Source organism: Podarcis filfolensis, assembly GCF_964270895.1.
Source record: "Podarcis filfolensis genome assembly, chromosome: 11".
NCBI lineage: Eukaryota > Metazoa > Chordata > Lepidosauria > Squamata > Lacertidae > Podarcis > Podarcis filfolensis.
In genome coordinates, this window is record NC_139613.1 from 30,889,678 (window position 1) to 31,017,670 (window position 127,993).

A 127,993-nucleotide genomic window follows, 5' to 3' on the forward strand; every position below is an offset into this window, starting at 1 on the left:
ATTATTTTTTAATAGAAGGGGTAGCAAATGGAATGTCACAGCCACACCAATCATTTAAAGCACTCTTATACCACTTTAATAGTCATGTCTCCCCCCCCCCACCAATTCTAGGAACACCCATTAAAAACTGCAGTTGAGAGTTGTCAAGTGACCTACAATTCCAAGCATCTGTAACAAACCAGTTCCCATTACTTTTTGGAGGAAGTCACAACTGTTAAAATGGTATAAGGGGTCTTTAAACAGTCTTTAAAATGGTATAAGTGGTCTTTAAACTGAATTAAAATAATTTCCCCTTTGAATGGACCAGAGCTTCTTTCCGATCTATCCTATGTAATGCCTGCACTATGTGCAAGATTGGTTCCCCTCTGAAGTACAAACAACTCCCCATTTACATGGGGGTTACATTCTGAGGCACCACACATTTAAGTGAAGTTGTTTCTATTGGGAACACCATTGAAAAAGCCTGCAAACACCCTCCCTTTGGAAACCCTTGGGGGGGAACCCCCAAGTTCCACCACAGGTGCTCTCTCCAAGCTTCCTTGCTCCAACTCCAACTCTCCCCAGGCCTCAAAGGTCAGTGCAAAGGCTTGTGGGATTGCTATGTGCTATTTTTGCACAATTTGTGCAGTATTTTTGTGCTCTTTTAGGGCTCTACTTCACTCTGCCTCATGGCCCCCAGAAAGTTACCTCGCTTCAAGGTTATTGGAACGAGGAAGGCTGCCTTCTGCCAAGTTCTCACCAAGACTAAAAGATTTCAGCAAAACATTTTACAATTCTGGATGAGATGAGTCAGAGCAACAAACTGCAGGGACTGGCAACGTTCCCGCCAACTCTCAGAACTTTATCTCGCCTCATCGCTTTGGTGAAGTTAGCCAGCGCTCATTTTTTGCAGGCTGCTAGGAGAGGAGCAGCAGGTTGTGTACTGTGAACCCTTATTTGCTCCAATAGAAGGTAGGAATTTTGGGGAGGAAAAGTGTTGCCGCTTTGCAAACGCGGAATTTTTTTTTTTAAAGGGAAAAAGGTGGACTTGGGAGGACTTTCACGTTAAACGCTGCCAACCCTGAAACAACGCGCAACACCCTTTCCCAACACAACACTTTCCCTCTGCCCTCTTAACCGCCCCCCCTCGCATACAGACGCGCATGCGTCGGACTAGCACATGCGCTTTCGAGGTGCGGGTCCCGAGGCTCTTCCCGGAGCCCGAGAGCAGAGAGAGATAGGGGAAAGGAAACCGCTCGGGTGCTTCTGCGCTTGCGCCCTGGCGCGCGCTCTCTCCCCTCCCCCGAGCTCCTCCCACAAGAAAGGAAGAGACCGAGCCTTGTGCGCATCCGTCAGAAATTGGCGGGAGGCGGAGAAGGTGAGCGAAGGGGGGAGCCGAGGCGATGAGGGAGGATGGAAAGGAAGAGGCGGTCGCAGGGCGCTCGGGTGCCGCCGGCAGCCCCAGCCTGTCAGGAGGCGCCGAGGCCGGTCTCTCGAGCCTGTTTCCCCCCGAGGGGCTTCCCGTCGCTCTTTGCTAGCCAACTTCGCCTCAGAGGCGCGGTTTGGAAACTCCCGCCCTGGTCACCGGCCTTCGTTTGAAACTGCCATTACCCGTTCCTTGGGCCGCCCTCTTGCCTTCCCACAGCCCCCTCAGTTTACGCTCAGTTTCTCTCCCCCCCCCAACCGTAAACAGGAATGCCATAGGGGTGTGTGTGTAATAATAAAATAAACCTTTATTGTCACTGCACCACCTGTGTGCAGTGAAATTAAACGAGGGGGGGAATTTGTGTGTGTGTGTGTGTGGGAATTGTTGTGGTGCCTTACTGCATGTTTTTCAGGGGAATTCCCACCCCACAGTACACAGATCTCTTCTTGGTTCATACAGACATGCCGAAAGCAGGGGTGGTTTTACAGGCAAGGAGGAAGGACACGGGTGGCGATGTGGGTTAAACCACAGAGCCTAGGACTTGCCGATCAGAAAGTCGGCGGTTCAAATCCCCGTGACGGGGTGAGCTCCTGTTGTTTGGTCCCTGCTCCTGCCAACCTAGCAGTTCGAAAGCACGTCAAAAAGTGCAAGTAGATAAATAGGTACCGCTCCGGTGGGAAGGTAAACGGCGTTCCCGTGTGCTGCTGTGGTTCGCCAGAAGCGGCTTAGTCATGCTGGCCACATGACCCGGAAGCTGTACGCCGGCTCCCTCGGCCAATAAAATGAGATGAGCGCCGCAACCCTAGAGTCGGTCACGACTGGACCAAATGTTCAGGGGTCCCTTTACCTTTACCTAGGAAGGAGAAACAGGCTTGCAATTCGAATGGCAAACTGTGCCTTGGCACAGCCTGGTCCCCTGGGACAACAAGTTTCAGGCCCTTTGAAAACAACAACAACAAGAAGGCACGTTTTCATTCAGGTGCCCTACAGCCTCCCCGTTGCTCCTGGCTCTGCCAGATGAGGGAAATGTGAGCTGTGGAAAGGTCACCACAGCAGCCCCATTGGGTGGTTGGAAATAAGCAGCGACTGAAACGTAGGGAGCGGAGAGGTTTGTAAACGCAGCAAAGGACACCTGTGCTTTCCAAAACTTAGAGCCAGCTGGAGATGTACTAAATATCCCCGGCCAGTGTTCTCTGGTGTGTGCATAAGGAGGAACCCTGCTGGCTCAGATCAATGGTTCATCTAGTCCAGCATCCTGTTTCTTACAGTAACCAATCAGGAGCCTATGTAGCCCTGAAGGGGGATGCGGCTTGTTATTCTGCAGCAATTGGTGTTCAGAGGCACAGGCGGGATCTACAATGAAAGGTTCCAGTGCTTAATGCTCCTGCTCACTGTTCCATTCAGTCAACCATGCCCTCTTCCATGATACTGTAACTTAGGTGCCAGGTGAAAATGTTATATGAGATGACCCTCAGGGTCCTTTCCAACCCTAAAATTCTTTGATTCTAACAAGGCCTTCGGCTGATTGAACAACTTATGGCCTTTTAAATGTGTTCGTGAAAAGGGCATTATCAGTTTGTTTTTTGGTGTGTATCTTGTGTTCTCATTTTGTATTTTTATGCTGTAAATTTCCTAATAATAATAATAATAATAATAATAATTTTAAAAAAAATTATACCCCACCTATCTGGCTGGTTTTCCCCAGCCACTCTGGACGGCTCCCAACAGAATTAATGATGATGATGATGATAATAATACAGTGGTACCTCTGGATGTGAATGGGATCCGTTCCGGAGCCCCGATCGCATCCTGAGCAGAACGCAACCCGCGTCTGCACGGGTTGCGATTCGCCGCTTCTGCGCATGCGTGTGACATCACTTTGAGCGTCTGCATATGCGCGAGCGGCGAAACCCGGAAGTAAATCATTCCGTTACTTCTGGGTCACCACGGAATGCAACCTGAAAATGCTCAGTCTGAAGCATATTTAACCCAAGGTATGACTGTAAAGCGATAAAACATCAGACATTAAAAACTTCCCTAAACTCTGTGATCATATCTATCTATTCCATTCCCCTTCCTAGCTGATCTTCTGTTTCCACCTCATCTTTCAGCACTGCAGCTTCTGAGTATTCCTAGTCCTCACTGCTTTTGGAGTTTCTTTCGGCTTTTTTTTAAAAAAGGTTTTTTTTTGTACTGTATTTAGGAAATTTGAGGATACCTCTGTCCCTCTTGTATGTGGGTGCTGGTGTTTTTGCTACAAAAGCAATGACACTGACATCTGAACAATGAAGATAAAGGAAACAATGTTATGTGTTTCTGGGGGAAGCCTTTGAAAGGCTTAGTATCACTTAGGCAGGATACATTGAGACTTTTGTGATGTTTTGTGGTCATTTCCAGGTTTGATGTGATGTGTTTATGTGCAGTCACACACATATTGAACATGTGTAAATGGGGGTTGTCTGTACTTTAAATGCGTCAGTTAAAGCTTGCATATTACACCAAGATGAATCTGAAAACAATAATGTACGGTATTTTGGATTTTCAGGCACTCTATCTCTCCCCTCCCCACTCCCTCAATTTTTAAGTCTAAAAGGTATTAGACTAGAAAGGTATTCGACTAGAAAGATCTACCAAGTGTTTGGTAAAATACCACACGTGTCTGATGGGCTTCATTCAACATGAGAGACAAGTTGTGCAGCACTGCTATAGGATCCTTAATTCTGAAAACCAAACATAAAGGAAGATTGGTAATGTTACAAGGTATAAGAGCAGACTAAATTCTCATGGGTGCTTCAGAATTTAGTAAGCTTATATGTGCATTTAATAAAAAAAAACTGGCCAATTATTTCCTCTTATAATGATTTTATTGTACAAGTATGGGGAAAGAAGCAATACTGCATTATAATTTTCAGTTTCTCTGTTATGCCTACATCTGCTCATTTGCTAAAAACAGGTGGTTCTATTTAAAGTGTGTGTGAAGACTACAGTATTTTTACCTGCACTGTGTTGATTACAATTTCACATCTGATAACTGCATCGGGAGATATAGTAATTACTGACATTTTCCCCAAACTTGGAAACTTCCCAGTTCCTTGTAATCCGGAGTGGTGGTGATATTTGATCCTACTCATACTGTCAATAATGAGAGATACAAATGGCAGAATGTTCACCTATATCAGCATTTCAATCCCTGAAAGTGGTCTGCTTGTCCAAGCTCTGCTCATTTTATTGAAGCATATTGTCTGACAGAATGCATTACAGGTTGAAGTGTAAAAAACAGTACCCATTCTGGAGAGGCTTCTGCCTTTGGAAAAGTATACTAGAATTGTAGAATTGTAGAGTTAGAAGGGACCCTGAAGGTCATCTAGGTCAACCCCCTGGAATTCAGGAATCGTTAGCTCAGGGATGGGAAGTCTTTAGCTTTCCAGATGTTATGAGATTATAGCTACCAACCACTGATTATGTTGGTTTAGGCTGATGGCAGTTGGAGTACAGCAACATCTGAAGGGTTGTAGGTTTGAAATTCCTGCATTAGCTTAATGGCCCATCAAACTGTCCAGGGAATACCGGTAAGTTACTATAGAAATATTATACCATCAAGTAATGACATGAAATCATTGTCCATAAGTAGAAAGTTCATCTGAAAGCAAGGGATTGGGCAGTAGCCCAATTCCTATTGTTTGCTGATCTCTTGTATTGCTTCCTGTTCCTTTGGGAGAGCTATATATTCTATTCAGAGTTAGCTATATATGCCAATACTAACACTTCGGTTTTTTTAAATAGATGTCACTTAACTTGTGTGGTGAAGATTTCTTTCTGGAAGAGAATAAATTCAAGCAATATTGTGCAGAATTTATCAAACACTCTCAACAAGTAGGAGACAATTGGCAGTGGAGAATTGTAAAGGTATGTGCCAGATTTTAATCTCTAGCCGAAACACTGTGTTGCTAGTTTTGTCTCAAATTTTATAGGCCAGGGATATTTTTTAATGTCCAGGAAGGCTTGCCTGGTGCCTTCATTGCATATCTTTAAATGCCAGGCAAAAACATTCATTTTCTTCCAGGCCTTTCTTTTGGCCAATTAAACAATCTGTGACCTTTTAAACTGGGTGGTGGATGGTGGTTACTGTTTTGGTTTGTTGCTATGTTACGTATTTTTGTGTTTTTATATTGCAAACTACCGGTACCTTGTGATCTTTGGATGAAGGGCAGAATAGAAATTTAATAATAATTAATGAATCTGTACTTCTGTTTTACTTTGTTACCTTTTCTACACTATGGTTCCTTCAAATCGAAAAGTAGTTTGGGGATTCAGTGTGTGTTTAAATATTTTTTCAGGTGTTTTTAAAACATGGAATTATCATAAATATTGTATAGTTTTGGAAATATTTACAAAAGTTACCAATACACATACACATGCACACACACACTTTTGTGTTCACAACTGGCATTTAAAAGTATCTTAGAAAAATATATGTCACATAAGTAATATTTTGTGGTAAAAATAGTCAAGTTTGGGAGTTAAATGCCAAGGCTAAGTGATTGTTGTATGTGAGGGTTTTGTTTCATAGCGAATCGGATCTTGATTGCAAAATTTCAGTGCTATAGTCGATTGTTCTACTAATTTATTTTACTCCTTTCCTTCCTCAGATGTGGTCAGGGTATTGTATATGGTTGTGTCTCCCTCTCCCCATCCAATTTTGTCTTTACAACAACTTGGTAACGTATCAGGTTGAGCGGGTTGAGATTACCTATGAGATCACCTTATCCCATATGTGCCCACTCAACCATTTTGATTGGTGGAATTGGCACTACTACAGGTGCCACATAATATCCGTTGCACATCTGTAAGAACTCAATTGTTTAGTGTGACAGCAACAGCACTTTGGAATTCCCTGCCTATTGAGATCAAGCAGGTGACTTCACTGTACTCTTTCTGGCACCTACTAAAAACACTTTTGGTTAGGCAAGCCTACCTAGATGCTTGGAAAGTTGAGGTAATTTTAATTTGTGTTAGCCTTTTAACTTTTGTATGTTTTTAAGTATGGTTGTGAATTTTTCTTGTTTTAACATTTTGTAAACTGCTTTAAGGTTGTTGTTTTTTTAAACAACAACAACAACCAAGTGGGACAGGGATTTGACCTTAGGTTTCCTTGGTCCTGGGCAGACCCTAGGCCTCTGTGCAGTATTATGCTACTATAGGAAACGGGAACCTGTCTATACAGATTATGTTGAGCGTAGCTCATGGCTTTAGTTTCAGTTCACGTGCCTTGCCTGCAAAGAATGCCAGGTTAAATCCCTGGCATCTCCAGCAGGGCTTGGGAACTACCGGTAACTCATTTTAAAATCCTGAACAACCACTGCCAGCCGTAGGCAATACTGAGCTAGATGGACCAGTGATTTGACTTGGTATTGGGCTGCTTCCTATGGTTTTGTGGTCATACTTTAGTTCCATTAAAATTACAGAGGCATACAGATGAAGGGTAGTATGCAAATTTATTTAATAATAATAACAATAAGTGCATGTTGCATGAGAGTAGCAGTGGATACAATGCTATGCAGTAAGCCCTGCTATGATCAGTGGGATTTACCCACATGAAAATGTGACAAGAATTGCACCCAAATCCATTAATTTCAATTTGATTTGCAAATACCCGACTTCTGAATTGTAGCTAGCATTTAAGTTCAGAATTCCATAGCTACTGAATATGCTACTGAGATCTTTCTCTTCCTGGTAGATCCTAAACCGCCCCCCCCCCCCCATTTGCTTAGATTTGAGTTCAGTTATTGTTCCTCGTTGAACATTACAGCTGCATACACAAAAAGAATTGGATTGTTCTAGCACAGGTACCTTCTGAATTTGGCTCATTGTGTCTTAGTGGGAATATAAATAAAGCATCGCCGCAAAAGCAACTCTAAGAACAAGGTAATTTTCACTAAACTGATCTGTTCTGTGTTCAAATGTTTACTGACAGAAGCACACACTGATTTGTTTTAGGAGCAAACTTGATAAAAAGAAAGCACTACAATAGCCCATGGCACTAGCCATACATAACACAACACACAGAGATATATGTATATATGTAATGCTACTTAAAAGACAGAACTAATGTGCTGGAGTTAGACACACATTGATTTAAAGATCAGACCAAATGAAATAAACTCTGTCAGAAATGATAGATTAGTCAAAGAGTTAAATTTATAGTTAAATTTGCAGCCTTGTTGAGTAATTTAATGCTACATTAATGGGTTCTGTACAGAGACTTGTTTTGAATAGAATCCTTTTATATCAGATGTTGCACATATGCTTTCTGTGTGTGTTTGTCTAAAATAAAACTTAATGAAACAGCTAATAAAACCCCAATTTGTTTGTGCTTCCTTTGAGAAATAAGCTCTTAATATGCAGCTACCATTCATTATCAACTATGCAGTTTGGTTCCCTTTCAGCAGATATTCTTCCCAGCTATTCTTGCCACGTGATTCAATCAGTACTTAAACTTTTTCGGCAAGATTTATTTGTTGAGGACAGCATGCTTAATTTGCTTATTGGAGCTAGTATGTAGGAGGTTTATAATAAAGTTGGGGGTGACTGGGCACCTGCTTCATGTGCAGTCTTTGCAGGGATGCAAAATGGACCCCAAAGGTTTTTTAATATATTTACAGTTAATAAATAAGGTTAAATTATGCAACATTTTCTGTTTGGGATAATTGGATATGTTTTCAAAGAGGTAGATGAAAAGCCAGATAATGGGTTTTCAGGAGGCTTTGTGAAGGTAGCAGCTATGGAGGGAGGCACACTTGCATATTCTTGCTGGCTCTGTGCCTGCAACCTAACACTTACAGCTACTGTATTGGATATTGCTGGGAGGAGAAAGTGTTTCAGAGAAAGGAGATTCTGCTCAGTTAACTGTTGATTGGAAAGCAGCAACTGGCAGGTTTTGTACCAAACCTTCTGAGCTGTCTTGATCTAGAGCCACAAACAGCAGGAATCTGTGTACTGAAAACCGAGCAGCACCCTTAAAGGTATGCAGCTGTTCTAGACACGCTTTAGATTTTATTAACCATTCACCTCAGGCACCAGGCCAAAAATAATTCCTGTTTTATTCGTTTGTACATACGTGCAAATATACATCGCCCATAGAAAAGGATGCTTCTTTAAATTTATGTGGTGCCAAGTATGAGGAAGGAGTTTGTCTGAGGTGCAAGGAGTCCCTTGAGAGAAAAATAGCATATTCAGGCAAAGTAATTTAGCATAGTTTAATTAAACTTGATGTTACAAGAGATTGGTTTAAAACAAAAATGTTGTATCACATCCCTATTTGACATGAAAATTACTTAAAGTTGAAGAAATGAAACATCTGGTTTTCTTCTGTGAAATTTCAATGAAGCTATATTCCCAAAGAGGTAAACGGTTTTGCTGAAAAATATTGATGTTCCTTTCAGTCTCCCCCAGGAACAAATGTTTTCTCTAAAAGTTGTCCATGTTGCCATCTAGTTAACAAAAAGTTGTTGGTGTGAACAGCTTACATTTAGTTAATAAAATGTTGTTGGAGTGATCTGAACAAGAAAGAGACATTTATAGACTAATTCAGTTCATTCCAGGTGAACATAATAATTGGAAAATAATACTTCATATATAATATTGCATATGTCTGCACATTTGCAGATATGGTTAACCTGGTAGCTTCTTGCTAGTGGGAGGAGGGCAGTGTAAGCTTTCAGAGACGGAGAATGACACACTGGGGTGGGGGGTGCATCTCCTTGGGGTTTCATTGTAAGGTAGCAGGTTTGCTGATTGTTGGGAGTTCATAAGCTGCTTGCCTCAAAGGAAAACCAAACCCTGAGTAGCACTGTCCTTAGAACCTCTCACTTCTTGAAATACTGTATATTGGTGAGGGCACTATAATACATTTCCTTCTGTCAAACTTCCCTGGCTAGCTTTGATTAGCTAAGATGGGCAAGAGTTGAGAGTGCATGTGGATGGGTGCATACTAGCAAGCAGTTTGTCTGTGTCCTTGGGCTACATCAACTAAAAATGATCTCAGAAAACTCAGTTAGATGCAACATTGATGCCCTCATCTGGACTTGCTGTAATAACAGTATCAAGGTCATTGTGGAGACAAGCAATTTTACCCTCAACATGCTTTGCAAACAAGTTACAGTGGGCAACCAAGGAATCAGTCACATAGAATCATGTTGGAAGGGACCACGAGGATCATCTAGTCAAACCCCCTGCAATACAGGAATGTGCAGCTGTCCTGTATGGGGATTGAACCTGCAACCTTGGTGTTATCAGGACCATTCTCTAACCAACCGAGCTAAAGCTTGATTAACTGCATGAAGGTTTCAGAGGCAGCTTTGCCTCTCAATACCAGTGATTGCTTGGAACAAGAGAAGATGGCTCTTGTTTTTATGTTCTGCCTTGGGCTTCGCAGAGGCATCTGACTGGTTGTTGTGAGTGACAGGATGCTGGCGAGTCCCTTTGGTCTGATCCATTAAGGCTCTTCTTAATCTGCAAGAAAGAAGATGTAAAGCAGCCATCCCCAGTCTGGGTCCTCATTCAGACTATAGACTATAACTACTGTCAGTCCCAGCCAACATTGCCAATGGTTGGGTGATGGGAGTTGCAGAGGATGCATGAGCTGAGGAAAGGAAAATAGGGAGGATCAGCTTAGTGGAGTACCAGAGTATAGAAAACAGGACAAGGGAATGGGGTGAGCAAGATATTCCTAGGAAGGATAAAATAATGTACAGTATATTATAAGAAGGTGCCAGGAAAGACGAAGAATTAGAGACCAGAGAAAGGAAGTTGGAGAAAAGCCACCTGGGAACAAGAAAGCAAAGTTGCAGCTTACATTTGCCCACCTACCAGGTATCATCTACCTTTGCATCATTGATTCTGTACACATTTCACCATTTGCTGTGGATCTGGATTTTAAAAATCAAAAGCTTCTGCAGAAAGATTTAAAATATTTACTAATGAACTGCAGCTAATATTTGGCTGGTGAATATATTTATATATATATATATATTCCCACACACTGTCAGCAGACCTATCTCTTACGTGTTTTATTTGTGTTGGCATTAATTTCCCTTTTTACCTTTATTTGCCCTGATAGCATCAGGTGGACTCTCTCACAGTGAACAAGTAGTCCTCACTACCATTCATCCCCCAAAATGTGTGAAAAGACCCACAGTGCTGCATGATTATACATCCGTCTTTGTTTATACAACCTCTCATCACTTGTTTATTTTTGTGCCCATCTTGATATTTTTCCTCGTCCAGCTTCCTAATGCATATATTATTTATGGTATGGCTTCATTGTCATAAGCATAGTAGATCATAAGATACATATTTGTAGTATCAATATCGTAATGGCCGTATAACTCCTATAAATGTAAACATATATTTGGGATCACATTTGCAAGAAATTTCGTATTTATTTTCATAATTGATGTCATTTTAATATGTATCCATTACTTTTGTTCACTTGTTCTCTCTCATGAAGTGCTCTTTTTCTGATTTGCATGCTTTCCTAGGTCTTAGGAATAATGTAGAGTATTTTAGTTTTATGTGAAATATGCAGGATTTTCTAACTTTCACAGACCTTAAATTTTGAAATTTAAGTTAGTGATTTCTAATGCTTTTGTTCTTACAGGGCTCTTTAGTGTGAGTTTTCTGGGTCTGCATACTTTTAATGTTTAATTTTAGAAAGTGCTACTTCACATTTCCCTGATTTACAGATGGTAAATTTTCAATCACATTTTCAATGGCATATGGGAAGGATACATCCTCAATGCATCTATTGAAATATCTATTGAACGTTTGTGCCTTTTTTGTCAGTATTTACAGGTTTACCATATGTACCTAACTGAAAGTAGGTCAGCTGTTATGGCTTAAGGAATACCACCTTGTTTTATTTGGATTATCTGATGTTTTTGAGATCTCCTTTCTGAATAGAGGGTTATCTGTTGATCTATATTCATGGCCATTCCTCTGCCTCATATCTATTTTTATTTTCTCTCATTAACGCATATAGCTAATATAATATAAACATATATAATATTAAAAAGTATTTTAAAGGTGATTTCCCCCCTTTTATTATGTGAAAATCATTCTTTCAATTCCTTTTGCAAATAATGCATTCCCTGCACCCTTACACTTTTGTGTATCCAATGATGTGTTCTTAGGATAAATCTACATTCCCCTTCAACATTATTTATTTCAAAATTTTGTTTTCAGTTAGTTATGTTGATGACTATTTTAAGTATTTTAAAGTTTCATCCTTTTGTTTTTGAAAGAAATTGGCTGCCAGATCATGAACATGTCCTAATTAACTTATTTTCTATTTATTTCTCCTGGCCTCCGTCTTATATCTTATACATTACTCATTGCTATTGTAACTATTAATAAACTGTATTCCTGTTGTGCTAGATCCTGTAGTACTTGTCTTAAATTCAAAATATGAAAGTGAATTAGTATGCAATCCTAGGGCTCCTAGGAGGACATCCTAGGAGCTATAGTTCAGAATGAATCTCTCCATGCAAAGGAGAGGTAAAGCTTCCCCTCTCCCCCCCCCCAAAAAAAAAGAAAGAAGGGGGAAAGGAGATACACACCCTCCTACTCTCAATTTCTTGGTTTGAGTCTGGCAGGGCTTTGTACTTGGTAGTTCTCTCTCCCTCCCCTGTAAGGTTGTCCTTGACTTGATAATGGCAGCTACTGTATTGGTAGCCCATTTTTTGGGGGAGTTGGGGAATAGAAATTCTGCTGGCGAGCCAATAGAATAAAAATGTTGATCTGAAAGGCTTAAATATAACTCCTGCAATGCAGTCTAGGGAAGGAAAGAGGTTGCATGTTGAGAATATAAAAATGATGGATAATTCTTTTAATATTGAGAAAGGAACGATGTACAAGATCAATAATTATATTTTTTAAAATAATTGTTTTTATTTTCATTTTCTAATGGACAAAAAGAAATAATAATAGGTGAAAGAGAGGAGATAAAAGCAAGACAGGAAAATAAAAGAAAGTATATGAGGAATATAGCAATATGATTCCAGACAATTGACCTTCATAGGCATTTTACCCAAGAATGTTTTTCAAAAGGCGCCCATGAGAACAGGGCAGCTGCCAATCATATTCCTTAACTCTAATGTATTCAGTAATCAGTCATTAGATTTAATAATTAACTGAGAAGCTACAGGATAGGCATGACATGAAGTATGCCTATGACATAATGAGTATGACTTGACATAAGTATGACATGACATAATGAGAAGTGCACTAGATTGAGGAACTAATGAAGGAAAAGCAAAGGGTTAAATAATATACTTGTATTAGTATTTTAAATTTACTTTTGTTTGAGTAACCACAATAATCTTCAGGTATAATTTTCTAGGTGAATTTATTTAAGATGAGTTGTGCCTTTTCAGTTCATTTTCTATGTTGATCATAAAACAAAACAAAAAGTACTCCTGCTACTTGTTTCCATCAATCAGGAATAGTCTTTTTTCCATAAAGTTTGATCTCGGAAAAGGTTTGGGCATTTATATATATAGTCATATAAACAAAATACCTGGTGGAAAGAGGAGGAGGAAAAAGAGGACAAACAGTAAAGTCTTAGGGATTTTTAAAAAATTTAACAGTTTAAAAGGCAGAAGAGAGAAAGTAATACTAAACGGATCTTAAATTATTTTCATGGAATGTAAATGGACTTCATAATAAAATGAAGAGAAATATCACACATTGGCTAAGCAGAAATTAAATATTATTTGTTTGCAGGAGACACACATAAAAAGACAATATAGAAAACTACTAATAAATAAAGGACTAGGACAAGAGTTTATATCTTCAGTTAAAACCAAAAAGAGAGGGGTAATAATGTGAGTCAATTCTAAGTTGGATCCAAAATTAATCTTTAAAGATGAAGAGGACAGAATTATTGCCATCGAAGTGGAGGAGGGTTTCCACCACTGACTGAGCCACGAGGTAGTTTCGCGAGTTTGTGTTCCACGTGATGGAAAACTTCAGCACAGCCTCTTTCCGGTCTTTCTGAAGCTTCAGGAGGTTCTTTTCCAAGTCTTTTCCATTAGCCTCCTTAAGAATAGCAGGTCCAACTGCTTCCTCTGATCCCGTATCCAACTCCTGAAGCCCGTGCAGGCCCGACAGGGCGGCTTCTTCTTATTCGGTTTGGCGGCTGGCAGAGGCTGCCCCTCCGCGGGTTTTTCAGCCCCGGCCATTGAGGCGGAGAAGGGGAAAGGGAAAGCGGGCACTGGTTGGGACGTGCTGGGGCTGGGCGTCACCATGGTGCGTGCAAAGCATGCTGGGCCAGAAGGGGCTCGCCCATTCGAGGGGGAAGAAAAAGGAGGCTGAGAGTGGTTGTCAATGGCAATTCCAGTAGGCTGCTTCCCCTTTTCCTGTTTCGCTGGAGTCTTCTTTTGCTTGCCACTCCTGCGGGCTCTCTTCCGGCCAACGCTGCCAATGACAGATCTTAAAAACTTGGGGTCGGTGAGATTCGGCAATTGCAGCAACTTGCGCTTGCTGGACCTCCTGAGTGGAGCGGGTTGTGTCTTGCTCCTCGTGAAGTAGGGTGAAATGTGAGGAGTGTTGCAAGCCGGTGCAGAGGCAGAAGGTTTGGCTGAGATGGTAGAGCATGGCTTCTCTGTGAGGGGCTTCTTCCTAACCCAGTAGAACACCATTATCATATGCCTCTTAGATGGGTTGGACATGCTGAAGAAGGTGCTGGAGGCCCAAAGACCAGGGTGACTTCAAAGCGGAGGACACAGCAGGCAGTTCCCTATCAATGGTGCCAAATCCAAGCAAATGTTAGCTCCAGTCCTGTTAAATCGATCCAGCAATTATGAACATTAAATAAGGAATTAATTCCTCAGGCAGTATGAAAAAACTTTATGTGGCTTTTTAATAGCTGGGAGCCCCCAACTACTGCCACTGTAGACGGCCTGTTGCCCCTTCACTCTGCTTGAATGGGTTATGTCACAATGGTTCCTTAAGCCTTCATCAGGAGTTTGTGAGCATGAAAATGCTGTTGGGAGTTTCAGCAATGAAGGCTCAGGCATAACATACTGTTTGAAAGTCTGAACATTTCCTCTTTTTTATTTAATAAAATTTATATACCACTTTTATAATTTATATATAAATTATTAGGAGAGTAAGTTAAAAATATACTGTAGTTTATTCACTTATAGGCTAGTTTACATACTTTATTCCTTCTTATACTTCTATCCCACCTTTCCTCCATAGTGCATATACACTTCTGCCTCCGCCTTCTCCATTTCATCCTGACAGCAATATTGTGAACTAGGGCCATAGCTCAGTGGTAGAACAACTGCTTAGCATGCAGAAGGCATCAGGTTCAGTTCCCAGCATCTCCTGGTGGGACTGGGAGAGATTCTGCCTGAAATCTTTTATTATTTATTATTTTATTAAAGATTTTCTTGTTTTACAGAAATATGTGTAATGTCTCTCGTATTTTTTCCATGTAACATTTTTACAAATCAGTTTTCATTTGTTCAGACATTGGGGGGGGGGAGGTGTGGAGGGGGGGAAGATGGGTGGGGATGGGGTTGGGTGGCGATGTTTCTATTTTGCTTAATGTATGTAGGGTTTTGTGTCAGTGTTGCTCGTGCAGGTTCTCTGCTGTTCATTTGTGTTTCTTTGGTGGTGAGAGAGGTTGGGGTTGGCCTAGGGTGTGGTTGTTTGTTTGTGATTGGCTGTGGTGATCTTTGTTTTCGGGTGTGAGTGGAGTGGGTGGGTGTTTTGGATCAGGGTAGCCATATTGATTTATATGCTGTTGGTGGATTATTGTCATTGTCTTGTTGGGCTGTATATGTGATAAAGGGGAGCCATACCGGGGTGAATGTGTCTTCTTCTATTTGTCCCTGTGTCAGTTTCAGTTTATTGGTTAAATTTTCTAGTAGGGCTGTTTCCCATACTATTTGGCACCATTGGTCCATGCTTACTCCTGACAGGTCTCTCCAGTGTCTGGTTATGGTGTTTCTGGCTGCTGAAAGTAGGTGGGTTATGTGTTCTTTGTGGTATAAATGGGCATTGTTGTCTTGGAAGATGTTTGGTAGGGCCAATTCTGGGGTGGTGTCTAATACTTGCTTAGTTATTTTACATATTTCTCGTATGGTTGTTGTCCAGAATAGTTGGATTTTGGGACACTCCCACCACATGTGGAGGTATGTGCCTGTGGAGGTGCACCCTCTCCAGCATTTTGGTGAGGTTCCTGGGCGTATTAGCGCTAGTTGTCTTGGTGTTAGGTACCACCTGTAGGTGAGTTTCAGAGTGAGTTCTTTTCTTTTCGTTGATACGGATTTAAAGGGGGGGGGGTTAGACCACATTTTGGTCAATTGAGTGGGGTTAATCTCATAGCCTATGTCATTCTCCCATATTTTTTTATTGCGTCTAGGGGGTTTGTGGGATTTTGGAGTAGTATTTTGTATATTGCGGATACCATCCCTTTACCATTTCCCTTTGTTGTTAGGAGGAGGTTTTCGAAGGTTGTCAGGGGCCTAGTTGCTGCTGATTTTACTGTTGGGTTGTTTAAGAGGGCATGTAGTTGGTATTGTGTTAACCAGGGCATTTGGGTGTCTTCTAGATTGTCTTGTATTTCTTGTGTTGACAAAGGTTTGTTATTTTTATAAAAGTCTATTAGGCGATATAAGCCTTTGGTTTGCCAGGTTTTTATCTGGAGGTTTTGTGCTGCATGGTGGAATAATGGGTGGTACGCCAGCGGTAAAGTTGGGGCTCCTTTTTCTTTTTCTTTCTTTCTTTTTCTTCCTCTTTCCCCCTTTTTTTCTTCCTCTTCGCATTAGCTCCACTGTCGTCCTGGTTTTGGAGCTCCTCTGGGCTGTTGGGTGGGTGGCCAGGTGCCTTCCCGGCTCAATCAAGGTCGTGGGGGGGGGGTGTTTTGGCTCCTCTTTTAGATGCACCAGGCACTCCTGATTCCTCTCCGATGGCGGTGCTGGCAGCAGCAGTCCTGGGAGCCCGGGAGTCAGCCAGCCAGAGCCGTTTACTCTGGCTGGCTTCAGGAGCTGTTTTGTGCCGTTGCAGCCACCATGATTCCTCCATAAAAATTGTTTTTTTTTAAACAACAACAGCACCACAATACCTGGTGGAAAGTATTGTGCAGGACACCATTTGCAAGTAAAAAAGACATAAAATAGAGTAGTGAAGAATAATTGCGAATTCTGCTGAACATTTTTAACCATATCTGTTAAGAAATATATATCGGTTACTGATATATATTTTCATTTATTGAATTGCTGAGGTTTCTGGTGAAAAGATAGCAATGCCATTTATTTTCTTTAAACACAGGACTCTGTTGATGATGGCTATATGACTAAAACACACTTTCAAGTGAAGGGTGGAAGTGTCACAGCAGACATAGAGGATATGGCTAGTGAGCGTGATGAAATAACCTTTGCACATATTGGGGTAAGTACAACCTAGACAATAAGTACCTGTGTTATTGAAAATTTTTTGATATTTTGCTGTTGAGCTCTGTGACAGTTCAGCAACTGCATTATCAGCAAGTTGCATAATCTTCGTTGAAGTATATTTGCACTTTGAAGAGAGTCTAGAACTAGTTACACAAAAAGAGATATACACACATTGGAAGGGTTGCTGTTTATATCTGATACCAAAGTCAGGTCCACAACTAGTTCTGAAAAGTGAGTTGCTTCTGTTCTGCTTCTTGGTAGTCCTATGTGCTTACAGTTAAGTGTAACCTGCAGCTTTGTGCTAGCCTGCACAATTCAAGTAGATGTTGATTCTCAAGAAGGTGGTGGGAAGTACAGTAGCAGCCTTTGGGGTGGGGAGGAGCTTAGAGCTGCCCTCTTGAGGAGGAGGAGGAGTTTGGATTTGATATCCCGCCTTTCACTCCCTTTAAGGAGTCTCAAAGCGGCTAACATTCTCCTTTCCCTTCCTCCCCCACAACAAACACTCTGTGAGGTGAGTGGGGCTGAGAGACTTCAAAGAAGTGTGACTGGCCCAAGGTCACCCAGCAGCTGCATGTGGAGGAGCGGAGCCGCGAACCCGGTTCCCCAGATTACGAGACTACCGCTCTTAACCACTACACCACACTGGCTCTTGACTGGTGTTGTCACTCCCCTCCACCCCAGCCCTATTAAAGTATGCTGCAGTGACACTCAGGGTGGATTTGATTTAAATCAAATTGATTTAAATCACTACTCAATAAGACTTGATTTAAATCATTTTTTTTACAGAAAGACTCATTCTTGCTGGTATAATCTTAATATTTACAACCAGATGAAGGTTTCATTTTTGGAATAATAAATTTTCAGAGTAGTTATATCAAAAATTACTGATTTGGTTGTACTATTAGAAATACATAGACAGATAATTATGAAATTATTATGAAGTTTAATATGTTAACTGTTTATATTTGGACAACTTTTCTGCTGTACTTTATTGGAAGTAGAAAAATAATCATTAGTAACAATTTATTTAACTAAAACAATAACATCATAGCATATGTATCCATGTTTGTTAACTGATGTGGTTAAACAATTATTTTTTTATTATAAACAGACTGAGTTTTACCACACATGAAAAACTTAAAACAAATCCTTATTTCCTCATGAGTAGCCTTTGGACTATAATGTAACTTAAACAGAAAACTATCTTTAGGAAGATTTTTCCTCCAAAAGCATTTTTAAAAAAATAAATCTGATTTAAATTTTTAAAATCCGATTAAAAAATATATATAAATCATTGCTTTTTATCCACCCTGGTGACACTGGTGTTAGGAGGGTGGCTCTGCAGCTTCACAATGCTGAACAGGCTGCTACAAGTCCTTTCAGATACAGGAGGAAAGTGAGTAGCATAGCAGTATGACTGAGGCTAGCCACTGTTTTGCCTATAGCTCAGCTGATGCCTTTGCACTAAAATGAAAAACTTGCACTCAGCATGAAGAAGTCTAGATCTCAAAATCATCTAGATTTCACTTCCTGCACATCAATGAATTTTTAAAATCCAAAGCACAGTGTGCTACACACAAATCAGGAGCAAACAAGGTACTGCAAGTTGACTCATGTGATTTTAGCCAAACTGTGCTACAGTGAAGCTGAGCAAGGCTTGGGCTACTCAAAGAAAGCTACCCTGCAACTAAAGAGAATTAGTTTATAATTCTAAAACAAAATTGTTCTTTTTTTTTTGACATTATAGGGAATAAGTTGGAAAACAAACTGGGCAGCTAAGTAACGGTGATTGCTAAAACTTACAGGGCTGATCACACTGAGAAGGATCGTTGTACTACGAAACCCAAATAACTTCAAAAATTAGGATATTAATTAGGAGCAGCCTGGAGGGAAAAGTTAGGAAATTAAAGTCCATACAATCGGCACGAAGGCTGCTGAGGAATACCTTATTAGAGAAACTGAATTTATGCATAGCCCTGGAACAAAGAAGGAAAAAGGCAAGGAAGAAACCTGCTATGGCTGCTTGACAGGGTAGAAGACTATATTCACACTACAAAGGGATTCTCTATATAACGGGAATTCAATCTAATAGTTTCTAATAGAACAAAACACAAATTTTTGGCAGACAAGATGAAATATTAAGGAAGCATTTGAAAAGCAAATGTAATTCACTAAGACAGAAGAAAATAGGAAGTTCTCAGGTACATCACTGGTGCATTACTGTAGTCACTGAAATTAAAATAAATATTGCATCAGAAGTGAAATAACATTAATTGGATTAGTTTTTATGCCAATGAAGGGGCTCCATGAAATGGTGGGCTGTGTGAAGGATATGACTTGTCAACAACTAGCATTCTGATCCTGAATGTCTGTCTGCACTATTGGAATAATACCATATTTTATGAAGTTGTTGCAGATTGCTTTCTTTCAGGAAAATTAAGAGCATATAATCATATGCAACCATTTCAGCCATTCAAATGAATTAGCTTACTATTAAGTATAAGCCAGCAGTAACAATTTAATGTCTGTATTAGGACCAATCAAAAGTCCCAAAACATAAAGCTAACTTTCATGTTTTGCAAAACTCTTCCCTAGACTGGATATTAAACGAAAACTGGGAAGAATGGGAGAGGAGATTTTAAAATGTTGCTGGTAAAAAGGCAGAAGCACTGTCTGTGATAAGATGGTGAATTGGGAAACTTTTTCAAACTAAGTAAAGTCGCATTATGTAAAGTGCAAAGTGTTTTGCTATGCAAAGTTTTTCACAATTCATTGTCTTAGGGCCAAACTATATGTCACACAGGAGATTTGTAAATGGATCTCTTGACTACTTCTTTTTTTAAAGCAGCAATGTTGTACTGGGGCTGTAGTGTGTATGGGGGGGCAGGTTTTAACTTTTCCTTTGCATGCCATTTCTCCAATTCAAATGTTCCCTATTGTTAGCCACAGAGCTGGAAAAAGCAAATACTTTGATTTGAGGTTTTTTTTTAAAAGCTGAGTCCAGTTTTTAGCTCTCCGTTTTTATTTATTTATTATTCTACTTAATGTTTTGGATTTTATTGCTGTAATTTAAAGATTGTAGCCTACTATCTCCGGAAATACTTAGATAGATAGGTGTATTGTGCTAGTCTTTCCATCCCTCTCTTCACAGTAGCAGTTTGGGGAGCAGTATGCAGGAAATAGATTTCTCATACCTTTTATCCCTATATTGTGCCTGTGCTCTATCCCCGCCACCTGTGTCCTGCCTGATGTCACAGTTGCCAACAGGTGCTTGTGCGAAGCTCACACAAGAAGGACCTGAGTGGAGCAGCACTCTCTGTAATTGTGATTCCCAGCAACTGATATTCAGAGGCAAACTGACTTTATTAGTTATTATTGTTTTTGACAGTGGAGGTGGAACATAGCTGTCTTGGCTAGGACCCATTGATAACCTCATCCTCCATGAATTTATCTGATCCTCTTTTAAAGCCATCAGAGTTGGTGGCTATTACAACAACTTGTGGGAGCAACTTCCATAGTTTAACTATGCACAGTTTAAAGAAGTACATTCTTTTGTCTGTCATAAATTTTTCAATATTCAGTTTCATTGAATGACCCTTGGTTCCAGTACTAAGGATGCAGGAGATTTTCCCTCCTTCCGCTTTTTCCACATTATGCACAATCTTATTATACGCTTCCATCCTGTCCCCTCTTACTCTACTCTTTTTCTAAACTAAAAAGTGCCACATATTGTACTCCAGCCCTTGGTCATTTTGGTTGCTCTTTTCTGAACTCTTTTCAGCTCTGCAATAACATTTTGGACATAAATGACATAGCCATTGTAATCTGTGCTTTGGTAACTTCCAGATTGGAGTTATTTTTAGTACTTACTGTATTCTATTTGTATGTGTGCTTGTAAGTTATTTCAAACGGTTTTTAATGTATTTAATGTATTTTAAATTGTTGTAACCTACCCTGAGACTTTAGGGAGAAGAGTGAGTAATAAATAAATTCATTCTTACTATTTTTAATAATAATAATAATAATAATAATAATAATAATAATAATAATAATAATAGTACCCTGCCCATCTGACTGAATTGCCCTGAGTGCTAGCCATGAGTGCTGGTTTGCATGTGATGCTAAGCAGCTACTCAGTGATTTGTTTTCTGCCTCTGGAAGAGGAGCAGTGAAGTGAGTAAGATTGAGTAGCAGGCACTAGCATGGTAAGCCATGGTTTATTTTAGACAAGGCTTGGTAGCCCAACTAGTGCATGCTAATAAAGTAAATGTGTTAAATATGAGCATGACCTCTCTCTGTCTAACTATTTCAGACAGATCAGAGATCCCTTAACATAGATGTTAATAATGAAAACATTGTTTTTGTTTGCTTGATTAACATTATTCGGAAAATGTGATTACTGCTAAATAGGGAGACATAAGCAAATCATCCTAAATTGTTGGCTATATAATTACTAAAATGAAGCAATGTTTACTTTAACTCGAACCATTCCTTGTTGAACATCAAATTTTATAATATTTTTAGTTGAAAACAACAACAAAAAACAAAAACAAAAAACAACTCATATTGTTTGCTCTGGGAGATAATCCCACCCATCTATATCTCATATACATAGATAGGATAGGAAAATTGCTTCTCTATCCTGTGCCATGGATAACTTTCTTGATATTTGTGAAAATTTTACAGATTTCTCCCCCTGTAGCTAATTACTAGGATTTCTTTTTAAAAGCTTTGGTTTATTAATTGCATTTACTAATCAGTTAGAAAGAGGTTGAATCCTATGGCTGTGGTCACATATCATGCTAAATTATAGTTAAATATCAACTGTGGTTTAATGAGAACAAGCAGCATATTGTTGCATGCTCCTCAAAAATCATAGAATAGAATCATAGAAGTTGGAAGGGATCCTGCTTTGCTTCTCCCCCACCTGGCCATGTTGTGCCAAGAGCAACAACTCACAAGTCTTGCCTTGTTGTGTTGTCTGAACCTGGGCTCATGATTTGTTCTCCCCCCCCCCCCCAAATAAAACACAAGCCCAGAATTGGACGGACAACGCTTGTCGTTGGTTGCTTTTGTCATGGCCAGGTACTACATACTGCTTTGCATTAGACCATATTTCACTACTAACCATGTTTTAATGCGACATGTGGCCCATGCCTATGTGTTAGCATTTTACAAAGCCCAACATGAGTGCAGTCCTTCTCCAAATAATTTATCACCTGTAGGATGAAGGCAGTGATGATTTCCTGTAAAACTCTTGAGGATTTATTTAGTTTTAATGTAACTTGATCTATCTATATGTGTTCTGCATGCTTTGCTGCTTGTGGCTACTGCAGATGGCATGACTCAATGTGGAATACGTTCTGAGGATACAAAGATATCTGCTGGATGAATCAGCTGGCAAGTTGTGGGTGCTGAACATGATCTCTTCATTTGAAAGTGAAACACCAGCCTGCTTAAATTTGTGTACTTCCAGTAAAGGACATCATCTTACACATCTATGTAGGCACAAATTGCTGCATCTTAAATATCTATGTAGGCACAGATTTCTGTATAGTCACAAGTACTGTCCATGTGAAAAATCTGGGACTTAGGCCATTTTGCCCATCAAATTAATTGTGACAGCAATATTGTTTTGCATATATCATTGCAGATGAAAATATTCCAATTCTTAGGGTTTATTAAATCTTTCCCCCTTAACAAATCAGTGGATTGGGAATTAAAAACCAAACCATTCTCATTTTTGTGTTGAAATAAATAGCATGAACAAAAATGTAAATATTTGCAAAACCAAAGTATTTGCTAGAGGGCAAAAAACCTGAAGTAAAAACTTAACAAACATTACTTAAGAAAAAAAAATGTAAACAAATTTAATGAAACCCAGCATTCAGTAGGAATGTCAAACTGGTTCCAAGGAAAAATAATTGTATTCTAGAACTAAACCAGGAATTAACTGTTGGTTTTGTCAGAAACCCAAGGCAAGGATCAAGCCAAAAATCTAGACAGACCAGCTTTCTCATCTCAAAAAAAGCATCTAGTAGCCTATAGGAAGTATACCAGCAGGACACAAGCACAACAGCATTATCCCTGCGTGTGCTCCCTAGCAACTGGTATAAATTATGGTATAATCAAAATAGTAGTTGGAGAAATAAATTGCACTATGGATTGCAGGTCATATTTTTGAACATTAATTAGAATTTGTAGCTTGTACCAGCCTTGATGCCATTTCCTTTAGGTGATCATTCCATATGTATCCCTCATTCAGAGATGTTCTGTAGGCCATGGCTAGGTCTCCTATCTCCTGTTTTAAATATTTCCTGGCCCTTTTACCAGGATTGGGTGAGGAAGGGGAATATATTCAGGTTGCCTAGAAATCAGCATGTGGTGCTTCTTTGGGTCTGTTAAAATAGATAAGGGCAGAACAGTGTGTGGATGAAAGAGAAGGAAGAGTAAAGATGGGGGCGGGAGAAGAAAAGGCTAAAGGCTCAACTTGCATTACTGGAACATTGGTGGGTAAGATGTGTAGAGTCCCAGTTATCTGTCCTCCCACAGTCCCCCACCCCTTGCGTTCTTGTTGGCATCCGTCTGTCTCAAGAGACTATGGAGTGTGCCTCCAAAAGTGAAATAAAATTGGTGCATTAGCAGCAGTGAAGTAACCTCTCCAGGATGCAAGTCTGGGCGGTGTATACAAAGATCCTGGGCTGCCCAGATGACAAGACACCCCTCTTGGCCTCTCTGATGTGATCCAAAGGAAAGCAGAGCAATACATTTGCCACCAGCTTGGCTGCAAGAGTTGCTAGAAGGAGGCGTACAAGGCACCATACAACTGCCTTAGGGACTCCACTCTAGATTTGTGTAGTGTCCAGTCCTTAGCCTTTTCTTCTCCTGAAGATATCTTGCAAGGCAGCGGAGATTTAGGATCAGAATTTTCATTCTAGTTAGGATATCTTCCCAGAGTGACAAGCTGCATTTGCCTCTCACTTTCCTCTGCAATACATGCAGAAATGGCCTTCTTGACTGTTGGATCAAAGTATATCTGCTCAATCCGCTGGAGTCTGCTTTGCATGCAACAGGGATTTGAGACCTATTGGCTACCCTCACTTGGTTTATTCAGCCAGTCAAAGCCGGTTTCTTAGTTCATCATTAATTACCTTGTGCAGAACGCTCTACCACAGCCAATCCCTCACTTGCATTAAAAACAGAAAAAAATATCATTCATGATTTCAGGAGGTGGACACTAACTATTTTCACTATAGGTTTTCAGCAGAAATATTCAAGTGCAGTTTGTCCTAGTTTCTTAGATCTCCCCAGCCCTTTTTTTGTCCTAAAATGGAACCTTTTAACTGTTGGGGCAGCATCTATGTCAAGATGGATACAAGCGGCTTTATCCACAGATTGTCCCCACTGAGACATTGAGCTGTCCTCTTTTCCAGTATGATATCTAAAAGCCCTCTGATGACTCAGAACAGCTCAACCAACGGACCATGACCAGATGCAATTGTGGTAGAAAAGAAAGATTAATTTGTTATCACCACAGAATAACCTCTAAAACAGGGGTCCTCAAACTTTTTAAACAGGGGGCCAGTTCACTGTCCTTCAGACACTGTTGGGGGGCAGACTGTTGCTTGAAAAAAATATGAACAAATTCCTATGCACACTGCACATATTTTTTTCTTTAATTTTTTTGCCCCCCCCCCAAGAGAGTGGGGCCCTAAGCTATAGCTTGTTTAGCTTATACGTAAATCCAGCACTGGTGGGGTGTGTTGTGCCTTGCTGTGGTGCACCTGTGGGGTGAAACTAAGAAAAAGCGATTTGGGTGGGAAGAGAGGCCGGAAGCACCTGTGGCCATGCTGAGAATGGCAAGAAGGGGATTAACGGAGACCCTGGCAAAAGAAGGAAACGCTCAGATAGCAACAGAAGTGCAGCGAGGCACCTCTGCCCGAGTTCATGAAATGCAAAGGCAGCCCTTGGCATGTATATCATGCATGTAAATCTCTCCCTGCTCCAGGCAGCGGGATGTTTGGGGAGAGGGGAGGGGGGAGATGGAGGGAGGCGGGCTGTGAGAGGAGGGCCATAGGCCCGTTAGACAGCAGTGGGTTCAGCAATTGCCGGATGGGCTGGGTTCAGGACCCTGGTAGGCGATCTGGCCTGCAGACTGTAGTTTGAGGACCCCTGCTCTAAAATGTTCAAGTCTTCCACCATTGTTGATCTAGTTGTCCACCTTGCCATTTCATTACTATCAACTCCTTGGGTTACAAGGCAGGGAGAAGGAACTGTATCAGAAGAGTCCTTTCCCCATTCAGGAGGCCAAACAGAATATCAACAGGATTGAGTGTCATGGAAATTCCCAAGAGAGCCATTAGAAAACCACTTGGATCCATCAGTCTTCTGGGGCAGGAACTGAAATAGGTTTACATCCCCACCTCATCCAACCAGTTCTCTGTGATAACACTCTGGATCAGTACTAGACCACTCAGCACTTGCACTTGCTAAGACTTGAAATATTATTTTGCCTTCTGGTTCAGCACTGTCCAGATGAATAATACATCCTATTAATCTACAGAAATATCCCAGAAATAAACAAAGATAAATAAACTAATTGCAGAGTATATAAACAACTGTAGGAACAAACCAAATGATCTCTAACCATGATCATCCTCCTGTTAAGATGCTTATGTAGAGTGGTTCTGTTTTTTAAAAATCTGCCATTATGGCATGTAGAGCTGTCAATTATTTACAAAAGAATGTTCACACTGAGCAAATTAAAAACAGCTCTAATTCAATTTTTTTGTGTCAGCTCAGTTTGAGTCACAGGGATAGAAGACAAGGTGTAATCCCAACAGCAAACCTCCCTTGATCACCTTGGTAAATATGTTTCATTCTTTGTATAGAACAAGTATCGCTCAGTCAGAGTGTAAATGAAGGAAATTTTCACAGTACTTGTACATTGAAAGCCCAATAATTTCCTGCTAACAGTAAGGTATTTCAAATCTCTTGGGTTTGATGCAGTGTTTCTGCATAGAGCGAGTTAATGCAGAAATATAGCAGCTGTAATTTAGTGAGTGTTCAGTGTTATTTCTCATGGCATCTAAAATGCTTACAGTGTGAAAAATGAACAGTGAACTCAATGGGTGCTTTGTCATTGGCTTTTGTCAGTGACCTTCATAAAACCCAGTCTCAGTAAAGATCACCATTCTGATCTCCTGTTATTTAATGACAGGCCTGTCCTACTCTGCTGTGTTCAGTAAAAATCCTCAAACTCTATGTGTAATCCTAATTAGCTCTTGCTTAAGGAAAGAAGAAATTCTCCACTGTGTATGTGTTGTGTAGCATAAAATTTTGTTGCATATTTTTGAAACCGGGAAATTGGATGTATTATTATTATTGTTTATTTCATTTATCGAATGTCTCAAATTGACTTTAAATCCATAAAATACAACAAAGCTTACTAACATGTAAAAATAAATACACCCCAAAATGCAATAACCTTCAGATTTTATGAGAGTGAAATGAAAAATAAGGCTGTAGCTAGTAACAGGCAGTAGCCAGGCATAGTGTGTGATCATTTTAAATAAATTTATTTATTTCACAAAATTTATATACTGCTTGATTGTAAAACAAAAACCCTTAAAGGGGTTTATAAAAAGAATTTTAAGAGTGTAATGAATTTTAATTTTTAATGTTTTGTACCAGTACCAGTCTTTAAGCTCCAGTACAATTCTAATCAAATAAATAACTTAAGTAATGCAATTCTTTTATTTTTTAGCAGGCTCTGTGTCAGGGAGCTACTTGGGAGTAGTTTGAAATAACCACATTGGATAATTTATTCGTTATACCAGGTTAGCGTGTTATGCTCTCAGTACAGGATTGCACAGAATTTGAAGTTAAGATATATTTTTGTAGAAGAACTTCAAGATAAGAGGCCCTAAGCATGTGGTTTAGGAGCTCAGGAAAGCATGTAAAAAATATTTATAACTTAAAATTTTAATAGCCTACTTCATTTCCAGATAATATGCCATTTATATGAGGTTAAGTGTTTCATCATTCTCTTAAACTGTATGTTATTTCTTCCATGTTATAATTTTCTTCCATTTCATTGAGGTTATTGTAGTGTTCTAATTACTTCAAACCTGGATAATATACTTTAGAATTCAGCAGTACATGTAAAAAAAAAGTTGATAAAAATCTCTTAACTTTTTAATAATGCTTTTATTGAGATTCAGAAGATATAACGAGAGTGCTTTCCAAATACATAAAATAAAATTGGCACAGTGATGTCAGATGTCATAAGCATAGGATTAATGTTCAAATACAAACAACAGTAACACTGTACTCCACGTTCTTCTCTTTACTAACACCAGGAATTTTCTATATTTAACTGAGCAACGGGAAAATTTGGAACGATTATATATATGACATACTTGTGATGTGTTCTGTATATCATTTAGAAAAAGGAGCCTCTGTTATTTCTCAGATACTTAGGTTCCCTTTTCAAGAAGAAAGCTGTCTGTAGCACCCCTGGTTAGTGATCCTACAGGCACAATAAGTCCACTTTCTGCTGTATGCCCTGGGTTATCTTTGATATTTTAATAATCTATAGGATAACCAAAGACTCTTCACCTTTCATGATAAAAGCCTGCTCCTGCTCAGTAATCTGAACATCCATGCTTGCTTTTGCTGCAGCCATGCCTGCTTTTGGCTGCTGAGTTCTGAATTGACTTTGGGCCAATCTGCACCATCTCAAAAACTGCCTTGCTTTGGACTTACTTGCTCATTATTTTCAGACAAACTATTTGATGTTATTGTGGATCAGAGCAAATTTTGATTTTTGCGTGGCGAAAATCCAACTTCCTACTAGCTGGCAGTAAAGAGGTAGAGTTTCAGAATCGATTGTGTATCACACAATTTCCCAGGCTGTGGGTGTTTGCCATTTCATGGTTTTTGGGTTATCCCATTTTCTTATGCCTCTTAACTCCTCTGTGCTGCTGCACAAGCCCTCCAGCCAATCTCAACCCTCCTCGCTTCATTTCTTTTTAGTTGTTGCTGTGGTTGATTTCTGTCCTTTCTGTGCAGAAACACAGTGGATTTCCCTCTATTCATTTGTAAGATTCCTAATAGTTCTAAGGGCATTTAGTTTGGTGTTTCCTTGGGATGCTGATCAGTGAAATGCATTGTTAGTGGAAGTGGAAATGAAGTTTAGTTGAAGGATTGTTGCAATCTAATGATGTCCTGAAATACATGAAAAAAGAGAAGCAAGCAAAGCAATCCGTTTTCCTGATTTCCACTGGAAGCAGTAGTAGAGTTAGTGGGTTTTATGGGTTGCATACAAAGGGTCCAAGGGCGGTTATTTAAAATGGGCAGAGCTTGTGGTTCTTGTACAATGATTTGTGGATACAATGAAAAAACTGAAGAGATTGGAACTTCAGAGTGCTTCATCAGAGAAAATGGATTTATAAAATGTGCATTTTCAGCTGTGATGTGGACAAGCCCTTTGCTTATTTCCTACCTTCATGATACCATCTCCCTTCATCCCAATGGTTCTGATCATGACACAGTTTAGGAACTGATTACAATGCATTACACTAGACCAATTCGAAGGAAATTTTACTCACACTAGTGAAAAAGTGGCACTTTAAGAATGAAAATATTTCTGCCTAGATATGATAGTTATGTGATAGAATTCATCCATAAATGTCTATCGCAGATGGTTTTCTAACATGTATTGTCCGCTAGTGTAAGAAGTTTAAGCATTCCACTTGATGACTACCCCTAAGCTGATTCTGCAAACTGATTTCTAGCTTTTGGTGAAAGATTTGAGTTGGTGTCTGCTGCCCCTTCTGCTACCTCAGTCCCTTCCACCACTTTTGTGTCACTGACTATTCCCACCAGTGGGAAAACGTGTGTGCAAAGGATAATGAGAGAAAGGAGTTTGGAAGTCAAATGGTATAACAAATAGGTTGTTGAACTTAATTCAAGGAGTCAGATTCAGTTTGGCCAGTTGGTTCTCAACTACATTTCTTCATCTGTAAAATTATAATTACAAAGACCTGGCATACTAAAATTAGTTCAGCAACTATATAAAGGCAATGTGGGGCTTGTGTCTCTTTATGGAGAAATTCTGGTGTGTGCATAGGGACAGAGCAGGCACATAGCTTTTTTTAACAGCTCTCTCAGTTAGCCTTTCTGGATTGGGATGGGTAGCCTCAGGGAGCCAATCTTTAGAGCAAGGCTGAAGACCTGTGGCCTTGCAAATGTTGTTGGACTCTCCATGTTTATGCAATATACAAATAATTCAATGTCAAACACAGAATGAGTAGTAGAAATAATGCTAATGCTTCTCACTCTCAAAGGGTGAGAATAGTAATAGTAACATCTGGGAGACTTTGTGGGGAGGGGAGTATGTGGCCCAGTTTTGGCCATAAGTATTTTGTGACTGTCATGCCTAAGGGGTAGAATAATTGGCCCTCTAGATGTTGTTGAACTCCAGCTCCCATCAGCCCAACAAGTATGGTTTAGAGCTATAGTTGCTGCCTGAGAGAGAGCTTTCTCTTCCACTCACTATTTGACAAATAGTCATTAATCCATCTGTGTTCAATGTTTTGGGTACAGCTAGGAGTTGGAAAGGCAGCAGATCCAGGAACAAGACCAGGTAATTTGGGACTTTGAAACCAGGGGCAAAATTCAGACGAGAATTTCATAACACCCCCCTGCTCCCAATGAAAGCCCCATATGGCAGCAAAAAAGGTGAAAGGAATAATAAACTTTCTATTTTGTTGGTTTCTGTTTTCGTTGAAATAACGCAAAGCCATGTGCTTGTATTATGTCTGAGAAAATAAGATAAAAATACCAAGATCTTTATTGTGATGGGAAGACTAACCTATAGCTACCAAAAGGCTGACAGGATGCAAAATGGGGAGAGCAACAGCTTTAGTGTCAAAGGAAAAAACACATTTATGCCAAAATGTCTTGCCACTTAGAAAGTAATATTTTCATACACAAGCTTTATAACTATGTAGTGATATTTTGTAATGTGTAGTTAACTTTCCATTCTGTTATAATTTGCCAGTGAAAATTTGTTTGCCAGACAACTGATCTATCAGATAAACTGACAGGGGAATGCAAACTTCAAAAGAAGACACATTAAATCGCTTAGAAATAGTCAGAAAGCTTTAACAGCTCTCTTGGCTGTTGCACAATGGGATGCAGAAATCGCAATAATGTTCTCCTTCCATCTGGTGCCTTCAAACGTGTTGCATTCATTATTCCAAGCTTGTGTGTTCATATGTGGCTGGCCAGTATTTTCTTAGGAAATCCTTTGATAGGAATAGCCTTTTTAAAAAAGGATTGTGGTTATTTCATGAAATTCCTGTTGGAAAGAGGATGATGGGCTAGCTAGATTAATCTTTAGTCTGTTCCAGCAGGGCTCTTATATTAATATTCACAGGTATAAGACAGTGATAAACTAATAATCAGAATCTGTAAGAGCTTTGGAATTCAATGTCTGACCATATAAATCCAGTTTGTAGTTCTCTTGGACCGTGTCTCGTGCATCCATTTTGTTCTGAACAGGTCCTAGATGACTTGGTGGGTCTTTATCATAGAATAAAAACCTGCAGAAATGATGCTTTCAAGTACATTTGAAACTTGTCCTGATGATGGTCCTGCACTCCTTTCCTTGTTTACTCCGTTGTCACAGTGGGCAAGACATCAAGAAGTGTCAGAGCTGTCAACAACTTGGCTGCTTTGATGTCACAGAGCCACCTGAGGCCAGCTTTAGGCTTCAGAAGCTTCAACAAAGGCATTCATAAGTCTAAACATCATACGGAAGCCATTTAAGGCAGGGTGGGGCACGATTAGGGATTATGTTGGATGAGTTTGTTACTCAAAAGTGCTCTTGCATATTAAGTTTTGGATTGTTCCTAAATATCAGAAGGACTCTAAAATTTTTGCTACTTATTAAGATAAAATCCGACTTGTGTTCTTTAATATAAGTGGGTTATGGGGTAGGCAGAATTAAATACTCTGATTCTTCTCACTCCTTCCCCCAAATGAAATTCTCTTTTTGTTCTGATGTTCCTCTTGTGTCTCTGCATTCATTTATGCCCCCCCTCCATTTAAAAATAAATGGTTTGTGGAAAGTGAAGACTAAATTATCTAGGACCCAATTTAGTCTTATGGATAATTAGGGAGGTTTAGAAAACCCTAGCTCTGTACCTGATGGACTGGAAATGCTGCAAGGGAGCTTTAGTGCTACACAAGTAGCGTATAGTCCTTTATGAAGAAAATGCTTTAAAAAAACCTCTCTTAAAATTACTTTGCACTAGCACTATACGGCACTTAAACTATAATGTGTTGGCTAATTTTTATGATAGAGGGATTCTACGGGCATTTAAATGTTAAATTTGTAGCTGAACTTTAAGACTGCATTTTTAAAATTACTGGTTCATTGAGAAAATCTGGTATTGAGCTCAACTTTAATGATAACATGCTTGATTAGATGACCTAGTCTCTGAGAATAATTAGATTAAAATAATAAGAAATAAAGCTGGATAATAGTTATCTGATACAGAAGGTATTTTTCTATCTGTCTTAATTTACCCAATAACCTAAATTCTTTGTATGTAACATTTTCAGATTATATTATGATAAATCTTGGGGTGTATATTTATATATTATTACATTTTGCTTTCACTAGGCATAACTGTCATAATTGGTTGGACCTGTAAATTGACTGACTGATTCATTGAAATGTTTTAAGTTCTTAAAAATTTTTTTGGGGAAAAAGGTAAAGGCAGGTGCTAAAAACAGTTATCTGTTGCAAAGACCTATTAGTGCATTTGTTACCTTAACATAAATGTCTCTATTAGCAGTTTCCTGTTTAAATAGCCTATTTTTTCAATGGAGCTCTGGCACAGAAAAGTGATTTTTAATAGCATATGTAAGATAGTTCACAGAATAACCAGGCAGTGCTGTCTACATTTATCTGTTTGTTTTGACATCTCTGCTTCTTGCAGACAATACGAGGGTACATTACTGGACGTGAAGTTGATTCATATCTGAAAGGCCTTGTTGGTCTAACAATTTGCTTATGTGAAAGTACACTGAACAGCCCCTGGAGCTGTGCATTGCAAAGAATGGCTGGTAGTAGCAGACATGCTGTGTTTTAGGCAACATGTCTGCCATTTACAGATCAGCATGTCACACAGTTCTTTTTTCCTGGGGATATTCAAGGGTACACAGTACTGGCACCTTTTAAAAAAAATGTCAAAAGTGTGGCACTTACTGTAACAACTTCATGGTGTGTACCGGCACCTTTTTTTCTTTTCTTTTTTTAAAAAAAGCACTGATGTCACGTAACCCCTAATACACAGACTACAAGTTTGCAAATTTGTGGAATATATTTATACCTATTAAAAATAATTTTTGGGCACTTTTCTGCATGAGTGCTAGTCCAAAGCCGCTTATAAGCAAAGCAAAAGATAAAAAAGATAAAAAATTAATAAATAATTTTATTATAATTAAATAAACAACTTTTAAATTAACACTTAACATAAAAAATACAGAACCAGAGAGATCACAGGCAAGTCAAACCATTACAGTCCAAACAAGCCTCTTGCCTGAAAGGCCTGTTGAAAAAGTCAATCTTCAGAGCCTTATTAGAATCCCACAGTGTAGAGATTTGGTGTATATCCAATAGAAGGATGTGGAGCCACCATAAAGAAGGACCTCTCATTTAATCCCCCATAAAAAGAGTCCTTCAGGATCAGACCAAGGTCCATCTAGTCCAGCACTGAGCTGTTGCAGTGGCCAATCAGAAGCAAGTGCCTATGGGAAATCTGCAAGCAGGACCTGAGTGCAACAGTGCTCTCCTCAATTTGAATTTCCAGCCATTGCTCTTCAGAGGGTGTCCAAAGCACCCTCATACCAACCTGTAGGGTGAGCACACTAGGACATACACCTTATTGACATATGGGGTGGGCAAAGCAGGAGAGCTTCCAGAGCAGGTGATATTAATTTGCGGGCAGGATAGTATCAAGGTGGTTCAGTAGATAGCTGGGACTCAGACTGTTTAGCTGGGAAACTGCTCCAAAACTTCTCAACATTCAATATTTGTGTGTGTCTCTCTGTGTTTTTTAAACAAAACAGTACACCACTTTCATTTGCATTATCTGTTCTCAAAACAGTTGAAAACAGTTTTATAGACAAAGTTCTCTGCTATGGCAAAAATGTGCAAGAAAAGTGAAAAAAAGCAAATAAAAAGGGCACTTCTCTTTTGATGGTGCTAATTTATGGAAAACCAGCTAGTACCCTTCAGTTTCTTCACTGTCTTTGTAAATTAGATAACTACATCTGTAATATTTCTTTTTGTGTAAGTAGATAAGTAGTAGTTAAATCCCTAGATAGATATTGGGAGGAATGCAGAGAGCCTTATAGCCCATCCCTCTAAAAATAGTTTAGAAAACTGTTTTCATAATAGAAGTTGACATTGGCTCTGGCAGATTCACAGCTTTTAGGCAGCAACAATACTAACTCAGAAAAAGATGTTTCTTCTCTTTATGCAGTGCCTAAGCAATTCAACAAAATTCTGTTCACTTAGTTCAGAATTCTGTTCACCTAGTTATCCAAAACTAGGCAATAAAAAATTGGGGGGGGGGGAGATCCATGTGTGTCTGTGATCTGCATGTGTGTGGTGAGTGCATGTACTCTGTGGGCATGCAAGAGATAGTTTGGTGTGGCCACATTGTATATTTTCCTTGGTACCATGGAAGAATCCCTATTGTTACTAGACAAGCGCAGCATCATTGAGTGTATGGAGAATCAATTTGTGTGACTGCCACAAACAGCACCAGCATGAGATAGCACTGACTTCCCATGGTAAGCAAGTTGTGGGGCATGGACAAGCAGTAATGGCTCTTTCCAACTTTGTGCTATGCTACACACCCCACCACAGACACCTTGGCTACGCCATGCATCCAGCAGTGACCATATTGTGATTGGTGCCCTTTAAAATTCTTTATAACTCAATAAGCCCTGTGGCCAAATCCAGCATAAAGAATAAGGTGCACCCAAGTCTACTGAAATCAATAAACTTTAAGCATGCTGAGTTCTGCATTGTATTGAGCCGTTAGTGTAATATTCATTGTTTGCTAATTTCTCGTGCACAAACAAATCTTTTTTTCAAAATTGACTAGAATCCAAAAACCTCCCCCATACAGCTATTTCCATGCACTTCAGGGGGCTTTGGTTTTTCAAAAAGCAGTTTGCTAGGCCATGTGGAAATGGAGGTGATTTTCAAAATCAGCTTATGGTATGGCATGGTACTGTGGTTTGCTTCTCAAAGAAAATAAGTAAAAACCATCTGGGCATAAGCAAGCTTTTGGGGCTTGCATAACATAGAGCTTTTTGGATTTTTGCCATTATAAACTTAACACTAGATATTTGATACCAAATGTAATAATTTTTAATAGTGTGTTTGTTTTTCCCCCCCAAAGAGCGCCTTTTAAATGTTGCTAAAATTGTAGAGGTTCTAACACATTTGGATTAATCTTTTTGAGACTGTTTGCATATGTATACTGTTGTGATTTAAGATGGTTTCAGGCTTATTCTAAACCTTTTTATGTAATGTGAGTGACTTTTTGGATTAAATTGGAATAATTATGAAAAGGGATTTTTAAACTGTTTAATATTTTGCTACCAAATAATCACAGCTTGAGGTGTTTACATTTGATTTCAGAATATTTGGTTTGGCAGCCGTCATACTTTTTCAACAGTAATGTTTAAAAATACACATCAGTTTACTGCACATTTATGCCCCTGGAGAGTTTTTTCCCTGTCAACCTCACAGTTTATGCATCATCCATGTCCAAATTCAAGGACATAAATTTGTCTTTGACATTCATTTCTAAAGCTTGCTTTTCTTAAATATACATGCACACACATACCCCAAACCTCCCTGTGCTTATATTGCCAACTCTCTGGTCTGCTATACTGCTTCTGTTCATGCCCCTTCTTTCATCTACAGGCAGGCTATCCATTTCTTCTGTTGTTGGCCTGTTTGTTATTATACCGTCCATACCGCTCATATTTTATTTCCTTGTACTTATAGACCACCCTTATTCCCAACAGAAGCAAAGAGCAGCTAAGAATTCAACATTGCATACATAGCAGTACACAACACTATTATATTGTTAGCATCACATCATAACTGGATATGAAAGCAGAATAGAGCAGCAGTAGTAGAGACAGCAGAAATGATAGAATATTAAAAATAAAAAGCCAATTACATCTCAGAGGTTTGGACAAGGTAAGAACAGGTTTTAGCTTGTGCCTATACGTAGTCTATGTGTGGGATTGCTGAATGTTGTTAGGAAGGGAGTTCTACAATTAGGGATCTACTACTGAGAAATAACTTTCTCTTCATCCCATGTAACAGCAGAGCATCATTTCCCTAACTACTTGCATGGACTGGAAGTCTGCCCCTCAGGAACCTACTTTTTTCTTCTAGTTCACCTCAATACATTTTCCTGATTTCATTATATGTTGTTACCTCAACAGTCCATTCATTTCCACTATGTTTCCAGGCTCAGTTTAAAGTAGATGATACTGGCTTACACATTCCTTGGATACCTTGAGGCCTGGGATTCACCCATAACCATAGACTGTGCCTCTTGCTGTATGGAAACTGCTAACCTGTTTACAGAGGCTCACAGAAGAGATTCTGAGAAGATTCAGTAGTAGCGTGTGAAATAAGACCTTACCCTAGTTCCTTAAGAATCCAACTAGATACAGTGGTACCTCGCAAGACGAATGCCTCGGAAGACGAAAAACTCGCAAGACGAAAGAGTTTTTCGTTTTTTGAGTTGCTTCGCAAGACGATTTTCCCTATGGGCTTGCTTCGCAAGACGAAAACGTCTTGCGAGTTTGTTTCCTTTTTTCTTAAAACCGCTTGAAGAGGTGCAGTTGTGACTGACCGTGCTTCGCAAGACGAAAAACCTCGCAAGACGAAAAGACTCGCGGAACGAATTAATTTCGTCTTGCGAGGCAGCACTGTACAATGATGATTTTATTTATACCCCTCCCATCTGGCTCTGTTGTCCCAGTCACTCTGGGTGGCTTCCAACACAAGCAAAAACATAATGCAACATCAGATATTAAAAAAGATCCCAATACAGGGCTGCCTAAACTTGTGTTATATTTCTTTTGTGTTCTGAATTTTTCTGTTTCACTTTCCATTCCCTTCTTTCAATGTATAGGGTTATGTACAAACTAATTAAGTATATTTTAATATGTACTCTATAATCCAAGTTAAAGTTTAGTTTCATTTAGATGATAGATTTTTGTCTTTGTTCTCTAAGCATAATATTGTGGACGTGAATAGGCTTCTACAGCAGCCAACACAACCACTAATCCTGCAACATTCTGAAAAAGGGCAACTGCAGTCTAAATATGCCTTATTTTGTTGGTCAACCAGCAAAAATCTCTAATCTTTTTGTATCTAAATTCCAATCAGCTTCTTTCTGTCTTTCTAGCCTTCCTGCAATATTCCACTGGGTGTCACATACCAAGGGCTGGAACTTTCAACTTATTTGTTAAATTTCAGATTACCTGTTGTTCAGTAGGCAAATCTACAGTTATTAGTCACAGTAATGAAAGCTTCCAAGCGGATAGCAATATAACTATTTCCTCTCCTCACGCCCATTTCAGCATCTTGTATCTTATTCTTGAAAAAACAGTTGGTAAAGGAAATTATCATACAGTTCCACAGTGCATTCCTAAAACAAGCAAGGTACCTGAAGAAGACTATAGAAATCACCCTTTCTACAGCTAGAAAGCAACAAATACTAGATATTCATAATTATGCTGCTTGGCTCCATGCCCCACTGTATCAGAGGATATGCATGCCATAATTTTAATACATGTGTGTGAGATGGTGGGTTGTTTCAAGGTTGCATAATTATAATCAAATTAGCATTTGTAAGATAAATTCAGCCACTTAAGTTCTGGAAAATCCTGCATATATACAATCACTCCATCTATGAAAGTGTTAAGAGAATATGTAATGTCTGATTATATACTATGCTTTAGCATTTTTAATTTTTCATTTGCAACAAAATGTTAATGAATGTTGAATGAGAGGTAAGACAGGTGCCTTCAAGTTGAAAGAAATTGCATTATCTTGGACACAAGGTAAGTCATAACTGACTTCAGTATTGTTATCTAGTTTCTGCATTCTGAAAACACCCAAAAGGAACATGATTTGTTTGTTGTATGTGGGCTTTTATGAGATTTCCTAATTGCTTCTTGTTAGTTTAGTTAGATAATTAGTAATTGCATATTCAGTTTGAATGTTTAATAATTTGCATTGCATTTACTCTTACATATTACTTTGGGTCACCCAGTTTAGCTCTCCCAAGAACCAGACTAAATATTGGCTTAACTGTTCAAAATCCAAAAGTTATGAATTTTATTTGCTGTAAAAACAATAAAGAGTGCTGTGTTATGTCTTGTGGCTTGTCAGCAGATAAAATTTTGATAGTTAACATTTCCCTTATTGAATACATTGATAACTGATAGTATAAATGTTCATTTCTAAAATATGAAAAGCAAATAAATATTTTCTATTTGAAACTGAACAGAGCTACATGTAAAGTTTAACTTAAAACTATTAACAACTATGCTTCTGGAGTTTTCGTGTAGACAGCCCCCCCTTTTTTTCTTTTGCAAAAGCGACAAGTAAATCTGACTGACAAGCAGTACTTCTTTTAAACATATTGTACAAATTCTGTGTTTTGGCACATGAATAACATCCACAGACTGCTCAGAAAAGTAGCTTTATAAGGACACAACACAGAGATTTAAAAAGTGCTTTTTAAAATAGCTGTTTTCACTTAATGTTACTTGCTTTACTTTTATAAAACATTTTAGAATTTAATTTCTATGTGTCTTCAAAGTATATATATTTTGAGCTGACAGTAATGTCATATTTGAATATGCCTTTTAATTTACTACTCAAACCATATTTTTTTTGTGGGTTTGAGTATGTTGGAACAATTCTAGAATATCCCAGGTGACGCCAGTTCACTTTTTATGGACCTTGTGAGATTAGGTTAACAATTAGGCTTAACATGGGCTTTCCATGTCCACTCAAACTCATTTAGGCAATATGTTACGGTATCCTGTGCTGAACATCCAAGGTTCACCACTACCTTGACTGTCAGTGGTAGAGGGATGGACTTAAGTCTCAAGATTTGTCTGTTCACTGGAAAAGACACATGGAACTTATGTGACTGAAGTGATCATTCCTTGTCACAAGTATCCAACTGGTAAATTATACCATCCTCATAGAATGATAGAGCTGGAAGGAATCTTTCTGGTCATCTAGTCGTTGTCCCCCTGTCCCGTCCCCCCCGGTCACAGGTAAAGCATCTTTCCTTTTAGTTACTTTAGGGAATGAACAGGACAGAGATTAATGCTGTGCTTTGTGCACACCACAATGTCATGCAAGTATGTAGCACAACCTCACATTTGGCATGGGCTACCCTCAGACATACAGTACCTCTTCTACATTGCCAAGTTTCAAATCAATTCGCTAAGGCTTTTTCTAACCGCCATAGAATGCAGTACCCGCTTTTATAATGGCAGAATGCAGTTCACCTGACTTGCTTATAACCCAAGACCACAACTGTGGCCCTGTAATGTTCTCAATAAATTATTAGGGCAACATATCTTAGTCTTGCATTGTTAAAGAGACAAGGCTAAGTGGCATTAATGCTGAGAAACCTGTGGTACTTGAGATGTTGGACAGCTCCCATCAGCCCTAGCCAGCACTGCCTAGAGCCAGGGATAATTGGAGTTATGGTTAAACAACATTTTGAGGACCATAGATTTCTTACCCTGTGTCTTGGGGAGAATTTATGTCAAGGTTTTTCAGAATCAAGCTGAACTGCAGTAGTGCCTGGGATTTTCAGGTTTCCTGCAATGTGGTTAGTCAAAAGTTTCAGTTGAGCTGAAGGCATAGGAGAGCAACAAGGAAAAGAATACATGGTGGTTGCTACAGTCATGGCAGTCATATTTGCTCTTGTATAGGGTCAGAATGCTGGAGTCACACATATTGTGTGGCCCAAATCCTGTTCCCTAACCCTGCAAAAAAAAAAGCCATGGAGGTGTGTCATGAGGGCGGATTTGAGGCTGGCTTTCAGAACATCTGTTGAGATTTCGTTCTGCCCTTGGGGCTTTCCTGCATACCTGAGAGTTGATGGTGTTCTTTAGCTCGTTGAGGGAGGGAGGGACATCCAGCTTTTCCAAGACAGGCAGAGTCAGGGTGCTGTCAACTGCTGTGTTGAAGACAGTATTTTCCTATGAATACAGTTTTTCATAGTGCCCTGCCCATCGCTTCATATGCTACTGTCTGATGGTCTCTCCAGGCAAGGTTTTTGTGGTGCATTTTTTCTGATTGTTGTTCCAAAGGCTTTCTTCATGCCTTCATACATTTTGTAAGTATTGCCACTGTCGGCCATAAGTTGAATGCTCTCACACAACTTTAGCCATTAGTCATTGGCATAGCATCTGGTAATCCTCTGGGCATCATCGCTCCTTACCTTTCTGAGTGCTGCAAGTTTCTTATCGCAGGGTGATGCTTGTAGTTCACAAGAGCCCTACACTTTGCAGCAATAACAGGCTCCATGTCCTTAATGTCAGCCTCAAACCAGTTGGGGATCTGCTGCTGTCTTTTGCCAAAAGAGGACATAGCTGTATTGTAGGTTGCCTCTTTGGTGTGGTTCCACTTTACTTCAATGCTGTCTGTAGGGCAATTCAGTAGTGTTTGTTTGACAGAATCAGAGAAGTGCATGGAGTTCAGGTATGACTGTGGTCACACTGTTGATTTGATGCCACACTTTCTACTTTGTGCTATTGGTACTCATTGGCTGGAGAGGGATCTTGCTCACCACCAGGGACTGATCCATGTCACAGTCAGCACTGTGATAGCTCTCTGCATGAGAGATTTATGGATGGTGTAAATTCCAAGTTTTCATTGGATTAATTTGGAAGATTACAACATTCAGTGTTAAAATGTTGGTCAAGTGATTTTCAAAATGCTATTCTACCACAAATAGTTCTAAAGTTATTAGGAACACTACATTCATTATGCAGCAGCAACTCTGCTATATACTTACCTATTTCTATATTTCCCACAATCAGCCATGTATCCAAACTGGTTGTGAATAGCTGCTTAGGCTGAATTTAGCCACTGAATAGTCCAAGGAGTGGTTTATGGCAAGGAGTAAGGAGGCACTTAAAAGAAACTTTTTCCACATTTAAGGTTATTTCTGACAGCTGAAGTAGAAGGCAGGGGAGTTTGTTTCATTGAATGATTTAGTTTTGAATCTTACTCTTGATAAAAAGTTGACTTGACCTCATAACTTGTAAACAGCCTGGTATCTCAGTGGAATTTTGGAAGATACGACTGTTAGAATTCCTGCTCCATGATTGCAGTCATGGGATTGTTGTCTATCACATGACGGTGTATGTTTTGAATCCACAGAGTGGGAAGTGACAGAGACAGGATGTTTGTGTTACTGTGTTCTATGAAGTGGGACTATTGTCCTTTGTTCTTTCTCTTTGTTGTCTGATGCTAGAGAGAGAGGGAGCCATGTTGCAGTGCTCCGTGTGTGTTTATATGTAAATAAAGTAGATTAGCCAAAATGCTGAGTTGCTGAGGTCTGTTACGCAAGCTGCGAAGACACTGCGGATCCGTAAGTGTGCCGATGTCTGTTGGCATCGGTCGCTGTGATGTTCAAGCAGAAGAAAGCTTGAAGCTCCCGAACGATCGACCAGGAGGGAGAGAACATGCCAGTCGGGCATGTGTCTCTTCCCGGGTCCTACTCAAGTGTAGAACAAGCTCCTGACAACGACTACTATTGCCACACAGTTAAGGGCTAGGTGCTGTAAACAGTATGAATATGTTGTCAGCTTGAAGACTGACGTTCTGATTTGCACAGTTAAGCAGCCTTTTCTTGATGCAGACTATACAAAGTTTTGAGTTGAGCTGAAAAAGTGAGTAGGGTACAGCCAACACATAATAATGAGGTAATTAGGATGTCTGGGGTTTTGTATTGGCCCAAAGCCAGTTGCGGTGGTATGGTTAAGGAAGTCTGTGGAATCGTCAGACAAGTGTTAAAGATCTGTGGGACTTGTGTGCAAAACATTTTAAAAATATCTTTAGAAATCAGTTTCTTAAATCTGGACTATGTTAATATGTTCATTGGTATCCTTTCCTTTGATATGCTGTTTACACATCTGTTAACAAGTGAGGCTTGATGGAAGTGACTGCATTCCATTGTTAGCGTATAAGACTCCTTTTCTTATGTTTCACCAAGGTGCATTGTAGAATTTGTGTTCTTGTACAAAAGCAATGAAACTTTTTACCAATGACTCAGATATTTTCTCGTTGGTTCACTTTCAAATGTTTTTGGTCTGCTCCATGTTACATTGAATTCTAAGTGCGTTACATTAAAAGATGCATATGTATTTGTGTGTGAGAGAGAGTAAACAACAGAATATCGTTTTACGTGTATTCATATTTGTAACAAAATCAGAAAAAATGCTTGCTAAAAAGAAGTGTCATGCAGGTCTTTAGAAAGGCTGATGAGGGCACAGTTTTGGGATTCCTTCGATGGCTTTGTAGTCTGACATCATTAGAAAGCAAATCCGCTCTACTTCCCAGTGGGGAGGAGTTGCAGTGGACCGCGGGGCCGCCCACTCCCCACCGGGGGCAGGGGACTTTGTCCCCCCTTGCCTGGGGGATGCCAGCCACGTCAGAGCCCGGCCAGCCAATCCGCTGGCCGGGGGGGACGTGGCCCGGGGCCGTTTAAACTGAGGAGCGAGCCAGAGGACTTCCTCTTTGGCTCGCTTCCTCAATCACATCGGACATCGCAGACTTTGCTCCTTCCTAGTTTTGCTTTGTTTGAATTGCCTGATTGTTTTCGTTGAGCTATCCACGCGGGTTGCAACCTGAGGATTCGGTGGGGAACAGCTGACGGGCACCAGTGGGATAAATCTTTGGTTTAATAAGACCATAAAAACTTGGTTTTTTATTTTATCCTACAGGACAACATTGAGGGACCACAGCAAGCAGACCTAACTACTGGAAAAGTCATAGTAGATCTCAGTCCAATTTAAGCTTCAACTTTAATTCAGTTTATTAATTCAGTTTTAATAAACTAGAGTGCAAATTACAATTCAGACCAGATGATTTCAGGGTAAATAAATATAATTAATTTAACTTATTGATGAACTAAAAACTAATAAATCAGTGTGTCTGAATTTGTCCTAATACATTTTATATGTACTGAAGGCAGCCCTGTTTAGGGAAGCTTTTAATGTTTAACAGACCACTGTATTTTAATATTTTGTTGGAAGCTGCCCAGAGTGGCTGGGGAAACCCAGCCAGATGGGCGGGGTATAAATTATTATTATTATTATTATTATTATTATTATTATTATTATTATTATTATCATCATCATCATTATCACTACTACTACTACTTTTCACTAGTTGCACATTTTTGTGTACTGTTTTCCCTAGTACTGTATAGTGCATTTTTGAAAAATTTCACTAATGGCTTTATGCACACTTTCCCCTAAAATAAGCACTTTTGTAAACATTGGTTGAAGGATTGCATCATAAATTCTGGATAAGTGTAAATTTGTAGCTGGTTTTGGTTTGCATTTTGTTTAAGTGTGAATTTAATAGATTTGGCTTTAAATGTATTCTGAATTGAATTTCTCCTCTGTTCCTACTTATAAGCAATTAGTTAAATGAGGACACTGCCTCTATTTTAGATACAAAGCAATAAACTGAGATAGGGGCTTCTTAGAAATGAATTGGTAATACATGCAGGACAGGTTTTTTAAAAAAGGCTTTATTGCTGCCCAGTTTCCATCTATTATGAATAAATGGATCATTGCTCAATGGATCTAGGACTGTCTATGGGCTGTTGGATAGCAACTAGGCTATATTCTTCCCGTTAGGTAGAAAACTGTGTAGTTTCTTTAATTGAGCCCTGCCCGCCCACCAACCTTCTCAGGCATGAGAAGCTGATTCTACATCTCAGTGCTGGATAGGAGCAGTTCTGTAAGCAGCTCCCTGTCTGTTATACAGCAGAGTGAGTGACCTCAATGCTCTCACTACTGTGCATGAGGACCAGTGGAACCCATCCCACATGTCTCTAGTCTGGTTGAGTGAAGGAACTCTATAGAGAAGTATCGTTCTCTTTTCGGCCTTGAACTGCTGCATATGGGAGATCTTGCTTGTGTGTGTATTCCTTGGCTCATTACCAGACTAGATGACTAATCCCTAGGGTAAAAATCACATTCTGATCTCCAAAATTGTGTGTGAAACAGACTTTAGAACTATGTGGCTAGTTGTAGGAATGCATTTTGAAACATTGTCATCACTTTTGCTCAGAGAATGTTTGAGTATAAGATGATAATTAAACTTACAAGACTGTGTTGAGCTTGCAAACTAGTAGATTGGCTTTTAACTTGGTTTGTTAAATGGTATATTATTACTTTACCTCGGTGTAACATGCTCACATTAATGTATTGATAAAGTATATAGTCCTGATTTTTAAAATAAAATTTGCAAAATATATGAATACTGTACAGTGTTTGAACTGACCAAAAGGGACCTTTATAGTGTCATTACCCAGCTTTAAAGACTGAGTTACAGCAATGCTTTTATTAGCAATGCTGGTTAAATAGAAGATGTGGCTCAGGAAAACTTGAGAATAACATAGATCTTTTACATAGCTGGAAGATGACCCATCTGCAGTTCAGTAAGAAAAAAATCTGAAAACTGTTCATTGAAGCAGTGATCCATGAACTTCTCCAAATGGATAAAACTTCCATAACAGCTAAACATTTTAAGAGAGTGATCTTGCATTTATTCTTAATTTTGACAGTAGGAATTTTACTTCATTTATATGCTACTGTTCAAAATACACTGTTTTTGCACAGTGGCTTACAAAATATAAAACTCATTTTTAAATCATATAAAGTATAAAGCAACAGAATAATAGCAATAGTAGCAGTAGAAATTTCACTTCTTCTAATCTAATTCCCAATAAAATGAAGAATAAAAAAATAGCCCCACAAATTTCTTTCTAGAAATCATATTATTAGCAGCAGATTTTTTTTCCTGCTTTGTTCTAATCCAGGCATTTAAAAAACAACAACAACTAGTTTTTCATCCTATAACTTTGTGTTTTAGTCCTACTTCACCACTGAGTAGTAAACTGTTTCCTTTTATCCACCACACCCCCACCAGATTCTGATTATGGGTGTTAAATTGATCCTTTACCTAATAAGGAGGAATTAAATAGGAAACTTGTTTTTTCTTTTTCCCAGCACTGCATTTAGTCTGCATGTGGTAGCGTGCAGAACAAGAAAAAAATCTTTCAGCAAGTGTTTAGGAAAATAGTTTCCAAAAGATCTGCATGAGATTAGAATAGCTGAGTGTTCCTCTTTCTGGCTTCCTGTTTTGGAATTAAATGCCTTGAAGGTTCTCAGAATATCTCAGTTGAGAAAAAACAAGACTAGTTAACCTTTTCAGTGCTTCATCCTTTCATATATGATTAATTATAAATACAAAAAGAAAAGATCTAAGTATTCTTAAAGCAACTTCATTAAATCTTGCAATAGTACAGTTGTACTTTCTCTTCTGTCCTTAGTGTAGGAGTAGTTCCAAGACAAAAATGTAGTTGTAATCATACAGAGAGTGTCATCTTCATTCAAGTGAAGATAAAGTTCAGTTAGAATTCAGGCATATGCTTGAGGGAAATGCCCTGTCTTTCCCCCTCTCCCACACCAAATCTATGCTCTGAAAGTTTCATTGTTTGCTTGTTTGTTTTGTAAGAATAAAGGAAGAAACTAGACCAGGTCATATTAATTATAAGCATCAGCCATCATTCCTAATTTAAACATATATATTAATATTAGTAGTCCATATATCTGGATAGCCTAATGAGACTGATGATTGATGATTACAGTGGTACCTTGGGTTAAGAACTTAATTCGTTCTGGAGGTCCGTTCTTAACCTGAAACTGTTCTTAACCTGAGGTACCACTTTAGCTAATGGGGCCTCGCGCTGCTGCCGTGCCACCGCCGTGCGATTTCTGTTCTCATCCTGAAGCAAAGTTCTTAACCCGAGGTACTATTTCTGGGTTAGCGGAGTCTGTAGCCTGAAGGGTCTGTAACCTGAAGCGTATGTAACCCGAGGTACCACTGTATAAGATACATGTTCAGTCAAGGAGAGTCAAGATCCTTCAGACCATTGAGTAATGAGTGGTGGGTGTTTTGGTCTCTTTGCAACCATAAGGGCTTGCATGATCCACTTTCGTTGGCCACCTGTTGGTCTACACATTACAGTAAGGTAAAGGTAAAGGGACCCCTAACCATTAGGTCCAGTCGTGGCCGACTCTGGGGTTGTGGCGCTCATCTCCCTTTATTGGCCGAGGGAGCCGGCATACAGCTTCCGGGTCATGTGGCCAGCATGACTAAGCCGCTTCTGGCAAACCAGAGCAACGCACAGAAACGCCAGTTACCTTCCCGCCAGAGCGGTACCTATTTATCTACTTGCACTTTGATGTGATTTCTAACTGCTAGATTGGCAGGAACACATTACAGTACAGCAATATAAATCAAAAGTACCCAGAGATTTTCCCTCAAAACAAAGTTAATACATACTGTAAATTCTGGCCAAAAAGAAGACGCCACAGGACATGCCCCGTTTTATGACTCAAAGAGCCACTATCAGCATTACATTTCAAGCACCTATCTGAAGCAACCAGTTCCTTTATTTTAATATGCTGTGACATGCAATATACCCCAAACCTGATTTTTGTTGAATCAATATCAGCTTGAAACAGTACACATAGATGCTAAACGCAAGTTTCCATTGATTAGGATGTATGGAACACACTTAATTCTCTATTCCATTTGTCTCCAAAATCCTGAACATTTGCAACATGCCAATAAATATTTATAAACTACTGCTAAATCTTTAACTTTCTTCAAATATCCAATTTTCCCCGACGGCGATAGAGGAGATGCTAGTGCACTCAAAGCTGACGGCCCATAGAAAGACAAAGGTGCTGTAATAGAATATATTGGCATTTAGCACCAGTGGTGTCTAAATTGCAATATTGCAAATGACAGAAATTCTCCACCCAGTCCTGTTAAGTAATCTAATGAATAAATCCTACTATTAGCCCATTTCTTCCATAAAAGGACTGCTTCTTTATCTTCAAATCTAATGCCATGCAGGCATGCATCCATAAATCCATAAAAGGGTGCTAAGTAAGTCCTCTGTAATGATTACTTATGCAGGAATAGTTGCAGAAAAAGAAGCATGCCAATCCCTCGTGAGTTAAAAAAAATATGCCTTGTGATATAGACCAAGACCTGGAAAACTAAATTTGCCTTCCAATATTGACAGCTGCATTTTTTCAAAGCGAAAAAATGAGGTGGAGAAATCCCCTCCATATGAAATGCTGCATTAACTACAGAGTATTAAAAGAATACAATGGCATCTCACCTTACATGCATTTTGCTTACATGGACTCAGCTTTATGCACTTGATTTGCAGCTTCAGTCAACTCAAAAGTTCCTCTTTTAAAATGACGCTCCTGCTGCTTCTGCTCAAGGAACACACTTGAGTGAAGACGTGGGCAGACAAGGCCTCCTCACCATTGACACACTGTGTTTGGAAGCTTGGAGAGCAGTGGTACCCTGCCTCTACTGGGAGGGGGCTTCTTGAGATCTCAGGGGATATGTGGGGTTGGGGGACAGAAGGAAGGATTACATGGGGGAGAAGAAAGCAAACTCAAGGAAGGCAACACCTGCTTGGGGAGGCTTCTGTTCCTCTGCCTTGTGTCCATCATTACTGCCTTCGGCTGTTGCCTTCTCTGCTCTTCCACAGTTCCGGGAATAGGGGCTGCTATGTGTTTATGGTGGCGGTGGTTCCACAGCGGCTCCCTCAGCATTGGTCACATTCTGCTGCTTCCAGCTGGTCAGCAAAGGATTCTGGTCTCTTGGCTTTGCTGGCTTGGAGTCGCTCACACTGTCCCGCCAAGTTGGCAGGGCTGCAGCAAATTCAAGCCTCTGCCAGCAGGAAAAGTGCATGACTGGTGGGGGGTGAGTGGGGATGGGCAATCCCAGCAGGAAGTGGTAGTTGCTTTCCAGGCAGGAGGCTGTGCTGCTTGCCCACCCACAATGAGGTAAGTGCAGAACTTTTTTTCAGCTGGAACTCAGTTCCAGCACCTCTCAGGTAGGTGCCCTTGCCATTATAAGAGAACAAGGGAAGCATTCATGGTGAGTTCCAGCACCTCTTTTTCTAGAAAAATAATACTGGATAACTGTAATCTGAACTAGCCCCACAGTTATTATTTAGAGCCACTAAACATGAAAAGAGGAAGCAGCTTTCTAGGGCTCTGTCTGGGCTGGAGGGTGGTGATCCCAGGGAGTCAGGCTTTTGGCTATATGTGATTTTGCATATGCATGCTTTGCCCGGAACCCAAGCCTCAAGTAAGATGTGATCCCATTGTACCACAAAGCATATAAATTATCTGTATCAAAACATTCATCCTTAAGTGTACTAACTTTGCACCAAATACTAAGTAATGCCCATCTTTCCAAATTGAAAGATAAAATTGTTATCAATCTGTTCAAAATTCAGTATAACCATTTGGGCACAAGGAGAAGGGGACGACAGAGGACGAGATGGTTGGACAGTGTTCTCGAAGCTACAAACATGAGTCTGACCAAACTACGGGAGGCAGTGGAAGACAGGGGTGCCTGGCGTGCTCTGGTCCATGGGGTCACAAAGAGTTGGACACGACTAAACGACTAAACAACAACAACATAACCATTTGAGAAATACTTCTAAGAACCAAAATATCTAAATATGTTATAACTTCTGTGTACCAACAGAATTGCGAATTGCATATAAACTTGATAACTTAATAGTGCCCACTAACATATTTGTGCTTACTAATAAATCATAATAAATCAGCCACATATAAAACTATTTAGAATTTTGTGTACAAAACCTTGACTCTCTCTGTAATGCCTTATTGTGCACTTCAGCGGCTCCCAATATAAATCAAATATCAAAGGAGAAAGAGAACGGTTTTAGTACTTGATTCTCCAACTAGAACAAAGTTGCTGCCTGGTCAGCATACCAAGGTTGCCCCGAGTTTTCTTATGGGAAGATGCTTTGAGCTCTTTTGCTTTGCTCTTAGTAGAACTGGAAAGGTGAAAAGTTATTGATTCTGAAACCTGAGCACCCTTCACTCACAATAATGTTTTTAGAGGGGATTATTTGCTGTAGCAATGGTACTTCTCTTAGGAAAAAGGAACAATTGATTTGTTTGAGATATATCTTGTTATCTAGTAATCATCTTAGTTTTAATAAAAGTAATTCTTAGCAAATAAGTTGAAAATTAGATTCAAATTCAAACTATAGAATACAGTATTGGATTCAGGTAAACTTTTTGAACTCTTGTACAGCTATATCTAAATTATGCTATTTGCTGAACTGATTTCTGTCCTATAATCCACGTTACCTAGGTGGTGCACGTAAGCAGTACTGTTGATTAAACAATAACATTAAATGCAAACTGGTATTGTTTATTTCTTAAGCTGAATGTTAAAATTAAAAGCCTAACAGGGTCCCCAGACTTTGGAGATGTTTCAGTTAACAGGGCACTTACATTCATCCGTGGTGGGAGTGTCCACAGAAATTGAGATGCTGGAATGAGATACTCAAGGAAATCTATACCATAACAGAGCAAACAATCATTAAAACACCAGAATTAATGCAGCTTTCATTGTCTGACTTTTTTGGGCATGGGGAATTAGTATTTAAGAACTTGATTAGATGTTAGTTGCTGCCAGGCTTGTGTTGGTAAAACTTTGGAAGAGTAATAGGACTCTTGCTATTAATCTATGGTACAGTAAGCTTCAGGAAATTGCTATTGTGAATTGTATGCATTAGATCCATGTCATCAAGGGACAGGTAAAACAAAATGCTTTTTTTTTTTTTTTGCAGAATGGTAGTTTTATTTTTTATATTAATAAACCTGATATTGCAAAGACGTTTCTAGCTCAATATGCAACACATTGTAAAAATAATAAATGATGCAAGTATTTGGGGACTTACTAGTTAATGTATTGACTTCCTCATGCTTATGATAATAGTGATTGTCATCTTCTATATTCAACATATAATAAGAGAGAATATTAGGTAAAGCTGTCACACCTTTTCTCTGGTCCAGAATCTTTATTTGGGGTTTTCTTTTTTGGGGTGGGGGGGAGGTTGTTTGATATATTTATACATTTTTTAAAATAGAAAAATCCCAATAACTTTACAGCCTGGTGCATATGGTCTAACAGTGGAGAGGTGACTAATTTAAGAATTGATCATCTTATTTTTTCAGATGGAAAGACTTCCTGTATTTTAATCTGATCATTTCTAGTAGCAAAACTTATTTTTTTCTCAGCCCTGAGCAAAGGCACTGGAATTATTGTAGGCAAATCAAACATATTTTCTCCAAAAATCACTTTGAAAAGTTTATGGCTCAATTTGAAATATTCCAAATTAATTTCTAATTATAATGAAAAGTATTTTGCTGTAACAACTCTAACTGATTATAATTCTCCACCATAAATTCTTGTCAGTCTTAATTAGCTGATTTTTATTTTTTGGCTTTTATTAAGACAGTCAAAATATGTTTTGTTCAACTATTTTGATGTTAGACGTAGATTAGAAAAAGTAGAGATCTGTTTGGTTGATTAAATTATTAATTCACCAGCTGTCTGAAATGCTGTAAGATCCAAAATGTTAATATTAGTTTGAATAGAGTTAAATACTGTAATTTAAAACTCCAGGTAAATTATGGAATTTAAGAGCCAGGATGAGCAACTCTATACATGTTTTACTCAGAATCAAGCCTCACTGTGGTGAATGGGTAAGAAGTCTCTCCTTGCGTGTTAGGTATTACATTGTCATATGTTGAAAAAGAGGTGTTCTTAACAGCGGAAGTGCACATGTAAAGTTGAAGTATGGCACTCTTGGTGATGGCACTCAAAATTGTACCTTGCCCTGAAAGACCACTTGGAGCCAAGTGATGGAGGTTTTTAGCCATCAGTATAAAACATGATTTTCCTTTAGGGAGGCTTTCTGATAATACTTATATGTGACATGGACTCATGTTTGTTTCAAATATTTTACTTGCTGTTGACTAAGAAATACAATATTTGTATTTCATTATTAAGTAATTTGATTAGTGTTTTTGCAAATTACCTATAACAGATTTTTCTCCTGAAAGCAGGATAGAGAACTTGAAACGTGAATAAAAAAATTAAATTAAAAAGAGAACAAGTGACGAAGACTTCCTCCTTTCCTTGTTTATTAAAAATAATTTGTTAAGGTCTCTATTTTAGCCAGTTCTTCCATTAGCTCTAATGTATACATGGATTTCTCTAAGGGAAAACAATAATTGGGGATCAATAGTTGTCTTTTTGAGTTTGCACCATAATTGTTCTCTATCTACTGAGTTAAAGCAGGTTTCAGGTCAATAAATGCTCCAAAGAGTTTTGCTTTGTCTGACAACAGACTATGCAAATACTGAACAATTAAGAATAAAACAGTTCCTCAGTACAGAACATCCTTCTTTTTGACCAGCTTACTCTTCATTAAAAACATTCCCCTTTTATACAAATCTAAAAGTTTATTCAAGGGTTGTTTAGCATAAATGTGGACCACTCTGTTTATAGTTGGAACACAGAGGTAGTACAGAACAGCTGTGAAATTACGTAAAAAGGCATTCATAATCCCCTTGCACTCAGTCATTTAGCAAAATAAGCCAAAAAACTGAAAACTGTTTTAGATGTTTGTCTTTTGCATTACAACAAATGTCTGTTTAGAACTTAGAGAGAGAACTAGTATGCAGAAAATAGTATAATTTGTTAAAAGCTACAAAGAGTAGTACTTAGTATTCATGTTTTTTTGCAAGTGCTACTGTGTTCAGTGTGGTTTGCTTCCTTAGTTGCAGCCTTAGTTAAGCAGCATTCTATGAACAAGCACTCTAGTACACAGCCTTGGGTGCGGAAGATTTAAATTAATTGCTCTCCAAATGACATTTTTAGTACTGTCTATCTTTGAACATTTAGCCAAGTGTCACAAATCTGCTTGTGAATATTTCCGTAAGTGATTTTACTGATGACAGTTAAAATATAGCAATTTGATGCACTTACTATTTGCTCTTCAGAACAGAGAGGGAGGACACTTTATATTCTTCAGGCAGGACAGCTGATGACTTCCAAAAATGGAGGTGCTGTAAGTCCTATGCATCATGTGAAGACTCCTTCTATCTGTGATTCCGCCCCCCCCCCCGCCCCCGCCAAAGCTACATGTTCAACTACCACTTCAGATTAGACTTATGTACACACAAAAACTTGTGTTCAATAGGAACGCATATGATGCTCCTCCTGTCAGCTATGAGAACTAAATGGAATCTCCATGCTCCTTTAATAGTGAACTCAGGTAGTGAGTAGTGCTAATAGAACTAGAGCTGAAAAGGTGTCATTGAGAAACAAGAAGGAGCATTATCCACATATTTGGGACATTCCTAGACTTTGCAGAAATGCATCTTTTCTTAAAACACATCTTTTCTTAAAACAAAAAAATGAAAGACAAAAGGAATAGAATAGGGTGGAGATGGGGAACTGGACCTTCTTGGCTGGCCAGATCTTTCTCTCTCCTCCCCATTGCTGGTCAAATTTGGGCAGGGCAACCCACATTTCAATCATCTGATATAACTGGGATGTCTGATGATGGGCACATTGAAGTCCTGACAATTGGCCTATCAGCTTGCCAGCTTGAATAACAACAACAATTTTATTATTTATACCCTGCCCATCTGGCTGGGTTTCACCAGCCACTCTGGGCGGCTCACAGCACATATCAGAACATGGGGGAGGAGAGGCTCCTTCAGGTATACTGGGCCAAGGCCAATTAGGGCACTTTGAATTGTGCTCGGAAACGCACTGGGAGCCGATGACGATCCTTTAGGACAGGTGTTATATGGTCCCAGCGGCCACTCCCAGTCACCAGTCTAGCTGCCACATTCTGGATTAGTTGTAGTTTCCAGGTCACCTTCAAAGGTAGCCCCGCGTAGAGCACATTGCAGTAGTCCAAGCAGGAGATAACTAGAGCATGGTGAGATAGTCTACAGGCAGGTAGGGTCTCAGCCTGCATACCAGATGGAGCTGGTAGACAGCTGCCCTGGACACAGAATTGACCTGCGCCTCCATGGACAGCTGAGTCCAAAATGACTCCCAGGCTGCACACCTGGTCCTTCTGGTCCTTCTGGGGCACAGTTACAATGTTCAGGACTGATGAGTCCCCCACCCTGCCTGCCCCCTGCCCCGAAAAAACAGTACTTCTGTCTTGTCAGGATTCAGCCTCAATGTGTTAGTCGCCATCCATTCTCTAACTGCCTCCAGACACTCAAACAGGACCTTCACTGCCTTCACTGGTTCAGATTTGAAAGAGAGGTAGAGCTGGGTATCATCCGCATACTGGTGAACATCGAGCCCCAGCTCCCTGATGATCTCTCCCAGCAGCTTCATATAGATGTTAAAAAGCATGGAGAAGAGGACAGAGCTCTGAGGCACCCCACAAGTGAGAGCCCAGGGGTCTGAACACTCATCCCCCAACAACACTTTCTGGACACAGCTCAGGAGGAATGATTCCCCCCCCCCCCACGTACTGTTCTAGAGTGACAAACATGGTTTCCCCCATCCCGATTTTATCCATGCAACAACCATGTTAGGAAGGTTAGGTAATAACTGACCACGCTCACCCAGCGAAATTTATAGCTGAGTCTTACATACTTGGATTAGAATGAATGGATCAGATAAAGAGGGATGGGTGTGTCCAAGTCTAATTGAATTTAATCATATAGTTGAACACTTTATACCAGTGTTCCATTTATAAACATTTCAGGATTCATTTTGCTTATGTACTTTCATTCCTTTTTATGCTCTCTGTGTAGTCATTCATTTTGGTTCTGCACAGAGCAGGATTTCAAGCTTCTAAACCTACTGAAACTAGGAGCTAAGCTTTCTCCCTGGCTTACTTAGATTGTTCATGCTTACATATTATTAATAATCTTTATTATAATGTTTCCAATTCCCTAAATGGTTTTTCAGTAACATATTTGCAGACTTGAGGAGCCATTGAGCATAAATGTGATCCAAAACGGTTGCATTTATGCAACCGTTTAACATAAATCTAGTTATATTTTTATATAGAATAAATGTTATTGCTCCTGCTTACAATGAACAATTATTTCAGCCAGCCCAAGTGCTTCATATATGTGATAGGAATTCATATAAAGAACAATTAGTTATTTGACTTTCTCCTGTTTGTTAAAATCACCCACAGTAAAATAGTTTCAAAAAGATTATATTCTTATCCAGGGCTGGCAGTATCCCAGGAAATAATAGTTTGGACAGGGCACTGTTAGATAATTGCTTTTGTCAACTGGGAAAACTGTAAAAATGAAATTGGAACTGTAGAAGATACACATTTTATAAAACTAGTGATGCAAATGCAATGTGTTTAGTAAGTATAGAATTAATATTTTTCAAATTTGAACTCATTTATTCAAAAGGTCTGGTCTCACTACTGGAAGTGATATTTTGTTATACAGTGTTGAGCAACCATTTGGACCTGGCTGAAATGGAAAATTTAGACTGCAGATGGCTTTCCAAGGCCACACACAATCCTTCATACAGGTTGATTCTCCATATATTAGACCACACTTGCTCATATAGTTTTTTGACCCAGTTCACTTTTTAAATCAATGGCTACAAACATATTTCTTAAACCTCTCCTTCACAATTTGAAAGTGAAGCTCAATGTGTGATAGTCTGTATTGCTCCTTGTCATGAAACATTTGTAATAATAGAAGACACTGAAGAGGACTGAATGCCTTAAACTGAGACTAATTAATTTTTCCAATAGTGGAAAAAGGCACACATTAACGTATCAGTAAATGCCATGTCAACTCTGTTATCATATTTTTATGTTAGTTGTGTATTCCTTGTCCATAGTTCATATAAAGCAGCTACTCTTGTTTTCACTCTATCAGTTTTACATTTTGCCACCTATCATGGAGATACTACTTTTGGATTATTTTATTCTTCATTAATTGTCTTTCAGACTTTCTGTCAGGAAGCAAAAATGTCCCCAAGACAAAGATTTTAGCTGATTCATTGTGCCCAGGAACACTTCAAATGCTGCATTTAAATTTTGAACATGACCTTGTAGCAAGAGAGAGAAAAAATCTAATGCCACAGAATAGAAAATTTTAGGCATATTTGGTTATCATAAGGTATATTTGTATTTAATGTTTCAGGGTGTTCAATTTTGTGTGGGTGTGGGTGAGATATATATACACTCAACAGATTTATTTTAATTTCAGTATTAAAAATGCATGTCCTGAGGTGTTGTAACAGTTTAACAGTAGAGCTTTTTAACTGTAAGAATAATTATTCACATAGAACACTGTGAATAATATAAATTGCATCAACCATTCCATTGTGAGGGCTTTTTGTGTTGGCTTTGTTGGGAGTATAATGCTGACCTGTAGTATGTAACCAAGAAATTTGTGAAAAATAATGGTTTTAATTACAAACTTTGATTTTAATCTAATTTATTTTTCACCCTAAAGGCTTAGTGATGAATGCAAATTTACTGCTGATAACTTTCTCTTTCTCTTTCCCCAATATAAAGTTCAGTATAGCCATATTATGACCTCCAACTTTCCTTTAGTGAATCATTGTATGAAGGAACAGATTTGGGGTGGGATTTGGATTGGGCATTCAACTTTGCCCAATGGGGTTTTATAGGCACTTGAGCAAAGGACTGTGGCTCCACGGGGTATCTATTCCCACTCAAGGTAGAAGGTTGACAATTGAGATTTCAATGGACACCTGACCTTGCCCAGACAAGGGGGGGTTACTTAGAGGGGAGGTTAAAATGGGGTTCAGATTGACATTTGATCATTCCCAAATGATGCTTGACTTTAGATTCAAATGAGTATTCAATAGGGTCTGAGAGGTGTGGTGGCATTGTGGGCTCAGATCATAATCTGGCCTTCCCTAAATGAAAGAGTTTAGGTACACCGTTGGGCAGCTTGTTTTACCAGAAACAGAGTGATAATTTGGTGAACTTGATGGGTGCCTTGGGTTGTCCAGTGGAGAAACTGATTTTTGGGATTGGGATGCATTTTCGAGATGAGTGTCTGGCACCCCAATTAAAATGAATGACCTTTCTGCAGATCAGACTTTGGGGGTTTAGGTGAAAATGTGGCATCACAAAAGGACTGGCAGAACTTCTGAGGTTCAAAAAGGGTTTTGAAGAACTCTGGCACTGCATAAAAGACAGAGGGGTAAGTTTTAGAATTCATTTGGCTGTTTGGCTTTTTTCCAAATTGTGGGTGACTTGGAGTTAAGGAAGTGCTAGACTTAGAGGAATGAAGTTGTGGTGGATCATCATATGGCACCTTCAGTGGTATAACTTTAGGGCTGAGTGGGAGCTATTTCAAAATAATAGGGTGAGATTTGTATTGAATATAAGTGTAGTTCTTGTTCTGGACAAAAGAAAGGGGAATTTTGGTTATTTGGCTCTGTCCAAAGGATTCAGGTAAGTTTCGGGGTCAAGTGTCTAGATTCTCCCAGATTTGAGAAGTAACTTTTGAGGTTTGGTTGGGACTTTGGGAAATCCAGAGATGTGAACTAACTTATGGAAGCTGCCTACATGAGAGAAATGATTTTTGGGTCCCTTATTAATCTTGTTTCAGCTGAAGTGGGAAGAGGACATTCCCAACCCTAAAAACAGTAAACAAGCAAACAGACTCCCAGAGTACATTAACCAAAACACCTGTCAGTTCAAAATAAAAATATAAGCTGCAGCTTCTAATTCACATTGGCAAATTGCAGTCGCTTTTTAAAAAGCTGAGTTGCAATTAAATTTACACTCAACTAGTACTGGATCACATCACAGCCCAGCCAGGGCAGTGTATATGTGGTAGCAGAGTGCTGTGAATGAGTTTCCAAGTGCTGCTTGTATCTTTGAAATGCTTGCTTCATTATTTTTGTAGTAATGGTACATCATCTTGTTTAATGAAGTCATGCTAGGTTTATGTAGATTCACCCTGTCCTAAGTTCTTACTTGCTGATGCAGGAGGCTTTAGATTTTGAAGTATCATTAGGGTTAATCATCTACTTTTAGATTTAAGTTGTTGAGATAATGCTACTTTCCCATGATCATCCTCAGATTTTATGCCCAAATTGAGATTGGGCCAGTGTTCTTTCTCCAATCTACTCTACCCTCTGGACATTACTGGATAACCAACACTTAAATAATTAATCAATAATTTCTATTTAATATTTTCATATTAAAAACATAAATGTAAGTGGAAGTTTTAGTCTTTGACGTAGCCACCTAGAAGATCTCCCTATCACATTCTAATTTAGCATGAGTGATTTGTAGATGGATTGTGTCCAGTATGGTATGTGCTCCAGAGGGCAGGACCTGAACCAGTGAATTCAAATTACAAGAAAGGAGAGTCTGACTAAAAATTAGGAAGAACTCTCTTGATAGTAAGAGCTGTTGAACAGTGGAATGGGCTGCCTTGGAAAGTAGTAGACTCTCCTTCATTGGAGGTTCTAGAAGAGAGGTTGAGTGTCCATCGGTGTCAGGGATTCTTTAGCTATGATTCCTGCATTGCAGGGGTTTGGACTTGATGACCCTTGGGGTCCCTTCCAACTCTACAATTCTATGATTCTTCAATTCTTGTGTGAAGCAATGGGGAGAAAATTCAGAATGTGGTGGTGGTTTTGCACCTCCACTGGTGCCACTGAAGAGTTGGTTCTGATGGCTCTGATAGCTTGGGGTTAGAAAGGGCTGATTCCAAGCTCCAAACTAGAAAGTTACAGCATTGTCAATAACCTAACCACACATTTGTGGGTGAATTTGTTGTGCATAATGACTGCTGTGTCTTATGCTTTCTCGGCTGACAATACTGATTGCTCTGGCCTAGCTGAAAATAAGGCAAAAACATAGAAAGCAACCAACATGTTCTGCTCATGTTTTAACATGCATTATTTGGCAAAGATCCTTTTAAATGTTACATGTTAAGGGTGACTACGGCAGCCTAGAGTGTATTGACACCCCTTACATTGCAGAGATACGTTCAACAAAAATTAAATCCATATTCAGCTATCAGCTTAATATTTGAGTTATTCTCAAACATTTAGTAGTTTATGGCATCACTTCAGAAAACTCCCTAAAAGTGAGGTTGAAATGTAAGACAATATTGTTGAGTCTAGGAGAGGGGAAGAAGTGCCTTGAGAGTGCCTGTTGGTTCGGTGACTCATGGAAGCCTTTTCCTTGCTAGCATTCAGTTTTTCTCCATGCATAAAAGATGCATTTTGGCTGTTCATAGAATTTGCTTTTTAGTGTGGCTTAATTTGGCAGTTGGATGCCCTCATACAGCACTTCCAATCCCAACAGACTCTGTGTTGTATAAGATAGAAACTGCACTGCTGGTAAGATGATTGCAGGATCAATGTGAGCTGTGACATCAGCATGCCAAGCTTTGCTCTGACAACATAGGGGTATTCCTTTTCCTGGGATCATTTTTGCATTATTTTTTAGGCATTGAATCATGGAGGACAGGCAAACAAACGCCCTGTTGTCAGCCTCTCAGGGTTCATGGCAGGGTGTCTCATGATCTAAACTTTTGCACTGTATTGCAACCTGTTGCGTATAGAAATGTTGCAGTGAAGGCCAAAGGCAACACAAAATATTGTTCAGAGAGATAAAGGCAATTAGAAAAAGAAACAGTTGCTTGTGATCACTGCTCATCATCCTTTTGCCTCTGATAAACAGGTTTTGTAAGACTGTGTTGTTTCAAAACTGGTTTGTTGCTGTTTTTACCAGAGTTGGCAGTAGAAAAAATACAAGTATACACCAAGGGAAAGAAAGTGTCTCTCAGACCACTTTCAGTTCTCTTAGTAGCTATTATGTGCTTCCATATTCCTCTATAAAAGTTATTGTTGATTTATTCTTCTTATTGTTTTGCTTATTTATATCCCACCCTTACAGAAACTCAAGGCAGCTTACAGAGAAAATAGTAACAGCTAAAAAGGGAATCATAGAATCATATAATTGTAGAGTTAGAAGGGACCATGCAGGCCATCTAGTCCAACCCCCTGTAGTGCAGGGGTCTTGTGCCCAATGTGGGGCTCGAGCCCACAATCCTGATATTAATAGTATCATGTTCTACCTAGTGAGCTATCCCAAAAAATTAAAAACAAATAAACATTAATAGAAAATTATTTTTTAATAGAAGGGCTGGTGCTATGATCTGTATGTTTTAATAGATCATATATCTGTATGTTTTATGATCTATTAAAACATACAGATAACGAAATAAAAACATCACAGCAGCAGCCCTTTCCTTACAAAAAGTTCCCAAAAGCCTGTTGGAATAAGAAAGTCTTCACTTGCTCATGGAAGGACAAGGAGCCAGACAGTCTTAACTTTTCTAGCAAGGGAGTACTACTGTCTGGGAACAGATTTATCAGAGTACACAACTGACTTCACACAGTTTCCTCTTGCTCTAATAAAATTGTTCTATGCAGATTACAGTTTCAGATCTTTTTTATACCAGCAGTCCCTCATATTTCTCCCCTCATTTGGCAAAATGAATAATCTTTGACCAAGGACTGCTTCTTCCCTGACCCGTGCCCCGAATTTTGAGAGACTTACTTTTGTCTTATTTACAGTTTTAATCACATTAATCTTCACAGAGCAATGGTTGGATAGAGGACTGACATAATGGTGTAAGAATGACTTGAAGGTAGCTTTTGATAGCATTTTAGAGAACATCTTGCAGACCTGAAGAGAACATTCGGGGGCTCAATGTGTCAATAGCCATCCTTGTAGTTTATCCCTACGATGATTGCAGAGGGACTTAGCTCCAGTTCATGCCAAACAAGAACAAATATTGTGCCCACACATTCCCTTGTCTGCTTCTCTTCTATGCCATAATGGAAAACTCCCATTATTAAACCACAGTGTCCTGTTAAACCACAGTTCCCCATTAATCTGAATTGTGGTTTGATATGTTGGTTTATAGCCAGATATTAAACTACTGTGTCATGGTTAAGATGTAACAGGAAGTGGTTGTTTAATATGTATTGGGAGTTTTTTCATTACACAAAGGAGGAGGGAGTGCATATGTGCAAGGTTCATTCTTGGTCTAGTAAATTGTGGTTTATTGGACCAAGCACCTTTCATCTGAACCAAGTTATTTATTATAAGGCTGCATCACGAAGTCCCAGATTTAGAACTGAATCATCCCTTTAGGAAGCAGATTGTGGTTTCCCATTATTTCACAATCATTGGCATGCTCCCATGAGGCTGCATATAATATGGTGTGACTAAGATTACATGCTGTGAATCAGAAAGTATGTAGTTCAAAGGTCATGTAAGGCATGATTTTTGACATTCATTTGTTGAAACTAGCCGTGGGTATAGTTAACCACAAACCCAGGACAACACTGCAAGCTGGTTAACTGAAACCTGAATCAAAAGCATCTGAACTCTTCTCAGGCACCTCTTAGGAGGAGAAAACATATGAGCCTAAGACTTACTGCAGCTTGTGCACATTGCACTAAACCATGGTATAGCCATACACTTTTTGTGTGAATGCGGGCAAACAGGCTTATCCTGAAGATGTTATTGCAGTAGGACCAGAAACAGTAAGATCATAAGAAGAGTCTACTGGGTCAGGCCAATGGCCCATCTTGCGCAGCATCCTGTTCTCACACTGGCCAACCAGGTTCCAGAAAGCAGGACCCAAGTTTAAGAGCACTTGCCCCTCCTATGGCTTCCAGCAACTGGAATTCAGAAGTGTTACTGCCTCCGACCATGTAGGAAGATCATAGCCATTATGACTAGGAGCCCTTATCTTCCATGAATTTGTCCAATTGTCTTCTAAAGCCATCCAAGTTGGTGGCCATCACCTGTGGAAACAAGTTCCATAATTTAACTATGAGCTGCATGAAGAAGTACTTTTTAAAAATCTGTCCTGAATCTGCCAACATTCAGCTTTATTGGATGTCCATGAGTTCTAGTGTTAGGAGAGAGGAAGGTCACCTCTTACTTGCCTTTTCTGTAAGCTAAAAAATCCCAAACACTGCAGCCTTTCTTCATAGGGGAAACACTCCACCCCCTTGATCATTTCGGTTGTCCTTTTCTGAACCTTTTCCAACTCTACAGTATCCTTTTCGAGGTAAGGCGAACAGAATGGTACGCAGTATTTCAAATGCTGTTGCACCATAGATTTGTAGTACAAATGTAACATTAAGTGAAATTCATTTTCCTACAATGAAGATTCTGTATAGCTCCCTTAAAACACTAAAGCTTTTGTCTTCTGCGTAGCAACCAACTGAGCCTCAAAGAATATGCCAGACTTGCTCTGGAACTTGCTGGAGAGAACATAGTTCCCTCTGTGTCCCCACCCTGACTTTATGCTAGGTAAAGTTGCAAGCTATTCTGAAAGAAATATTTTGTTGAAATTACATTTGCCACAAAAATAACCACAGCCAATTGTTTTTGCAAAACATTTATGTTTAGAACTTATTTAAGGCAAAGCATTCCTTTCACTGGATCATCTATAAGTTGTCAATGAAACATTTTATTTTATTTTTTAATGTGGAGGGGATGGGATTAGTGCTTACCATAATATTATCCAGAATTTGGTTAGGATTTCCCATAAAGCTGTTAAATTGTAGAAGAACGATTATGGTAAATTCATGCAGATGCTCATGTTTGTAATTAGTGTAAAGCTTCCTTGCTTCTTTCCACTTATTGTCATAGGAGTACATAGAAATTTAAGATGCAGTCTTATTTCTTTGGCAAAAGAAAAATAGAAGCTTTAACAGGAAGCTTGAGGATTTTGGAAATGTCAGGCTTTCAACGTTCCATATTTCTTTTTTGTTACAGGAAGGTTTTTTTTCCTTATTATGGAGCTCTGTTTCCACTTCTCAAATAATTTTAAGCGTTATTTGGTGTTGAGAGAGAATTTTCTCTCATATCAATTTGGGGTAAGGCGTTGTCTTTCCTTATAGCATGTTTGCTTTATTTGCTTGAGCCATTTGGATTTGTTTTACCAAACTATTCCTTGCCTGCAGGGTTTTTCATTCTCTTTCTGTGTTTGTGGCATACTGTAATGTGGTATGTGGTCTGGATGTGGATTAATATCTGGTAGAAGATCCTGCCTTAAAGTATGATTTGGGGCTTTGAGTTCCTTCCAGTCTCATGATTTCATGTTTTGGAGCTGAAACTGAACTGTAATCGTCATTGCCTTCCTGGCCTATGTGGTCTAGTGGTTATTCAGTCTGAAGGAAACTCTGTTCACGTGCCAAGAATTGCTGTTCTCCCAATGCCATTCTCCATGTCTTTTGACAGCCTTAAGTGTTGGGGGTAGGTGGTATTGTGAGGTGGTCTGATCCTAGAGAATTATATGTAATTGACCACATATGTTTAACTGCTGGATTCAATAGGGGAGGATTAGACACAACTCAGTAAGTTATGCCAAAAAGCCAAAGTAAGCTTGAATATATTAGACTCGTGGGGACTTCAAGCAACAAGGGTGAATTCAGGATTAATAAAGAACACCTGGGAGGTGGAAACTTATGGTAGAGATAAAATCAAACCAAGCAGACAAGCCCCAGCAGCACCCTTACATTAAACTAATTTCAGCTCTTTATTTGTTTAACTTTGTCCTGATGTAGTCTTCCATGTTCGTTTGATCTGGTACTCCATTTGCCCAAGGTGAAGCGCACCTTTGTAATTGTATAATTTGGGGTGTAAAAAGGGCAATATTTCACACAGAAGTTTAAAATATGCAAAGCCTTGTGGGAAGTCATTGTTGGTAACGCAAAATTACTGATTTGTGCTCTCCAGAGTAGGAAACTTAAAATAAAAGCATACAGCCTGTTTACTGGATGCATCTTCTTCTTGAGACTTTCCTAGACAATTATTTATTGCATGGGGATTGCACCATACTCCACATTAAGGAATTTGGAGTTTAGGGATCCAATACTTAAGTTCCTAAAACATAACAGACTAGTGCTACTTTAGTGTTCCCTATTAGCACTAAATGGTTTGCATTTACTTTTTTTTACATCTTTCAGATCCAATAGCTTTTCAGCTAATCATACTAGAAACTTTGTGCCTCTTCTGGCTTCCTGTTGATGGGATCAAGACTTGACTCTGCAATATGAATTTTGAAGGGAGTTACAGTTGGCAGTAGGAGAGCAAGGGAGTTTGTTGAAGAGGTGTAGGAAGGACTGCAGTCTTGCAAATACATCCATGTCATATCACCCTATTCCACTATCACTTTTTCATACTGTTAAAATGCCTGCAAGCTGGATCTGCAATGCTGGAGAATCTTGCTTCAGAAAGGATCTGGACCAAGCTTTGTGTGACATTTGAGGATGGGGAAGAAGAGTTGCAGCATCTTTTTTGTAACAGTTGCCTTCCTTGTTTGACCACAACTTCTGTCAGCCTACCTCTTCCTCAAGAATAGCCTTTGCTCACTTTGTGTTCTGCCTTGACCTGGACCAGTCAATGCCAAAGTCAAATTAACGACTTCTGCCAGCAGTTGAACTTTGTGTGAAGGGTCTTGTTGGAAGAGCTTTTTGAGAAGACAAAAATCCTTTGTTTGCAAAAAGAGAAATGTATATGTTGTATTAACTTTTCTCTCTCAAATCCCTCCCAAACAATTCTAATATAGCGTTAAAGGGAACAGAACTGATAACATTTTGGAAGCAGGCATAATACTTTTTTTAAAAAAAACAACCCACCCGATGATGGACAAATTTTGCTTGTGAGAATGCATTTGTAAAGCAACTTGTATCATTAATTAGATGGCAACTACTTGTCTTTTTATTATTAAGCATTTATTGCACTAGGTATAGTGCTTTAAAGCATCTGCTCAGTACTCCATTATGATAGCACAAAAATGCATTTACGTGAGTGTAATAAAATAACAGATGCTTCCTGATGACAACTTCCCAATTTGTTTAGGAAACAGTCAGTCCCAGATTCAGTTTTCCTATGCAGTGTGGCAGCCATGCAAGTGAAATTATCATGGAGAAGAAAATAAGTGGGGAAAACCAAGTGATTGTGTGCTGTTTTTCTAGAAAATATTAGTTCCTGTTGAATTAAATTAAGTTAAATCCTGTTTTGAAACAGTTGAATATGATAACTTTCTACTCACCATTCTGCAAGCAAATCTTTTGATAACAGACTTTAGTTCTGCCTTCATAAAACCAGTCAAAAACAGTGCAAGTTACATTAATGCAACCAGCATAATGCAAAATGAATTGAGCAGTAATAGAACTATTTTTTTTTTGTACTGGATTGTTTCAGTTGCATTTATTAGAGAAGTTAATTGTTTGTTATGACACATCCATTTATTTGTACTATTTCAGTTTCAATATTTTAGACTGCCTTTCAGGGGTACCCTTTCAAAGGCAGCACACAATATTAAATACCATTTAAAAACAAACCATAAAATTATCAAAAATTAAGGTGACCTCCAGTTATGCTTACTTAGTTGCCTAGCATCAAGCAGTTGGTCCCTTACCTTTCCCGCCCCGACCTGGCCACAGTGATCCATGCGACGGTCATCTCCAGGCTTGACTACTGTAATTCACTCTACGCAGGGCTGCCCTTGAAGCTGTCCCAGAAACTCCAGCAGGTGCAGAATGCTGCAGCGAGGCTCCTCATGGGGTCTCTGCCATGGGAGCATATTCACCCAGTGCTTTTCAAACTGCACCGGCTCCCGGTAGAGTACAGGGTCAGATTTAAGGTGCTGCTTTTGACCTTTAAAGCCCTTCACGGCCTAGGACCCTCGTACCTACGAGACCGCCTCTCCTGGTATGCCCCACGGAGAGCCTCAAGGTCCATAAATAGCAACACCCTAGTGGTCCCGGGCCCTAAGGAAGTTAGATTGGCTTCAACCAGAGCCAGGGCCTTTTCAACTCTGGCTCCGGCCTGGTGGAACTCTCTGCCTCATGAGACCAGGGCCCTGCAGGATCTGATTTCTTTCCGCAGGGCCTGTAAAACGGAGTTGTTCCGCCTGGCCTTTGGCTTGGAGCCAATTTGATTCCCTCTCTCCCTCTCTTTCTTTTTTCCTTTCCTTCTCCTCCTACAATGAGGCTATATTTTAATATTTTAATGTTTAAATATTTTAATGTTGTATTTTAATTTTGTTTTTAAGTTGTAATCATTCAACTTGTTTTTATTATTGCTTGTAAGCCGCTCTGAGCCCGGCCTTGGCTGGGGAGGGCGGGGTATAAATAAAAATTATTATTATTATTATTATTATTATTATTATTATTATTATTATTATTAACACACTTCACTTGCACAACAGAGTTTTCCTTTCCTTTCCTTTCATTCCCAGTAACTCATCACAAGTCTCCAGAAACTGCTCCAGAAGATGGGGAAGGAGAAGTTCCATTGTGCAAGTGGAAGTTGATTCACATGGTGGTGGATGTCACCCATATTCTAAAACACACTAGTGCATCTAAAAGAATGATGGGAGCAGCACTAAAACTATAACACCATAATAAACCAATGCACATATATAATAAAATGACTTTTTTTTAAATCCGCAGCAGTAAATCCTAAGACTAAATATCAGTTAAAATCATTTCAGAATAAACTGCATGCTGAGGATAAAATTGCTTGTCTGCTTGTGGTGCATGTCTGTCTATGGCCCTATTTGGGCATTCTGCTTGTGTGTAAAATCAGTACCTAAAAAAGTGAGAACAGGAATAAATCTCCTAAGATCTGCCCTTCCTGTAGCCCCCCTCAAATCATGAAGGGCAAAAGTCTGAAGTGGAGAGCTTCTTCTGCTGAGGAGCCCTTCCCATGCTGTTTGGAATGCTCAACTTACTGAATCCAACTTTGTCATCTCAGTGGACTTAAGTTAGTCAAGCCTATTGATTTCATTGGATCTGCCCTAAGGCTGACTTAGCTGAATTAAACACCATGAGTTGAATTCAACGATGCACTATTAACAATAAAAACAGATTGCATTGTCTTTCAAAATTAAAATATTCTGCTGAGTCAGCATTGGTGAAGAGGACAGAGGGGGTTCCTCATAGGAATGTTTTGTAATTGTGGACTATCACTCCTGCTCCAAGTAGTCTGCACAGCAGGAGAGACTAAGAAGCAGAAACTAGTCGGTATATATACCTGAAGGCATGGTGCGGGAGGGACTTGGTTTACCATAGCCAGTTGGTCACTTTTATGTGCACCTGGCACAGCTGTGATGTGGCAGCATGGAAGGAAAAGGAAGGGCTATTTTAATTACCAAATAGGGCCTCTTTATACTTTGCTTTTAGGACATGAGGCAGAATCATGTCCAAAGAAATGTATCCTATGATGTATTATGCATTTCTTAGTGATTATTAAAAAAAAATTCCTTGTTTCTACTTAATGTGATTGCTAATCATTATAGCTAAAGCTAGGATAGTTTGTTTTAAAAGCACAATTTATTTTCCTTTGCACATAAGGCTAAACAGAATAATCTCAGATTTTGTGGTCTTTTCATTCACAGGGAGCGTCAAATACTGTAAAGGGTGTATTAAGGTGACTTAAAATGAACTTCAGTTAGAACATGGCTCAGCTTCAGAAAATGATGCTATCAACATTTACAGAGACCAAAGTTGACTTCCCCTTGGTAAATTCTTTTCATCCACCCTATTGGAAGTACAGAGAAAAATATTACACATGAGTACTCAAGCCTTTATGTCATGCATCCTGTTACTACTGTTTACCAAATAAAAAGGGATTAGAGCTGGCCTTAAGAAGGATTCAGAAGTCCTTGTATGTTTATAGATCACAGATATAGCAAGTAATCATATTTCTAGAAACAAGGCAGGCAAAAATGAGAGCTCTGAATATCTAGTAAAAACCATGTATGTTTTCTCTATAAAAAGGCATGTTGTGTTATAGTTGTCTATTGAACAGGTTTTCATCTTTTTAAAAATTGCTTCAGCATCTTTCTAGAAAATACTGCTGTTCTGTTTTTCCAATAATTATCTTGACTATTTTAAATCATATACTGGTTTTATTTTCTGAATAAGGTCAGGCTGTTGGCTACTACTAAGTTGGAACATAATGTTAAGTGTTTAGTCAAGTTTAACACAAGTCTACCATCTTTAACATGATTTGTTCTGGCATTTTCCTAATGTAGGAGGAAGAATTAAAGTTCATTAACAACCTGAGAGGCATATGATACCGCCAACTGTGTTCTTAGGGAAGCTGTTTTTTCAGCCATTCAGCCATTCAGTACTTCACCCAGAAAAATCAGTATAGTGAATTTTGAACTCACAGCTGGTTGTCACCAAGTGCACCTACAAATTCTATGGCTGTATAAGGCATGAGTTTGGAAGCATGCCATTACTCAGCTTGTGCGCACATATGCACGTTTTTCTGGCAGGCGTGCTGCCTTTATACTGTGAATGCATCAGTTGTGTTATCTTGACAAATATGTTCCAGTATTTCCTTTTAGTTCACTCCATGAAGCATGTTTTTTAAAAAGAAAAAAGAGAAGTTAATGGCCTCATTTCAAAGCCTTTGAACACCAGTACTTGCCAGTAAATTAATTTGTTAATTGTGATCTTTTGGGAGGGTTTAATAAATACCTCTGCATTAGGCTCCACCTCCCTTGTAGCTTAGATATTTTCACCATATCATTATTTACTCCTACTTCAGTAATGGTCTCCTTTTAGTCAGTTTAAGAGCTCTGTTTTCAATAACATGGTTGCAAAGGTTTATAAACTACCAAAAAATAAATAAAAAATCAGTTGTGCAATATAGTAGCAAGAACAGAATTGGAGGGATTGTGTGGATTTTTCTTCTCTTCAAAAATTGCACCAAGCTGTTTATTTTATATATGAACGATGATAGCAGTGCTCAAACGTTTTCTGTGAAATATGCTAATATTTGGAATTTTTAGTATCTTTTCGGCTTTAAGTGAAAATATCATACCTTGAGCACAATATTGTGTTATTTATAAATAAAGCATTTTAAAAAAAAGTTATTACCCCAACACACCAATACTCCCCCCAGATTGTGAATTAAACAACCCACGTTTATTTATTTTTGGGATGGGGGATGTTAAATTTCATTTTCTTTCAGTTGTGTTGCTTTTCTTTATTTTTGTATGACATTGAAGTATATGTTCTTTAATAATAATTTTTTTAAAATAAAAAAAGCATCAAGCCTACTGTCTCTTTCAATCTTGACATTGGCATTTGTTCCACATAAATTGAATTATATAGGAAATTATCTGAGGTTAGTTTACTTTTCAAATTGACTGGAAGATCGTCAGCAGTAACGGTAACATTTCACAGAACTAAATTGGTATGTTGACAAAATGGGTGGAATGTATCCATGCAGAATATAGACAGTGGTAAAGCTGTTTGATAATAACTTGTCCATCTACCCAGCTTAATTCACCATGCCACCGCAAAGTTGCTTAAACCAGGTTTAGCAGCAAAACATGGTGCAGGCTGGAAGTGTCATAAAAATCGTACAATTGCTTCAACATGTGTTGATTTCTGTGTGGGTTTGCCTGTGTGAATTGACCCAGGCTAGGTTTATATAACAGTTCCCTCAGCTGGTCCATTTGCACTGCACTGACCTTACCACCACCTCTTCCTCTCCATCCCAGTATGCAGCAGCAGCATGGGCAACTGGGGAGGTTAGTGCTGGCACCCTCCCTGCCATCTGCAAGTGCCTACAGTAAAGTATATCGATTATCCTTTCTTGGGTTGGAAAGAACATTATAGGTGAAACAGACATAAGAGGGAATTGGTGTAGCATCATGGCTAAGAGACTGAACTTTGAATCAGGAAGTCCCATGTTTAAATCTCGGCTCTGGTATGAGCTCACTAGTCAGCCTTAGGCAAGCCGTTCAGTCCTGTCTGCATTTTGGGAGATAATAATAATGAATTTCTCCTACAAGTTTGTTGTAAGGGGTACAATTAGATAATGCACATGAAGCACTTTGGATGCCTGAATGTGTTTAACAAATGCAAATTATTAATTTGGAAGTGACCTGCTCAATTCATACATGCCCTTTCCATAGTTGAGTTCTGAAGGGCGGAGTAAGTTTTACAAGTTTTCCCTAGGAACTTGCCTATGATACCATTAAGAAACCTTTCTCTCATTAAAAAATATCCTATTTTAATTAATAAGTCAACAAGTAGAGAGATAAAGATACATGTGAAAGTTTTAAAAATAAAACAAAAAAGGAAGGCAGCCTGAAGAATGTGAAGTGATTGCTAAAATTATAATCTTATGATAAGGCAGGTGACAGCATGGTGATAGCATTTATGATTATTTAAGGTATTTATTCATTTGTATTTCATTCCCATTCTCTCTGGTTATGTCCACTGTTAATGTTTGTTTCAGGAATGTCTAGATGACTCTCAAGTGGCTGGAAACTCTGCAGCATCTGAGGTGATTCGCTATGAATATCATGTTTTGTACTCCTGCAGCTATCAAGCTCCTGTACTTTATTTCAGGGCATGTTTTTTAGGTAAGATGTCCTCTTCATGAAACAATTATTAAAAAGAAAAATGTGCACATGGAGTATTTATGAGACATAGAAATTGTATTGGATTAGCAGGAAAATAAAAGGATTAAAAAATGTTAGCATATGGTGGTTGCTGTTGTATATATTTCAGATTCTGTAAATATCAGTATCCTGGGGCAGATGATATCATCTCAGCCTGAATAAGTTTGATCTTAAGAGTCCTGGCAGCAAGCCTATGGTTAACTAAACCTGCTGGCAATTTCTTTACAAAAAAGAAAAGAAAAATCTACTGTGTCAGACTCAGAAATGGGGCCAACTTCTGAAAAGATGCCCTTGAATATGTACTTATCCAGAATTTTCATTTTAAATTAATAATGTATTCTGGCTGAGAATGATTAAATAGAGAACACCCCTTACTTTATCATGTTTCAACAATTACAATAATAATTTTAAAGCTCTTTGTGCCAAAAGTTAGCTTTATGTATTTTCATTGGCATACATTGCTTTTGGTATTTTCTTTTCAATCTTTGCTGCAACCAATGTTCCACTGCTGTTTCCCTTACTTTGTCAGGAAGGTGGAACACTGCCTCCTCCAAGGCCACTGTTACTAATGCTTACTTAATTAGCAGGCATAGAGTGATCATATTTGTAGCAGTGTCTATATGCTACTCTGCTCTGCCCAAGGAGTCTGTACCTGAGGCCAGGGAGTTGGAATCCTGAGGTCATTTTCTAAACTTAGTCTCCTGCATAGCAGTATCAGTAGCTTTTGTGTTTGGAATGATCTGTTAGCTTTATCTAGATGAACACATCTGAATGTTGCTAGTGATATCTTTTTCTTTTTAATTAAAAAGTAGCTTAAGCTGCTTTGAATGTGTTTGGTAGATTTAATCACTCGCTGCCTTATATTGTTTAATGGCTTTTAATTTTGCCATGTTAGCATTTTAACCAGCTCTTTGGATGTAAAATGGAAGAACAAATTCTCTGACTCCTCTGGTAAAAGGGATTTTAATCTGAGGTTCATTTTCACGCAAATGACAATTCAGGGTATATTTTCAAGTTAGGATGTAGGGAATTGGGGACATATATCAGGCTCCATTCCTAGTAATAGTTCCCTAATTCACACATACCACACTGCAATTATATACGTGCTTGTGGTTATTGCAAACATTTAACGAAGTAGCAATACACTGTTGTTTAACTTGTCTGCAAATGGCAGGATAAAGAAAATCTTGCTGCCCAAGTCACTTAGTGTTTTCAAAATATACAGTAGGCACATTAATTTATTTGTAGTGTGATAAAATGTCATCATATTTGTATTAGATGGAACAATAGCATATACCTCTTAGAAGCAAGTGGGGAGTTTGGGAATGGTGATGCTGCAGGTAAAGGAAGTAGGGCAGTTCTCCCCCCACCCTTTTTTTTTTACAGTACTGTATTTTCACATAATTAGTATTCACTATAAGCAGTTAATCACCAGAGAAGAGCTCCCAGAGACAAAACAAGTTGTTTAGCTTGTCAGCATCAGGGAATCGGAGGTGTTGAAACATGACTCCTTATAGCTGGAAGTGGATATTACAGAAGCTGATGGATGATCTAATGCACAATCTTTGTATTGTGTGCCAACAGCTCCCCTTGCAGTACAGAGTTTTAATTGTTCCTGCAAGTATAATTATACATTTTAGCACTCTTCTTGGGAGTTTTTCACAATAGAAAATAATGACTTTTGGAGGATTTCTACAATAAACTAGGGCCTCCTTATATCTTTTTAGCAGCCCCCTTCTGACCTAAATAGTGTAGCATATCTCTTAACAGATCTTTCCAGCCGATCTTAGGTGTCCTTTAGCAGCAGTGGTGTTGGAGCTGCTTTACCATGGGCAAAAATTCCGCCTTGAGCACCATTAGGTGGGACACAAATACACACACATGCCACACACACACATACGTCACATCACATATCAGCAGAGTGAGTTGTGCAGATTGTTTCCTTGAAGACACTGCCTGACTGGGATCAGAGTCAACCATTATTTGTTACAATTTTGCAAGGCACTTTAGGGATAGATTTGGACAGAACTGGACACCACGATTAGAGCAAGTCCTATAGAGGCACCCAAAACACTGACTGTTCTATCTGTAAATCGGTTTTGATTATTGCACTACTTAAAAGGACCTCCCTGGATCCAAAAATATTCAAAAATATCACTGAGTGGCAAATATCCCATTTGGGGGCAATTTAGTTAAGAGGGAGATGGTTGTCCAGCTTCAGGCATGCTTGGAGGAAACTGATTAAATAGACCCATTTCAGTTCAAACTCTGACCCAGTCACGATACTTAAATTGTGTTGGTTGCCCTGATTGATTATATTTGCTAGGAGAGAGATGGAGGAGTGTGACCCTGCTTGTTCTCTTTAACCTGTTGGTGACTTCAGTACTGTTGACCACAGTATCCTTCTGTAACGGCTCTGAGAAGTGGTGGTTAGAGGTACCAAGTTATGATAGTTCCACTAGCACCTTTGAGGCCATTCCCAGAAAGTAGTTATGAAGGACTCTTGTTCAGTGCCACTGAAGTCCTCTGCTGTCCCACAGAGTTCCATGTTGCCCCCCCCCCCATTTAGTATCTGTTTGAAGCTTCTGGGAGCTATCATCAGGAAATTGGGAATGAGCTGTCGCCAATATGCAGATGACACCCAGATTTCTCTTTCTGTTCCACCTGCATCAGGAAATATTATTTACTTGCACCCCGGTCCTATGTATGCTGGTGTGTCAGACTTGAGTCATTAGTATAAAATTGTGGTGTGTGACATTGCAAAAGCCAGGTTTAGGATTGTGTTGTTAGTGTATAGTGTATATTAAAACTCACACACAAACACACACATTTTGGAGCATTTCCAAAACATATACAGTGGTACCTCAGGTTAAGTACTTAATTCATTCCGGAGGTCCGTACTTAACCTGAAACTGTTCTTAACCTGAAGCACCACTTTAGCTAATGGGGCCTCCTGCTGTTGCCGCTGCGCCGCAGGAGCATGATTTCTGTTCTCATCCTGAAGCAAAGTTCTTAACCTGAAGCACTATTTCTGGGTTAGTGGAGTCTGTAACCTGAAGCGTATGTAACCTGAAGCGTATGTAATCTGAGGTACCACTGTACTTCAATCATTAATGTTAAAAAATAAATAAAATCAACAGAAAACATAATATTTAAAATGTTAAACGTTTTGGAATGTGTCTGTGCTAGAGAGAAAGCAATACGTTATTTTTCTCTTGGTTGTATTTTTACCACTTCCATACATAATGCTGCTTCTGGTTGCATGATTCATGTTGCATCATCTGTATGGTTGTGATTTTCTGGCAGCAGTGTCCTATGAGCAATTTCTGGTGAAGTGTATCAGCTTAGCTGCTGACAACAGATAAATTAGAAATGTGATACTGGTAGTGTATCAAGAGGCAATCCTAGTTTTAACAAGGAAGCATGTTTAGCAGGGCGACATGCATGGCATTTCATCCTAAGTTCATTTGGCATAAGATGAGCTTTCTGTGCAGACTTCCCTGCACCTGTCCATTTTTGTGACTCTTCAGCTCATGTATATGCACCAAAATAGAAGTTTATGTAAACATCATATCTAAATTTCCAACATAGAAAACATAGCACCTGAGGATTCATAATCTTCAAAACTATTGTTGCTGGAACATTTGCCTCTGTATGACAACTGAGGAAGAGTAATAGTCAGTGAGAATATTATTTTATAACAACTTCAGTAAGTGCAATCACATCTCTGTGAAATGCTAAGTGATAAAGCTTTGATCTCTGAAAGAGGCAAAACTCACCCCAAATTCACACTATTCTTTATAAATTAAAAACCTAAATGAAGCTTAATTCTTAGTGAGAATTCAGAAGCCTGAAATTTTCCCTTTTATATTTATAGATAAAATGATTATTTTTCTTTTTACCATTTATTTGCATCATGGTAGTGTTGCTGGTGTGACCCATTTTAGGTCCAACACAGCAATCCAGGTGTGGGTCTCAGCCTAGTAGAGTAAGACCTTCTATCTAGATATTATTATGGGATTAGAGGAAACAACATAAAGTGCAATTTGTGGTTTCTGAGGACCAACAAATTGAATTTAAGACATGGTCAGGTATATATATATATTACAGCATAGATTATTTTATGTATTTATGTGTGGTTATATCTATAAGGTTTTTCTATTACTCTCTTTACAGTGATTAAACAGTGAACATTTGAAAGAATAGCAATTCAAATATGAAATTTAAATTATGTGTTGACAAATTAATATAGTAATAAGAGATTGTCATACTTATCTAAGCAAAAAATCCTTACATAACATCCAGAAGCAGCAGACATATGGAGGAGGGGAATTCCACAGCAGGAATCTGCTTGCTCTTTGTGCGCTCTCCAGTACTAAAAACCACACAAAGGAGATCACCAGGAACCTTTTCAATTGCATTTCCTCTATGTGTGGTAACTTAGGGCATGCTCCAGCTGCCTCATTAGTAGTTGTGGCTTGTGTATCATTTTTCACATAATGCAATAAAATCCTATTTCCCTACATAGATATTGTTGACTTTGCTTGCTCACCATTTTATTTTCCTACACTGAAGTTACCACTGGTAAGATGTCAACAGAGAAGTTTGTCTTCCATTTTGAGTGTGCTCAACAAAAATAAGATAAAACTGAATCTGATGGCAACAGGATTTCGGATTGTATCTAAACATGACATTCAAATGTTAATTGGACGAATAAATCTTGTTTATTTCACGGACATGAAAATGTCAGTGGAATAAAACTATTTATCACAGGATAATGGCCTCCTGACACCTGATAAATGCCAAGATAATGATACTTATTGAAAAAGCATCAAAATAGTCTCTCATTTGTCAAAAACAAATACTTGAGCAAAGATCATATGTTTCTTTTCAATACAGTAACTTCATTCTGTTATAAAACCTCAGCAACTATCCAGGATACAAGAGTAAGCACCAATCAATACTGCATGGTGAGGACTCTGAAGAGGGCAGTTATTCTGCTACGTGGACATGACAGCTACAAAACACTCAGCAGGGTTGGGCCATGTTCCATCTCTCTCTCTCTCACACACACACACACACACACACACACACCCAGCCACATACACAAACATCCCAGATGTTGTTGTGGCATCTTTTAAAGGAAATAGAATTTTCTCTGTGTTTTCTGTTTTTGCTTTTGAATTATCTGCATTTCGTGTGTGTATGTGGAGATACATATATTACAATTATTATTTTTTTTCCAGATGGAAGACCTTTAACTCTGGATGAAATATGGAAAGGTGTACATGAATGCTACAGGGAGCAGCTCTGGCAGGGACCCTGGGATACCATTACACAACAGGTTAGAGGCTTATTCCATCTATTACTTCATTACAGCATGGAATTAATTTAGTTGAATAATGGATACCAGTATCCCAAACTACACCTTTATTAGTCCAGAAAAAGGGATCTACCCTAAGAAGCCCATTTGCTAAATGTGAGAGATATTAATAGCAATAAAATATTAAATAATTATACAGTCTTTATTACATGGGTTTTAAGCACAACTAGCTATAGATGATTCCTATTTTTTTGTTACTACTGAAAATCTTTCTACAGACCAGATGGAGGTGAAGTTCTGAAATAGATAATTCACCTCTTTCTATGAGCCAATGTAAGTGGAACAATTCCCAGTTCCATTTTGAATAAAAATAGTCGTTCAGGAGAAGCATTTCTAATGCTATATTTAAAGGGACAAGAAATGTGTGTCACAGGCTCACTCTGGACCTGCCCTTCTATATAATAGAAATTCAGATTAATTTCTGTTGTAGTTGACAAGCACCTACAACTGTGTTGCTGTAAACAGAACTTTTCAGCTAACTGAAAAAGAAGGGGAAACAAATTCTGGCTGAGGCCATTGCTTTGGTATGATAAGCATGTATTAATCCAGCCTTACTTGGTTCTATTAGAACAGTGGTTTTCAACCAGTGTGCTGTGGCACCCTAGGGTGCCTTGAATGATGGTCATAAGTGCCGCAGGCAACACTGGCCTCTGTCCCTCCCTCTTTCCCTCCCTCCTCTGATGTCCTCTCGTGTCTCTGCCTCTCAAAGCTTTGCACAGCTGTTTGTTGCCTCAGCCCTGGCTACAAGCTCCACAGGCGAATGGTGCCTCTGGGGCTGGCCAGGGGGTGCTGGTTGTCAGGAACTGAGGAGCCTCGGAGTAAGCAAGCAAGGGAGCCCAGCCAGCTAGTCCATCAGCCCTTGCTCTTGGGGATGGATGGACAAATGGGAGGCCTTTTTTGTACTAGCTGTGTGAAATGACTGCCTGGTATCTGAGTGTCCAAAACTGAAGGGAAGCCTTTCCACAGTGGCGCCCACTGCTGCCTCCCAAGGTGAGTAAGATGGTGGCCTCATTTTCACCTTTGGCCAGTCTCTATTGGGCCACTAAGGCTGGGGGCATCCTCTGTGAGAGGAGGCACCTCTCTTTGGAGTGGGGGGGCAGCTCAGAGACCAAGGGTGCCAGCAGTGGCTGCCCAGAGGACTCCCAAGGACAGGGGAGAGGAGAGGAGGCTGAGGGAACACTCCACAAGGGAGGGTGTTCAAAAAAGGGTGAGAGTTGCCAGCTCTGCAGGCAAGGGGTGACATAACTGGGCTCCTGAGCCCCACAGGGGCACTGCAGAAAGAATGTAGTTGGTCAAGGGAGCCGTGGGCTCAGAAAGGTTGAAAACCTCTGTATTAGAAGGTAACCGTTATCATAAATGCAGAATTTTCCTTTGTTGAAGTTCTGTAAAATTAAGATGCAATTATTCTAAGATATATATGTATTTTGCAAAACTTGGAAACTAGGGCATTTTCAGACTGTCACTGTTTTGTGAATAGGATTCAGTTATATAGCAGCACATTCAAGTTGCGCAGTTGGTGAATTTTGCACACTTGCGCAACTAATTCCTCCCCCCCCCGGCCCAAACTTGAATCTTTTTTTCTTCAGTAAGGAAAATGATGGGGCAATACACTGTAAAGTGTGGATAATTACTCAACACAATGTCAACACAATGTCATATAACCTCCCCAGAAACAAAAATCAGTTCAACAGACAGTTGACATCAAAGAACATCCCTGCACATTTGTGCAAACAAATCAGGATAAATGTTCAGTTAGCAAGTCATCTGGAAGCAACCATAGACATATTTAAAGGACTTTGTTGGAAAGATTGGAGAGACATTGATTCAAGCGTAGGGTAAAAGATATAATCTTTAATGAGCCTCCTTCTCACCCCCCCCTTCCTCTCATTTGCCTCTGAAAAGCCTGTCTTGGAAGGGAGACTACAGCAGGCTTTACCACAAGTAGTGGAGGAGAAATTCTCCTTGCTGAGTTTAATCACATCCTGTCAAAAGTGCTTGTATGCTAAAATCTGGTGCTTTTAACTCTTGCCTATTCTTTGACTTGGAAAACTTCCCCTTGAACTTTGTGTAGGGGATGGTTGTATTTTCTCAGTGTGGAGAAAATAATTTTCTCTGATTGGTGGAAATTGATGGTGCTGCCATAGGCATTGGGGAAGTTTCTGGAAGTGCTACAATGGTTTGGTATTCTCCCATTGCTTTCTTTGCTTGATGCCTGATAGTGCACAGATAAGCTTGGTTGAGGTTATTCCAGCTTGCGCTAGCTGGTGTGGTGGCACAATTGAATTGCCACTATTAAGAAGCATGGGGAGAAGAGACAGAGTGCATAGGGAATTTATAAGATGGGTAACCTCAAAATGAATATTACCTTGAGGGTGGGGATATGGAAGATGCAGAACTGAAGACATGTTGAATAAAATAAAAACAGTTGATTTGAGGAAGGCATCTCTTAATTATGTCAAGTGTTCACCGTGATATAGGCAGTAACCAATTTGACACATGTTTAGCATTGTAATGTGTTGTCAAAATGGATCAGCGCAGTTTTGAGGAGAGAGAGGCACCATGAGGTATCTATATTTATGAGCTGAAATCGCCAATTTGCTCTACACAGATTCAGAAACTATTCAGATAATAAAAAACCTAGATGTAAAATAAAACTAATTCCAGATAATCCAGCCTTTGTAAAAGAGATTTCTGTGGTTAAAATTTACAATAATGTAACAAATAATAATGCAATAAAAATACAAAATATGTCTGCTTTCATTTGGCAACTAGAAAACTTATTTGATTTCTTTTTCATTCACTTTCACATAAATAGATACAGAATAAATGCCCCTGTACCCCTGGCTTCTACACCTAAGAATAGTTGTAATAAACTTTTCCTTGAGTAAATAGAATTCTGAGCAAATGAGCTCATACTCACTAAGGCTTAATCAATAATGGGATATATAATTGAATACACAAAGCTAGTGGTTGAGTAAGCTAATGAGAATGAACAGCTTGAGCCTTTAAATCATCAAGTTGCCAAGAAAAAAAATATAGAATCATAGAACCATTTCACATCTTTGACAAGACTATTGAATTCCTTCAGTGTGATCATCCTTATATGTGCCCTCAGTTGCATAGAAATAATATAGTATGTGAATCAGACACACAACCTGGTTATATAAGATAGGTACAAATGGAATTGTATTGTGTAATAGTTAATTATCATAGGTTTATAATATACCGTACCTTCCTTTTTTCCCTCCCCCCCCACATTTTCACTTTTTATTTTTATTCTATATTGTTTGTTTTAAGTGTTGTTTTAAAAACTGAAATAAAAAGAAAAGAAATACATACACAACCTGGATGATAGTCCAGGCTAATACTTGGAAATATACATACCAGGGTGCTCTCAGGTGGTCACAGGTATAAGCAACCTATAAGGTAGCATTTTTGTGAGAATTTGGTGGTGGCATCAAATGTTTGTTCTAGATGGAAGTATAGGTAGTCCGACTGTCTAAGGAAGTGGTGTGTTCTAATGTTCCAATGTTAGATAGGGTTATATTTCCCTTAAGGAATGGGTTTGCATTTGAGGGATCCATTTCTATCACTTTGAGTCCTTTTGTGTGGTGTATACTTCACTAGCTTAGGCAAGTATACCAGATGAGTATGTATAATTATTTCACCCCAGAAACTCCCAATTTTCTTGTATGTATGTCAAGCATACATGCATGGTTTATGATGCTGGCTTGTTTTAAACCAACCATTAAGATTCACCATAGTTCATTCTCATTTGAAAGTAACTAGAATCACCAATACCCCTAAGTTTATGATAGCCTCTACTTGTATGAACAATATGTATAATAATTGTTAGAATTAGCTTTTAAAGCACCTTATGATCCTTAAAATTGATTGTACAAAAGGATTATGCCTAACAAGTGATTTTTCTAAATGATTTAACAGATCTGTTGAGCGTATATAATTCCAAGCAGAATCACTTTTTATATTGCCTGATCTAGTTAAGCTGAAGTACATGGACTCAAATGTGATTTAGTCCATAATGTGTAGGTTTCAGTGGCATACATCCAAATACTTTGGCTGAAAGTGTTTTGCATTATGCATTGCAAATAGCATAATAATTGAAGTAGCAATGGAAAAGAAAAAATAGATACACAGTTTATATATGATGGTGTTTAGACTTCTGTTGGATGGTTCTACTGGTAAGCTGTGTTAAAGGGATTTATAGAACCCTTTTTCTGTTCTCTAATTCTTTGATTGTAACTCTTTCCCTGTGCAGTAGCTGCAATCCTTAAATGGAACAGGAGGAATCAACTGGATCAGGAATGATCAGTGATGAACCCAGACTGCAAGACTGAGCCATGTGCCCCTTAAACCGGCGCTGTCAGTGGAACCATTTAACAGAAAAGACCATAGCTTAATTTTAAGAGGAATTTGCAGAATATGTGTAGTATTTCCATACACATACCAAGAGAAAAAGTTAGGTCATAGAATCATAGAACTGTAGAGTTGGAAAGGGATCCCAAGGGTCATCTAGTCCAATCCCCTGCAATGCAGGAATCTCAACTAAAGCATCCATGGCAGATGGATCCAACGTCTACTTAAAAGCATCCAATGAAGGAGAGTTCACCACCTTCTGAGGGAGTCCGTTCCAGTGTCAAACAGGTCTTGCTGTTAGAAAGTTTTTAGTTAGAATCTCCTTTCTTGTAACTTGAAGCCATTAGTACAGGTCCTATCCTCCACAGCACGAGAAAGTAAATTTGTTCCATCATCCATGTGACAGCACTTTAGATATTTGAAGTTGGCTGCGTCTGGCTGTTAACCAGAAGGTTGGTGTTTTGAGCCCCGCCAGGGATGGCTGTGGACAGGATTCCTGCATTGCAGGGGGCTGAACCTGAGGGTCCCTGTCAACTCTATGATTCTTTGATTCTGTCTCCTCTCAGTCCCCACTTTTCCAGGCTAAATATACCCAGTTCCCTCAACCGTTCCTCATAAGGCATGGCTTCCAGGCTGTTTATCATCTTGGTCCCTCTCCTTTGCACACATTCCAGCTTGTCAGTATCCTTCTTAAATTGTGGTAGAACTGGACACAGTATTCTAGTATGGTTTGCTTTTGACATTTATTTTGTAGCCAAGAGGGCAACAGCAGTATTACACAGAAAAGGCTTGTTTACATTAGAGGTGCTTGAGGATTTCATTTGGCCAACATTTTTTTAGTGAACTAGCTTGATTCACATCACATCTAATATGTACAGTTTTACTTGTACTTTTTGTACTTCTCTGTGTCACACTACTTACCTCAAAAAAGTACCAAAATGTGTACAAAATAAATAGGTTGATAAATAGGTTCAAAATGTCAATTTTCATGCAATTATTTTAAAAAACCACAGATAGAGAAACAGGACAAAATGGATGTATGAATGAACATGTGTGAAACTGATATGGATCATAAATTAATTAATTGATCAATCAATTCCTAATTCATATGCTTACCAGACCTGCTGACTCTAGCCCAGCTTTTCTCAACCTTGGGTCCCCAGATGTTGTTGAACTACAACTCCCATCACCCCTAGCTAGCAAGGCCAGAGCTCAGGGATAATGGGAGTTGTAGTCCAACAACATCTGGGGACCCACAGGTTGAGGACCACTGCTCTAGCCCTTTGTGTAATTTATTTAGTAAAATGTGTGACACTAGATTAGTGGCCCTGTTCATGTATATCCTTGATGAAAGTGTTTATACATAAGTAAATAAATTGGCCTAGTTCAGAAAGGTTTTAGTGATAATTTACATTGGGAAAAGGGCAATGTGATTTCATGTGTGCCAGGAGCTTAAACTTCCTGGCATCTCCAGGATTTCTGCCATCAGGGTTGCAAAAGTTCTCTTCCTCAGAACCACATTATTGTAGGCTTAGTTCCCTCGCTACGAACTCTAAAGATATTTCAGTGCTGTGTCATGTATTTCATGTGAACAGGTACCATCTTGTCCACACCTCTGCAATATCAGCATCAAGTTGCACTATTTTTACATTAATCCAGCTGTTATTCTTTTCATTGTGTGGTTAAGAACCCAAAAGACATATTCTTTATAGTACAGCAGTAATTCTGTCCATTGCATCACTTAATTTATTGCAGCGTTAACACAAAAATCAATAAACATTATTTCTAAAATGACCAAGTATGTTAATGGTGTGATATTTTTTTTCTTAAAGGAAAGAGATTCTTAACTGTTTCTGGAGGGCTTTGATGTAGTGGTGCTGAGGCACAGCAAAGTGACATTGTTGTAGGGAAGTTTTATATCTTAATACTTGACTCATGTGTGGGTAGCTATTCTTAGACATATTCGAGAATTCTGTTAAACAGAAGAGGTTGCATTCAGTATAGTTTAACAGAAGGCTGCTAATTTTTCCCCCTGTGAAATTTCTTTGAGCTATATCAACAGTTGCTACAGAACACTGGCTAGAACTTCTGGAAAAGCTTTTGTAGTATCAATAGAGAAGATAATAAGTGCCATTATTGCTGGACATGTTTTGCCCTCAAAGTTCTTGTTTCAATCATAAGGCAGTCCTGCCGACATAGAGTTTGGAAGTATTCAGATCTAGAGATGGTCATTGGCACCCAGAAGTCTAAAGTCACACCATTCTGCTCTTTTGATGGAAGTTCCATTCTACTACTGCTTTGGGGGATAAACACAGCTACTTGTTCCCCCCACTTTATATGACCACAGAATTTTCTGTGGTGCGCGTTGAGTGTTTGAATTTGTGTGGAGACTTGGAATAAGAGTCTGAGTAACAGCCCTTTCCTGGGTATCTGCCTTCCACCTTTTTTAAAAAAAGATGAATGGAAGAGGAACACAATCCTTAGGTGCAGACAATCTTAATACAACTCTTCTTTTTAAATGGGTAGGGTTTTGATATGTGCAGTGACATACCATGCTGGTGAATATTTTGCTGCTCAATACACCTTCGCTATTACCTTTTCAATTGCCGCAATTTTAGCACATTTATTGCTTTTTAGAATTTTAGATTACTGCTAAAGACCTTTCCCTTTTTATATTAAAATATTAGCACTTAAATGAAAGAGTTGTAAAACTATAGTGAAAAACGTTATTTTTTCACATTTCTTGGACAGCTCTTTTTAAAAGAAGCAAACGCTTACCACTAATTAAAAAGCTTTTTTTTAGGGAGCTCAGATTTATTAGATTTTTTAAAAATAAGGATTGCCCAGGTGAATTGGGCCTTCTTCACTCAAAGCATCTGTGTCACACCTTCAGGCCTAGATGATGAAACATAGCAGGTTGTATACACAGATAAGGGCACAATACATACCCCTTGATAGTGTGGAAAGTATTCTGCAATTCTGGTAGTTTACAGCAGGAGAGCAGTGATTAGTAGTACTAGGAATCATCTGTCTGGTAGCAGCCTAAGATATTTGTTAACTTGTCAAATTTTCTTGATTTAACAGGATTTTTAAATTTTGCAGGCATCCTAAAACATGTTTTGAAAGATTTTCAAACTCTTACATTTTCTCTTATCAGGTTGTGTTTATACCAAATTCTGCTCCAATATCATTCGTTCCATCCGTACACAGCTTGTTGGATTGTCTTCTTATACCTTAAAAAAACCCCACAACTTCAGAACATATTTTAAGGAGTCATTTAATAAAATGACATGTAAGATACTAAAAAGTTGATGGCTAAATTAATTTTATTTTGGCAAGTATTGAAAAATATGTCATCTGTTTATTTTCATGAAAGAATGAGTGATGTGCCAGTTCTAAGAACAAGAACTAGTCTGCCAATTTTCCAGTATAAACTTTTTTTTAAAAAGTGTTTAATCAGTTATAAACTTAAAGTGTAACTGAATAGACTGTGCTTCATAGTGGGTTTTGTTGCTGTTGTTGAATTTATGCAGCATGTTCGTTGTACTTGTCAAATTATGCTTCTCCATTAAGAAGAGAGATCCTTGTTCTTAGGAGTGGAACAGAAAACTAAACAGGAGGGCAAAGAAAAGGGCAATCCCAGTAACAGTCAAGGCTTATCAACAGGGCTGTAGTCTACAGATACCAGAGAACAATAACTCCCATCATCCTTGAATATTGGTGAAGTTGGCTAGGACTAATAGCAGTGCAGCAACTTATGGGAGCAGCACCAGTTTGCCATTGCAATTTACAGAGGAAAGTTATTATTCTGTACATGCTAGAGCAGGTAGTTTTTCAGAGTTTTTGTGTTAATATCTGAAATGCATTGATCACTTCAACAAAATAGCCACTGACATTTATCTCCTGGAGGTGCAAGAAAACTGAGATAGATTGTATGTTGTAATCTTTTTCTTACCAAGTGTCATGTACTAGCGAAGGGAAGGAGGGTCATAGTCAGCTTGCTATATGGTACCCCAAGCAACTGAGTATAGCTCAGTGTTTTCTTCTTTCCCCATGCAAGTTGACCATGTTCTTTACAGTCTCATTTATTTTGATACAGATAAATATTTATTTTACAAATGTGGTGCATAAGCAATATGAGATCAATGCACTAAGCACTGTTGGATACAGAATGGGATTTGGATCCAGTATCACTTTTGCTTGAACCTGGGGAATAAAGATGGGAAAAGAAGGATGGCCACTGTTTCATAAGCACCTCACAGGAAGACCCTGATGAGATCATTTTGTTACAATAAGTACTGAAAAATAACCAGGTTGCATTTCCCTAGTCCTTGAAAGGTTATCGCATAATAAATCTGTTAGTCTTTAAGGTGCCACAAGACTCATTCTTTTTGCTGAAACAGACTAACATGGAATGATGGTACCTTAAAGTTCTGTGCACATGTAGATAACAACAAATGACTTCTATTGCTGAACAAAAGCTCCATCACAGAGTAGTTGGCAATTTGTCATTGTATAAATTTGAATTACAAGTCGGGGGGGGGGGCACAGAGAGAGAGAGGAGAGAGAGAGGCCTCACTGTTTCTATGGCAGCTTCTGATATATTTGCCTTCACTTGATTATCCAGTAGCATTTCAAGTGATGTCTTGCTAGTCTCACTTTTCTAGGTGCAACAATCACAGCAGGGAAATGCGTCTCTATTTTATTAAATCTAATAAAGTGTAGAACAGAAATAGCCAACTTGGTACCACATTAGCTCCTTCTTGATAGAGGATAATGTTAAATACTGAGGAGAGACCATATCTCAGTGCAGAGCACATGTTTTGCATGTACAAGGTCTTAAGTTTGCAACTCCAGTTACAATAAGCTCAGGAGGAGAGCTTCAAAAGTCATCAACCTGAGACCCTGGAGAGTTGCCAGTCAGAATAGGTAATCCTGGGCTAGTTGTAGTCTAAATCAGTATAGGGCAGCTTCATATTTTCAACATGTCTTATCTAAAAAGCAGGATTCTCAAAACAATTTCCTTAGGAATGTGTCCTCTATATATAGTGGCCTTAAATTGAAGCACTCTATTCTGTGTCTTTATACTGCGCTTAGCTTTTCTCCAAAATAAGTATTATAAATATTGTTCGACGTGCACAACATTGTTCCATATGGAAGGAATATGTTATCGCCTCTGGCTGAGACTGTGGCTGCCTTGTTTCTTGAAAACTTAAAACAGTTTCTTTCTTTCAAACCTCAGTATTTGATTCAGTGAACATATACAAGGGCAAGGTAGTGAGTCAACAGAGGACCGTTGCCAGAAGCTCTTGATTCAAAGAAGAGAAAATTGTGCTACCAAGCTAATTTGTAATTAAAAAATAAGTTTATGGAGAAAATAAAATAAAGTTTCCCAATTTGCACTTCATTTCCCATTGCAGGAGGATTTGGACTTGGTATTTATTTAATTTTATTTTTTTGTAATGGCTGAAATAGTGAGAGTTCCAGTTTCTTTTCGAAAACAAGCTTCTAAATGATTGAGTGCTGTATTCCGAGGCTAGGCTCTGGTTAAAAAATGAAACATTCTCCCCTAGTAACAGCAGGGCGGCTTGACTAATGGGAATTGAACATTTCCTTTCCTGTCATGATCCGAACAGAGAGAGGCCTTATTAAGGCTGTCCACTTCCCTTTTTTTAAAAAATGGGATTGTTTAGAAATCTTTATTATTTAAGCAATGTATAGGCAAACATGACTCTTGTTGGGGTTCTGCTGTTTACCCATCTACTTTAGCAATCACTGTGAACTCAGCATTGTTCTACTGACTTTGTCTCATCACTATCTTGGAGCATTACTTGGAGCATAAGTATTGGTATTTGAAATCCCTCTGCTAAATCAAAATTCCATTGCTTTTTTAGACTCCAGCTGAGTGGTGTACCTTAAGCAAACATGTATCAAATTGTATATATGGGTTCTAGAATGATGTGTTGGTGCGGGTTTGAGGTAATATCTGCAGAGGGATGTTTTGGTGGTCAGGTGCATATAGTCTTTATAGCCCAGCCTTTCCCTACCTGGGCCCTCCAGATGTTGGACCTAAATTCTTAGCAGCCCTAGTCAACAGGACCAATGATAAGGACCAAAACATCTGAAGGGCACCAGATTGGGTATGGCTGCTGTAGTCCATGAATTAGTTCATTTCAACCTTCACTAGTCCAATGTCTATCTGGGTGGCAGAGCACTGGACACAAACCTGTGTATTTTAATTGCATGTCAATCATCCTTTTCTCAGAGTTTTCAGGAAGTAAAGTTTATTATTATTCCCTCCTCTTAGTCTGAAGAATGGGTGAAGTCTCAGGTGGTATTGAAAAAATGTTCAGTTACAAACGCTTTCTGCTGCCCTTGATAAAAGTCTTGACATCCCTCTATGAATGATTTTCATCAAAGCTATATCATGCAAACTGGATGTGACAGAGGATGTTTTGGACAACAATCCCTTTCCACTATAGGAGAAATGGAGAGCCCATAAAGGCTATGATGGATGCTCCAAGGCAGTTTAATGTAGCACTAGAGAAAATAGAAGCCATTACTACTGGAGGAGCTCCAGTTATGACAGGGAAAATAAATGGTGCTGTTACAGGAAATGTACCAACAACAAACTACCTGCTGTTTGGGGGAAGGGAAGTAAAACACACAGTACCAGCTATCCAGAACTAATTACCTTGCTGTAATGCCCAAAAGTGACATTCGTTGTTAATTGAAATTTGACATGGATAATATTTCACATATTATTTTAGGCATTATCTCACTGTGTGCTTAAAGTTATATAACACAGGCTGAAAGTTTTGTTTTGTCAGTGCTAGAACTTAGGCATGGTTTGCTTTCTCTTGGGATGAAAAGAGAGTATTTCATATTTTTTTCTCATTGAGATCTAGTAGAAATGACATTTTATTTGGTCAATGATAAAAGAAGCATAAGGGACTTGAAACCAGAAAGATTTGTCTTTATTGAATGCTGCTGTTGCACATTCTGGAAAAAGAAGCTTGCCCCATAATGTAATGGCTTTTGGGGCCATCAAACTCCTAGTGTAGGACTGCATTCCTATTTTCAGATTGCAAAACAAAAAGCTTTTTAAAAATATCACAGCTGCTATCTTCCTGTTTTCGCTCGGAATTGCTCTATAGCAGAAGATAAAACTAATTATCATTAGGTTCAATGTGTCATTAAGCATTTCCTGGCTTTCCTTCATAATAAGATCTTTTGAAAAAGAGAGTCAAGCAGAATCTTCTGTCTGACAATCCATGATACAGAAAATGGTGGGAAATCAATTGCCTTGGTGGGGGGGAAATTCTGGTAGACCCTTTGTTTCATGTCTATGATGCTGTCACATTCTTTGCAGGGAAATAATGCTTTAAGTTTCAGAAAAGTATTTTCACTTTTTGATGCTTTGTTCCTGTCCAGAAGACGCTTTTGCTCCTGTAAATGTCAGGTTGCCTCCTGCAAAATTCCAACACACATTAATCAGGAAATGTCTACTGCAGTAGCAGTTTCACCCACAAAAGATTAATTTATAACTAAACTAAGTTGATTTTTCATTTAAATAGGTTTGTGCTTGCAAAACTCAGTGTGATTCATGTTTCTTTTCATCACTGATATATAAGCCTGACATCTGGAAACTAAATGCTACTTTGCCTTTGCGGAGAGGATTTCCAGACACAAAAATTAAGGAAACTTCATATAGTAGAAAGTTTTTCAACATATGTATTTTGGCATTCTTACTTTGTTTATACATTCCTCTTTCTATGTCTCTATACTATTTTCTATATCTCAATCCCAGTTGGTGGCTTGGACAAAGAGAGGGGAAGCAGTAGCTTTGGAAACTGCTCTAGGAACTACACAAGGAGCGAGTTTTCCATTATCAATTCCCCGAGCTGCTAACTCTTTCGATAACCTTCATTGCATTGGCAACTATCCACAACTTGCTTTAGTGTGCCTCCATTTCATTGGTTTAACCTTGGATGTACATCAGACTTTTTAACAACTCACAAACAAAAGGACATGGTTGAGCTTATCATATAAAAGTCTTAGCACAAAAGTTTGAAAAATATAGCTTCCTTCCAAACTACTTGAGTGTTGAGTGTAAACTAAAGTAGCAACTTTGGGGGATTGATATAGTCAGTCAAAAGTGAAAATCTGCATTTTTTTTGTTTCAGAATAGTCTTGATTCAAAGGCAATCATGTTTACATGTACCAAAGGGAGGGTAGGCTTGCTGCTGAATGAGGTAAATTATCTGTATGATGTGTCTGATGTGTGTTCCAGAGTGCACAATAGGGATCACTTAGCCTATAAAGAGAAGACTTACCTGGATCTGAAATATATTTCATTTATGAATCATTTCCTGTGAAACATCCCAAAGTGATTCAACAATTTTAACAGTAAAAATGTATCTAAAAGCAATTTCAAGCCTAATACAGAGACTGGGGAAAGAATCTCCACTTAATAGTGTTGTTGGAAAAAGAAGTTCTTTAATAGGTGCCGAAATATAATAGAGGTACCAGCTCTTTGATACATAACAGGAGAGAGTTTCAAAAAGCAGATATTTCCATACTAGAGGTCTGATTCCTACATTTGTATGGGCTCTCTTGCAGAGTGCAGTGATCATTTGAGTATATAAGTAAGTAGTTAAGTGATCTTCTAGGTAGTGTGGTGTAATTATTAGAGGGCCTGACTAGGATCTGGGAAACCAGGGCTCAAATCTCCACTTGGCCATGAATCTCACTGGGTGGCAGTGAGCCACTAACTCAACGCTCAGGTTGTTGTGAGGATAAAATGGGAAGGAAGAGAACTATGTATGGCACCTTGAGCTCCATGGGGGAAAGGGGGCTATAAATGTGATACATAATTAAATAACTAGATATCTAGACTGGGTCTCAAACTGTATAGGCCTTTGTACACCAGTACCAACACCTTATACTTAGCCTGGTAGCTAATTGGTTGCCAGTGCAATTCTTTTACTGGTGGCGTAACATGAAGGACCGTCTCCACCCCCATCGTTCTACTGAGGTCCAGCACCGAGGGCCTTCTGGCGGTTCCCTCACTGCGAGAAGCCAAGTTACAGGGAACCAGGCAGAGGGCCTTCTCGGTAGTGGCACCCTCCCTGTGGAATGCCCTCCCACCAGATGTCAAAGAGAACAACAACTACCAGACTTTTAGAAGACATCTGAAGTCAGCCCTGTTTAGGGAAGCTTTTAATGTTTGATGTATTAGAGTATTTTAATATTTTTTTTGGAAGCCGCCCAGAGTGGCTGGGGAAGCACAGCCAGATGGGCGGGGTATAAATAATAAATTATTATATTATTATTGTTATTATGGTGGCAGTATTCTGCCCCAGTGAGCGGTCAAGCTGCTGCAATTTGCGCTAGCTGCAGCTTCCAGGCCAACCTCAGGGGCAGTCCCACATAGAGTGCATTGCAACAATCCAATCTGGAGGTTGCCAATTCATGGTGTTGCAGTCCAAAAATGGCCATAACTAGTTTTTTTTTAAAATAAAAATCAGCCAGAGCTCATAAAAGGCACTCAGGTCACCTGGGCATGTCACTTTACAGAGATGGATTGAACCTACTCCTTCAGGGCCAATTGACAGTAATTGACCCCAAGACTTTGAACATACAATTGGGGGACAATAATTGACCCCAAGACTTTGAACCTACTCCTTCAGGAGTGGTTGACAATAATTGACAATAATTGATAAAATCGCAAGGTGAAGTCTTAAGGTAGGTAGGTGTGTATGTGTGTGAATGAGGGGGAGAGAGAAACAACTTGAAGAAGAGTTGATGTGTTCATATTCACAGCACAACAAGACATGGGCAAGACATAACTGGAATGTGTGCATAAGTAGGGACGTAGTGTTGTTATTTAATACCATTGATGTCGTGCACACTATCCAATAGATTTCTGTGATTTTTGTTCCATCCTTTTCTAGACAGTATTCCACATTCCAGCGACCCTGCAAGTTCAGGAGAAAATCTTATTTTCCCAGCAACAATATATTTAGTTTGAACTGTAGGAAAATGCAATATCCTTGACACAGAAAATGGTGTATAATAGCAGGATGACCTTCATTATATCAGAGCCATTATCTGATGAAACAAGATAAAGACACTATGCTGGGTACAGATACTCAAGATGTAGGTCAAAGAAAATGTTTGGGGAAAGGTTGTCAGTTCATTGTTTTAGTGCAACAGTGTTCTGACTGTTGGTAGCATAGAATTAGATTAACAACAACATGTTAAAATAACAACAACAAAGTATCTAAATATACATACTGTACAACTAAGGAGATTATATTATTTTTTGTTGTGTGGATAGTCTTAATGTTACATTTTTGTGAAAATTCAGCATGTGAAATTGCTTTTGTGTCTAGATGGAAAATCAGGAATTCTAACAAAAATCTGAACGTGCATGTTATTGGTTAAGTTGATCATGCTGTTTGTGTGTGTAATTAATATTCAGTATCTTCAGCAAAACACTGCTAAGAAAGTAGTGTGTATTGTATATCAGTAAGCATCCTATATTGGGGGAAAGAATCCATCACATCAGTGATGGAGTTCCAACTTTACAGAGTGTAGGAGGGCAAGTACCTGCCTCAGTAGCTTATAACCTGCATTTCAGTAGAGCTGGAAGGGGCAGGAAGTGTATGCAGGGGTAAACAGAGAAGCTGTATGCAAGTTGAGTTAACTGTAAGGAATGGGAACAAGGTGGTTGTGCCAAAGGCCTTATAGAAATTATCCGCAAAGCTGTTAGCTGCCTAGGACAAAGGTGCTTCTCTTTGTGGCATCCCATCAGTAATGCTAATGAAGCCAGTGAGACCACAATATTTGTGCCTCTCTGATATTAGAGCATATTAGCCAGTATCCTCGAGAGAAGAGACAAGCAGAGAGGGACGATGAGAGAGGCGAGATCTAGAAGCACATAGCAAGTATAAATATATTATATAGGGGAACTGGAAAGCCACCAGGAGGGAGAATTGATGGCACCATGGCTTCTCAGGCTGACTTTTTAGTTTGAAGATAGGATAGGTACCTGCTAGCTGTGTTATAATTTGTGTTTGTTAATTTTTTGCCATTGATAAAAATCTTGTTGCCAATTCCAGGACATAGACTTTTTCAGAAATCTGTCTTTGCTAGAAGTATTTTCATACATTTCAGATTCAGTCTAACAGCTGAGTGAAATAATATATTTTCATTCAGATTGGCATTTACTTCATAATACAGAATGGCATCAGTTCACTAGCATGGATAGCAGATGGTAGCATCCTTGCATGAATTTGTAGTTTGGGCTGTCTTCTGAATTAAAATAAAAGGAGCCCCAACAATTTTTAGTGTTCTTCTACATAAATTTTGTTGAATTAGTAAATGTTGGTCTGTTGGGGTTGTATCCGATTGTGTCTTTCTGTTGACAAAAGGCTCTTTGATCCAGTGGAGATTTATGTGAGTGAAAAGGGGGATGGAGTATTTTCCACAGATCCTCACTTTCTCCTACAGTCTTCCCTACACTACTTCCCAAATTGTTCTCAATCCTCTGGAGCAGATTTGTTTGGGGCAGGACAGAGATACAAAGGAAAGGGGAAATTAGCAACAAAGTCCATTTTAGTATTTCAGGTCTAAACATGGAATTACATGTTTGCAGAATTCCAGTTTCTGGCTGGCAAGTCAGTCTTGAATGTTGGCACTTGCTGCATTCTGTTTCATTGTGTAATCAGACATGGAAATCAGTCCTGGGTCTACAAAAGTGTAGCTGGTAAATTGAGATCTGTAGCTGTGCAGATGTAGGCTGTGCTTTAATGTGAAAGAACATTCATTGGTTTCAATGTACATGTAAGTTGGTGAATAGAGAAAGCATTAATATTCACTGATGGCCAGATAATTTACTTTCCAGTCTTCCTTAACTGGGTGGCTGTGCTGGCTGGGTCTGTTGGGAGTTGTAGTCCCAAACACCCGTATGGCATGGGTTGGAGCGCTGGGAGGGTGGTCTAGACTGTAGTTGTATTTGACATTCTTGGTATTTGTTTGGGATGTATCTTTTTAGGCTTGAAGTATGCTAGGCTCCAGTTTAAAATCATTACATTTGAGCTGTGTGTGTGTGTGTGGAGGGGTGTGTGTCACTGCAGAGCATAAAGGTAGCCTCAAAATGTCTTCCTAGGGAATACTGTTGTACTGCAGGAATGCATTAAAAAATAACTCTTGTTGTGAACCAAATGCAAATTCTGATATGGAAATCCAATAGTGACTAATATGCTTAGATAACTCTCATACTGCTGTAGAAGAATTCAGTGGATCCAGCGTGGAACAGACCAAATTACGGAAATAAACATGGAATTTGTGGTACCTCTATAATTCCCTCTCCATACCTTCAAGAGAATAAGTTCTTTAAGGATTACATGTTTTTATTTATCCAGCAATTCTAATCCCTTATTTTAATCCCTTTAATTTGTGTTTTCCCCAATAGCTTATTTTCTCTTGTATAGTCTTTATAAAGTGATACTCTAACATGAGGTAGTGTTCTTAAATATCTTCAGGGTGTTCTTAAAGTGTATTCACTATTTTTAATATAGACTATCTATTTACCGTATTTTTCGCACAATTGGACGCACCGGACCATAGGACGCACCCAGTTTTCAGGGGGGGAAATCAAGGAAAAAATATGATCCCCCCCCCGCAGCTCTGGGAGCAGTGGACAGGCTGCACGCAGCCTGTGCGCTACTCCAAGACCTTCTCCCTGCTTTTGCGGGAGGTGGCGGAATTCCCCCACCTCCCGCAAAAGCCCACAGGAGCCCCGCGTGACTCCTGCGGGCTTTTCGACCAGGAGGGAGAAGGGACTGAAACGGCCAGTCAGTCCCTTCTCCCTCCTTGGGGAAAAGCCCCCAAGAGCCGCTCGCTCTTTAAAGGCTGCGCGGCTCCTGCGGGCTTTCTTGCGAGGTGGGGGAATTCCCCCACCTCCTAGAAAAGCCAGCAAAGCCGCGCAGCCCATTTAAAGAGTGCACAGCTTTTGCCTGCTTTTGCGGGAGGTGGGGGAATTCCCCCATCTCCCGCAAAAGCCCGCAGGAGGGAGAAGGGACTGACTCGGCCAGTCAGTCCCTTCTCCCTCCTTGGGGAAAAGCCCCCAAGAGCTGCGCGCTCTTTAAAGGCTGTGCGGCTCTTGCAGGCTTTTCTGCGAGGTGGGGGAATTCCCCCACCTCCTAGAAAAGCCAGCAGAAGCCACGGAGCCCCGTTAAAGAGCGCGCGGCTTTTGCCTGCTTTTGCGGGAGGTGGGGGAATTCCCCCATCTCCCGCAAAAGCCCACAGGAGGGTTGGAGAGTAGCGGGAAGGCGTCGCGCGCCTTCCTGCTGCCCCCCAATCTCTGGGGCTGGCGATGGGGGAAGCGCTGCTTTCCCCACCGCCAGCCTCCAAGCCGGGTTGGAGAGTACCGGGAAGGCGTCGCGTGCCTTCCTGCTGCCCCCCAATCTCTGGGGCTGGCGATGGGGGAAGCGCTGCTTTCCCCACCGCCAGCCTCCAACCCGGGTTGGAGAGTAGCGGGAAGGCGTCGCGCGCCTTCCTGCTGCCCCCCAATCTCTGGGGCAGGCGATGGGGGAAGCGCTGCTTTCCCCACCGCCAGCCTCCAACCCGGGTTGGAGAGTAGCGGGAAGGTGTCGCGTGCCTTCCTGCTGCCCCCCAATCTCTGGGGCTGGCGATGGGGGAAGCGCTGCTTTCCCCACCGCCAGCCTCCAACCCGGGTTGGAGAGTAGCGGGAAGGCGTCGCGCGCCTTCCTGCTGCCCCCCAATCTCTGGGGCAGGCGATGGGGGAAGCGCTGCTTTCCCCACCGCCAGCCTCCAACCCGGGTTGGAGAGTAGCGGGAAGGCGTCGCGCGCCTTCCTGCTGCCCCCCATCCTCTGGGGCGGGCGATGGGGGAAGCGCTGCTTTCCCCACCGCCAGCCTCAAAGAGCAGACTCTCCTGGCTTCAGTGGAAGCAACGCGAAGCCTCCGGAGCGCAGGCTTCTGAGGCTTCACGTTGCTATCACTGAAGCCAGGGAGCCTGCATTCGCTCCATAGGACGCACACACATTTCCCCTTCATTTTTGGAGGGGAAAAAGTGCGTCCTATAGAGCGAAAAATACGGTAATCATCTGGCCTAATATCCAGATGATTCACTACTGTGATTGCACATAGTTATAATTCGTTGGCGCACTGAATCCCTGAGGCCTAAAGCTGCTTTCTGCATGTACATACTAGACTTTGGAACTGCTAAAATATTAACAAACGGCAGAGAACCTGCATACCCAGAGAACCCAGTAGAGGTCTTAGATAGCTTGATACTGTGTAAATTCATTTTTAGTAATAAATTAATAAAGCTTATTGTGCTTCTTTAAAAATGTTTACATCCTTCATAGCTTTATATAATTGTTATCTCTCTTCCTTTGTCAATATGCTAAATTGTGTTGGAATATAGCTTGATTATATAAATTTAGTTTTAACATAGGTCACTTTGATCACTGTTCAAAGTCTAATGAGGATACTCAAAGGACTGTCTCCTTCCATACATTCCTGTCTGCTCAGTGAGATCAACTGGTGAGATACATCCAAAGTGCCATTGGCAAGAATGTGTAAAAGTGCCTTCTCTGTTATTGTGGAACTCTTTGCCCTGGAAGATCTAGCTTACCATCATCACCATGATGCTATTCCAGTGCTCTTTGAAGATGTTTTTGTTTCAGCAGACTTTCAACCTGCCTGGAGTCTGATTATGCCTGGATTTCTCACTTTTGATGCTTTTATCTACTGGACCTTTGTGTTCTAACTTGTTTGTGTTTTGTTGTTAAGTTTAAAATGTTTATTTTTTTTTAAAAAAAGAATGTTAATTGCCTTGGGCATTTCATTTATTAATATTTCTGTAGGGAAGTGAATATGACACATAAATAAATGAGTGTAATCTATCAGAAAGAATATTGGTCTTTGATTTAGAAGTCCTAGTCTAAAGTCTTAGATTTAGATTTATTGGTGTTTGGCAAGTTGCTGTCGCTTAACCTTCCATTCCTCATCTGTAAAATGAGAACCCTAAGAACTTAACATTATAAATGCAATAATGATTGTAAACTACTTTGGATACTGAAAGTGCTATATAAATAATATAAACATGGCTGATCTTTTTCAGGAGCATCCGTTGCTTGGACAGCCTTTCTTTGTTCTTCATCCTTGCCGGACAAATGAATTTATGTCTGCGGTGTTATCCAGTTCGTATAAACAGAGCAGGCAAGTAGTATCAGTGTGAGGTTTATTAGGTTCTCATATTAACCCTAAATAACCAAGTAAAAGTGTACTGTTGTAGCCAGACAAACTCAGGTTAGAAATAAGGCACAAGTCTTTAAACTTGTTCTTTATCTTATACTGTAATAAACCTGGGGGTGTTGCTGATAGTCCTTGGACATTTTTGGAGGTGTTTCTCAAATTTCATGTTCATAATATTTACTTGGTCTTCTTTGTTATTAATGTGTGGACTAGGCTCCTCTGGAATTTCTATGATTAAAAGACTTGAGTGGAAAATATAATCTCCAGGGGCTTCTTATGGCCTCTGGCTACTCATGTATGACCCAGGGAATTCTGAGAATTTGTGTTTTCATTTTTTCTTCTTCAAAAGAATTGTTCGACTGCATGGTTTCAAAGATAAATGTGTAATGGGAGACAAGATTACAAGCAAGGTCTGATCTTCTAGTTTCCATGATTTGGAACTCGAGATACCCTTTCCCTAATCAATTCAGTGATTTAGAGGGACTCTTCTTAGAATATGCTAATATTTTGCAATGCTGTACCAACTGAACCCAACCTTGCAGGTCTTCAGAAGATCGTGTAAAATATTATTGTTTAAACAGGCTTTATGCTAGACCTAGCTTCAGAGCTTTAGCAGATTTGATTTGGGAGTATGTTTTTTAGATCTGTTGAGATGTTTCATTGACAGTTCATTGTGTTGTTCTTTGTTTCATTTCTTTGGTTGTAGCTTTTATTATGTATAGATATGCTTTGTTTATAAAGAAAGTCATTGTTTCTGGATTTTTACGACCGTATAGTTGGCGGTTTCAGATTGTTACACAAAACTTGGAATGTCAGAACTTCCGTTTAGGGCATTTGGGGATTTCCCCCTCCTCCATAGTAATGATGTGTGCAATGTTGTATCAATTTTATAAAATTTGGTAGCCATTTAAAATGATATCCAAGCTTTTAAAGACAGCTAGAGTGTAAAAAAAGCTATTTTCTTTTTGCTTTGTAGGAATACAAACTATATTATTTCATGGCTGAGTATCGTAGGCCCAATGGTGGGTCTCAATCTGCCTCTGAGTTATGCAAAAGCCAATTCTGAGCAGACTACAAGTGTTGACTAAAGAGGTAAAAAATCTTACTTAAAATTGCATATTTAAAAGCCATTACTCTTTCCCAATTTGTTAAATACTCTTCTGGATCTGCTATTCAATGCTTAAAATATTACACTGTTTTTGTTTGTTAATATCTTCATCATCACCTTAAACCTTAAACTTGTGCAACCTTTTTATTTCTGAAGTTAGCAATTGCAGATTATTATAGTACAAGTACTTCACATCTACCAGCTAAGATGTCTGTGATGGTGATTGGCATTCTGGCTTAGGACACTTCATCTTTTTTTCCCTATGCATATTTTATCGCCATTTTTTAAAAAATGGTATTTTTCTTCTTCTGTAACTTTTGTTGTACACCACCCTGATACTTTGTACGAGAATGAACACACACACACACACACACACACACACACATGTAAAACATATGGGGAACATATGGTTATCCAGAAATTGCAGGTCTTCAGCCGCTATCATATGTGGTCATTTGCCATGTTGGCTGGGTTTAATGGGGGTTAGAAGCCAATGCTACTTTTCATGTAAAAATGGTGCCCAGAGTGTCATTTGCTTTTCCTTTGCTTATATGACTTGTACAATTGGTTTTGTAGACATTCCTTAACTGTAAAACGCATTAAATATACAGTGGTACCTTGGTTTAAGAACTTAATTTGTTCTGGAGGTCCATTCTTAACCTGAAACTGTTCTTAACCTGAGGTACCACTTTAGCTAATGAGGCCTCCCGCTGCCGCCGCGCTGCTGCTGCACGATTTCTGTTCTCATCCTGAAGCAAAGTTCTTAACCTGAGGTACTATTTCTGGGTTAGCGGAGTCTGTAACCTGAAGCGTCTGTAACCTGAAGTGTCTATAACCCGAGGTACCACTGTATATTGAAGGGCCTTCTCTTTAGTTGTGCTGCTTCTGTGGAATCCCATCCCCCTGTAACAACAACTGGCATTTGATTATGTGGGGTGGGGCTTACTTGCCTCCCCTAATATTTTATTCAAGTTGGCACCCCTGCTACTTATACCCAAGCACTTTTTCTCTGCAGTGAAGCAGTATATTGAAACACTGCCAATAACCTTTTTAGTAGCTGAAGGAGAGGTCACCAAAAAAACAACAACAACAAAAAAACAAAAAACAAAATCAGGAGTGACTTAATTTAAGCAAGTCTAGTGCATGCTGATATATCCATCCTGTTCCAGTTCCCAACTTTTGATTCTGCTTTTCATTATTTCTGTTTCAGATTCTGAACAGGAGCATGGGTAGTGGCGAAGCATAAAGATGTCCCACCAGTCCTGTAGCTCAGCTCAGACAGGAAACTGAGGATAACATCAACATCATCACAAGAAGCCTAAGCAGAGGCTATGGTTCATTAACATTCATGTGTTAATTATAACCAAGTCTTAGGAAGCAATTCTAATTGCAACAAGTATGATACATGGTCTTTGCAGGAAAGAAATGTCTGTTCTCTTTTCCCAAACTTGATACAGTAACTGTTTTGGGTTAACTTATTTCTGAAGTAATTCACAAAGTATATCTACAAAAAGACAACATTGGTGATTGTCAAAGGAATTTAAAGTTTCTACCTACCTTAGCTTCTGTTGCTTTCAGCTGCTTCTATGAAAAGAAATAATTTTGTAGGAAATGGTTCCCTTGCTGCTGTTTTGCCTTGGCTTAGAGCCATTAGCGACATTTATAAGTTACCAATACACAGATTGCTTCACACATTACAGAAAACACTTTCTGTGAAGAATCAGCATGAAACTGCTGCTGCGCTCTTCGTGTGTTAGGATGAGACATGGTGTTTATAGGCTTCATACACAGGAGCATCTAGAACTGGCTGTGAGTTCTCATGTAGTCTGTACACACAGTCATATACATGTAGCAATGCACACATTTGACTTGGGACCAAACTGGGTATGATGTGGCAGTCACAATTGTTGGTTTATGCGTCTTCCCTGAGGAAGGGTGTGTGATTTTTTACCTCAGAGGTGCTGTGCAGTATGAGCACTTCCTTTTTATTACCTTTTCACGGTCTGTCACCCAAGCACTTTAGCCCTCAGATTTGTTCCAATACCAGAAGTGAGCCAGGCTGTTGGGACAGGACAGGGGGGTGGATTGTCACGAGGACAGTTTCACCTTTGTAACTCTCTGATACTACAATTAAACTTCACCACCGGCCTGTCATTATATGTGAAACAGGAAACATGGCTGCTGGTTTCCCACCTAGTTTGTTTCATGTTATTTCTACAGTGAAGCATTTTCTGTGTAGGAAAAATGTAATGTTAAATGTTGACCCTAAATTAAGCTGTCTTGGCTTTAAAATGGCCCTCAGTGTTTTGTGTCACTTTCCCCCTGCCTTCTCTTTGTGCCTCCTTTCTCCTCAGAGTAGGCTTCGTAAAAAGTACAGCTACATTGAGAACCTGTTTAATACCAAGTAGCTTCAATTAGGACTCTGCTAAATGCCCAATAATAGTCTTCATGTTACATATGTTTATCTGGCTTATCCATTCAAGAGGTTAATTAACAGTTAATATATGAAATCAATTAGCAAAAAACGTCCAGGTATTAATTTCACTTCCATTTAAATCAGTCACTGCTCTATTAATGTCAGTCATGTTGCTGAGATGCATCATAGCACAGATATACCTCTTAGTTTCCCTCCCACTGTCCTGGACAGACTACACACAATCTGTGTTTGTTACTGCATTGAGTGGGTGTTGTTTAAAAGAATAAGGAATATAAAGATGACTAACAATTCCAGTGTTGCATTGTTGAAGTTAAAAGTAAAGACTCCAAAGTTCACTAACTGGTAATATATGGCAGCAGCTTTCTTCATAATATTAAAAAAATGGTTTTGCTTCCACTTAAGGTAGTTTAGTGGGTTTTATGTTAACTTCGGCTTGTACTAGTCTTTGGTTCATGAATAAAGACTACACCTTACGCTACCTAGGTAAGTCTCCACTATTATTAAGTGGATCCCCCATGAATAATTATAACCACCACAGTGAGAAGTATTACTCTGGCCCAGTTTTCAGGTGACTTTAAACCGTAAACTTCAATTTATTGTCAATGAACAGGAAGTTTGTGTGTGCTGTTCACTTGTTTGTGCTTCACTTCTCCCCTGCTCCTGATGCCAGGGAATAAGCCACAGACTGGCATGTGAACCAGAGGTGTAGCGTGGGGGGGGTGTGTGCTGTGGGGGCCATGGCCCCAAGCACAGTTTTGAGAGGGGGCACAAACAGGTGCCCCCACAGCAGGCTCCTTCAACAGAGCCTGGCGCTGCGCCTTGACTGCGATGCTTGTGCCTGGTGCAGCTCTGCTTCCTGGGTCAGGTCTGACCTGGTGGCGGAGAGCAGGAGGATAGTGGGCAGCAGCTTCCCTACCCCTCTCCTACCCTGAACTGTGGTGGAAGGGAGGGTGCCCTCCATGCCTTGCCCCCCCTCAGGGGTGTGCCCACCCCGGACTGCACTGACCGATGTGAACCCAGGCTTCTGGTCTGTTTTAACCAAACAAACCAGCAGTAGAAGCCAGGGTTTGTTCTTGGCTACCCGCTTGTGGTGTGTTTGGGGGAAAACAACTGTTCCATGCAAGAATAATAGGAGCTGTGTTTCCCAACCTGGCTCCCTCCAGATGTTGTGAACTCAAGTGACCCTTGGACTTTTTGACTCAGCCCAATGGGAGTTGGAGTCCCAGACATCTAGAGGGCACCAAGCTGGGGAGGGCTATATTAGAGGATATGAACATGAACAGCTGACTTAAACCAGTTCAGATAAATGGTTGATGAAGCTAGGGATACTGCATCTGAACTTTGCCTTAGTCCATGTAGCCCAGCATTATCAGAAAAAGAGAGGTCTTCTCATGGCGCCTGTTAAAACAACTTTAAAAAAAAAAAATGGAGAAGCTGGGACCTTCTGCATGCAAAGCATATGTCCCAGCATTAACTTTTGATGTCTCAACCAAAGAGAACAGGATTGCAAGCTACACAATGAAGTGTTTTGTACAGTTCCCTCCTCTCACATCTAAAAACAAAATAAATTACACAAAGCATACAAATAAACGATTTGTATTATCTGTGGGAATAACACAATTTGATTTCATGCAAATTTTGGATTTGTTTTTTGTTTTAGTCTAGAGTATGCACAGCCTTCTATTTTGCCAATATTTTTCACTTTTAAAGGAGTGCTATTTCTCAAAAAAATGATACAGTTTTATATGTTCCATTTATGAGGGCAAGATGTTTGGCACAGTTCCACTACCCTTCTCCTGGTTCAATAGAGTTCAGACAGTCACCTGGGATTTTCCTTAAGTATGAGGAATTTAACCAGTGGCCTAATGCCAGTGTTTTCAGATTAAGAAGTTCTAGTTTGCTTATAGCCATCAGTGAAAATGTAGAACTGCTGCTTACATATTTTAGGATTACTATTTAATTCTTTTTCCATTCTGATGCAAAAGGATCTAGCTTGTCAGACTATCTAACAATAAGTCAGCCGTTCAATGGTGTATCTTCATCACTGGCAACAACCAACAAAACCCATTTTCGGAAAACTATAACTTTATACTAGTGATTCAAGCCGTTTGAGTGCTTTTTTATTCATGTTAGGTCACAATTCAACTAGTCAGTCATGGCTGCGAAGCAAGAATTGAAACAAAGAAAACATTTCTTCTATGGCTTCTTCATTTTCCTCCCTCCCAGAGAAGTTTCTTTAGCAAAGCTAATTTGTATCTCTTTTCAAGATTTTATCTTTTAACACAAAACTAAAAAAAGAAAAAAAAGAAAAGAGGAATGTCACGGACTGGAAGGAAACATAAGGATGCTATTCCATGCTGTGCAAACATTTCCCCCTGTTTCATTCATTACTGCAGACACCCAGGTTGCCTTGCTGAAAGCATGGCATTTTGCCTTTGAAACCACATTGCCTTTTGCAGTGCATATGGCAAATGGGTAGCTGCACAGAGGGCTACTTAAATGCTTTCTCCCCAACATAACTCCAGAGGTTCTCTCAACTGACAGTGTTCCCTGCCTGCCCTTGTTTTGAGAAGCAAGTTCAAGTTGTCATCTGCCTCTGCAGCTGATAGACCTGTTTTCAGTGTCTGCTCAGTATCGACAAGCATCCTAGCTTAACTTCTAACAATAGAAAATGATAAGATAAACAAGAAGCATTTTGAAACAGAGAAAGTAGGGACCTTACCAAGACAAGGTTTTTCCAGATGAGAAATATACAGTGTTCCAGCTATAATACATACACCTCTGTGGAATACATCTTCCCCCACCTTGTGCAGTGGAAAGATTAAACCATTCTGAATATTTTAAAGTACATAAACCCAGCTATTAATCAGCAACAAACCCATGACTGGTATTGGATGGGGCAAGGTACAAAGTATGTGGATATTGTAATCTGGGAGTACCTAAGAGTGTAGGCATCCTATTTTAAAATTGTGGTTGCAGTGAGCTAGAGATATTGTTTATTTTTTAAACAACAGAAACACATGCAATTTTATGAATATATAAATATCCACAAAACACATCTAAAGGGTTATTTACATCAGTAAAAATGACTTATGAATAATCCTTTTAAACTAACAGCTGAAATACTTCAGAAACAACCCAATATTTGCAGGAAGAAAGCATTTACAAGTTCTATTCTTTGTGTACTTTTAATTAGTTTATTGCCAAATTCACTACTTCAGAACTTGTATAGTTAGACCAGGTAGGTTACTCTGTTATTCCTACTTGGCAGTAACAATGGAACAATGTAACCTGTAAATGATGGTTTGCCAACTCTCAATTTTCTCAGAAGAGCAGAAAAAGATACTATAAATTCTGATGTGTGTGTATATTTGTACCCCACACTATCTTGCAAACTGAAGAGAAGAAACATTCTAAAAAGCAGTTAAGATACCAAGTATATACAATATAGTCAGTAAAATACTAACAGCTTCAGCTCCAGTGACCAAATTATAGTCCAGACAGAAAGGTTGCTTAGGCTGCATACAAACCATGGATTTAAAGCACAGTCGTTCCCCCCCCCCCCAAGAATCATGGGATGTGTAATTCACCCCCACAGAGCTATGATTCCCAGTAGCCTTAACAAATTACTGTTCTCAATATTGTTTGTGCAGGGTGTGTGTCTTAAAAGTATGGTGATTATTGCAACCATAGTTCCTAGAAAATACTCCTGCTCAACTTTTGGCAGACCTCCAGAGCCAAAGATTTCATCATTGTGGGGTAGCCACCAATAATATTTCAACATTTTCTTGACAGCACACTCCTCATGAGTAATTTATTTAAGATTTTTCATTATAACCTAACAGTAAACGCTGAAAGAAAATGAGGGGAAAATGGAGCTAAAATAAGAAAATGGTAAAGTTTTGAAAAGCACATGTTATGCATTTTGGTGGTACAAAACTGGAAGAAAAGAAGCTATTCTAATCATTAGATAATGTCGTTTGTCTTGGGCTTCTGCAGAGGTTATTGAAAAGTCAGTCTTCTGTTTTTAAACACAAAAGCAGGAAGCTGAGGAACAACATAGAAGAAGATGAAGAGGGAAGCAAGATGTTAAAATGGAAAGGCAATGAAAAGGGAAAGAAGGTGAGCTGGAGTTAGTTGTTATATATGAACTGGGCCAGGCATCAAGCGTACCAGGTTGTAGCAGGTGCAGCTTTGGGGCAATATGGCTGTAATCAAACTGCTGGTACTAAATGGGATAAGAGGCAAAGGAAAACATGGCCTAATTTTTAATAACTTGCAAGTGCTCCCAAATGTAGTTGTTGTTTTTACATACCGGTATGTAACAGTACTGATAAGAGGGTGCATTTGGGATAGTTCCAGGTGACAAGAAGTGAGGAGAAAGTTGCACTTCAAGGGAGAAATACCCAAAGCGTGAGAGTTTGTTGCGCTACAATTGCACTGTTTGAAGGTTCAAAGGCATATCGCTTATATGTGAGCATTCAGGAACTGAGGTCGCAGCTGTATAAATTGGAGCTCTCTTCCATTTGGAACAATTTTTTAAGCAATGCGATTGTTTTATTTGTATCTTTATAATTGTATCTTCTGTTGTTGTAACCCACCCTGGGTCCTTATGGTAAAGAGTGCATAAGAAAGCGTATCAATAATTACACAAGTAATCATTCACTGCACTAGAATCATCAATAAAACTTTGTACCAGAAAGAAGCAATGATAACCATCCCTGGTCATTGTTACCACCTGATTTTAATTGAAGGAAAACCCTCAAAAAGTCAGGTGCACATTACTAGGGGAGGCTGGATCTCCTCTATGACACACTGCCCAGATGACAGGACACGCCGACAATTGAGATCAGCAAAATCACATGATTAAGTTCTTGCTGCACGGTAACTCTTCTGTGTTTTGGGGGCTCAGTGAAACATAGATGGACAGGAAGGAATCACTGCCACTTATTTCACAGCAGGAATTACGGCATCATCTCCTGGCCAGTCCTCTGTTTGCCAACAAATTTGTTTTCAGAGAGAAGCCCAGCAAATAAGCTAAGCAGAGAGAGAGGGACAAACCGCCACTCTTATTTTGAAAAATCCTCAAATGCCTTCTGACCAAGCAAAATGTAGAAAACAGTGAACAATTTTTTTAGTTCAGCTAGTCAAATATTAAGCAAGATAGTGGTAGGGTTTATACATGAAAGGACCATGAGCTCAGCTCTTCTATGGAAAACGAAGTCCTAGGTTGAAATGGGAGCACTCTTTTCATTAATGTTATGTCTGTCCTCCCTTTTCAAGGCACTATTTTGCACTTGTCCCCTGTTGGTGGACCTGGTGGGTTCTGGGGGTGGAGTAAAGTATTCCATAAAACTGAACCTGAGTGGCGTGGAGCAACCTCCCAGGCAGAAGCCTGAATGAAGTGGTGATGCCCTGTGCATGTGGTTATAGGGAAAGTGTGTCTCACTGCTAGAGGTGCTTTTCCACAAGGAGTCTGGGCTCATACCTGAGTGTTCATAACAAAAAGCACATGGAGAGTTCCTGGGATATCCTGAGTTAATTAACTGTCATGCCACAGGGTGAAAGCCCAGCAATAGTGACATCTCTTCTCATCTGGTCTATTTTTAGCAAGATGTTCTTGCCTTTGCTGAAAGGGGTGAACATGGAAGTTCTCGGAAATGCAGAAAAAGGAATAGTCTTGACCTAATTAACACAGTCTATTAGCAATGTGCCCTCATTCTTGCTGAGAAAGGGACAGGCTTGGGCTTCTCAAGAAGTGTGAAAGGGTGCTTAATTTAATTAGGTGTGTGCTTGCTGGTTGATACTCATTTATTACTAATGGGAGATTATTGGCTGAATTAAGGGTTTAGCTTGCATGTAGAAGCGGTACTGGATTCTGGATTTAATTGGGGCAAGGTGCAGACTGTTGCTTATGAACGGCATGTGTCTGGGAGGGGATTATCATTGGCTCAAGGCACAAGGGCTTTCCCTCTCCACCACAGCGATACTTTCACTGCTGAGAACCAAACAAATTACATGGGCTTGGGTCATGTACAGAGTTCAAACTGAACACAGCTTTTTATTTAACAGCCCAGTACTGTAAAGCTTTCTGTTATCACGTAGCTAACCTAGGCTAGCCAATTACACACCAGCCCTGCTCCATCCCCCATGAAAAGAAAAGGATATGCATCATCAAAGAGTACCGGAAAAGAAGACTGCAATTTGCATAAAACTTGCAGGAACCAATTTATGTGTACAGATGCAAATTTAGAAGATGTTTACTATAATTGCAATTGAAATATGTTACATATTGCCATAATCAGGCAGGCTGACCAGGGACCTGTGTGCATTCTGTCTGCTCTGCAGGTGCTGCTGGTGGCCAATTTCAAGACCCCTGCTCTTCTTTTTCATGGTTTATTGTATTCATACTGGACTTGCCTTTCAAATAGAGGACTGTCCTCTATAAAATAGGACACATGAGCTTCTTAGGCTCAACTCAGTGTTGTTTCGATTGAGTTTCAATCAGTACCCACATACAAATCCCAAAAATTGCTAGATACAGTTGTTGTTTTTTTTTTTTTTAAAAAACTTGAGGTCATAGTACTAGGTTGGAAACTAGACTGGCAGACTTCCAGCTCCAACCTCTTGTTCATATTTATACACCTGGCCTACAAATCAGGAATTTTGATGAGTGTTAGGAGGAGTTAGACAGAAAAATAAAATAAATATGTTGTCGTTTTCGTTCCATTCTGTCCTTTTAAATCCCTTTGTTTTATAATCTTACATGTAGGGATGGGGGCTACATAAAAATTAATAGCAGAGGATCTATTTATTAGGTGTAAAACCATTTTTATATTAAGGTCAAGCAACTGGATCATTTTTAAACATTTACTTTGGCTTCAAAGGCCCTACTTTGGCTTCCTTGAGGCAACATTTATTTTCCACCCAGTAAAAAGTGTGAACTTGACTCAGCTGGCAGGAAGTAATGCAAAGGTACACAAATGCTCTCATTGGCAGACTCTAGGTGATCTCTGTTGGGCAAAAGAGGGTTTTGCTTGAAGTGTAGCATTAGCTGTAGCTGTTTCAGTTTAACAAGTGGAGACCCCTGCCTTTTCTTTTTAAAAACAACAACAGGGAATCTCTCTTATTCTTGCCCACTCTTTTTCACACACGCTCTGCTGCCAGCCAGTTCTTTCTCTTGCCTGAACAGAACACAGCAGTCAGTTTACATTCACAGAAGAGTCCCAATAGATCAGACCAAAGGCCCATCAATTCAACACCCTTTTCTCATAGTGACCAAGTGGGTGCCTCTGCAAAGCCAGCAAGTAGGACCTGAGTGCAACAGCAGTTTTCCCACAGAGATGACAGAAATCAGTGGTTAGCTTTTGTGCACAGGATAAGTAATTGTAGGGAGCAGCCTTGCTCCCATTTTCAGCTCAAAGCTGGAGAGCAGCTGGAGCTTGTTCTTACACCAAAGATCCACATCTCTCTCCAGCTTAATTCTGGAGCTGGGGAAAGGAGCAGAGAATTGCTCCTGGCCTATGCTGTGTTTTAGAGGTATGGTACAAGACCAGGGACAAGGCCAGTCAAAAACACATTGACCCCTCTTCAGACTTGCCTCCTTAAGATAGCTTAAGATAACAGCCCAGTTGTGTTTCTCAGCTTTGCAAGGGTATGTTGAAAGTTGGCCTAGTCAGGAGACACTTTCTATGATGACCCTCCTCTCCCACTACTGCTCTGTCCTGTACCATATTCTATGTGGACTTGAGAGTGCAGAGTATGTGCTTTGGGTTTGGCTTCATAATCCCTGACAACAAATGGGCAGGTGGGAGACCGAACACTGGAAAGAAAGCAATTAACGACGATGCTTCAAACTACTGTAGTGTGTGCAGAGTGAGTTTCTCCTCTTTTTTCCTGGCCAGCAGCCATGTAAGTGGCCTAATAGCTTATATGCACGCCGGACTTTTATTTGCAAATTATGTATATAAAGTGCTCCCATCCATTTAAGATGTAACCTAATACCACAGATAGTCAACAGCGAGCACTTTGATATGTGACTCGTTTTATCTAATGGAAGTTAGATGATGGAAGTTGTAAGCCGATGAGTACAAGAAGTATGTCCAGTATAAATGAAATGCACACACCCAGAAACACCAGGAGTGAGGATGGAGGAGGTAAAGCTATTTATTTCAAATGGTTATATCCAATCTTCACATTCATGAGGATCTGCAGGGTGCCTTAGCAAGAATGAAAAAAGCTCACGTGAAACAATCCTGCAGCAACAATAAAGCAAAATGTAATTAGTAATTATCCCAAATAATATCTAAACTAGCAGGTTTTGTTTTTTAAACTTGTGCTCTAAAGCTGACTGGTGAGGGGGCATGTGAGTCCTTGAGTGGGTGTTCTATAGTCTAGGTGCCACAACTGAGAAAGGCCCTGCGTTGTGTGATACGCACTGTACATTAGAATGCCTGGGGAATATGCAACAGTCTCTCTGAGGACAATCTAAGTGAGTGGATAGGTTCATACAGAATAAGATGGTCCATAAAATATTCAGGCCTCAGATAATTTAGGACTTCATAGATAAAAAACAACACAACTCAAAATGGGCTTGAATTGTGAGAAAGAGCAGCTGAACAAATGGGCATTAAACGAGCAGTTGTAGATCGTGGTGTATTTGCTTCCTGATTCCAAATGCTGGTTTCTGCAACTGCAATGAAGTGGATAGATTCCGTTGTTTGGAAGCCCAAGAGACACAGGCAAGTGCTAGAAGCAGCTTCATGCTGCAGTCCTGTGAACACTTATCAGGGACTAAGCCCCATTGAACATAGTGGTTTTTCCTTCTGTTTAACTGTGTAAACAGGATTGCACTGCCAGGGCCTTGCTCTGCATTCTTCATGAAAGAAGAAAAAGCTCTCCTCACTCTAGCTGAGTGAGATTCAAAGTGAGGTGCCAAAGGGTTACGGATGGGGCCCTTGGTTTTCCTAACACGTCTGCATTGTTTAGCCTTGGGATCCCCTTCCGCTCCTTATTGTGAAATCCCTTCCAAGATGGTTAAATTTGCAAGTAGCAGGATAGAACAGGAGGTTTATGTAAACAAATTATGTGGACCTTAAATGAACTTCCTCCTGAGGTTTGAATTACCATTATCTCCTTTTTGGGGAAATTTTGATTTGTGCCACTATTTTGTGAGTCCAATTTTTGTATATTTTCATGTTAAGACCATTGCTATGACTTTTTTTTGGTTAAACATACTTGCTGTTGACTGATAATTCCCCTCCTTCCCTTGTTCCAAGTAAACTTTTTTCCATGCCATTAAACAATAAACCTGTTGTCTTAACTACTTCCTTTAGCTCACTGAATACCTCCCTGAAGTCCCCTTTTCTGATTTGTTGTTGCCTTCAGCAGCATTGGGAAAACCCCACTCTCCGTTGAGTGAATGTGTCTGAACGAGCCTCTCTACAGTTCTTTCCAAAATATGTATCTCTCAATTGTTCTTCCATTCTGTGTATTTTCTTGCGGGGAAGCAAAAAAATAAAATAAAAAATCTTACAAATCCTTCAAGACCCAGCAGGAGCAGTCTTCCCTTCTAGAGACAGAAGCAGTTTGGCATGCCTTGAAGTAAATGGGAGACATTTAGTCCTTCAATGCATCAAGCTTGATCAATTCAACCCCTTGCATCAAACAATTCCAAGGGATTTTCCACTAAAGAAGCTCTGAACATTTTACAGTCAACAGCCCATACGCCGCCTCTGAATTTTTCTCAGCATCTTAAGAGTGGCATCTAGTGGCAGAATGCCCTCATATCCCTAACTGCCATTGTGAAGCAACCTTAGCTGCAGATGTATGCAAGCACATTTCAGAACAGGAGCCATGTTAGTCTATAAGGGCAAAACGCACTGTAGCACTTTAGAAGCAAATTTATTAGGAATCTGCAATTCATTCAGTGTTTATGAAATACCTTCTTTTTGTTCATTTCTAGAGGGTGTGTGCATACAGCACCAAAGACAAGAAAGCCTAAAACGTGAGGAGGCCTCCAAATGGTACTGAGGAGAACAATAAATACATTTAATAAAATATTAAGCTGGCCAGTTCACATCAGTGAAGATCTTCCTTTCAAGATGCTAAAATACAAGTCATATAATAAATTAAAAAATAGATCTCCTAATGAAGAATTATATTGTTATATACATAGTCACTAATTATAATTAAACACTCCATATTAAAAAGGCCTATTGTGTATAATGAAATAGATTTTAAAACCGTTATCTTAAGCAATCAATACAAATGATGGATCTATTACAGCTAAGGTGCTTCTTTTTCCACTACAGAACTTAAATGCTCAATCCTTTCTCATAACTAAAGCACTAATGTTGTCATTATAAATCCCTTCATAAGCATAAATTCCTGAAAAAAATTAAATAATCACTAGCAAGTCTAATATATTGTTATGAGTTGTGGGTGCAAGACACCCTAAGTTCTGAGTCAAGCTAGTGTTAGAATTTAATTAAGGCTTGTGTGTTAAAACTGTGCCAGACTCCCACGTATTAAAATCTAATCAAGACATTTGTGTATTATGCTACATCAGACACCTCTTTAATCCTAGGAAACCGGCAAGTGTCAAAAGCTAAATTAGTCAGGCTAATTAAGACAATACAGAGCATCAAGGGCAAAACTCATTTGCAAATGAGTGGGCTCCATCCTTCAACTGAGAGATAGGACTCAGCTACATTAGAAAAAAACCACAAACCTGTGTTTTGAATGTGTTATAAGCATACACCACCACATGGCAATGGAGAGCAAAATAAAATTTCTAAGCAATTTTCCAGTGTTTTCCCCCCCTTTCGTTATAACAATTTCATTTCTGACTTATTTATAGCAGTTTTTTCCTGTGTGTAGGTCCACCCTTAGCTTAAAAGACAATGTTGTGTTTTAGGTTAGAGAGTTTAGGACTGTAGTTAGGAGTTATGCAACAGAGTTTGTAAGCAGACAGAGAGCAACTTTTGAGAGCAATGTTTAGGGTCTGCTTAAGTCCAAGGCTGCTGTGGCTATGGGAGAAGCCAGGACCTCTTGGGGTGTTAATGCTGGGTTCCTTTTCATTGTAAGCTCAGGTTGTATATATGTGCAAATAAACATATATTTTCCAAAGCAAACACAGGGCCTGGGAAAAGCGTGCCTTGAACCCCTATAATTTTGTACTGCTCAGACTGAGGTGGCGTGCAACACTATTGATGTTCTTGAGCCATTTCCAGACCATTGGTATTTTGCAGAAGAGCTTTGATTACTTACTGGTAAATACAGATCACATAATTCAAGTAAATTTGGCACTCATATATATGTACACACACCAAAAAAAAAAAAAAAGAAGAAGAAGAAGAAGAAGAAGAAGAAGAAGAAGAAGAAGAAGAAGAAGAAGAAGAAGAAGAAAAAAGCTCCAGACTTTTTGCACTAAGGAAAGTGCTGGGGAAATGCACTGGCAAATGTGGGTAACAGTTATTTGGTGTGGCATCATATAACCTCTCCACAAATATATCAGAATGAATTCTCAAAAAAACCCACAATTGTTTATTTCTTTTTATTGCTGTTCTTTATTGTGTTTCTTCCCCACCTGTCAACAGAAGGCCCCAGGGGGCAGGTTACAGCATATAAAAGAACAATTAAAACAGTAAAACAACAGCAGCAAACCTGCTAAAAATCAACTCACTTTCCAGGGAGAAAGTCACACTGAACTTAGTGGGACTTACTAATGAGTAGACAAATGCTGTAAAGCTGATTGTTGAATGGCTAGGCCTTCAGATGTTTTGGACTACAACCATCATCTGCTCCAGCTAGCATGGACAATAGTCAGGGATGAAGGGAGTTGTGGTCCAAAAAACATCTGGAGGGTGCCATGTTGGCTATCCCTCGCCTGCATTATGAAGCCAAATAACCGTGAATTCATCGCTCACAGACTTAACACACAACTTCCCCCTCTTTTGTTTTCCAAATTTTCCATTCTGTAAAGACTCTAAAACCTTGCTTCCTAATTTTGGTAAGAATTCAACAACCACCATAAAACGAATGCAAGATTACCTAAGCCATATAAATTTACTCATAGAATCATAGAATCATAGAGTTGGAAGAGACCACAAGGGCCATCGAGTCCAACCCCCTGCCAAACAGGAAACTCAAGTTTTTGTATTGCTACTGCTGGCTGAGGAAGTGTCTGCCAGGTTGCATGCAGATTGAAACCACCTCCTGGCATGGAATGATCCAAGGAGAGTAGCTTTCAAGAGACAGGCCAAGTGGAGGGATTTCCCACGCAGCTGCCAAGGCTGAACCGAAAAGCAAGCCCTTACTGGAACAGATTGTCTGTTACCTTCAGGTACATATCTGAGGCAGGATAGCCCTCTCATCTTCTCAAAGAGCATCTATAGAGCCATAGTGCCTCCAGTGTGGAACATGTCTATGACCCCCTCTTCTGCTACCGTGGTGTCATAATCGAGAGCAAGCTGCCTGATAGAAAGGCGGCTCTCTGCCAACATGCCAGTAAAAGTGCTGTTACTGCAGACAATCCTTCAGGGTTGTATTCTGATGAGTGAGCAGTTTCCAGCAGCAATGGTGCTCCTCTTTTGGCTAAGGATTGATGAAGAAAAGGATAACGAAAGAAACGATTCCCACTACTACGCCTTAAATAGCAGCAGTAAGAGCAGCCTCTTCATAAATTGCATTAGAAGATGCATTTACTCGAGAGACTGAAAGCGTAAGCTGATTTACTCTGTTCTTTGGAAGTGTACTAACTTTTGCCATCAATATAGTGATTGCATCCGTGAAGCAGGACAGCTTTAGCTTCACATATTTACATTTCCTCCGCAGCGTTGCCAGATCTGTGAAACAACACACTTTTCTCTTATTTCCAGCACCCTATTAAATAAAAGCTCCCCATTACTTTCTGCTGGAAACATGGGTGTTGGGGAATCCTAATTTTTTTATGTAGAGATACGCACACATCCAGGTAATCAGCAAGAGGTTTAGAGTAATCTTTTGAGACTATTGAAATTGGTTGCCAGACTCAGACTCCCTGCACTTTTCTGAAGCAAAGGCTTCCTGGGCCAGCTGGCAGCTCACATAAATGCTACTTTTATGATCTAATGGTTTTGCTTCTGCAAATGTTACAAGGTTTGGAAACCCCAAATTGCAGTAATATAAACAGGAGTTTTGGTGCCTTTTATGATTAGATGAGCTTAGGGGTGCTACTGGAACCAACCCTTTTTCAGGGCAGCTGGTTGTGGTGGCAAAGAATAGAAACCTGAAGTTACCTAACAGACTAGAAACCAAGAGCTGACAAGGGTCTCAGAAAATGGATAGCAAAAATCCTTTTATGGCAGGGATGGTGGGAAGGGGACTTAGCGCTTCTGTTTTGATTGGTTGAAGGTTGAAAAACAAGGATTTTCTATATATGTTTGCTAGAGAGAATCAGAGCTGTTTCCATTTATCCATGGACATCTGCAGCTACATCGAAACACAGAAGACTGGAAGGAAGCCCCAGATACTACTTTATCTGCAAGTATCATCCGCAAAAGACACAGAACATATTATGGCTTCAGGCATGATAGTATGGATCCAAACAAATTTCACTATGCATGGTTCTTTTTTAAAAAAACTTTCTCCTTGGTTAGCATACTCTTGTTTTAAAAATGGCCTGTGCCATTACTGCATTTCCCCAGCTAGCAGTTTGAGGGGTACGTTGCTCTCTGGCTTATGGGATTCCCCATACGCACTTGGTTGGTCACTGTGAGAACAGGATACTGGACTATAGGCCTTTGGTCTGATCATGCAGGACTCTTGTGTTAAGTGAAAAACTGTTATACGTGAGATCTTAAAAAGTTACCTATAACTTAATTCAAATGCAGATGTGCAAAGCAAGTGAAAAATGTAAACACAAGTGTTCCCATAGTGGTAAGTTAACTTGTCATCTGAGTGTGCTTCAAGTGAAGTAGTTAGAAACTGGAAGCTTAACTAGATAGACCCATTGTCTGATCATCACTGATGCTCAGAATTAAAAAGGAGCTATGTTGTTTGGAATACAAACTTTATGGCAGTGATTAATCAAGCCTCCTTCCATAAAACAAATGCCTCAAACCCTAGAACTAGGGAGATAAAAAATTTGTTTTGGAAATAAAATGTATTTCAAGACCATCTTTCTTAAGCTCTGCTAAACAAAACCTGGGACCCTTGCAGGATGTACCTACCCATAGCCCAATAATGACTTCCTTAATTAAAGAAAAGGTACTAAAGATGTTGAACTTTCATTTCTAAACAATCTATGTATAATGCCAAAACCACTTTTTAAAAAACCACAAAGGTATTTCTTCTAAGAAAACTTTATTGATCATCTTGATAACAACATAACTTTATGACCGGGGTCTCTCCTTTTTGCCTTTGTACAAGGCTAACAGAGAAACATTTGCTACTTTGACGACCTTGAAACGAACTCCTGGAATGTCACCAACAGCGTGACCTTTCCGACCAAAGCCAGCAACCAGGACTTCATCGTTCTCCTGGAATTAAAACAAAACAAGTCAATTATTTTCTCGCTGCAAATAAGGAGTTTGCAAATACCAAACATTATAGCCAACCAAATTCTCCTCCACCCTGCTCACTGGCAAAGCCTGCAGCCCTATTAGTAAGATCTACCCTGGAAAGAGGTGTTTCTTTTCCTGAACTGCTGAGATACATTTATCACCATTCTTGAGAAAAGTGTGGATTCTTAGAAACCAAGTTTAAGTGTGAAATATTATCCTACAGTCACCACCATAAAATTAAATTACAAAACTTTACATCACAATAATATTGCAATATCGTCCCTGTTTCTACTACACAGAGCAGCAAAACATACTAGTAAAATCTGGGCGGAGTATTTTTTTGCATATTGTTTTATTAGGATTTTTTTTAGATAAATTACCTCAATGAAGTTCAAACAACCATCATTAGGAACAAATGCTGTTATTTTTTTGCCGTTCTTGATCAGCTGGACTCGGACACACTTCCTGATGGCAGAATTTGGCTGCTTAGCCTCCACACCACTAACACACAAAAAGGAAGAAATAGACACTGTATATTTAGTACAGCAAAAAACACTACATTCATCAGAACTTTGACTCTAAGCAGATATATTTCACAAAAGTCCCTCAAACTAAATAGAGCCATTCAAAGTATCAATTGTTTTTGTATGAACAGCTTGAATTCACTGTGTTTAGATGAGAACAAGATATTAATAGGATTGCGCTGTTAATCTTTCAATAAAAGGTAAAGGACCCCTGACAGTTAAGTCCAGTCACAGACGACTCTGGGGTTGCGGTGCTCATCTCGCTTTACAGGCCAAGGGAGCCGGCGTTTGTCCGCAGACAGTTTTTCCGGGTCATGTGGCCAGCATGACTAAGCCGCTTCTGGCGCAACGGAACACTAAAACCAGAGCAGCACACGGAAATGCTGTTTACCTTCCTGCCAGAGCGGCACCTATTTATCTACTTGCACTTTGATATGCTTTTGAACTGCTAGGTTGGCAGGAGCAGGGACCGAGCAACGGGAGCTCACCCCGTCGTGGGGATTCGAACCACTGACCTTCTGATCAGCAAGCCCAAGAGGCTCAGTGGTTTAGACCACAGCACCACCCGCGTCAGTAGATGACCCAAACTGGCAACTCTACTTCAAGCTTTGTAAGTTTTATATCTTACTTTTTTCCTTAAGAGTTAAAATACCTAAATGGAATATATTTGAAATGAAAAGACTAACTAAACAGTCGAGTATTTGTTATTTGTAGAAACACCTACTACTGACTTAAATCAGTTAATCCCTGGACTGGCTCAAGCTTGAAATTTCTTAAGGGCCAGAATAAATTAAATCACTAATTTGCAGATGCAAGAAATAGGCAAATGTTGACAGTGCTCCCCTGTCTTGTGTATCAATTTAGATTGTATTTATGTCACCAGTACTGCTCTGCAGTATGAAATTCTTTACAGGAAATCTGGCGGATGCAAATGAACACACTATACGTGTTTTTGATGAAACTCACACTTTTTCCAGGACAATTCCTTTGGCATGGGAAGCTCCCCCAAAAGGGTTGGCTTTCAAAGCAGTGCCCAGATGGGCCTTCTTGTATTGTTTATCATGCCACTTCTGATCACGTCGGTGACTGCGCAACTTCCTGGCAGTACGAAGTCCGCGACACTTGCCTAGAAAACAGTACGTTAGATGTTACTGAAGACATGCGCCTAAGTTCATACAACTACTAACCACCATGTATCTCAATTCACTCTAGTACCCCCTATCTGCAGTGTGACAGAATTCACAATACCCATTTTTTGTCTTTATATTTGGGACTCTGTAAACTTATGGAAAACTTTCTAAAACCAAATCTTTTTTTTTCTTGCACAATTGTTTTTAAAGCCTTGATGGTAGCCAATAAAACCTGGAAATAGGGTGGTCTGTGATTAACACCTTGTATACCACACACTTGTGGATGGATATTTCTCCTGGTCAATGAGAATAGTTCACATTACTGCGTTGTGACCCTCAGCACCCTATATGCATGTGTAGTGATCCTTAGTACTTTTGGAGTTCGATCCATTCCTTCTGCAATATATTCTGGCCTTAAGTATTAAAAATTCAAGGGAGAAAATAACTCCAAGCAACTTTAGAACTAACAATCCGCATGTAAACAACACACATTTCTAGATTCATTCTGATCACATGAGTTTTTGAACTGCAGGACCTGGAACTTGGTGCCCATCTTGCAAACTATCTATAGTTAGCTGAGCTGCAAACCTCAGCTTCCCAATAGTTCATCCACGATACTCCATGCAGTAACACATGTAATCCTGGTAGAAGTTTATATGGCATTTCGCAGATATGTCTGCTGCACACCTCTTCCATTCAAATAATAATTTGCAGGCATGACAGTTTAACGACTGGCATTTCCCCTGCAAATAAATATTTCCTATTCTTTTGTTTTTATACCCTGATTCATACAGCCATGCACTTCAACGGGGGGCTGATCCCTCAAGCCTTAAATTATTCAATTGACTTATTCCTTACAGTGGGCAACTAGATTTCACTGATTTGAAGCATTCCCCAGCCTTCCTCCTAGACGCTGATCGACCTTTCTACGTGCACTTTTTAATTAGCAGACAACGCCGCATCTTGCGGCAGCGAGTTCCACCGGCCATTACAAGCCGCGTGAGCGACTTCCCAGGCCTGCGCCCATCGGAGGCGGCCGTGCGCCTAACATCTCAAAGGATCGGGCGGCGGCGGCAGCTCTAGAAAGGGCTGAAGGGGGAGGGGGCACCATTCCCCCCTGCATATCAGGGGCCCGCGGGGCCTCTCTCTCTCTCCCCGCCGCTCCCACTGGGATAACGTGGCGCCCCCGACTCGGAGCGACTCACCCATCGTGCCGTCCGACGATCCCGAGGAGGAAAGAGAAAGGCCCACAATCCACCGCGGCAAAGAGACCCCGCTCCGAGGACCTCGGGAATGGGCTGCCTAAGCCGGTGCCTAACCGGAGAGGGAAAAGTTTGAGCGGCAAAAGATGGCGGCTGCCGCGCGATGCATTGTGGGAGTCGTAGTTCTCAGGCCGCGCCATCTCTGCCGCCCCCTCCCCCTCAGATATTAAAAGGAAAAGACCACACACACCGTTCTTTTCTGTGCTTATACATAAGGGGTGTGTGTGTTACAGAGGTAGGAAGACTTTGCAGCCGGTGTTCTGGTCGCTACTTTACGCCTTTATTTCTCGCGCGTGGTACCGTGTGGCCTCTTCCACCACGGAGAAGCTACGGCTAGAGCGCCTCTTAGGCCATCCAATATGGCCGCTTTTCTTTAAAGCCGGAAGTTGACTCCCGCCCCCTCAACCTGCACGTTCCTAATTTATCAGCAGAGCTTCAAGTTATTTCTTGACACGCATACACACACCCTTCAGCTTTCGGCATCCGCTCGGCGCTTCGTTTTCACAGCCACCTCTTTCACCTCAGTGAGGCGTTTCGGAAGGAAGGGAGATAGGCGCGAAAGTAGACGCCCCGCGTGAGGTCCTCGGCGAGAAGCTGCCGCGGTGGGTTGTGGGTCATCCTCGCTCTCTCCCTCTCTTTCAGGCTCCTTCGGGCAAAACGGCAGCAGCTGCAGCAGGAGGAAGATGGGTGAGCGGAGCGGGGCGTTTTGGATTTGGGGACGCGCGAGTTGCCCCTTCCCTGGGCTGCCTTGTCAAGAGGTTCTCAATAACGTGGTCGAGCTGGCTTGAGACCAGAAATGACATGGCAAACACGTGTTTTCCGTGCAGACGTGACGTTTCAGTTTGCGGGCTGCTCTTTTTTATTGGGGAGGGGAGACCTTCAGAGCAGTTATCACTCCTCTGCACACACGTGCCTAAGGTGCCGGTGAAAAGAATGCAAGGCAACTTGAAACAAATCGTTATGGCAGGGGTATGTTTCTCCATGGTATCTACTTTGATACTTTTTACACCTCAGGTTAAAGCTCCCGCGCCCCCCCCCAATGTTCCTGGACTGTTTAACTTTTCAAATTTCGTAGTACCGTTCTATGCATTTTCTGCTGCCCACTATTCTATTATTGAATTTACTTTATTATTATTATTACTATTTTACTGGAAATATTGATGCACATCCTCACTTGTAGGGATCCAGTGGAGGAAGGGTGATGGCATATTTTGCTGATGACCCTGCAGCCCCGCAGGGCCATCTCCATCCCACTGCTGCAGCTTTTGTGGGAGGGTTTGGTGCAAATCACTCGCATCTTCCACTTCCTCCAAGCATGTAGGAAACACTGCTGATTTCTGGTCTGAATACAAACGACTGAAGGATATTTTTGTAATAAAATAGCATATATTTAAGCTCAAGCATCAGAAGCTACAGCAGTGCTGGTTTAAATGAAGTCCTTTAAAGACAAGCTTAGGGAAGTTATCATCACTTGGTGCCTAGAGATGAAAGGCTTTCTCAATTTGTTTTGTCCTTTCAGGCAAGTGCCGTGGGCTTCGGACAGCCAGGAAGCTGCGCAGTCATCGCCGAGACCAGAAATGGCATGACAAACAATACAAGAAGGCACATTTGGGTACTGCTTTGAAAGCCAACCCTTTTGGGGGAGCTTCCCATGCCAAAGGAATTGTCTTGGAAAAAGTGTGAGTGAAGCTTCTTAGTGGGACTAATGAGAGAGAAACTCTGAATGGTTTGTTTGCTTGTTTTGTCCTAGCACCAGAGAGGATATTGAAACATTGCTGTAGCATATAGTAAAACATTTGTTTATTATACCAGTTGTTCCAAATCTGTACAGACTTAGGCATATCTAAGATCATTTATAACAGTGGACTTAGGAGACTCCCAGTACTGTTTTGTGGAGGGGAATGTAAACATTCAGGCCAGAAGTTAATGAAATTCAGGAAAGTATAGATTGAGAATCCTTAAGATATTTAACCATGCTCATTCACACACGCAGAAAGCTTTGTTGGTAACACAGATATCATAGCATTGGTTTATTTCTAAAACTGCAGGATAAAATTTTTGTGTAAATGTTTTACAATCAAAAGTCCTAAAGGATTCACTTTCTGGAGAGGTTTTTTTTTTTATTCTTGTCACTCTGTTCTTATTGCTAAAGGTAGAAAATATTGGGTAACTTTTCCCCTTTAAAATTTGTGATTAGCATATGGGGTGATCGTCAGCTATGTTTTACTCACAGCAGACCCAATAAAATGAATGAACATGGCTAAGTAAGGTCCATTCATTTTAGTAGGTTAATTGTTGAGTAAAACTTAGTTGAACAAAACCCACTGTCTACAAAATTATGTTCCACTTCATTATTTTTTAAAATTAGGTTTAAGTCTAGAATCAGCTACTGTATGTCTTCTGACTGCCAGCACAATCCTATAAATGTTTAAGTAAAAAATTATTAAATTTGAATTAAATATAACTAGCAGTGGAACTTAGAGACTTATTACTCAAATCATTTATGTTGTCCACTTCATGTTTCAGTGGTGTTGAAGCTAAGCAGCCAAATTCTGCCATCAGGAAGTGTGTCCGAGTTCAGCTCATCAAGAATGGAAAGAAAATAACAGCCTTTGTTCCTAATGATGGTTGTCTGAACTTCATTGAGGTAAGCATATTCGAGAAACTGTTATTCATTGTATTTATTTACCGTTTTTTTGTCCCATAGGACGCTCCGTCCCATAGGATGCACCTAATTTTTTCCCTTTATTTCCCCCCCAAAAAGCAGGTCGGAGAAACCGAACCAGGTTGAGGAACAGCGGGATGACGGCGCTGCGCCTCCCCGCTGTCCCCCGAGCTTCTGGGGCTGGCCGATGCCTGCCCAGCGCGAGGGGCGCTCTGATTCAGGGCACCCCGCCCGCTGGGCGGCAGGCTGCTATCCGCAGCGTGGGGAGCCCTGCGGGGAACTCCTGCAGGCCTCCCCACGCTGCGGATGTATGCCCGGCGCGAGGGGCGCTCTGCTTCAGGGCACCCCGCCCGCTGGGCGGCAGGCTGCTATCCGCAGCGTGGGGAGCCCTGCGGGGAACTCCTGCAGGCCTCCCCACGCTGCGGATGTATGCCCGGCGCGAGGGGCGCTCTGCTTCAGGGTGTCCTGCGCGCCAGGCGGCAGGCTACTATCCGCAGCGTGGGGAGCCCTGCGGGGAACTCCTGCAGGGCTCCCCACGCTGCGGATGTATGCCCGGCGCGAGGGGCGCTCTGTTTCAGGGCGCCCCGCCCGCCGGGCGGGAGGCTGCTATCCGCAGCGTGGGGAGCCCTGCGGGGAACTCCTGCAGGGCTCCCCACGCTGCGGATGTGTTCCCGAAGCGCCAGGCGCTCTGCTTTCAGGGCGCCCGATGCTCCGGGAAGCAGGCTGCTATCCGCAGCCTAGACATCCCTGCGGGAACTCCCGCAGGGCTGCCTAGGCTGCGGATGTCTTCCTGAAGCCTGGAGAGTGAGAGGGGTCGGTGCGCACCGACCCCTCTTGCTCTCCAAGCTTCAGCGAAAGCCTGCATTCGCCCCATAGGACGCACCCAGATTTCCCCTTCATTTTTGCAGGGGAAAAAGTGTGTCCTATAGGACGAAAAATACGGTATTTTCTTGTATAAATAAACCCACTGTTCATCATATTAATCAAGGGTAGGTTACAACAAAGTCCTGAGCCAAACAGGCCAGTACCAACATAAAATAGCACAAAACATTTTAGAAATATAAAGCTAAAGGACCCCTGGACAGTTAAGTCCCGTCAAAGGTGACTATGGGGCGTGGTACTCATCTCGCTTCAGGCTGAGGAAGCTGGCATTTGTCCTCAGACAGCTTTCCGGGTCATGTGGCCAGCATGACTAAACCTCTTCTGGTGCAATGGGACACTGTGCTGAGTGCCAGCGCGCACAGAAACTCCATTTACTTTCTTGCCATAGTGGTACCTATTTATCTACTCTAACTGGTATGCTTTTGAACTACTTGGTAGGCAGGAGCTGGGACAAAGCAACAGGAACTCATCCCAACACGTGGATTTGAACTTCCAACTTTATGATTGGCAAGGCCAAGAGGCTCAGTGGTTTAGACCACAGCGCCACCACTTCCTGTTTTAGAAATATACACAGCTCTAGAAATAGTTCTTTATACAGCAAATGGTATAATCACAGCAACCAGCCACAGTACCTACCCTTTAAAAGTTTGAGCAAAGTGGTGCTATTGGTGAAAATAATAAGCATTTCAACTGAGAAAAAGAATGAATTAATTGAACCAAACTACTTTATTATAGCTGCTTGTAGTTATAAAGGCTTTAAAAAATCAATGCATGTGTATTTGTTGTGAACAAACACTTCTTGCTTTCTCATTTTATCTGTAGGAGAACGATGAAGTCCTGGTTGCTGGGTTTGGTCGGAAAGGTCATGCTGTTGGTGACATTCCAGGAGTTCGTTTCAAGGTCGTCAAAGTAGCAAATGTTTCTCTGTTAGCATTGTACAAAGGCAAGAAAGAGAGACCAAGATCATAATATCTGTGATGCTGCATTCAGCTATAATAAAACTTCTTATTTGACAATATGTTTCTGAGGAATCTTTTCATAGTAGTTCAGCTTTTTGTGGTATGGAAGTAATTTCACAGCAGAATTCTCTCTTGTAGAAGTTGGGTTGTTTTAACTTTTACATGGCTTTTCTTACTGGTCCTGTGCAAGTGTGATTTCTAGTTGGTCTGTATATGATTGCAGCCTCAGTTGCAGAAGAATTTGGTTCCATTCTGAACCACAGAAATGAAAGCAGTATAAAGGAATGTCTACATATTAGCAACACTTTAAAATTCATTCATGCAGCAGTGTGTCACTTTCTTTTAAGTATTGACATAACTAAAAGTTAAATGACAATTTTTGCTTGATGCTTATGTTGCTGGGCTTGCTTATTAAAAAAAGGAGAAAACTAGCCTTTTAAGGAAAAATTGATTTTTGGCAGAACACAATAGTCCATATTTGTTTTTAGATAATGGCCTTTTGCTTGGAGTCTTAAAATGACTTACTTTGACATGCTGCCATTGATTGGTTGAAGGCTACAAGGCTTTGTTCACTTAGTAGGAAATAAGCCTATTAAAACCAGTGGGACAGAGTTCTGAGTAAATTGGATAGATTTATGAAATTTCCTTTAAATTATCGATTGAAGCTTGAGACCAACCTATTTTAATTACTGATTTACTGAGACAATTTAATGCAGGTTTATTTGACTCTTCAGAGGTAATCTGCAATTAGAGTAAAGTATTCTGTTCCACATTTATCCTTGGATTCTCAGCAGCATCTTGCTGTGGCCTTTCACTTGTATACATATTAAACCAAGATTAATATTTTGACGTTCCATTCCTGTCTAATGTCAAGGAGTCGGCGACCTGCCTTGGATGCCAGCTGCTGTATATCCCAGCCCCAAGGTTCAGCTATAGCTGCGCAATGGTAAAGCTGCAGTATCAGAGAGATTAAGCAGACAGAAACTGTGTGATATACAGTAGGTGTATGTTCTCTGTCCACAATGTCATGTGTTGTACGCATGCAGTGCACTCCAAAACCATTATCAGAACACAAACACAAGGTGGATTATAGTACACAGGACCATGAGCCTAGCAGCACAGATGTTGCTCTACACGCTCAAGTGGCTGGTGTCTTAACAACACCATAAGCCATAAGATGTTGCCTGGCACATGGCTGCCTATTTGCACTCTTGAATTATCCTTGTGCCTAAATGGGAGCAGCTCTCCCAGCCATAAGAAATGGAGAAGTGCAAGGGCTACCATGGCCAGAGAAGCATAACATGTTGAAAGGAGTGAGGACAGAATTGCAACTAGGCAGGTTGGAGGATAGGATACCGATTTCATTGCACATTTCAGAGCAGGATTGCACAGAAGCCGTCTTAGAGGACAGGAGCAGGATGGTAGTCTGGCTCAAATGGAACTGTTCCCTCGGTAGGGGGGGAGGGAGATCCTGAACAGGTGTAAGATTTGGACAAATAGCTACGTCTGAGTGTGCTATTTAGCTCAAACTTAGGGAATTTTTCTCAATTGTATATAGATTATGCCTACAAAATGCTTGTTGCATAGTAGAAAATAACATTTACAAAGCTTTGTTATGGTTGAGAATGTTGTACCTGTTCTGAGCTCTTAAGGGCCTATGCATTATAACTCAAGAACCAGATGAGAGGGAGTGATAAGAGGGGAGAGGAACACACAGGCCTTTCATTGTGTGCGTGTGTGTGTGCGCGCGTGCCAGCTGGGGAAATGGGTGTAACAGGTTTCTATTGCTCCCTATGCCAATCTTTTCATACAATACTTACGTTAGGATGGGTTGTGTCCTGGGTTTTTTAAGTACTGATTTTGATCAAATACTAGTAATATCATTAGATTGCTGCTTTAAGCCCTGCTTTCCCCAAAACATCCCCAGATTTACTTAGGCTGTTTTCCATTGTTTAAAATTGTTCAAAAGACTGTTTATGTTTGCTCAGAGACACATTTACTCTATTTGTTCTTGGCTCAGATAGCTTGTGGCCTGGTTTAAATTTTTCTCCACCCTGCAATGGGGGGCCAGAGATAATTTTTAAAACAAGGGGGAAGAGCTTGTGCTTGGCATGCCCAAGGTCCCAGTTCCAATCTCTCAGCTTCAGGTAGTACTTGGAAAAACCTGCCTTTCAATAGAACTTACCTCTGAGTAGAAATTGTTAGGATTGTGCTGTATTTATCTATGTAAGTCACACCACCAGGAACTGACCTGACAGTATTTTATGGCTACTTACGGAAACACAAGTGGTCATAAAACAATATTCTATCAAGAAGGGAGGAATATTGGAGGTGTGATGGCTTTGTAGTGTGTACCCAAAAACTGGTTCAGTGAGTATGTGCGGGTATGAAAATGACAGCCACATTAAAAGGATGTGTACCTGTTTCATCTTCAAGCAGCTGTGATGTGTGAAGGCTATTGCACTTCACAAAGTGTTTAGCGTGAAGGGATCTTCAGTCCTGATGTGTCACCAGCCTTCTCTGTTCAGAGCTTTTCTCACCTCTGCTTGCCTGAGGAGGTGCTAGTCGCATGTATGAATTATCCATGCTGAAAACTATAAAACCTGGGGCCGTTGCCATTCCCTGGATGTAAATGTAGGCTGTGTATAATCCTTCAGGCATTAGGCAGCGCAGCTGGTGTCTTCAGGTCTTCATCAACGTTTATGTAATCCTGGTTGACACAAGGTTTGCTGAGTTGTGCAACATGTTCTGACTTCTTGCCGAATGTGTAAAACCAGAGAAGATTGGGACATTGGCTGCCTCTGTTAGGGGAGCAAAGAAGCACTACTGCCTAACCATTCTGTATCTTTGACATCCTGTTCAAATAGCAGTGTTCCCCAAACAGTTTTCTGTCAGGAAGATCTAAGAAGATACCACCTTCCCTGCCTATGCTTTTCTTTTTAATATCACCCGTAAAAGTTGTGGAATTTCACACTGGCCAGCTACATGGATTTACTGTAAACATTCTTGGCTGATGCCAGGCAAGAGGATTCCAGGTGGGTAGGCAAAGAGATGTCAGCAAGGCAAAAGAAAAAAAGAAGAAGAGGTGGGTCATTTACCATTGCGAAGAGCCTCCATATTGAACCTGTTTGTGTGAGGTACCATGCTGCGTTGCCATTATGTCTCTGTGACACCTCCAGGCTCAGACAATGAGTAGACTACTTTCAATGAGGTGCCCTCCAGATATTATTGGACCAGAACTCCCATCAGCCCCAGCCAGCATAATGGGAGTTAAGAACCAACAAGGACCACCTCTTTCCATATGAACCTATCCAAACCCTGGGATCATTGTGTGCCTCTTCCTCGAGAAGTCCGGAGGTTGGCAACATGAGAATGGGTCTTCTCTCCAGTGGCTCCCCGTCTGGGGAATGCTCTCCCCAGGGAAGTTTGCCTGGCACCTTCATTATACACCTTTAAAGGTAAAGGTAAAGGGACCCCTGACCATTAGGTCCAGTCGTGACCGACTCTGGGGTTGCGTGCTCATCTCGCTCTATAGGCCGAGGGAGCCGGCGTTTGTCCGCAGACAGCTTCTGGGTCGTGGCCAGCATGACTAAGCCGCTTCTGGCGAACCAGAGCAGCACATGGAAACGCTGTTTACCTTCCCGCTGGAGCGGTACCTATTTATGTACTTGCACTTTGACGTGCTTTCGAACTGCTAGGTTGGCAGGAGCAGGGACTGAGCAATGGGAGCTCACCCCGTCGCGGGGATTCGAACTGCCGACCTTCTGATCAGTAAATCCTAGGCTCTGTGGTTTAAACCATAGCACCACCCGTGTCCCTTATACACCTTTAGGCGCCTGGCAAAAATGTTCCTTTTTAACCAGGACTTTGGTTGATTTGATTGACATCCTATGCCCTTTTAAAATGGGGGGTTGGGGGGAGGGGAGTTATTGGGATTTATTTGTTTGTTTGTTTGTTTGTTTGTCTTGTATTTTGATTTTATTCTGTGATCCGCCCTGAAACCTCTGGGTATAGGATGGTATAATAATAATAATAATAATAATAATAATAATAATAATAATGATGTCTGTTAGGCCCCACATTGGCTACCTCATGCCTGCTGAATTGGATGCAGGGCAACAATGGGAGATCTGGCAGTGACTGACCAGAAGTAAGACCTTGGGGTCATCGTGGATAACTCGAAGATGTTGACCCAGTGTGCAGCAGCAGCTTTAAAAAAAATCATATTCCGTGTTAGGGCTCATTAAGAAAGGGGTTGAAAATAAAACAGCTGATATCAGAGTTTCATTGTAACAAATCTATGGTGAGGTGACATTTGGTGCGGTTCTGGCTCCTCACCTCAAGAAGGCTATTGTAGAGCAGGAAGAGGTTCAAAAAAGGGGAACCATAATGATCAATGGGCAGGAGCAACTCTCCTATGAGGTAATACAGCAGCATTTCAGGTTTTTTAGTTAAGAGGTGAGTAAGACGACTTGGTATAGGGTGTATAAAATTATGCATGAAGTGGGATAGAAAAAAGTGTTTCTCTTCCATAGTATTAGAAAGCAAGGTGAATCATGCACACTGTAACTTTAAAGCCCCTCCAAAATATATTATTTCCTTCAAAGAATAACCTCACAGAGCTACTGTTCCCACCAACTCTTACAGTGCCCAGAATTCACTTGAAGGGGGGAAAAAGTGGACTTTGAATGTGCTTTAAAGGTGTAGTGTGTACATTCGGTGAATGTTTGTCGACTCAAGACAGACAAAGGAGAGTACATCTTTGCTCAGTACATAGTTAAACGATGGAATTTGTTTCCACAATATGCAGTGGTGGCTTTAAAAGAGGTTTAGGTAAATTTGTAGAAGATCAGGCCATCCATGGCTACAAGCCATGATGACTGTGTTATTAGAGGTAATATGTCTCTTATTAACCTATCCATTCTTAAGGAAATCAGCCCTGAGTGCTCACTGGAAGGACAGATCGTGAAGCTGAGGCTCCAATACTTTGGCCACCTCATGAGAAGAGAAGACTCCCTGGAAAAGACCCTGATGTTGGGAAAGATGGAGGACACAAGGAGAAGGGGACGACAGAGGACGAGATGGGTGGATAGTGTTCTCGAAGCTACCAGCATGAGTTTGACCAAACTGCGGGAGGCAGTGGAAGACAGAAGTGCCTGACGTGCTCTGGTCCATGGGGTCATGACTAAACGACTAAACAACAACAACATGTCTCTTATTACTGTTTCCTTGGGACTCAGCAGTGGGGAGAATGGAAATCCTGTTTGTGGGCTTCAGGACAGGATGTGAGGACAGGATATTGGGCTGGCCTGATCCAGCAGAGTTCTTCTTATGTTAGATGGTAGCTGTGCACTCAATTCTGTAAAGGCAAGACTTCTACTGATGTGCTCCTTTAAGCTTACAATGCTAGCAGGAAAAGGCCAGCCTAACCTTATCAACCCATCTCTTGTTTTTGCTTTGAGATGATGGCTGCATTACAGCTCATTTTTCTGCACAATGCTAGTAGGTGAAGAAATGCCCACACAGCAGTTCCCAAATTGCTTACCATGCTGGAGTCCACTTGTCTTTATTTGGATTTCAAGGAGGCTCTTAAAAATGGCTGGACACACGCTTGCATCCGGAAAGCGGATTTTGATGATCGTTGTGGCATACCATTGGCAACATCCTTTCTGCAAGTTTAAAACCAAATACCTTTTCTAATGATAACACATTCAGTTGCAGAATCTGAAGGACGGTCAGCGTACATTTTTGGCCCAGTTACTGCTGACAACTTACATCTCGCCTACTTAGTTATTAGTAATTTTTCTTTCCCCAAGGTCTTGTCTTCTGACAAAGGAGGAGACAGATGTGGGAATTTTAAAAAAGAACAGTGAAGCTGTGAAAATGTGCTGATAGATAAGGGTAAAACTTGCAAGTGTTTGCATCTTTGGTCACTGAAGCATTCATGTATGGAAGAGAGGTTTTTGCTGGAAATATTTTCATTTCTGGATTGATGGCCCCAGAAGAGAGAGGGCATAAATGCAGTCCTAGGATCTTTGGGAGTTAGCCCTGGGACCTGTTTTCAGTGGAACATATGACTAGTAAGAATAAGGCAGTCTCTCTGAGCTTAGAAAGTGTTATTTTCCTTACTAGGTTCCAATCCCACTCAGCTGGGAGTGGGGAGATCATGTTCTCACAAACATACAGTTATCATGTTTTTGTACTCAGTGTCATTTTGATCTGGCGTGTTTTTTAAATGCTCTCTGGAAGACTCATGCAGAGAAAAGCTTCTTTTGACCAGTACCCTCCCTATAGGGACGCGGGTGGCGCTGTGGGTAAAACCTCAGCGCCTAGGGCTTGCCGATTGCATGGTCGGCAGTTCAAATCCCCGCGGTGGGGTGAGCTCCCGTCTTTCGGTCCCAGCTCCTGCCCACCTAGCAGTTTGAAAGCACCCCTAAGTGCAAGTAGATAAATAGGGACCGCTTACTAGCGGGAAGGTAAACGGCGTTTCCGTGTGCTGCGCTGGTGCTGGCTCGCCAGAGCAGCTTCGTCACGCTGGCCACGTGACCCGGAAGTGTCTGCGGACAGCGCTGGCTCCCGGCCTCTTGAGTGAGATGGGCGCACAACCCTAGAGTCGGACACGACTGGCCTGTACGGGCAGGGGTACCTTTACCTTTACCTCCCTATTTACCCTAGAGGTAAAAATGTTGATGTCTTTATTAATGTCTTTTGAATGCTTCTAAAGTATGTAGAGGGTTCTCCTCCAGCCCTTCTTTTTATTCCCTCAATAAGGTGAGTTGAAATAATTTGAATCCTGTCTGTTTACATCAACTGAAATTCCCCCCACCCACCCCAGTTCCCCTTCTGATCTTTATTTATCTCCACAAACAAATGTTTTACTGTGGTTTCTTTTTTTCATAAAAAGGGGTGTGTTTTCTGCCAATGCACTTCAGGCATTACGGTGGTCTGATTCCTCTCTTTGTTTGGTTAGGATGGGCTTTTGTTGTAAGATCTGCATTTGGGTTTCCTGTCAAATGAAAAGTGATCTGGACGCATACGGGCTGGAGGAGGATTTGGAGATTATCGTATACTCTCTGTTTCACTCGAGGAAAAAAATAATTAAAGATGGTAAATCCCAAAGCCTAATGGCTGCAGATGCTAAACCCCCTGCTTAATCCTATATCTAGGTTGCATTTGACTGGCCTTCTTAATCGGTCATTTCTTCACATGATCACATCAGTAGGTATATGACACTAGCTAGTAAGCAATAAAGGCAGCATATATTCAGGGCTGCATACATTGGACCCAAAGAACAACTAAATTCTTTCATCCAAATTTTGCAATCCAAATAAATTTATTAAACTTTTAAGATGTCACGGGACTCTTCGTTATTTTTATTGCAGCAGATGAACCTGATTAATACATCATCATCATCATCATCATCATCATCATCATCACTATTATCAGGCAGCCCTGTTCAGGGAAGTTTTTAATGTGTGACATCTTAGTGTATTTTTGGTCTTTGTGGAAGCCACCCAGAGTGGCTGGGGAAACCCATCCAGGTGGGTGGGGTACAAATAAATTATTATTATTATTATTATTATTATTATTATTATTATTATTATTACTATCCTCCTCCCAGTGGCAGACCTTGGGATCTCAAATTTCAGTGGCGCCCTTTGTGATGCCATAAATTGCCCGCCTTCTCATGCTCCATTCTAAATTTCCAGTGTCTACTGTTGTTCCCCTGAGGCTTAGTTCCCAGTGTGACAGAAGCGGTCACACTCCCTGTAATCCACCTTTGCTCCTCTTCCACCCTTTACCATAAGTTCACAGGGTGGAGAAACATAAAAAGATAGTATTACAATCAATTAAAACAGTTAATCAGAATAATGGGGTGGCTCCTAACATCTTTATATACCTCAGGTGTCGAGGGCAAGGGTAAAGAGATATATTCACATCATATGCCAATGCAAATGCAGATGGATTTATTTTGCCCAATTTATTCGGCTTCCATTCTTTGGATTTAGGATTTTATGAGCAAGGGCTGAAATAATGAGAAAGGGCAAATGAACGGAGAGCAGTTTACAGCAATGAAGGACACTGGAGCCTATAACTCTTGAGAGTCCTTGATCATTCCACGTCTCCTTGCTGGAGGTCCCTGTTTCAATACGTGCTGCTCAGATGTTTCAAGCTTTCATGCATTACTCCACACAAAGCTACATTTTGCACCAGCAGGCAGTGGGGGGGGGGGGCTGTGCTGCTTACCTGATTTCCGGTTACTGCTAGTTACTGGCAGGGAAAGGGTGAGGTGGCAGGGAGATTGGTTCCACCACTGCCCCTGAACCATATCAACCTGCTCCTCCTCCTTGTCCCTTTCTCTTCTTAGTAACCAGCAATGAATCTGGTGTTGGGAAGCCAGGTAAGCAGTTTAGCCCACCCTCCCTTTCCAACCATTAGTGATAGAGATCCAGAGTGGTGATGCTGGGCAAGAGAGAGACTTGGATTCAAATTCTGCTCTGCCATTAACCCTCCTCCTCCACATTTCCCCAATTTAAAGTCCAGTCCTTCATATTTCCACATCACTGTGATTTTTTTTATTAATTTTATTAAAAAAGGTTCTCGCAAAACTTTGTTAGCATTTTAGTGTACATTTCTCCTACCACACACATTTTTCTATGCAATTTAAACGAGCACGTTTTTGCAAGCAATTTCCTCTAGCAGAATGCATTTTTGTATGTATTTTTCCACGAATATGTGCATTTTT

General features: G+C 40.1%; 3 protein-coding genes across 7 annotated transcripts; 2 read left to right on the forward strand and 1 right to left on the reverse strand.

Moving 5' to 3' along the window:
- Positions 1-861: 861 nt before the first annotated feature.
- On the forward strand, positions 862-107,490 carry ATG10 (autophagy related 10). 5 transcript variants are annotated; one of them, XM_083577149.1, is made up of 8 exons: positions 862-951; positions 5,189-5,311; positions 16,745-16,864; positions 68,517-68,643; positions 73,929-74,026; positions 93,601-93,698; positions 94,711-94,826; positions 96,053-107,490. In XM_083577149.1, exons 2-7 carry the CDS (start codon positions 5,189-5,191, stop codon positions 94,820-94,822), a joined length of 678 nt encoding a protein of 225 aa, XP_083433275.1. In that variant the 5' UTR covers positions 862-951; the 3' UTR covers positions 94,823-94,826; positions 96,053-107,490. The 5 variants fall into 5 exon arrangements, with proteins under 5 accessions (XP_083433275.1, XP_083433271.1, XP_083433272.1 ...); XM_083577145.1 differs by lacking the exon at positions 862-951 and adding an exon at positions 1,145-1,357; XM_083577148.1 differs by lacking the exon at positions 862-951 and adding an exon at positions 1,369-4,165.
- Positions 107,491-111,608: 4,118 nt separating this feature from the next.
- Positions 111,609-114,793, reverse strand: LOC310745027 (small ribosomal subunit protein uS12). Its single transcript, XM_083577239.1, has 4 exons — positions 114,685-114,793; positions 113,316-113,475; positions 112,206-112,326; positions 111,609-111,801 (listed from the first exon to the last, which is right to left on the reverse strand). The coding sequence occupies exons 1-4, from the start codon at positions 114,686-114,688 to the stop codon at positions 111,655-111,657; spliced, it is 432 nt and encodes a 143-aa protein (XP_083433365.1). The 5' UTR covers positions 114,689-114,793; the 3' UTR covers positions 111,609-111,654.
- Positions 114,794-115,271: 478 nt separating this feature from the next.
- Positions 115,272-119,304, forward strand: LOC310745028 (small ribosomal subunit protein uS12). Its single transcript, XM_083577240.1, has 4 exons — positions 115,272-115,428; positions 116,261-116,420; positions 117,268-117,388; positions 119,111-119,304. Exons 1-4 carry the CDS (start codon positions 115,425-115,427, stop codon positions 119,255-119,257), a joined length of 432 nt encoding a protein of 143 aa, XP_083433366.1. The 5' UTR covers positions 115,272-115,424; the 3' UTR covers positions 119,258-119,304.
- The last annotated feature ends 8,689 nt before the right edge of the window (positions 119,305-127,993 follow it).

What these genes read in the sequence shown, in the direction of transcription:
- ATG10 (XM_083577145.1), top strand. Translation starts at nt 1,160, where the DNA reads ATGCGCTTTCGAGGTGCGGGTCCCGAGGCTCTTCCCGGAGCCCGAGAG. An exon ending in ATTGGCGGGAGGCGGAGAAG is followed by an intron (nt 1,358 to 5,188) that starts GTGAGCGAAGGG and finishes TTTTTTAAATAG; the next exon opens with ATGTCACTTAACTTGTGTGG. An exon ending in AGTTCGTATAAACAGAGCAG is followed by an intron (nt 93,699 to 94,710) that starts GCAAGTAGTATC and finishes TTTGCTTTGTAG; the next exon opens with GAATACAAACTATATTATTT.
- LOC310745028 (XM_083577240.1), top strand. An exon ending in GGAATTGTCTTGGAAAAAGT is followed by an intron (nt 116,421 to 117,267) that starts GTGAGTGAAGCT and finishes TTCATGTTTCAG; the next exon opens with TGGTGTTGAAGCTAAGCAGC. An exon ending in GTTGTCTGAACTTCATTGAG is followed by an intron (nt 117,389 to 119,110) that starts GTAAGCATATTC and finishes TTTTATCTGTAG; the next exon opens with GAGAACGATGAAGTCCTGGT.
- LOC310745027 (XM_083577239.1), bottom strand. An exon ending in GGAATTGTCCTGGAAAAAGT is followed by an intron (nt 112,327 to 113,315) that starts GTGAGTTTCATC and finishes TTTGTGTGTTAG; the next exon opens with TGGTGTGGAGGCTAAGCAGC. An exon ending in GTTGTTTGAACTTCATTGAG is followed by an intron (nt 111,802 to 112,205) that starts GTAATTTATCTA and finishes TTTTAATTCCAG; the next exon opens with GAGAACGATGAAGTCCTGGT.